Source organism: Dipodomys spectabilis, unplaced genomic scaffold (genome assembly GCF_019054845.1).
Source record: "Dipodomys spectabilis isolate Male_0828 unplaced genomic scaffold, ASM1905484v1 ptg000264l, whole genome shotgun sequence".
Classification (NCBI taxonomy): Eukaryota; Metazoa; Chordata; class Mammalia; order Rodentia; family Heteromyidae; genus Dipodomys; species Dipodomys spectabilis.
This window is the reverse complement of record NW_024870941.1, coordinates 7,662,906-7,784,801: the sequence shown is the minus strand read 5'-3', so window position 1 is coordinate 7,784,801 and position 121,896 is coordinate 7,662,906. Positions and strand designations below refer to the sequence as shown.

Genomic DNA, 121,896 nt, shown 5'->3' with positions numbered 1-121,896 from the left:
CTTTTTGGTATTGTGCATTTCTTTTCTATTTGGTTAATTTATAGCCTTATCTTTGTTACAGATGTAGAAAAAAAAACCTTTGATAGTTTTAATATCTTTTTATGGCAAAAAGCGCTCCAAACCCAGGAAGAACTTAGTGTATTTAAATAAGGTCTGGGGGGGATTTTCCATAAGAGAGTAGCAGTGAAAATATGCAGAGAGGAAACATTCCCACAGCCAAGCTATCAAAGGGTTTTTTTTTTTTTTTAATCAGCCCATGCATAAAACTCGAATGGTCATCACCAGCTCCGCTTTAATCCAACATTGTGTAAGTGGCCTGTACCATCTCAGAAAGGCAAATAAAAGAACAGACGGCATAAAGTCTAGAGGAACAATAAATACTATTGTTAAATTTGTATACCATATTATAGATAAGATAAAAATCCTAAAGAACTTTCATATTTATTAGAATTCATAAGTGCTTAATGAAGTTGTATTCAAAAATCAATTGAGTTACAAGAAGCCTACCACATTTTTGTGCCACTTCTAAACATTCAAATGATAAAAGGACTCATTTATAGAGCTACAAAAATAGAAATATAAAGGGCCGATGGTAAGCAGAATAATGTCGTTTCCAGGACATCTATGCCATCTTTCCAGGACCCATGAATATGCTAATTACATGAGAAAGGAGACGGACAGTATGGATAAAATTCAGGTTACTAATCATTTGACCTTAAGATTATGCTGGTGCCCTAATCACAAGAGTCCTTAGAAGGGGAAAAAAGAGGGAAAATAGAACAAGAAAGGGAAGTATATATGGGAACAATATGGGAAGAATGTAAGTAATGTTCCAGACTTTGAAGATGGATGGGCCATGGGTCAAGAATTCTTCAAACTCTAGAGGTTGGGAAAGACCAGGAAACAGATCCTTTGCTGCCCAAAGAATTCTCCAAAAGAACACACTATTTCAACACCCAGTAAGACTTGTTGCAGACTTTGAACTCTCAGAACTGTAAGTTAATGAACTTGTGTTGTCTTAAGTTTATGCTCACTTGTATCAGGTCAAAGCTATCTAACACAGAACGTAAGAATAAATCTTTCTTATTGTGTAAGATCTTTAAACAGAAAGTTACAAAAATTTGCCAAAGGGCATTAAGGAAGATCTCAATTAAGATACAAGTAAATGGGTTGGAAGACTTTCTCATAAAGATGGAAATTCTTGCTAAACTGACCTATAGAGTCAATGCTATACCAATAGAGATCTTAATAATTTTGGGATGGAGCTTGGCAGATTGATTCTAAAATGTATATCGAAGTTCAGTGGTCCAATCACAGAAAACATGATGTTGAAGAATAAATCACAATGCTACAGTAATTAGATGAGGTGGCCTACACAGACCAATGGAGAGCCTAGAGATGGATCCATAAGCATACAAGCATTGATGTGTGAAGTATTCCTGTCACATTCCAGTGAGGAAGAAAGGACTTTCCACAGTGCTGCCAAGGTAAATGATGACAGTGAAAGAGAACTGCTGGGCCCCTGCAACCATACACAAACATGCGCCCTAAGCAAAGCCTCGATGTGAAGGGCAAAACAGGAAACAAGCAGAGGATGTGAACAGAAGTCTTTATCCCTTTAGCATCAAGAATGTTCACCCTGCACGAGGCACAAAAATCAGAATCCATTAAAAATAAGCAATCCAACCATATGAAAAGAACTTCTTTTCACCAAAATCTAATACCATTCATTACAAACTAGAAGTTATCTGAGAAAGGTCTAACACTGTTTTAGTCTGTTTTCAATTGCTGTAACAAGACTGTGAGTGTAAAGGTGATCCCAAGGTTATAAGTGAGAAGTTTGCTTAGATGGAAGCTTGGGAGGGGAGGAGCATGTGCTGGCATCGATCGCCCTGATGAAGGTCTCCTGTCCACAACACCCCATGGCAGGGAGCATCACTGAGACCACATTTGTGAGACAGAGAGAGGACGGTGGTGAGACGGGAAGCCAGAGGCCAGGGCGGAACCGAACTTGCTCTTTGTGTAATAACTTTCCCTCAAAAGAAATCACCACTTTGCAGGCAGCATTATTTCCTTCTGAGGACAGTGTTCCTGTGGCCTACCCATCCTCCAGCTGGCCTGACCTCATAGACTGAAGTGCTCAGTATTTCCCTACCAGGATTGAGACCAAAGTACATGAATCTTTAGAGAATGCACTCAAACCACATCCAAAGCATAACACAGTGTGACCAGATATTCAGCGTGGACACGATGGAAGTCATAGGTGCGCAGGCATGGAGCAGGGCTGACTGCAAATGGGCATGCATGACAATGAGAGGAACAAGGGATGGGATGGTTGGAGCCACAGAAGTCTCAACACCAGCAGTGGAGTCAAACTGGCAATAAGCCCACACCCAGGTACGTACTTAATAAAACTCAAGGTCCTGTGAAGTATATTCCAGAATACAGCAGGATTGATAATAACAGGAAAAAACTCTCACGGCCATATTAAGAAGGGGGTGCACAGACAGACTCTACCCTGTTCAAACAATAGAGTGTTATATAATAGTACATGTGCAACACACAGGTACTCCAAAGCCATGACCTAGGAGGCATGAAGTAGGGAAGTGAATAATACACAGTCTGATTCCATTTACATGGAATTCTAAAAGTGAATGAGTGTGTTTGTGAAGGATTTGCATACAAGTTAAATACACACATACAAACTATCAAGACCAAGTAATTAATGGAAGCAGATTTTTGAGAAGCAGACCGTATGCGTTAGGAATTACATAAGGTTACATTCCTATACCTGGACAGTGGACAATTAATTCTTTGCATCCCCAAATTGAGATATCCAATACAGGTGATGAAGACTGTCATAGTCATGGCTCTTGGAGAACAGGAAGGAAAGAAAAAGAAAGAGAAATGAAAGACCGAGGGAGGGATGGAGGGAGAGAGGAAAAGGGAGAGGTTAAGATCCCTTGGCGCTGACTCAACAAAGCCATGAAGAATGCCTTCTTCCTTCCACCTTTGGAAGGCAGCCTGCCTTTTCAAACCTGCCGGGTTACTCTTGTGCTTTTGGCAGCCGCCCAAGCCCCCTCCTGCACCAGCCGGGAAGGCAGCGGCGCTTTCAGCACCGCGGACAGCGGTGGCCGCGGCCGGGCCGGTGGGGTGTTTGGGTGTTTTCAGCACCGCGAACAGCGGCCGCTGCGGCCCGCGGGACTGTTTTCAGCACCGTGGACAGCGGGAGTGTTTTCAGCACCGCGGACAGCAACCCCAACCCCCACCCCGCTGGGCCTGGGGAACCTGGCCTGGGCCCAGTAGTCACCTCAGGGAGTCTTGGCAGGCAGAAATCTTCCAATTCATAGTCGAACCACCCAACAAGCTTGCTGCAGGAAAGAAGTCGATCTCAGGTCTCTTGGACCTGATGAACCCAGTGTCTGGCCCACTGCTCCTGGTTTGGGATAAATGGACTAGAACTCTTTTGTGGACCTGGAGACATGAAGAGAAAAGGCAAGAGACGCTTCCTTCCCCGTGGGCCATTGAAGCCTGATCTTTGAACGTGGTCTCCTCAGACCCTGTCCTTGCCACCCACATGCCCCGGGGGGGGGGGGTCACTGTGCCCTCTTTGCAGCGTTGCTTGAAGAATAGTGTGCCCCACATTCCAACAGCTACTTGTGTATTTAAAACCAGGAAGCACCCCAGCCTGTCACCATGCACTAACACCAACTCAAAATGGATTCAAGACCTTAACATGAAACCTGAAACTCTGAAACTACAGCAGGACAGACTAGCAGACACCTTTGAACTTATAGGCACAGGCAGGAACTTCCTGAACAGAGTCCCAGGGTCACAGCAAATTGGAGAGAGACTCAACAAATGGGACTACTTTAAAATAAAAAGTTTCTGCACAGCTGAAGACCTGGCTACCAAACTGGAAAGACAGCCAACTAATTGGGAAAAAGTATTTACCAGCAATATATCAGACAAGAGCCTAATACCCATTATGTCCAGGGAACTCATGAAACTAATCCCTCCCAAATCTAACAAACCAATCATTAAGTGGGCAAGGGAGCTAGGAAGACTTTTCAGAAGAAGAGATAAAAAATGGCAAAGAAACAAATGAGAAAATTTCACTATCCCTGGTGGCAAATAAAAACAACCATGAGATACCACCTTACCCCAGTCAGAATGGCTCACATCCTAAATTCAGCCAACGACAGTGCTGGAGGGGATGCGGAGAAAGAGGAACCCTATTACACTGCTGGTGGGAATGTATACTTACACAACCACTTTGGAAAACAGTCTGGAGGTACCTCAGAAAGGTAAATATAGACCTCCCTTATGACCCAGTCATACCACTTCTAGGCATCTATCCTGAACAACAGGAACCAGGATACAAGGACACATGCACCTCCATGTTCATTGCTGCACTGTTCACAATAGCCAAGATATGGAAACAACCCAGATGCCCCACTACAGATGAATGGATCCAAAAACTGTGGTACCTATATACAGTGGAATATTATGCAGACATTAGAAAGGACAAAATAATAGCATTCATAGAGAAGTGGATGGAACTAGAACAAATCATTTTGAGTGAGGTAAGCCAAGAGCTGAGAGACAAATGGCACATGGTCTCCCTGATATGTGGATGTTAAATCCAAAATAAAAGGAGCTACAACAAAGTAAACAGAACTCAAGAAACAAAGGACATCCACTCAATCTGTCATATCATTTCTAAATGATTCCATGTTCTTGACCACATATGTGGTATATGTGTGCACATCTGAGGAAAGCTAGGAGGAGGGCACAGAATCAGAAGGAAACAGGGGAAAACATACAACAGAGTGGCCCCTCAGCTTCACTGGACATTGATGAAAATGAACTAAGGAACTCAAGGGCAGCAATGGGAGGGAGGGAATGAGAGGGAAAGAGGGAGCAGCTAACACTAAGCAAAAGGAGAGAAATGTACATATCACCCGATGGGGAAGAAATAGTTGTATTGTCAAAGCTCACAGAATGCACAAACATTATAGACCATGATAATGACAAGTTGCCTCATAAAGGTTAGAATGTGTTGGTGATTTTAACTGAGTATCACTGTCTCACAATACTGTGAAATTTATGTGATCATTTAATCTCAGTAAAGCAATTATTAAAAAAAAAAACAAAACAGATACCAGCTGGGATCTGGTGGCTCACGCCTATAATCCAAGCTACTCAGGAGGCTGAGATCTGAGGATCTTGGTTCAAAGCCAGCCCAGTCAGAAAAGTCCATGAGACTCTTATCTCCAATAAACCACTCAGAAAACTGGAAGTGGCACTGTGGCTCAAGTGGTAGAGCACTAGCCTTGAGCTGAAGAGTGAAGGGACAGCTCCCAAGCCCAGAGTTTAAGCCCCACGACCGACAGGGGGGAAAAAAAAACAACCAGATACCAATATACACCACCAGAATGGCTGATATTTAAAACGATGGAGTAAACTAGTGTTGAGAAACAGGAATATCAGAGTTGCTAGAGGAAATGAAAAATAAAACAAACTTAGGGGGAAAAAAGAAGCCGCAGAGGAAAATAATAATTAACCAAGTGACCTTTGCCCGCTATTTCACTTCCATTAAGTCATGATACATGTCGTGTTCTAATTAACATCCTGGAAGTAGAACTACCGACATGTTTCAGGTATACTTAAACAGAGAGTGTAAAATGCTAGTCATTTTCCTTTAAGCATAGGGAAATTATAGCAATGTTTCACTTTCCTACCTATAAGCTTGTTTAAAAAAAGTGTTTACTAAAGTGTTACTAAAGAAGTCCTTGTCTAAATAGTTTTAGGAAGCATGGTAGATCACATTTGTGACTTTTTCTTCATGTTATGAGATTAAAAAAGGCAAGTGACAAGAAACGTACTTATTACCTTGCTATGTAACTGTAACCCCTCTGTACATCACCTTGACAATAAAAAATATTTTTTTTTAAAAACATGATATTTAAGCTGGGTATGGTTTGGCCTGTAATCACAACAGGCAGAGTGTGAATTTGATGCCAACTTGATCTACAAGGTGAATTCAAGGACAAGTTAGACTTTGTAGTAAGACCCTGTCTCAAAACAACAACAATACAACCACATTGTTTATCTTAATCCTGGATCATTTTGCCTGTAGACATTCCTATTTGTTATCTTCTGTAAAAATCTGTACAAAAGTTTGCTGAGGTTTTCTCATTATTTATCAAATTCTTTGCTATTTACCTAAACAGATAAATAAATCATAACAAAAAATGACCGTTTAAAAAAAACCAAAAAGCTTCTTTCCCTCAGAAGGAAATTGGTTGAAAAGATGCTGAAACAATATTATCTCTTAGAGTGTTCTCTGGAAATAAACCCAGTGAAACCTGGTGAAAAATCTTAGCAGTTTCTAAATTGGATATTGAGCCGTATGTCTTTGTTCTAGTCCGTGCTGTTTATTTTAGAGACACCCCCCCCCCATGCACTGGTGATTATTGTCTAACACGTTCTTACAGCTGCCATACTAAGAGATACTAGGGAAAGAGAGGTGACACATGACCCCAAGAAATGTCCCTCAGCCCAGGGTTCTCAGCCACACATTGTATTCCCAGAACAATAATAGCATAATGTATTATTCGTTTGATGTGTTGCTGTGCTCTTTTTTGCCAGTATTGTATTTAGAATTATTCAATTATATTCAGAAGTGCCATTGGTCTGTCATTCTCATTAGTTTATATTATTTGTATTAAAATGATTTAGGTGCAGAGAATGAAAAGGAAGTTTTCCTTTTCTCTTTTTCTCTAGCTTAACATAGTTCAAACAGCACTAAAATGATTGGTTTTAGAATTTAGATAAGACTTGGCTGTATTCCTGTCTGATCCTGGTGTCTGCTCACTGATAGATCTCCCAAGACTTTCTAATATCTTCTACTGTAATTGCTCTATTAACATTTTTCATTTTTTTCCTGGATTGATTCTTGGTAATTTACTTTTAGTAGGAAATCATCCATTTCCTTAAGGTTTTCAATGCGTTATCGCAGAGTTGCACATAACATTCTCTCATGATTATTTTTTATCTCCCCTGTATCTGTAGTAATATTGGTTATGTCTGCCTTCTCATTCCTAATCCTGTCTAATTTTACTTTCTTTTTTCATTCTCTGTAACTGGACTCAGGAGAGGTTTCTTTACCATTTCATTAGCCATCTCAGAGAACTAGCTTTTGCCTTTGCTTTTTCTTTCCGTTGTAATTTTCTTTTACCAACTTTGGTTCTTTATGTGTACGCTCTTTTGTGTTTCTCTTTACCAAGTTCTTGAGACAAGTGGTAAAATGATGCTGTGTTCAAACATTCTCCCTTTTCTTTTTCTTGTCTTTCCTCATTTCTATCTGTCTTTGTTTTTCTTTTCTTTGTGTGTGTACCAATACTGAGGCTGGAATTTAAGGCCTTGCATTCTTGCTTGGCTTTTTTTTTGGCTCAAGGTTGATACTCTGCTACTTGAGCCACACCTCTACTTCTAGCTTTTTGCTGGTTAATTGGAGATAAAAGTCTCCTAGACTTTTCTGCCTACACTGGCTTCAAACCATAATCCTCATATCTCATTAGTGAGTAGCTAGGATTACAGAAGTGAGTGACCAGCATCTAGCCTCCTTTTAAATGAATGCATTTGAGGCTGTGTGTTTCTAAATAGTGTTTACGTTGTTTCTTATCATTTAATGCAAAACTCTTTTTTATTACTTTCTAAATAACTCATTATTTTTCCTTCCATTTTCCTTTTGTTGCAACCATTATGTATATGTGCTTAAAATTTTCAAGTAAAGTTTCTTTCTTTTCTTTTTCTCTCTTGCTTGTATGCTTGCATGGAATGGAGCAAGATACATGACCTATGAAAACCATGCTTGCTACATTATCTTTGTATCCTGTTCCATATTGATTCTTACCAGCGATCTTTGGAATATGAAAATGTGCTCTCTATCATCTATCACGTAATACCTACCTTTACATTTTATGTTATAGATATTATTCATCTGAGCTGTGGTTGTTTGTCTTGAAAAAAATTCAACTGTATAGAAAAGTAGAACAAGTATAATGAACACCAGATGCACATCACTGAGATTCAGTCTTGTACGTTTTTCTGTATTTGTTTCCCACAGAAGTGCGAGCTTCCTAGCATATCCCCCCTAGACACCCACGTTCCCACCTTTAATGACAAAGACCATTCCTGCATCAGCCATAGCACCGTCATACATGGAAATTGCTGTGGTGGGTGTGGTCTCCTAAAACTCTACCCACATTCAAATTTCCACGTGTCCCTAAAAAATGCTTTTATCGTCTTATTTATTCAAACTAGTATACAGCCAATGTCTGTACAATGCACTGGCTTGCCTCTTTATTAATGGTCTAATATTTTTGCCTGATTTGGGGTGAAAATAGCATTGGATTTGAACCCTGGGCCTCACGCTTGCTCGGCAGGTCTCTACCATGTGAGCTATGCCCCCCTTCTGTCTATTTGTGATAGATACGATGTGAAATTCTTTATAATTTTATTTCGATTGAATTCTCTTTTCTTTCTTTTTTTATATATTTTAATTTTTTTGTCAGTCTTGGGTGCTGAACTCGGGGCCTGGGCGCTGTTCCTAAGCTCTTCAGCTCAAGGCTACCACTTGAGCCGCAGCGCCACTTCCAGCTTTTTCTGCTTATGTGGTGCTGAGGAATCGAGCCCAGGGCCTCAGGCATGCAAGGCAAGCGCTCTACCGCTGAGCCACCTTCCCAGCCTTCTCTTTTCTTTTATAATAAGTTTTTCTCTCTAATTTAGCTCCTGTTCTTTTTTTTCATTCAGGCTCCATTCTCTTTTAATTTATGACATTTTAATACAGTTGATCTTTTATAAACAGATATTTGCCAATCCTACATATCCTCTATTGACCAGCCTTTAAAAAAAGTTTTGTTTTTTTTTTTAAAATCAGTCTATTTCTACAAATGGCTTAGCATTGGATTCTTTTTGCTTGCCTCTCTTATTGAACTTAGCATGACAGTGTCTGACATTTTAAATCTGTCTTTGTATTTGCTTTGTTTTTCTTTTTGGAGGTACAAAGGTTTGAACTCAGAGCCTTTCACTTGCTAGACAGTCATTTTATCATTAGAGCCACACCTCCAGAGACAGTGTCTGACTTTTAATGCGGTATTTTTAGTTCTTTCCATTTAGAATATTAGCCTTATTTAAGTAGCTTATTTGAAGTAGCTTGTGTTGTACTCGTGTTGTGCTGGTTGTTTATTTTGTGTTCCCTCTATTTTGATCCAGTTAGGTTTCCTCTCCTGTTTTCTCCTTAAATCAGACATCTCCATTAGACACCCACCCCCCCCCCGCAAATGCCTGAAGTGCCACCTCCTTTCTCTGTTTATATAACCAACCAATGTCTCTACTATTAGTTAAAAACACGATACCATATGACAAAACGTTCTATTTTTTCCCCTAATTATCCCTCCTTGGCCCACAAAGATGACACTTCTAGATTTCTTTTATTTTCTTCCTTTCCTCTCTCTCTCAAAGATGAGCTCTTTATAAATAATCATTCCCGGCCCATGTTCCCCACCCCCATCCTAGAGGCTGCTGAGCTCTGACTTTGCAGAGACCATCGGCGGCACTTCCTCTGTGTCGAGTCTCAGCATTTCCTCGCAGTCCGCACAGCCCGTGCTTGCTCATTTGACGTCATTAACCCGCAGGTCTCGGGCTGCTCACCTCTTGGCCTTGCCTTTACATCCCTCTTCATTCTGGGGCCTCTGCGTGTTGGGGGTTTGGGGCTTGAGTCTTCGCCTTCCCTGGGCATGAAGTGGCCCCAGGTGGTGAATCTACCAATACCTTCTTTCTGCCTCCACAGTGAAGTGGCAGCTCAAGGATGGGGTTCTTGGGTTGCCGCTTCGGGGAGGGCGCACGGCGCACCCCGGGCCTGGCCACGTGCGGGCTGTGGCCATGGGATGCGTGGAGGAGTAATGCAGGACATTCTGGATGGAAGCTTCCAGAGCAGAGAGAAGGTGGAGGGAGGGTGGGAGGGCGGCCTGGAGAGGGTGTTCCAGTCCAGTCAGACCCGCTGGACTCCCAGGAGACTCCAGGGGGCCTGGGCCTGGGCTGTGTGGACTGCGGGGTGATCGTGCCTCCCTCGGTGGTACACACTTGCTCCGTGGCTTTGGGCGAGCCTCTGGACTTCCACGGGCGCTGGTGCTCTGATTAGCAGAAGAGAGCCCTAATGTGCAACTCGCCTTCTCGCCTGCAGAGCGGTCTTCTCGGCTGAGCAAGGCTCCCTGTGTGCTGCAGGCATTCTGGAGCTGTGTCCCCGAGGCCCATCCACCCCACAGCTCGGGCTGCAGGCTGAAGTGTGTCGGAGGCGGAGCTGCCTGGGCTGAGTTCCTGTGGGTTTCTGCAGCCCCCACATGATCTCGCGGGCCCCCGTCTTGCTCCACGTTGAACAGGTGCTGGCAACCCGGGCCGCTGGCACACGGGCCCTGTCTCTGGGAAGCTGGCGGTGTGGTATCGGGGCTTGTGACAACCACGCTGAGGACAGGGGCTGTTTGCCATGGCAAGCACTTGGACCGAGCCTAACAGCTCAGGAAAGCTTCCTAGAGGAGGAGGAGGTGTAAGGACAACGGGAAGCCCAGGGGTGGGCCTTTGGTCCTCAGCTTTCCTGGGGAGGTGGTGGCACCTGTAATAATACAAACAATCCAGCTGTGCGTTCCCAGAACAGCAGTGGTGTGTACAGGGCCCCACGTGACACCACGAAGTGGCCGCCACCTCGGCTGCGCTTGCAAAAATACCTCCTGCCACACACAAGGGTGAAAATGGCAGAGGTGCAAAGCAGGCTTCTGAAAAGGAAAACATTTAAACACCTCTCCCAGGGATCTGTAAACTCTCAGCACAGGTACAACTAATGTTCCCTGTGACCGGGCTAAAGTTAGCTCCCGCAGGAGGTGCGGGCACTGTAGTAGTGTGTGCAGAGCGAGCCTGTGGTGGTGGGCAGTGTGTGCCCAGGATTCAACAGGACGAAGCACCTCGGGGTCCCAGGGCCTCTGCCAAGGATCCGAGCCACACTCCTCTTCCTTCCGGTGAGGTCTGTGTTCACCCTTGCTTTTCCCACAAAGAAACTGCTGCAGAGAAGATCCCTTTCTTGCCACGTTGGCCTGGACAGAGTAAGGATTTGGATCCAGGCCTGGTCCAGAACACCTCAGAGCTGCTCTGAAGCCAGCCTGGGAAATGCAGTGGTGGAGAACAGGTCGCTTGAGCTGCGCTTTAGGGACAGGCGGTGCTGTGGAGAGTTCTGGGTCTCTGCTTCCAGCTGCGGAGTCAGCGGCTTCCTCCCTGTGAGGCCAACCCCATCTTCTCTCCAAGAGCCGCAGGGCCCCACCGCTGGCGTTCTTCCCCAGGGCTCACTGAGAGTTCACAATCAGTTATTATCTAGGTTGTTTATTTCCAAGGAAAGAAGATATTTATTTTTTAATTTTTGTCAGTTGTGGGGTCTGACTCTGGGCCTGGGCGCTGTCCCTCAGCTCTTAGCTCAAGGCTGGTGCTCTACCACTTAAGCCACAGTGCCACTTTCGTTATTCTGGAAGTTCACTGGAGATTAGAGTCTCACGGACTTTCTTGCCTGGGCTGGCTTTGAACCGCGATCCTCAGCTCTCAGCTTCCTGAGCAGCTAGGTTACAGGCGTGAACCACCAGTGCCCAGCTATTACTTTATTTTTTTAAATTAATTATTTTTTTTTCTGGTCATGGGGCCTGAACTCTGGGCCTGGGCGCTGTCCCTCAGCTCTTCAGCTCAAGGCTAGCGCTCTACCACTTGAGCCACAGCGCCACTTCCGTCCTTTTCTGCTTATGTGGTGCTGAGGAATCGAACCTTGGGCCTCATGCATATGAGGCAAGCGCTCTACCACTGAGCCACCTTCCCAGCCTGTTACGTTACTTTTAAGAAGGCAGAAGACCAGGGCCCAGTCTGTGTCCTTTACCACAAACATGCAATGATATCTGGGCTCGATGGGGAAGAAGGGGCGGGGGAGGCAGCAAGGCCACCAGTGCCATTCATGACCACCAGTACTGGACTGTCCCCAGCCTCACTGCTGGGCATTGAGGTGTAAGTGGCCGCTAGGCACTGCTGGTGGCTGGGCAGTGGGAAGAGACGCCCCCCTCTGCTGGTTCTAGGGTGGCCTACAGAGGTGTTAGCCCCCAAACCAGTAACAGCCTCTTGTGGGTGCCAGCAGCGGGGAGCCTCTGTGCATTGTCTAAGTGACCCAGGAGCAACCTGGGCTCAGCGCGGAGTGCCCTTCACAGATTAGGAAGAGATGGGTGGTTCAGGCTGCATTGAGGAGGCTGGATTCTGTTCACTCTGTGTGTGTGTGTGTGTGTGTGTGTGTGTGTGTGAGAGAGAGAGAGAGAGAGAGAGAGAGAGAGAGAGAGAGAGAGAGAGAGAGGAGGCTGGATTCTATTCACTGTGTGTGTGTGTCTGTATATCTGCTAGTCCTAGGACTTGAATTCAGGGCTTAGGTGCTGTCACTGAGTTTTTGTGCTCAGTGCCAGAGCTCTGCCACTTGAACCACACCTCCTCTTCCAGCTTGTTTTTGATGGTTCATTGGAGATAGGAGGCTCACAGATTTTCCTTCTCAGGCTGGCTTTGAACCACAACCCTCGGTTCTCAGTCTCCTCGGTAGCTGGGATCACAGGCATGAGCCGCCTGTGCGGGCCCACTGGCTTTTTCTAGAGGGGAGAGGGTGTGGGTGTGTGCCGCCCTCTGTCCTTGGCCGGAGGAGGGGCCTCGCGAGGGCAGGTCTCCCCTGGCTCTGGCTGCATCTCCCCTTTGCTGAGTAACCCGGAGTTTCAGAGGGATTTGCTCATCATCCCTCAGAGCAAAGTTCCCGTTCTTACAACTCCTCTCACTGGGAGACCCATTTGTGCCCCAATTCCGCCTCCCACCCATCGTACGCGGGTCACACTGCCCACAGGGAGGTTTGAGCCACGCTGTGGAGGTGGCGCTTGCGCGCGCTCCTCAGGTTTGCGGGTGGCTACGGGAAGGTGGCGGGGCACCCGCCCAGGGCGCGATGTCTCCCAGTGCCGGAGCAGGCCAGGGCCTGCGCTGCCTGGGCCTGGGGCGCCGTCCCAGAGGGCGGCCCTCCTGCCTTCCACGGGCGGCGTGTGGGTCTCCAGACGCAGGGCCGTGCGTGGAAGGACTGGCCCGCGTTCCCTCTCCTGCCCTCGCGCGTTCGGGGAACCTCGAGGCCGCGGGCCCAGGGCGCACCACGCAGGAGCGGCGGGGAGCGATGCCCCGGGCAGCTCGGGCGGGCTGGGAACGCGTGATTCCTGGCGACCGCAAGGCAGGTTGGGGCCGACTCCGTGGAGGACGAGGGGTGGCTCTTGTTCCACGCAGTTCTCGAAGCCTCTTTCCTCCCCCAGGCCTCGCAGCTTCGGCCGGGCACCTCTCACAGACGCTTCCCGAAAGCCGGGAGGCCACGCGGGTCCCGGCCCCTGCCGCGGGCGCGCTCCGGGCTCCGGGCGGGGCTCCAGGGAGCGGCGGGGTCTGCGGGGCCCCTGGGGTCCCGGGTGTCGTCTGAAGGCCAATGCTTGGCTTTATTTTTCGTGTCCCTTCATTCCCCCCCCACACACACCCCAAGAAAAGGGAGCTTGGGGCGGCGGGGCAGGTCTGTCACTCTCCACTGAGTCTCTGCAGAGTTGGGGGCCAAGAGCAGCCGGGGAGCCGCGGAGGAGCGCGGGGCGGACGCGGGGAGGAGGGGGGGAGGCGGCTGCGTCCGCGGCGCGGCCTGCAGGCGGCCCTGCGGGCTGCATTCTCCCAGCTGGAAGACAAGGGAGCCCAGTGCTTTGGTGCCAGGTGGCTCTGCGCACCTCTCCGCGCCTGGCTCGCCGCGCCCGGGCCGGGGTTGGCGGGAGGCGGGCGCGCCCGTGGGCCGGAGTCCAGCGCCCCCTGGTGGCGGCTCGGCCGCAGCCGCCGCGTCCCGGGCGGAGGCCCGACGGCTATGACTCAGGGCCGCGCCGCTGCCGGGCGGCGGGAGGCCCGGGGCTGGGGCTCCGCTGTGGGCTGAGCCCGTGGCTCCAGTAATTGCTGGCTGCTGGGACTCCTTGCCGCGCTCCCGCGGTGACTCAGCCCGCAGCGGGCGTCGTTGCGGAACGCGGGGGGAGGCCGGGCAGAGCGCGTCCTTGGGTGGGGCTCCCCCCATCACCCCCGTCCCGGCGCCCGACCCCGTGCCCACGTGGATCCCGCAGCGTGGACGGCCTTTCCCCGCTGCCCATGCTCGCGAGTCCTGGGAGGGAGGCACGGGGGGGGGGTCACAGACCTGCCCGACCCGAGGACAGAGCCCCGGCGCGTCCCACCCCCAGGCCGGAAAGGCCAGGGGCTCCCAGATCCGAACCGGGGCTCCCCTTGGGCGGCCTCCACCTCCAGCTTCTTAGAAGGGACCGCCCGCCCTCCCTTCCCTCAGCTGCGCAGGGGAGGAACTCTTGGGGGTCGCTGGGGCCTGGTCCCACCAGCTCTGGGGTTCTACCACTGTAGGGGGGAAGGCGGCGGAAGCCCCTCGACAACTGAAGGGGACGGAGCGTGCGGGGACCCCAAAGACTATCGAGGCGTGCGTGTGGGGAATCTGGGTCTGGTCTCTGCCACCCGGCCCGAGCCTGCTCCTGCTTCCCAGGCCCGAGGGGCCGCGAGGCTGAGCCCGGGCGAGCGCGCGGGACTCGCGCACCAGCGACGGGCAGGGTCCTGGGCGGGGCCGGCCCGCGCCTCCCCTCCGAGTGCTGAGCCCCGCAGGGCCCTGCTGCGGCGGCGGGGGTGGGGGAGGACCGAGCCTCGGTGCCGCGCCCGCGCCAGGGGGCTGGGGAGGGTTCCGGGTACCCCCCCCCCGCCTCCCCCGCTTCTCTGTCTGTCTGTCTGTCTCTCGCTCTCTGGCTCTCTCGCTCCCTCTCGCCCTGAAGCTACCAGCCTGCGGAACCCCGTTTCTCTCCCTCAGCCCTCGGTCCTTCAAACTCTGTGTGTGCGCACTTGGGGAAGCGGGGTGCGAGCCGCCCGCCTCCTCCTCGCCTCCAGCCTCCGCCCAGACTCGGGGGCGGCTCGGCGCCCAGCCCCCACTCGGGCAGCACTCGTCCCCGAGTGAACCCCGCAACCCCCGGCGGCCCAGGTCGCCTCGCTCGGGCGCCCTGGGCGTGCGTGCGCGCCGGGCACCGCACTTGGTCTGCAGCAGGAGCTGCCTCCCCCGGCCGCGTCGCCAGCTGGCTGGGGACCAGGCGGGAGGTGGCGCGCCCGGGAGGCTGGGGGGGGGGGGTAGGGAGGCGGGAGAGAAGCGGGAGGGAGGGAGAGGAGGAGGAGGAGGAGGGAGGGAGGGAGGGAGGGAGGGAGGGAGGCTGAGCCTCCAAGTAGCCTGGCCCCCGCCCCCCTCGGTCCTCCCGCCCGAGCGGGGCTGTCAAGCGCAAACACACACACGCGCGCACACACGTACGAACACATCCACTCGGGCTCCCTCCGGCGCGCACGCACGCAGCGCCCGGGGCAGAGCGGAGCCGAGCCGCCTCGCGGACGCCTGGACGCCAGAGGGTCCGGAGTCGGCGGGCGGCTCATGCGCCCGCGTCCGCCTCCGCCCGGGCCCCGCAGCTCTTCCAGGCCCGCGGCCCCGCGCCCGCCGCCGCCGCCGCCGCGCCCGCCGCCCCCGGAGCCGCCGGCCGGCCGGCCGCGCACCTGCCTCTCCGCCCCCGAGGGAGCCGCGCCCGCCGCGCCCGCCGCGCCGCGGGCCCCGCAGCCTCGCCGCTGCGCCCCGTTCCCGAGCCTCGGAGGCTGAGCGGAGCAAACTTCGCGGAGCGAGCGGCCGACCGCGCGGCGGGCACCCCGCGGGGGGCCCCCGCGTGCCCAGGTGGGCCGGGGCGCGTTCGGACCGTAGGGGCGCGTTCGGACCGTAGGGCATCGGGGCTGCGGCGCTCGCGGCCGGCCGGGCCGGGGGCCCCGCGGGCGGCGGAGGCGCCCCACTTCGCAAACTTTTTTCCTTTCCTGCCCTGTCCCCCGGCCCGAGGGGGCGGCGAGCACCGGGGAGGCGCCCACCCCTCGGGGCCGACGCCACGCTGGAGGGGCCCGGGAGCGCGTCCCCCGCCGAGGGGCGGCCGCCGCGGGAAGCGGAGCCCCTTCCCGGGCTGCCCACCCCGGCTCCCGAGGTCCGCGAGGCTGAGTCCGAGGAGGAGAGGGATGAGAGGGGCGGGGTGCCGGGCGAAGCGCAGCCCGCGCACAGCGAGGGCGAGGGCGAGGGCGACGACGACGACGACGACGATGAAGAGCCCCCCTGCCTGGTCCCGGTCACCGAGCGGAGCTGCCAGAGCCAGGCTTGGCGCACCGTGACCGTGTCGGTGTCCGTGCACCACGACGCCCGGCCGCAGCGCTCGGGCAGCCTCCAGTGCCTGCCCGCGGCGTCCGCGTCCGCGGCGCCCGAGCCCGAGCCGCCCGTGGTCCGCCAGCCCTCCCCGCGCCGCGCCCGCGCCCGCGCCCGGGGCGAAGGACCAGGCGAGAGCGACGGCGACGAGCTCCAAGTTCAAGGCGAGGGCGAAGAAGGCGAAGGCGGAGGCGAAGGCGCGGGCGAGGGCGCGGGCGAGGGTGAGGGCGAGTGCGAGGGCGAGTGCGAGGGGCACGGGGAAGGCCACTGCCCGGGATTCGGGGGCCACATCAGGTTCCCGGGCTGGTGCTACTGCTGCTGCTGCTGCCACGGCCTGAAACTCGCCAGCAAGCACGGGCGCAACGCCGTCCGCCGGGTGCTGCAGTGGGACCGGCGCGGCTGCCAGGCGGTGGGCCACGTCCCGCTCGCCGGCTCCTTCATGGCCGCCATGAAGCGGCAGAACGTGCGGACCCTGTCGCTCATCGCCTGCACCTTCACCTACCTGCTGGTGGGCGCCGCCGTGTTCGACGCCCTCGAGTCCGACCACGAGATGCGCGAGGAGGAGAAGCTCAAGGCGGAGGAGGTCCGCATCCGGGGCAAGTACAACATCAGCACCGATGACTACCGCCAGCTCGAGCTGGTCATCCTGCAGTCCGAGCCTCACCGCGCCGGCGTCCAGTGGAAATTCGCCGGCTCCTTCTACTTCGCCATCACCGTCATCACCACCATAGGTAAGCCGCCGGCGGGGAGCCCCGGGGAGCCGCCCGCGCGCGCCCCAGGAGAAGTTGGGGGGGGCCGAGAAAACACAACTTTTTGGTGGGGATATTCCCCCCTTCCCGGTCTCAGGCCCCATTCTCTACGGGGGGTGGGGGTGGGAGGAGAAGATCCTGCTCCTCCCCAGTGCCTCACCCCCGGGTGGCCGGCGCACAGGAACCCCGGGCGGAGGGGGGCAGAGGCGCCACTTTGGCCTTACAGATACCCACCCGCCTGCGCGCCGGCCGCCAGGGCTTGCACTGACTACCTCTGGGGAAAAATTGGAGAGAGCTAGCCTGGCACCTAAGGTGTCCCGACACTTGGGGTGGCAGGAGATTGTTCCTAGGCTGTCGGGGGTGGGGCAGGGAGTACTGATCTCTATGGCCTGGGGTCCCTTTAGTCTTCTCTGAGCCCGGTTTTCAGCACCCACATCCCCCTCCCCTTTTCTTAGAGTTCTTGGAGCATCAGGTCCCTAGGAGGGAGGGTTTGCTGCTCAGAGGGAGCTTGGGTTGGAGATGGCCTCAGGGGAATTGCTCTGGGCACCCAGAAGAACACCTGTCGCCCACTTGGTCTGGATATCACCCCAAACTGGGGACAGTTAGCTCCCTCTGGGGACAAGGTCCAGTTGGAACAACATGGGAACCCCCCCCCCTCTGATTCTGCACCCAGGGCGCTGTCCACAGAGCAAGGTCTCGGGTGGGTCCCTTGGATGGCGGCCCACTGAGGCTGGGGGGTGGAGGGAGACACTGCAGACACTTTGCGGGAGACCTGTGGGGATCTGAGCAGGTCCTTTGGGGCCAATGGTTATGGTGGAGAGGACCGCAGGGCTGGCAGGTGGTGGCTCTGTGGTTGGCACACTGCCTCACCAGTGCGGCACCTCCGCCCCATCCGTACTGGGTCTCTGCAGTCCATGTTGCCCCTGTGTCCCTGAGCAGATGATCCTCATTTCCCACTTCTGCCCCTCTGGTTTTACCTCTCTGGACCTTCTCTAGTTTGCCTTTGGTACTGTTCTTTGTCTGGAAAGCTAAGGATCGCTCCATGTCATATGCAACAGGAAGTGCAGCCCGGGGTGGCCTGTCTTTCCTTCTTCCTTGAAAAGACTTTTTAAGAGTCATCATGTTTGAAATGTTTAATGCATTGATGTATGTGTTTCATGTTCTGGGGGGGGGGAACCCACTTCCTTCTGTCATATCCATAGCCAGCTTTGCCAAGCTGGCCCCGTACACTCTGCCCCGCATGGCCGCACAGCCGAGTCCATCCCTCCCCGCCGCGTGCCAGCCTCAGACAGGACCGGTTGATCATTGCTGCCATTTCTGTCCTCAAACTGCGTTGCTGGTCTGCAGCTGTGCAAGTTACTTGCTTGTTGGGGGCTGGAGGCCGGGGGCCAGGGTTGTTCTCTGAAGAGCTGAGGACCCTCAAGCTCCATCCCCAGGGAGGGGGAGAGGGAGGAAGGGGAGAAAAGCCCTCATGGTTTCGGATCGAGATCCCAGACAGGTGAGATTGGTCAGCAGGCTGTTGTGGAGTCAGCCAGCATAAGGACTGGCTGGTGAGGGACACATCTAGCTAAAAGCGAACCCAGACATGTTCCAGATTTCTCCTAAAAAACAAACGATTGCGATGGATGAAGTCCTTAACGAGGTGGTTCTGGTCTCATGGTTAAATCAGCAGAGAATGTAGCGAAGCACCACGTCTGCTCCCTACCTCCTCACCCCAGTGCAGGGGCCGCTGAAAAAAAAATGCCGGGTTTCTTATTTCCTTTAGGAAATTTTCCACTGATTTTCTGAAAAGAAAGATCAGAAAATGCACCCACACACATGCACATGGACATACATGCATACATCCACAGCACACACACCCTCTCGAATGCACACATGCCCACACATGCACATCCTCACACATGTATACACATGTGCACACACAAACACACACATTCACACACTCCTGTGCACACATACTCACACACGCCTATGCACACATGCACACACAAGGCACACATTCACATGCACAGATGTGCATCCACACTCACACACGTACTCCCATACATATTCTGTGAGTCTGTGCACGTGTGTACAGACTCACATAGACTCACACGTACATATATTCAGATGCACCCACAGGCACACACTTCCTAACGCAGCTTCCCTTTAGTGGAGATTCTATACATGGACCCCTGGGCTCCTGGCTTGGTTCTGCTCTGGCATCCTGTGTGACCACACGGCTGTCATTTTTGCCTCTGTTTCCATACACGTAGAGAGCATATCACACACCTCAGGCTGACTCGCAGGTGCTGGTGGGATCCACACACCCACAGCGGTGAGGCACTGTGCATTTCTTGGATGACTGCTTAATCCACCCTCATGTTCTTTGGCCTAAGAAGGTATTCAGTCAAAGTGCTTAAATGTCTAAGAAACCAAGCACCTTTCCAGTTAATTCTGTTTGTTATTTTTTAAATAGAAATGCAAATGAAGGTGCTCTTAGACCTACGACAAAAACCAGCCCCAAGCCGTACCCTCCAGGACGCTGTCTTCTATGGGCAGTGACATTAACGACTCAGGTCAATCGGGACACCGTTCTGTTTAATCCACCCTTCAGTGATTCCTATTATATGCGGCAACTTTGCACCAGACTCCAAAGCTGCAACAGGAGTCCCTAGCGCTGGGTGTCTGCTAAGGATCGTTGCTTCTCACAGGAGTTATTAATCACTCTGTGAAGTGGATTTTCAAAACATACACATTTACCACTTTGGGTTGAATCTGTGGCCGAGCCTTGGAGAAAGGCTTGGAAGGATATTACCCAGGTGTCTTTCCCCCTCTCTTGGGTGCCCTGGGCATGGCCAGTGCCCTGATAACCAGGAAGCCCAACGGCACAGCCAGCTCTCCTGGGGCACAGGTGGTTACGTCATTCATCTGCTTTGCGCTCCGAGTCTTCCATGGGTTCATGGCCAGGCCACTTGTAGCTCTTCCAAAGAGATTTGATTATTTAGTTTGAAAATTAGTGTGGTGAAGCCCGAGGCCTCTGCATGGGAGGACTCTATTTGCACCCTAACCTGATTTGCCTGATTCAGGGGGGGCACTTGAACCCCCCTCCCCAAACCTGTTGATGGAGTTGGCCATGCTGGGCAGGGTCTGGATGTGTGGGGCGCGTTCTGTGTGAGGTTGTTCTGCGTGGGGCTGAGGGGGGTGTTGAGTAGGCGCTTCTGGTGCCCCCTCATCTCCTCTCCACAGTAGGGGCTTAAGACTAAAATTGAACCCCATTCTCTCCTCCCGCCGTGACAGTGCTGGAGCCCGTACTGCTACCTCGGATCATCGGAAAGGAAGAAATTAGATTTTGTCTGCAGAGCTGTGGAGGACAATTTAGGAGAAATGGTTTGCGGGGGGTGGGTAGGGGAAGAGAAGGGAAGATGGGGGTTTTCCTCCTTGGCCAAGGTTTAGAAGGGGAAGAAGGAAAGCACACAGACACTGCAGTGGCTGCGTTCCTCAGGCTCCAGGGGTCCAGGGGCTGAGTGACTGGCTTAGGGCGCAAGGCGGCCAGCTGGGGCTGACGCTCGCTCTGAGCGGGCCTGGGCCCACCACACCTGCTTTACATAAATCAGAGCACGGGGACCCCTTCTGTTTCCAGCCATACACACTGAGAACGGACCTCACAGAACAGCAGCGTGTTCCATGCGTTCCGGCTCTCCCCAGAGTCATGTGTGAGGCACAGTTCACATGTGCCTTACCTGTGCAGCCTGCGGCCGAGGCTCTGGGGACAGCTAGATGGCTGCAAGATAAGGCTTGGCCTGGGGGGGGGGGTGGAGAGGGGACAGCACTCAAATGATTACACCTAGAGTGAAAGGCAGCTAAGATACCTAAGCCCAGCGACTGCCTTAGTTTACCCTATGACACTTGGCTTAGCACAAACACACACACACACACACGCACAGCCCCTGTGTGTGCCCCTGCACTTCTCTCTCAATGCCAACTTCGTTGGTCACATTCATTCTGCACCTTCAGGCCCCGCGCAGAGTGGCCATCTCATAATGGTTTGCTGCAGAGCGCTGGAATGGTGCCAGAGGACGGACACAGACACAGACACACAGACACAGACACAGACACACACACACACACACAGACACACACACACGCACACACACAGACACACTCACACAGAGACACACTTAGACACACAAATATACACACAGACACACATGCACACACTCTCAGGCGCAAATGCACACACAGACACTCACTTAGACACACACACGCACAGCCCCTGTGTGTGCCCCTGCACTTCTCTCTCAATGCCAACTTCATTGGTCATATTCATTCTGCACCTGCAGGCCCGGCACAGAGTGGCCATCTCATAATGGTTTGCTGCGGAGCCGCTGGAATGGTGCCAGAGGACGGACACACAGATACACACACACACATGCACAGACACACATGCACAGACACACTCAGACACACAAATGTATACACACACACATGCACACATACGCACACACAGACACACACTTGCAGAGACATACTCAGACACACAAATGTAGACAGACACATATGCACGCACTCAGACACAAATGCACACACACTCAGACACACCTGCACACACACTCAGATACACACAGAGACACACATGCACAGTCCTAGTGTGTGCCCCTGTGTTTCTCTCTCAAAGCCAACTTTGTTGGTCACATTTATTCTGCACCTTCAGTTCTGGCACAGAGTGGGTATCTCATAAGGTTTGCTGCCAAGTTGCTGGAATGGTGCCAGAGGACGGACACACACACACACACACACACACACACACACACGGACACACATGCACACACATGCACAGACACACATGCATACACACATGCACAGACACACAGACACATACTCAGACACAAAGGCACACAGAGACACACACTCACACAGAGACACACACTCAAACACAAATTCACAGACACATACACACACTCAGACACAAATGCACACACACACATACTCAGACACATGCACACACAGACACAAATGCACACACAGACACACACAGATACACATACTGAGATACACATGTTCACTCTCTCTCTTTCACACACACGCTTTGTTCATGAGGCTGCCTCACGTGAGGAAACTGAGGCAGAGACGGCACAGTGCGGGGCAATTAGGATCTCCTCACTGCGGGCTGGGGCAGCAGGCTGGGCCTGTGGAGTGCCCACTGGTGCTCAGGAAACCCACACCGCCATTCCCAAGGAAGGGCCCTGCCATGCAGGGCACCGTGGGCAGGCCTGGAGGATGGGGGCTCCCGTTGGCACTCAGGGAGGAGGCTTCGGGGCACAGGAACACTGCAGATGGCTGTTGACAGCCATCTTCCCAGACCCTCCTACCCTGGCCCAGTCCTGCCCCGGCAGATGGCCTGCTTGCAGGTGGCATGGAGGAGGCAGAGACGTGGGGGCCTTTCCGGCGCGGGGGGGGGGAGGGGGGCTGTGCCAGATACCTTTCCTTAGGTGTATGGAGATACACAGCCCGGTGCTGATGTGTGCCATGCTCCGCCTTCACCTGCTCTTTCCCGGCTCAGGAAAGAGAGCCAGCCGGGGCAGAGAGGAGCAGGAGGCCAACGAGTCACAGAGGTCATCCCTTTCTCCCTGCATCCAGGACGGTCATCCGCTCCCCCAGCCCCCCCTCACCCCCAGGCAGCCCCGCCCACCCTGTGTCACTCACTCTCTGGGGGCTGGCAATGCCTCAACCACTCAAAGCTTGCCCGCCACCCACTCCCACCGGCCGTGTCACTCGGCCCTGCCTCCTGCCCTTCGCTCCTCACCTGCCATCTTGTACCTCTGAATCAGGAAGCGCAATTCCCTTCCCCAGCCTCCACTACAGGAGGGGGCTCCTCCTGCCCCTCATCTTTCTTCTCCTTACACAGACACCCTGAATCACCCTCCCCGCAGTCTCCATCTGCCACCATTCACTAGCATCCATTCCCAACCCACCACCCATCTCCCACCCCTCCATTCACCCAGCATTCACCCCTCCACCACCGCCTTACCCTCCATCCCCTTCACCTAACACCCACCTCCTACACCACGCCCTCACCCCTCCATCCTCCATCCACCTGTCATTAGCTCCACCCTTTCCCACCTCACTCAGGCCCACTCTTTCACCCAATGGGCGGTTACTAACCCGTCGTTTCCTCCCTTCTCCACTGCAGTGTCCGGGCTCCACCGGGTTCCTTCCCTCCCCGCTGCCAGCGCATGCTGGCCTCTTCACCTGAGCCCCACCTTTCTCCACTAGCACTTCACTTCTTTTTTTTTTTTTGGGTCCAGTCGTGGGGCCTGAACTCTGGGCCTGGGCGCTGTCCCTCAGCTCTTCAGCTCAAGGCTAGCGCTCTACCACTTGAGCCACAGCGCCACTTCCGGCTTTTTTCTTTTTGCTTATGTGGTGCTGAGGAATGGAACCCAGGGCTTCAGGCATGCAAGGCAAGCGCTCTACCACTGAGCCACCTTCCCAGCCCTCACTTCTTTTTTTTGAGGCAGGGCGCTCACCACGTCTCGGCCTCTGCATGCGGGCTTCCCTTCCCTTCCTGCCAGCGTATCGCCCTCCTCGCTGCACTGGCCACCCAGCTCCTGTGCCGGGGCGTCAGCCCCGCCAACCAACCGCTGCGCCTTCGGTGCACCTGCCTTTCGCTTTCTCCTCGGCCCTTGACGCAGTGCTCTGTGCACCTGCCATTCGTTTCGGCATCTGCCTTTGTATCAGTCAGCCCTCCACCACACAGCTGCGCCTCACCCCCTCCTCCTTTGTGTCTCTCTGTCTTCAGGCATCAGCCACGCTGCCATCCACCTGCGCTCCATCCAGCCCTCCATGTTTCTGTTGGTTCCTTCCTCCTCAGCCGTCAGCTACTGTCTCCTGCACACCTCACTTGTACTTCTCCACATGGTATTAGCTAGTCCTCAGTGACCTGCCCCTCCAAGCACCAGCCTCCTCGCCTCCATTCGCTCCTTTCATCCAGTGTCTCTGCTTGTACTTTCATTCATTCCCCACTTGCTTCCCTACTCTACTGGGTGAATTTTGCCTCCTCCTCCCTGCCCTCTGTGGTACCCTTTATGCTGGGCCTCCCACAAGGGCCAGGGTCACACCTGAGTGTTTCAGGGAAGAGGGTTCTGGAACATATGAATTTGGAACCATGTCCCCACCTTCCCCCCACCATGCCTGCCCTGAAGGAGGCAGGATTCAGATGATGGTTCTCTCAAGATCTTCCCTTGAGTGTCTACAAAATATCCCTCTGTATTGGCTGGGTAGGGACCAGAACCCAAGCCCTAGAATCAAAACCCAGGCACACAGCACAAGCAGGTGCATGGACTGAGAGCAGGAGGTATGGAGGAATTCACAGTGGGGCAGAGGAGACCATTCAAGAGCATCTGTGAGTGTGCCCGCCTGGCTTGCCATGGCATGGAGGCCAGATGCCAGCCACTGGGCCCCACATTTGCCCTGTTGATGCTGGCTGGCCCCAGTCTGGGGTCTTGGTGTAAGCCAAGTCTGGAGGGACGACAGAGCTGGCAAGGAGCAGCAGGTGGCATCTACACAATGGAGTGGACCTCCTCCTCGTCAGACCTGGTAGGAGACACGGCGTTGGGGTGGGGTGGGGGCTGGATAAGGGCAGGCTGGGGCTGGGGAGGGGTGGCACGCGCAGACTGCGTTGGTATGGCACGAGGGACGGACATCGAGCAGGCCTCTTGTGGGTGGGGCAGGTCTCCGTCCTCCCTCTGCTCTTGGGGGTGATGGATCTAGATGTCGTGGCTTCTTAGAGCCTTGCTGTGCTCCTGCGCAGACCAGCAGGGTGAGAGGACAGCCCAGGCCTCTGTGATCTCGATGTGCCCCCGCGAAGACGGACGCAGCCCTTGGAGGAGGGAGGCTGAGGTGGGGGGGGCAGCAGGTTGTGGGACCTGGGGCAGCACAGATGTCATTCAGAGAGGCCAGACTTCCCAACTCAATTTTCCTGGGACCCTAATGACGAATCTGTCACCATGGTGACCCCCTGTGGCCGCCATTCCCCTGCGCCCAGTCCATTGGACACCATTCTCTTTGGTCACACTCAGGTCTTCAGCCTGAGGCCAGCTCGCCTGCCCTAGCCCTCTGTATCATGTGTATGATCGTGCGCAGCCCGGGACCCTAACCCTGCTGTGCCCCGCCCAGGATGGCGCGGTGTGCTCACTAGGTACCAAGGCTGTCACCACACCCTGGCCGGAAGGTGGCCGTGGGTGTCTGCGGTCGTGAGCCCCCCTGGGGAGGGTGTGGCTGTATCCCTCATCTCAGGGTCCTGGTCAGCTGTCCACATACGGGGCCCTACATGGTGTGTGCAGATTGAGTGCAGGAAAGATGCCCGGGAACAAGAGATGTCCTAAGGGCCCAGGAGAGTTAGTGCAGGAAGCCTGGGCAGCGCCTGGGGTCCTTGTGGCTGGGAGGTACAGAGAGTAGATGCCTTTTCTAGAGATAAGGACTTGTTGGGCTGCGTGTTCCAACTAAGAAACTCTGGCACTGAGGAGATTTGTCTGGTATCCACTGGGAACAGTGTTTAGGTCAGAGGGTCCCAAACTCCAAAGAAATGGGAGTTAGTATGCATTGGCCAGCAAAGCAGGGAAAATGGGAAGTGATGGCAGAGAATGCTGACAAAGAGGAGCTAGTTCCCATATGCTTTTTTGGTTCTTACATGGTTTGGAAATATGTGGAATTAGTTACCAACATGTTTTTATCTTTTAAGAGAGTCATGTTATATTTATTTTGCATTCTTAATGTTTTAATTTTTACTCCTAGCTTTATGTGTTGGCAGTCATCAGGGTTTTTTTTTTTTTACTCCCATTAAAAATATGCAAATATATTAAAGGCTATGTGTTTTCCTCAATGTGTTACTTTGGCTGCATCTCATTGGTCTGTCATGATTAATTTTACTTGTAAGACATTTGCAAGTGAGTTTTTTTTTCCTATAGTAAATTGGAAGTGTGTATTGCAAGTCACACACACACACACACACACACACACACACACACACACACACGCACACTGATGTATTCACCAGAAACATGAGACTTGCAGTCCGACTATCTGCCACTGTCCTGTCATGATGATTTCCCAACTGTCAACAGTAAGCATCCAATGAGGCTTTTGGGAGGTGTATCACTGTCTTCCATATACCTAGAACAGCTAACATAGATGGGAGCACATTTCAAACACGTAATTTGCATATTTTATGACTTCTTGCACTTTGTAGATAAAGTCCCACAGTTATTTGAAAATAATATTTATCTCTTTGCTGCATTTAAAGTTCCACACAAAACTACTAACTCAGATTTGTTCAGGCTATTCAAGGTTTGGAAACTAGTGGTTAAAGGACATCAGCCTCCATCTTACAAGGTTGTAAATTGTCATCACATTTTATATCTGTGTGTCTTAACTGGAGGAGGTCCTTTATCCATGAACCGTCATCCCCAGGGTCACACATTAGGGTCCCTCATTCACTTAGCTCTACTTGGGCTCCTTGGTTTATAATGTTATTACTTCTATAGCTAAGGAAGATTTATTAGGGTCTCATTCAGTGTTTTCAATTGTGTTTTGTCAGTTTCTTGATACATTTCTTGCAATTGATCAAAATTACCCCCTCTACTGTCATCCCTTCTCCCCTTCATAAAAGTTTCGACAGCTTCATATTCTGCTTCTAAACATCATATAAAGAAACTTTTTTTTTTATGGAATGCTTCATGAATTTGCGTGTCATCCTTGCTCAGGGGCCAGTATCGTTCCAATTTTAGAATATGTGTTGCCGAAGCGAACACCATATAAAGAAACTTTAACCACACTCACCCTCATTTATTCTTGACAGAAAATGACTTTGCTGTCACTTTTTCATTTTTAACATGTATTAATTGTTCAAGTGCTGTAAAATGTTCACATAAATATAACATTATGACTTTCATTTTTTTCATTTTCAGCATATATTAATTATATAAACACTAAATTGTACACATACTAAATAGTAATTGAACAAGTACTGTATAATTAAAATACATACAAGATTTGGAAATTGATGGTTAAATACATATGCAAATATTATACAATTAATGTATGCTAAATATTATATAATAGAAATATTATTTTATCATACAAAAGTACAATATTATATAATTAATATATGCTAAATATTTATATAAATATCATTTTATCACACAAATATATAAGTATTATACAATTAATATATGCTAAATATTTATACATAAATATTATTTTATCATACAAACATGCAATTATTTTATTATACCAATACACAATTAATATATGCTAAATATTAATATGACATTATTATGTATTATATTGTTTGTATATGCTAATTATATGTAAATATAAAAATATAATATTTAGCATATACAAATTGTATATTTGTATGTAAGTATAAATTGAACTATTAATATTTAGCATATATTAATTGTATAATGTTTGCATGTATGTTTCACATATGCATATCTTTAACCCTCTTCCATACTATCTCTGTTCCCTATCCATCTGTTGTTCAAGCTTTCAGTGGCCTCTTTATACATAGACACATTGTATTCCAATACTATTCATCCTACATCATTCCTTCTCCCCTCTTCTGCATCATCCCAACTGTTGCATTTACAATCATGCTCTCTCTCTGTGCATTTGTTTGTATGTATGTCTTTTAAGCCTTGAGTCTTCAAATGAGTGAAGATATGTGATATTTGGCTTTTGGAAGGAGCTTGACTAGTCTCAGGCAACACAACAATCTCCAGTTCTATCTTCAAATGACATAATTCCATTTTTCTTTATGATTGGGTAATATAATATGTATCATATTTAGTGCATCCATTCTTGGTTGTTGAGTGTCCTGGCTGATTCTGTCCTTTGGCCACTATGGACAAAGCTGAAATAAACATGGTGTGTAAGTGTCTGTTTTATATATTAATTTGGACTCCAGATAGATGCTATACTCTAGATAAGAATGGTATAGGGTATCATAAAATAGGTCTGTTTTATTATTTTGAGGAACCTCCATCCTGACTTGAACAGTTTTTTATTCCTGCCAGTGTTGTATAAGCATTCCTGTATCTTTGAATCCTCTCTAGCATTGTTTGTTTTTGGTGGTGTGACTGGATTGCCGTTCTGACTGGAGATGGAATCCTGTGTAGTTCTGATTTTCATTTCCTTTGTGGTTAAGGATGTTGTACATTTCTTCATGTGTTTATTAGCCATTTACTAATTGTGTTATTTGTCCTTTTATTATTTAGTTTTTTGAGCTTCTGGATATTAATTCTTCTTCTTCTTCTTCTTTTTTTTTTTTTGTGGCAATGTGGGGCTTGAACTCAGGGCCTGTGGCCTGTCCCCGAGCACTTCTACTCAAGGGTTGTGCTCTACCATTTTGAGCCACAGTTCCACTTCCAGTTTTTGGTTGGTTAATTGGAGATAACAGTCTCTTGGGGACTTTTCTGCCTGGACTGGCTTCAAACCGTGGTCCTCAGCTACCGGCCTCCTGAGTAGCTAGGATTACAGGTATGAGTCACTGGTACCCAGCTGGCTATTAATTCTTTATCCATTGAATCACTGGCAGATATTGTCCTATTCTGTGGTTTATATCTTGATTCTGGTAATTGATTCTTTTGCTGTGCAGACACTTTTTTTTTTTTTTTTTTTGGGTCCGGTCGTGGGACCTGAACTCTGGGCCTGGGTGCTGTCCCTCAGCTCTTCAGCTCAAGGCTAGTGCTCTACCACTTGAGCCACAGCACCACCTCCGGCTTTTTTCTTTTTGCCTATGTGGTGCTAAGGAATCAAACCCAGGGCCTCAGGCATGCAAGGCAAGCGCTCTACCACTGAGCTATCTTCCCAGCCCCTGTGTAGACACTTTTTAACTTGATGTACTTTTATTTTTATATTTTAAATTTCTTTTTAGTATTTTACTATTTTATTTGCCTATCCTGGGTCTTGAAGTCTGGGCCTGGGCACTATCCCTCAGCTTCTTTTGCTCAAGGCAAACAATTCTACCATTTGAGCCACAGAACCACTTCCAGCTTTTAAAATTTAAAAATGTTTTATTGTAAAGGTGATGTACAGACAGGTTGTAGTTACCTCAGTCAGATAATAAGTTTGATGTATTTTTATTTGTGAATTCTTGGTATTATAGTCTGGGCAATTAGGGGTCGTCATCAGAAAATAATTGGCTGTGCCTATGACTTCAGGGTTTTTCTTATGTGCTCCTGTGGTAGGTCCAGAGCATTATGCCTTTGGTACATTTGCAGGTGATATTTTACAAGGTGAGAGATAAGGTTTATGTTTTGGTCTCTCACATGTAGATAAAATAGTTTCTCCAGCATACTTTTTGAAGGGGCTGCCTTTTCTCCAGTGTTTCATTTTTTTCTCTCTTTTTTAGAAAACTTAAATGTCTGTAGCTTTGTGATTTTATTTCTTGGTCTTCTACCCTGTTTCATTGGCCTTATGTCTGTTTTTGTGCCAGTTCCATCCATGCTATTTTTGTTATTATGTGTCTGTAGTGTAATTTATACTATTGTGATACTTCCAGCATTGCTATTCCCCCCCGCCCCAGGATTGCGTAGGCTATTTTGGGGTCTGCTTGTGCTTTCTAATGAATTTCAGGATTCATTGTCCTGTCTATGTGAAAAATGACATTGATATTTTGATGGATATTGCATTAAATCTGTTTATTGTGGATTGCTTTCAATAGTGTAGCCATTTTTATGATATTAATTTGGCCAATCCATGAACATGGTAGGTCTTTTTATCTTTTTGAGTCTTCTTTAATTTCTTTCTTCAAGATCCCATAGTTTTCATTGTAGAGATGTTTTGTTTAAGTTAATATCTACTTTAAAAAAAGTTTTTGAGGTTATTCTGAATAGGATTGTTCTCCTAATTTCTTTCTCAGCTTTTTTTATTGTTGGTATATAGAAAAGCTACTGATATTTGAATGTTGATTTTATGTCTTGTTATGTTGCTAAAAGTGTTCATTAGATCCAGGAGATTTTTGGTTGACCCTTTAGGGTCTTAAAAATATAGACTCGGATAGTCTATGCATATAGGTAATTTGACTTCTTTCTCTAATTAAATGTCTTTTATTTCTCTTTCTTGCATTATATTTCTGGCTATGAATTCTAATACTACACTGAGTAAGAGTGGGGAGAGTGGCCAACCTTGGCTCATTATTGATCTTAGAAGAAATGATTTTGCTTTTTCCCAATTTAGCATGAAGCTTGATATAGATTTGTTATATCTCTATATCTATCTATCTATCTATATAATATAATTATGGGTACAATACTGTTCTTAGTTGCTTCAGAGATTTTATTCTAAAAGGAATGCTGAATTTTGTTAAAGGTTTTTTTCTACATCAATTAAGATGCCATGTGATTTATATAATTTATTTTGTTCATGTGTGGTATGTTTACTGATTTATGGATATTGAACCATCTTTGCATTCCTGACATAAAACTAAATGGACCATGTTAAGTGAGTTTTTTTAAAAAAATAAGTTGTTGAATTTGGCTTGCACATGTTTTATTTTCATGTTTTGTCAGTTTCTCCTTATAACTCTGGTAATTTTTGCTTTGTATAATTTGAGGCTAAGTAGTTAGACACATAAAGGCTTAATTTTATTGGGGGTGGAGAAAAGCTTGCTTATATAAAACAAGCTTCTTTATTATGTTTGATATTTTATTGTCTGAAGCTTCCCCCCCAATATTGTTGTACCTGCTTTCTTAAACTTAATTTTTTTGTTGTTGTTTTACAAAGGTTTGAACTCATGAGCTCACAATTGAACGGCAGGCTTTCTACTACTTGATGAATACTCCTAGCCTACTTGCTTTCTTTTAATAGCATTTATATAAATGTTTATGTTTTTGACTTATTCTTAATTTTTTTTCTTATAGCACATTGCCATGCTTTATAACAAAAGGCACTGATATAGGTATGAAAGTCTGGTATGTGGGGGCGATTTGTATACTTGAACCTTTATTGTGATTGGATAGAGGTTCAGATATTTATCAGCGCTCCCTAGAAGAAATGACAGAAATGAAACAGTGCTATAGCTGCTGTCATCAGAACTGTTTGGTCTTGAATTGCACATAGAGTGCTTCTGTGCCTTTGGTGAAGTTTTGATGACTGGTGTCCTGTTGGTGCAAGGAGCTTTGATGATCTGTGATCTGTGGCTGCAGTGTGGCTACAGAGACAAAACAGCTAGAGGCATGGACTTCCCAGGGAGTGACCAGTATGTGATGGTGCTCATCATTCTCCAGTGTTCACTGCCAAGGGCTGGGAATGCCTTATACCTGCCTTGAGACTTTGGGTACACAGAGTTTAGACTTCTACTGGCCATGTTAGTGGCCCTGTGTGCTTGGCTTCTTTGTTCCCTGTAACATGAATAGCTCTCTGAGCCCTCAGTCATGACCCATCCTGTGGGTACATCTGCCTGCTCTGTCTGGGCTAACGTCTCCCCAAGTGTGAAATGAATCTTCAGCAACTGATGAAAACCTCAAACTTGCTCCGGAGTACACTAGCTGGCTTTCTTTGAAATTATAATATGTCCCAAGTGTCCCCTGTAAAATAATGGGACAGTGGAACTGGAAATGGGGAATACGACTGGCAAGGAGCATCTCTGAGTGGGAAGAGCTGGGTGTGGTGGGGAGGGGGAGCAGCAGAAGTAGATCATCTCTTCCTAGGTGTTTGGTGTCTCCCTGGCTCTAGTCCCCTCTTCTTTACCCCATCTAGAGGAGGAATCAAAGCTAAGCATTGGTCCTGAGTCCTAGATGAGGAGCTAAATGCCATGCTACTTCCATTCTTTCTCTTCCTTGCAGGTGGCATTTGCCACCAGCTGGGACTTTGCCCTCTGTGTACATTAAAAGCGCCCCTGCCTGGGTCCTACTGCTCCTGACTGAAGTCCTCTCTGTTCCTAGACCCAGGAGACCCAGACATTGGAAACACTTTGCCTTTTTTCCCCTCTGGGTTTTGTTCTCTAGTTCAGCCTAGATCCCTTCTGGGCACAGGGAAAGGCCCGCTCTGATTTTTTTTCTTTCCTCTGGGGATGACCTAAGCGTTTGTTTTAAAGAGCTGGTGGGAGGGGGAGCACCAGGCATTATGCAACACCACACTCTGACAATGCTGCCCACTCGACTTTTCCCAATTGCAGGCATTTCTGTGGCTGCTCAAGGCAGGTGCTGATGCTCATCAGAGCAGACCAAGCCATTCCTCTGCTTGGAAGCTCCTGTCCCCACAGCATCCTGTGGCCTAAGCATGCCTGCATTACTTCCCGTGGCCCTTGACCTTCAACCTCCTGCCTGCCGAGTAGCTCCTGCTCTTACCCCTCACCCCCTCCTATCCTGTCCTCTGGGCAGCCTGCTCTTGTTGTGCTTTTAAGTGCCTTTCCTGCGGGTTCCTGCAGCTCCAGGGCTCCTGCCAGCCAACACCTGTCACCCTGTGTTGCATTCAGCTCTTCCTGAACTGGCCTATGTCCGCCACCCCCAGCACCTCCGGGCAAGGACCATCTTCTTCACCTCCCAGTGGCTGGGATGCCCACCCACCAATGTCTGGCACCAAGCAGGCCCTCGGAGAATGTTTGTTGAATGAACACCAGGCATGTAAATGGGGCAGCTTTCACGAGAGCTATATTTAACTGTTCTAGAATATTCTCTAGGTCTTTCAGAAAAGAAACTCCTTGAAAAAATAGCAGCCCACGAATCTGAACAGCAGGTGTTTGCAAGAAGTGGTGGGTGGTCTATTTGGAGGACATTCTACTTCCTGGGGGAACAGCATTTTCTCGGTACCCCTGGGGCTTCCTGCAAGTCCCTAGGTGCCTGCTGGCCTTACTGCTGCCTCTGTGAGTCCTAGGGCACCTGGGGGCTTAGCTTGGGTCCTGGCTTGATTCTTTAGCTTCTAGAAGGGAGAACCCTGGGAAGGGGTCTCTTCTTTCTCTACCTGGGGCTGTGCAGTGTTTCTAGCCCTCCTTTCTAAGCTTCAGGGCGGCTTACACAGTCTGGCTACAAGAGCTGCCAGCTAGTGAAATCGCAGTATCCATGCTCTGACATCTCTCCCAAGTGGGTCGGGTCTCGTGGAGGTTGGACATTCACTCCTAGTCACCCAGGGAGGGAAGGAGCCTAGCTATCTTTGGCATTAGGGGATTAGAATATGTAGGAACGTCTACATCTTGCCTAGGGAGGCTGACCCAGCAGCTCCTGGAGTTCTCATTCCTTAGGGCAAAGGGACCACCAGAGGCCCCCCAGGCCTCTGCTGCCGGCAGCCTTCCATGCGATAAGCTTCTTTAGGCAGCAATCCTTTCCCAGCTCCCAAATCAGGAGCACAGCCGGTCTACAAGGCCAAGTCTAGCCTGAGACATGAAGACCTCACCTGCCACCAGCCCCCTCTCCCCCAACCTGGAGCTGCCATGTGTAATACAGATAGAAGACGTCCGTTCCTCAAAGGCTTTGTAAGATTCAGCAGGGTGATGCGGGTGAGGCACGCGACTGCTCCTGGCACATGGTACACAGTGGGCAGCCAGCGAATTGCGTCATGGTTATCATGCTTGCTTGTCTGTGATGTGGTGTGCTAGATACAGGCTAGATACTGTGCTTCAGAGGCTGATAAACCAGATATGAAGGCCACATGTGTGCGAGGGGAGACAGCTGTTGTAAAGATGCAAGTCTGTAGCCAGTTGCTGTGGAGCTGAGGCCGAAGGAAAGCTCGAGAATGCACCAGGCCAGGCAGGTTGGACCTCGGAGGCTGTGACTGGAAACTCGGGTTTTGTCCATAGACTTTGGAGTCAGAGGATGGTGACCTGGAGATGGCATTAGAAAATGTGACCAACTGACCTCGGGTCCTGACTCAGCCCTTTGCGAGGCGTGCCTGGACAGGCCGCTGCTGGCTTAGCTTCCAGTTTGCCAGGTTCGGCCTCAGAGAGCTTGTGGTGGAGGGCACAGCGGTCAGGTGAGGTTCCACGAGTGCTTGGCTGACCTCTGCTCAGTCCTAACAAGAGCTAGAAAGGGGTGCAGGGCATGGGTGCGGGAGTTTGGGCCATAGGACCTGGGGGAAGTGGGGACCCCCCTGGCCTCCAGGTGAGCACAGGGAGAGGGTAGCAAAGAGAGCGCTGGATCTCTGGTAAGTGACGAGGAGCTGGGCTGTGTCCTCCCATCCTCCTCTGTAGATAGACTTCATTCTTTCCTTTCTTCCAGCCCCAGAGCAGCTCACCCACTGGTCCCAACAGCTGTCACCTCCAGAAGCAGGACAGTGACCCTGGCTCTGGGGGAAGTGGAGCAGGGAGGTGGGCGGGGAGGCTGGACAGTGTCCTCTGTGGCCTGAGCAGAGGCTCAAGCCTCTGTCACCCTGAGCTCCTGGGCACTGTGCTTCCACTTCTGCTGGCCAGGGCTGGGCCACAGTCACCACTGGCAACTCTGGGCAGAGGCACTGCCAGCTGGAAAGGAAGCTGCCAGCTCCCGCCGGTCTTGGGCACGGCTCCCAAGTTCTTGTGGGTGTGGGTTGGGAGCAGGTGGTGCAGGAAGAGCCTGGGCAGGGCGGAGCGAGCCCCAGCGAGGACCTGTGGCGCACACAGTAGGCTCACCTGTCCAGTACAGCTGTGATGTCCTTCCGTGCGCTGGGGACGGAGCCCTGGCTGGGTGTGCATGGCTGGACAGAGGACGCGATGCTGGCGATGCCCCAACTTCCAGCCCTCCAGGCTCCTCCTCACGTACCCTGTGCTCCCGTTCCCTGGAGAGGAAGCAGATGTGAGGTCCCCATGGGCCCTGCTCTCTAGCCCCAGGCCGGCTGGTGACAGTGGGATTCACATCCTCTGCCCCTCACCCCCCTTGAGGCAGCTTGAGGGCCCAGTGCTGTTGTCATGGGAAGTATATATTGGGGTCTATTTTGAGGCTATCCTGTAGTGTGATTTAAAAAAAAAATACCATTTGGTGTTGGCTGTTGACTGGCCGGAGAGTCTGCACCATCTGTAGGCAGCAGTGGCGCTGCCCTGACATCTCAGGCTGCGGACGGCAGGGACAGGGGCTCCTTCTTTGCTTCCCCCTCCTGTTTCCTTCCAGGACTCGTAACAGCGTCCTGTGGAAGCTGGGCTCGGGAGGACGGGGTCCAGGCTACTTCCTTCCCATCCCTTCGGATACCCTCCTGTACCCAAGAATGTCCCCGGTGCACCTGGCAACTGCTGTGTATCCTCCCCCATTCTACCCATGGGGATGAGGTGAGCTGTCCAGGCTGGCCAGATCTGCCTGCCTGGTTCAACATTGTTGCCCTCCACTGGGCCTCAGTTTACTTACTTCAGACACGGGTATTAGTTACCGAGAGGACTTCCCACACGTCTGTGAATCCCTAGCAGCGGACAGAATGCTCCTCAGTGCTCCAGGAAGTATGTCCCTGTAATTGCCTCACTTGGACCTGGTGGGCACCCAAACCTCCACCCCCCTCCGTGTCCCTTCTCTTCCCTGCCCCCAGCTCAGGGCCTAGAAAATCTGCCTAGTCAGGCTGGAATCGGGGAGAGCCAGCCAGGCAGCATGTCTGGGTGGTGAGAGGCTATTTTGGGAGCAAGGCAGGGAAGGAGTGCTCTGCTTTGTTTGTTCCTCGTGATTACCAGAGGTGGCGGAGCCCTGATCTCCTCTCATGGACCCTCAGTGAGCTCGGAGCCAGGGAGGACAGGGGAGAAGGCGATTGTCAGACTGCCTCACAGGATCGGCAGCCGGCCCCCTCCCTTGTCACTGTCAGCTTGTTTCCCAGCAGTGGCTGAGAAAAGACGGTGGAGGGAACTGACTGACACACCAGGATTTATTTCCAGCCCTGCCATCTGGCCATGTGTCCACCCAGCCACCCACCCATTCATCTCCAACCAACCTTCTTCCCACCATCTTCTACCATTTACCCATTCACCCTGACCCACCCAATTCGCTCCATTTGAAATATCTATGTAATTTACCACCTATTTATCCATCCATTTATTCCACTTATCCATTCATTCGTCTGTTTGTCCTCTATCATTCATCCATTTTTTACTTTTCATTCATTTACCTTTCATCCATCTATCTAGACATCTTCTCAGACATATCCTTTCTTCTACCCATCTTTCACTCAACTATCCAACTTCTATTAATATTCATTCATCCATCCATTCATTCATCTTATTCATCCATCCTTCCATTTATCCATCTTCCTTTCCTACCTTCTATTCATCTATCCATTCTGTCATCCATCAGTCCATTTTCTATCCACCTGTCTATTCTCCACTATCCACCTAACATCCCTCTTCAGCCACCCATATTCTTCCATCCATGTATCTATCCTCTGCCTAGTCTTTCATGCATCTATCCAACTAACCATTCTATCACGTTTCCATTTTCTGTACATCCATCTTTTGTTTATCCATCTGTGCATCTATCCATATGATTATCCATCCATCTTCTACTCATCCAGTCTTCCCCCTATCCATCCATCCATCCATCCATCCATCTATATACCTTCTGCTCTTCCATCTATCCATCTATCCACCCTCTATTTACCCATAATCTACTCATCCATCCATCTGTCCATCCATCCTCCACCTATCCATCCAACTTCCATTCATCTTCCATCCATCCATCTTGTACTCATCTGTGTGTCAGCCCATCCATCCATCCATCCATCCATCCTTCCATCCATCCTCCATTGTCTATCCATTCTTCATCCATCTCTCTATCCAATGATCCCCCTCCCCCATTTCCATCCAGCTATCTTCTCACCATCATTTATCCACCTTTCTGGCTTCCCTACTACCTCCCACGCCATAGGCATTCTACACATCTGTATGTGCTGTTGTTTTGGGTCCCACACTGCAGCCAGTTTGCTTTCTCCTCTAGAGACTGCAGCTGAACAATGAACTTGACATCCTGTGCTCATCTGTGCCGCTCTTGCAGTGTCATTAGGTGTTGGGAAGGATTTGGGTGGGTGGCTCTGTGAGGGAACCAGGTAGGGTCTCGGGACTCTGCCTGTCCCCTGCTGTCACCCTAGCTGAGAGAAGAGTCTGAGGGGAGCACCCCCCAGGCTGGAAGGGATCACGGGTCACAGTGGAACCAGCCAGGAAGTCTGGGGCCTGGAGAGGAGTGAGGCGCGGTAGACAATTTAACAAAGGGGAACGGGGAAGCAGCGGAGGTGGGGCATGTCTGCCTGTTTGTCCACTACACACAGTCCATGTGTGTAATGCCTGGCGGGGTCTGGACACTCAGGCGTGCTTTCTTGGCCACCACAAGTAGGGGGGCTGAGAACCCTGGGCCCGTGAGCCCCAAGAGTCTTCGGACAGCTAGTGCTCCACGTGCAATGTTGCAAACATCTCCCAGTCCAGGAGGTACATTCAGGGAGAACTCAGCCACTCCTCTTACTTTGGTCTTGTTTCTGTTTCAGTAAGTTAGGGGACCCTCCCCATCTCCTACAGAGTGTTCAGCAAGAAAGCCCCGCTCCCGGCTGAACTGCAGGGATGAGATGTGGGGCTTGGCGATAGGCTCATCCGGGTCTCTGTATCAACCTGCTGTGTGGCCTCTGAGCTGCTGCATTGGTTGCTGAGCCTCTCTTTTTCCTGGGTGAAGGAAAGGTGGCTTGGGGCTTGGGGCTTGGCTTCGTCCCCTCTGGGGTGTGGCCGGTGATGCCCACTGGAAATCAGAGCAGCCATTTTTCCGGGAGGCGCTGTGGGCTGTCAGCCGGCTGGTGTGGGGAGGGGTGAGTTTAGAGATCAGCGTGGGCCTCTGCAGTGTGTGGGAGAAGGATTTTCCTTGAGCTGATAATGCCGTTTCATGTTTGTAGAGCGATTTATGGGTTTGGAAAGCACGTGCCTGCATGTCTTCACTTTGTCTGAGTATTGGTGAAAGAAGCGTTTGCGTAGAGTGAGCGAGGTGTGGTCAGCCCGGGCTCACAACCTTGCTTAGACTCAAAGGAAATGCAGCATCTGGAAACGCGACACGTCAGGGTCTCTTTTTGCTTATATTATGATACAGATAAATGTCTATAAAACATGGTTATAGCAGTGTCCACTTCTGGCTGTATATTTATGATGTAATCAAATACTTTGTAAGAGACCGACCGCTGCCTTTTGGAAACCCAGTTTTGAATTAGAAGTTGAGAGGGCTGGTGGCTTTTGTGCTGAGTTGTGTGTGTGTGTGTGTGTGTGTGTGTGTGTGTGTGAACTTGGCCTGGGTGCTGTCTTTGCTCAAGACTGGCACTCTACTACTTAAGCCACAACTCCACTTCTAGTGTTTTGGTGGTTAATTGGAGATAAGAGTCTCAGGAACTTCCTTGCCTGGCTGGCTTCAAACCATAATCCTTAGATCTCAGCCTCCTGAGTAGCTAGAATTACAGGTGTGAGCCACTGACACTCAGCTTGTGATGCGTGTTCATTGGCTCTCCCGATATAATACATATGCTAGCAGAAAGTGTGTGCCAGGTGTGGTGCTCCACAGGGGCTGTGACATCTTACGTGGATATTCTGTCTGAGGCGTGCTTGTGTGAGGGGTGGATCCGAAGGAGGGCCCTGGCTTGTGCATGGAGCACAACACTGAGGGGTCACCATGGCACATGTGTACACACACACACACACACACACACTTGCCTGGGTGTCCATCTTCTTCCTTGCTCCTCACAATTCCAAACTGGAATTGTGCGTTTGGTAGAAACTTTGATAGTGGAAGGCTGGCGGTAAGCAGCATTATGCGAGGACATGGTAGAGCCTGCAGCTCCCTGTCAGAAGGGCGATGGAGGAATCAGCGCTCACGCCACTGCGTGCTGAGATCTGCTGTGTAGTAGGTGTATTAAATGTCTCGATGAATCCAGTATGTTCTACTTACGCTGGGTTTAGTAGAAGGTGAGCCTGTTATAACTCAAGGTGTGTCGGAATTCAGTGGTAGAACAAAACCAACAAATACGAGATGTGAAACGGATCGAGGCTGAATCTTGGAGTCGGAAGACCTGGAATGAGTCTACTGAGAACAATACATTGGTAAAATCACGGGTCCCTGGGCTAAAGGATGTCAGCTTCCGAGGAGGAGGACCCAGTGCTTGTCTCTGTGCTGGGGTGGTCACCGCCAAGGGCGGCACACAGCGGTAGCTGCTGGGTTTCTTCCATGTGTTCTTACAGCCAAGCAGGCCAGGGCCCTTGCCTTGTTAGGGAGCAGGACCTTGTGACACCTCGGGGAAAGCTTCTCAGGCTCAGGATTCTTGGCTGTTGAAGTCTAAATCTGGTCTGGCTGCAAGCCTGATGTTCCGCTCAGTCCAAACCAGGCTATCCTACGCACATATCAAGTAGCCCAAGGGGGGAGGGGGCTGTGGTTAGGTCTCTAGGGAGATAAGGATACGAGGGCCTTCCCACAGTGCCTGCCGCATGCATGCATGCCGGCTCTCTCCTCCATGGTCATGGAGCTCCTGCTGGGCCGTCTCCAAGGCCCTGGCTGTCCTCAGGACAGGAAGAAAACCCACAGCAGGCGAGGCCGGGGAGGGGCGGCGGGGGGGGGGGGGCAGCACCCCTGGGGGATGGAACCAGCCCACCCAGTCATGCCTTGGTTTTGCTAAATCCACCCTGTTTCATCAGTTCTGGAAAGGATTGTCTGATACCTGCTGCCATCCAGCTCCCCCCTGGGGCCCCGGCGGAGGCCCCAGGCTGGGGCTTTTTGATAATTAAACACACGTTTGACTCGCCAGCGAGGCAGTTATTCAGATCCCATCCACTAAGAAACCCTGCCGTTTTACCCGCAGAGGACAGTTGTGGCAGTCTGTCCATGGTCAGGGATGGACACAGCTCGGCTCGGCCGGGGCTGCAGTGTTTGGGGTCCCGGGAGTGAGGCTAGCAGCGAGGCAGCCCCGAAACTTCATTCCTTTGGAGAGAAGGAGCGTTCAGAGAGGCAAACTATGGGATCATTTCTTAGTCTTCCAGCGACTTCTTTGGATGATGATCTACTGCAGAGGAAGTGGAAAGTGGAAGAAAAAAAAAAGAATTCTAGGAAGATGTGTGGGCAGGAGGCAGAGTTATGACCCCTTAGCTCAGTCTCCAGGATGCCACCCGGTCACCACCAGCTGTGGGCAGCGTCATTGATGGCCGGTGTCTATCTGGATCACAGCCAAATGGCCAACTGCAGAGTCCCTTTGAGGTGCCTGGCACTGAGCTCTGCTGAGTGTGTGTGTGTGTGTGTGTGTGTGTGTGTGTGTGTGTGTATGTGCATGCATGTCCTTCACATCCTTGGAAGGGAAAGTTAAATCTCACCTCTTTCAGGAGCTAGGCTGAGGCAGCTCCTCCGAGAGGGTGGTAGCGCTGGGCGTTTGCCACCAATAGCAATGATGAGCCAGTTCCAAAATGTGGCTGGTGGCCAGCTCTTCAGTCCCAGGAGACACAGGGCAGGAGGAAGGCTCCTCGCTTGCACCTCTCCACCCGCTCCCCATCATAACTGATGTGAAATGCACATAGCACAGAAGTCAGGGCACAGTCTGAGCGTGCTGACCACTGACATGTACAGTGCACTGTTGTGTGACCACCACCTCATCTCACTCCACAACAGCTCATCTCTCTCAATAACACCCCAACTCCATTAGCAGACCTCGTCATCCTTCCCTACCGCCAGTCTCTGGCAACGGCTCATCTGCTTTCTGTCTGTGGGTTTGGCTCTTGTGGACACTTCTTAGAAATGGAATCGTGAAATCTTTGAGGTCTGGCTTTTTCAGTTAGCAGCACGCTTTGGAAGCTCAGGCTGGCTGTAGCTGGCTCTGGCTGGCAGCTGACAGGTGGCTGCAGGGACAGGCCGCACTTTGCTTGTCCCGATCTCCCCTGGGGACCTGGGTCACTCCACCGCTGGAGGGGAGAGCTCTGCTCACCTTGCACACTCTCGCACATGCGCCCTTGGCTTCTGTCTGGCGTACCTTTGGTCCTGTTCCTGGATGTAGGACAGCTGGGCCTTGGGTAGTTCAGTGCTTGACTTTTGAAGAACTGCAGTTTGATTTCTCCCATGTTTTCCATTCAGTGGTGGCTGCCCTGGCAGTGGGGTGGCAGGGGTAGAACAGAGAGTCCCCAGGCTCTTTTAAATGGGAAGGAAGGAACCTCAGACCCTCTGGAGACTTTCAAAATTAAATCCAGAGTCTCCGGCCTGGGACCTCCCTCTGTGTAAACGGTGATGCACTTCCAGGGCCTGTGGGCTCCTCCACTGGCTGGCTCTGCCCTTCTTCCTTCTTCTAGACTCCGAAGCCCTTCCCCTGCTGGGGCGGGGCAGAGAACTTGGGCAGGAGGAGCAGATAGCTTCTTTTGGATTCAACCAAATCTTTAAGTCATGTGGTCTTTGGGCTGAGACTAGAACCAGCATGCAATCATGTGAAATACAGGTGGTTATTAGCAACAGAAAAATCAGAGTACATTTCCCATGTACTCTTGGTGAAGAAATAGTAGCACATCTACTTGAGGCTCATGAAAAATTAAATACGATGTTTACAGAAGGATACGAATTGGCAATGAAATAGCACAAGCATTTCCTTATAAGTAGGAGAAACAAGCTTACATAACTGTTTATACACAGTTTGCTTTCAGCCTTGCAAGGTGTATTTAGGAAAAGGGCATGGGAAATATAAGCTATGTTCTCAAGGCCCTGTCCTGAGCTCCAAGACCGAGAACAATTCTTCCTGTGTCCACACGTTTCTTCTGCTCCCCTCCCCCCTTTTACTTTGTGATTCTTCTCAGTGAGCAAGTATTACTCCTCTACTCAGCAAATCACGGAATGGAAAAACCTAAAAAGTAGCAAGTAAAATGAAGAGAAATGGTTAGGAAGTGTGGGTGTTAATCAGGATTAGAGCAGCTGGTTTTTGTTTGTTTTTCATTTCCTTTCTGGTTTGGGGTTTCGGGATCTAGATCTACCAAAGGTCACGTGGCTGGGACGGAGGCGAGGTGTGCCAACATCTGACCATCATTACAGAGTAATTATGAGCATCACACTTCCCCCGGGCAATGGCGGCCCCATCCTTGCTGGCGGTGTCTGACCCTGGTGGGTGACGGCAATCAGAAGTGACAGATGCAGGAGTGTGTACCCGGAGACTGTCACCCTTTGGGAAGGGTGTCAAGGGCAATGCTGGGCCTGGCATGGGTTTCTCCTTGGAGACCAGGAAGCACTCCCTCCTGGAGGCCCAGGCTGCGGGTACCTTGCCGGCTCCCACCCGCGCTCTCTGTGTGTGGGAATTCATCCTCGCTCACAGCAGGCTTGGGAACCTGCACCATACCCCACGCTCAGCTCACAGAGAGGGCTGGGGCTCCTGGGCCTCGCTCAGGTGTGCTGTACTGCGGGGTCCTGGGAGATGGGCCTGGAATCTTCCTCCTGCCCAGCACTTGAGGGATGGAGGGATGGAAGAACACACAGCCAACGAGAGCATGAGTGGCTGGCACCACCACAGGGCCGGTGTGGGCACTGCAGAAGGACACACGCGTGGTTTGGGAGGGAAGAGCCATAGCGGGGACTCCAGGGACCCCGGAAGCCACTTCTGTGGTGCATATAACACTTCTCATAGCAAGGATGGGCAGGGGTCCTTTCTCTTATACAGACAAGGAAACTGAGGTCAAGGAGCTCAGCGATGCTGCCAATAGCCAGTAGGAACGCCAGGCCCAAGCTGCCTCCTGTCAGAAAAGGGCAAGAAAGATGTCCAACCACAGGGCTGTCCTGGCTTGTCCTGCAGCGCCTCCTACAGGAGCATTTCAGGGATGGTTTACTGGGGGATGGGGACAGGCAGAGGGTTTTCATTTCCCTGACCACAGTGGGGTTGTTGTAGCTGGCCCTTCTGGGGGAGCACTGGAGGAGAACGCGGAGGAGATGGAATTGCTTAGCCTCGCGGGAGTGATCTCTATAGCTCTGGTTCTCTCCTGCCAGGACGCACGCCTGCAACACCAGCATCATTCCAGGGGGACAGAGGGGAAACTGAGTTCGGGAGCGGTCAGGCCTCTCCCATCAATGCTGAGTGTAGTATTATTTTTTCCTTGAGGGTTAGCTTTCCTAGAGCCACCCTGCCGTGGCTATGAGGTGCCCCACGCAGCCAGAAGGGGCATTACCGCGGCAGGCATGGAGCTCGGTGGGTCTGTGTTGCTGCAGAGGCCTGGGCTTTGGTCGGGACTAGACCAGAGCCTGTCCACCTTGGCCGATGGGGCTGTGTGGCAGGTGGCCAGCATGCCCCCTCTTGGTTGAACCCTCTGGCCATGACAGGTCCTAGAAATTCATCCAGACCACGAGGACAGTTGCAGGGCCCTCTGGGCTCCAAGGGCCATTCCTCAGCCCCAGACATTGGGTAGTCCTTTGGTTCAAAGGATTCTGTGGTGACCCACTGGTGACACGGATGGGCCACTTCTGTCGGTAGCACTTCCCCCAGCATGGACAAAGGCTACCAGTGGAACTATGTGGAGGGTGGGAGCTTCCTCCTCTTCTCAGATGAGGAGGCTAGCTAGCGCGGGCCTGGGGCTCAGCGTGACCCCCGAGTGGCTGTGTTTCTGCCCCAGCTCTTCATCTTGCTACAGATCTCAGCACCTTTGTCTTCTTGTGTCTCTCACACGGACGTGATCGTCCACCCTGTGCAGATGGCTACACACACACCTTCGAAGGTGTCGGGTCCTGAGGGGTGGCCATCTGTCCTGTGGGGGGCAGGTCTGGTCCCAACAGAGTCCTGCAGTTGGTTCAGTTGGGGTCTGGCACCAGTCTCTTCTGTCAGGACAGGCCGGGCATCTGCGGCCAGAGTCGCTGGTGTCCTGGTACCCAGGCCTTTCTGCCTCCGATGTGAACTCGTGTCACATGCTAGATGTACCAGCCCTAAAAGACTGTCCAGCAGAAACAGCACGAACTTGGAAGATTCCAACCTGTTTAAAACAAACCTCATCAACGATTTCTTAACGAATGGGTCTTCAGCCTCAGGTGGACTTTAAATTTGCCTCTTCTACAAAAGATATTTCCAGTAACAGTCAATGTTTTAAAAAAAAATTACCTGTTTCTCCATATTTTCTTGAAGGGACTTTTCGGGGCAGGGGGGAGTAGGAGGGCTTGAGCGGGCAGGAGAGGCTGGAGGAAGGGAAGACAATGTGTGGGGGAGGCCACAGGCCTTGTCCTCTGGCCTGTTGGAGGGTATGGGCTCCCTGCCTGGTCAGTGCTGGGTGGGTGTGGCCAAGAGCAGGGTCTTAGGTTGGAGCCCACAGGAGCCCAACTTGGGGGCTTTGGAAGATGCTACACATTGGCCAAGGACACAAGCATCTTGTCATCCATGGAAAGGAGGGAATTTGGCCTCCCTCGCTAAGGGCATCCTCGCTCTGCAGAACCAGGGAGTTGGTGTGGGCATTGTTTTACCTCAGTTCCTCACATGTTGGGTGGTCATCATCACTGTTACATGTTTTACTGGTGATGCAGTGCTGCTGTTTGATGGTCATTCCTAGGAGAAAATTTGCCTCCCGACTCACACTCAGTTCTGGAAGAGTTTAGTGACTTTCCTGTGTCCCAGGAAGGAGCCCCACAGATGCCCCAGTGCCATCTCGGTTTTGCATCTAGACATCCCTGTTCTGCATCTGGCCAAGTGAGCTTCCGCCAGAGGGCGCCCTTGTACCTCTGGTCAACTGTGGGTGTCCCAGTCTCTTGCAAGGGTCTGGGGATAGGCAGCTGGGATTTCCAACTCCCTGCACCCGTTCAGCTCTCAGTGGCCGCCTTTTCCAGGGTCCTCTTCCAAGGGCAAGCTTGCTTAGAGGGCCAATGATGTACAGTTCTCTCTCAGTCACATGGTTGGAGGCTGTGAATTCAAGCCTAAAATGAGGGCTGGCAAAGGAGTGCCTGAATGGTGTGCCGTCTGTCCATCCTTCTGTCTGTCTTGGGCTCAGGTTATGCTCTGGCCACCCCATTGTCTTGATAGCATTTGAGCACCATGTGCATTGGGGTGTGGTTATCATAACCCAGTCCTTAGAGAAGCTTGGGCTTTATGAGCTTGCACACACACACACACATACACACACACACACACACACACACACACACACACACACACACCTCCATAGATGTTTATTTAAGCATATATATGTAAGTAATCTTTCATATTAACATGATTTAGAAAATATATGTATATATTTTAGGTATATATTTATGCGAGCTTGCCTGGCATGCTCTAGAGGGTCCCTTCTGCCCACCCCCGCCCTCCACTCCACACCAGGCTCATGAATCACCTTCCTTCTGCTGTCTGCAGATACCTGGAACCTCATGGTACTGAGCTCACTGATGTGGGAGGGGCGGGGGAGGGAGCACTGCCACGGGCAGTCATTGGGAACAGTCAGGAAGTGCTGGGGGCCTGAGGCAGCTCTTCCCTAGCGGGCCTCTTCTGAAAACCTTCCCGAATCATTCTTTAACGGAATTTGAGCCTATGTCAGTTCTTACCAGCACAAAGAACCATGTCTGTCCTTTATAAATAGTTAATTTCCTCTGAGCAGCACATTTTCTGATGTCTAAGGTTTGTGTGGACGTTTTTTCTGGGCTAGGTGGTGTCTGAGGAGGCAGGAGGCAGCCCTAGCCCCGCTTTACCTGGGAGAAGAAGACAGAAGGAGGGCGGGCGGGAGGCAGCCACCCATTGTCCATAAGGTGGCAGTTCTGGCTCAAACCAGATTGGCCTGGCGCAGGGGGACCCCTCCCATTCACTCAGACATGCTGCATCAAAGCAAGGCTTGCTGGCTTGATGGAGGGGCTTCATTGAGCTGGCCTTGAACGCGATCAGCACTTGGCCCTGGGTAGGTGGGTAATGAATGGGCAGAGGTGCTCTTAGGAGGAAGGAACATGGTCTTTCCTTCCCCTATTTCCTGAGCATCCTCTCTCTACGTGGTTGGGAGCCTTGAAAACTGGTAAGTGCTGGGAAAGTCTGGACAAATCACTCACAGCCAACTGTTGATAGGTCTAGACTGCCTGGGGCCAGGAAGAAATCTTGGTCCCTTGGCATTTGGTGCCTAGTACATAACTTCTGTAAGGACAGAGTAGAAAGACCCACGAAGCCCATTCAAGGGGCAATGAAGAGCAGGCTGGCTCAAGCATGCCTGGCTCCTTTGTCTTTGGGGTGAGCTTGAGGCTTAGCTAGAATTTCCCAGTACTCTGAAGGAGGATGGAACTCATTTAAACAGCAGGGTGTGCCTCTAGGTTCCGAGGACTTCCTTTACACTAGACCCAGGGACCTGGAGATTTGCATCAGGATAAGGCCCTGGCTGAACTGCAACTCATAGACTGGCCAGGGAGAAGGAGGAATGGTCCAGTCTACCAATGGTCGAGACCAAAGTGTCCTCCACTGGGACTGCCCAGCAAGCCAGTCGGCATCTGAGGGCATTTATTAGCATGGAAGGTCTGTGGCCAGTGGTCATGTTTCTCTCTCCTACCCTGTCATGCGTGTGTATGGCCCACTGAGATGTGTGGTCAGTGGAGCGGGGCAAAGAGCTCTTCCACACAGTGACATGGGAGCGGGAGAAAGGCTGGCACAGTCTGAGGCAGGTGACACAGGCGTATTGCTCTCCAGGCCATGGGAAGGCAGCCAGCCTGCTTTTGACCTTCACTTGCACAGAAGGGGTGCAGCAGGTTTTGACCCGTTGATTGTCTCTACTGAATGTATCTCACCCAGACCTGTTAGCCTCACACTGACCACCTTTGCATCCACCCTCTCCATCACGCACCTGGCTTGCGGATCAGCTGCACAGGCGAGTCATGCGGCCATGGAGTGGGGGTCCCATCTGTGTGTATGTTCTCTGACTTGTTTAGCACAATGAGCTGCTTTCTCTCTTAAAGACCCAAGTTTCCATCTGGCGCCCTTTCCCCAAGCACAACAACTTCCTCCAGTCTGCATGCTGCTGCTAATGACTTCTTCCAGTCTGAGAATGACTGTACTTTGCCTTCACCAGGAGGACTGTTTTTTGGGGATTCAGAGTCTATAGTCTTTCTCTTTGGTAAAGACGTGAACCCATTGTTTCTTGGTTCTCATTGTTTAGGATCAAAAATCAGCCATCATCAGGCATTTCCTCTGCATTCACTTCCCTCTGGCTGATTTCTCCAGGGTCTCTCTGTGGTTTTCTTCAGTGTGGAAGAGGGATGGTTTCCTTTGTACTTACCCTGCTTGGGGATTTATCCCGTTTCACGGGGCAGGTACAGGTAAGCGTGGATGGCACTTGGTATGCAACGTAGGGCTCAGACAAGGCTGTTATTTATTTCATCCAGTGAATTTATTAGAACCAGAACTGGCTAATTGGTTAATTTTGGCCATTTTTTTCTTTTTCTTTTTTCTTTTTTTATTATGAGAATACCGTACAGAGGGGTTACAATGACATGGGCATGGTAATGAGTACATTTCTTATCAAGCATTGTTGCCTCCTCCTTTGTTTCCCTTCCATCCCTTCCCATCTCTACCCCCGCACCAGGATTTTGGCCATTTTTAAAATCTTCATCTTTTCCTGTGTTGTTAGATATCTCCTTTTCTTCTGGAATTTCTTTTGATATTATCCTTGGGTCTTGGGGGCATTGTGAATTTCACCCCACCCCATCTGTATTCTTCAGAATAGTCAATTTCTGTCTGTCTGTCTGTCTGTCTGTTTGTCTGTCTGTCTGTCTGTCTGCCTGCCTGCCTTCCTGCCTATCTATCTATCTATCTATCTATCTATCTATCTATCTATCTATTTCAGCTTTCTATTTCCTCACCTATTGTCTCTGGCCTGGCTCCAACTTTGGGTTTTTTTTTTTTGGGTCGTAGGATTCCTGAGAGGTCAGCGCTTAGGGCTGGATGGGGTGGTGGGATAGAGGGACAGAAACGATGAGGAGAAGGCCTCCTGAAGAGACACTGCCAGACCTAGCCTCGCATGACAAGATCCTAGTAAGGAGTGTTGGTTAGAGCAGAGAGTGTCAGGGGGAAGACAGCTCTGGCAGGTTTCTGCTGGGTCCTGGGTCCTGGGTTGGACCCAGGTTTCAGCAGATCTGGCCAGCAACCCACCTGGGTATTTTGTTATTCCATGTATCAGACAAAGACACCTGTGTTGGCAGAAGTTCTTTCACACCCAAGGTACCAAAGGCAGCTCAGTTACCATGAGCATGAGGCTCAGGGAAATATAAGTGCAGCCATCCTTGATGGAGGACCCCAGGCTGTGCTGTGCCCCAAACACTTCGCAATCTAGACTTTTTTCCTTAACAGTATCCATTTCAGAACTCCAGCTATTATCTACTGAGTCTTGTATTCCTTTTAGCATGTTGCACAAAACCCTATCCAGGGCTTTTAAGGGTGGCTTATTTCCTCACTTCTATCAAGGCTAGACTTGCACACTGGCATGAACTTATTATTAGAGCCATGTCTTACCTTTTAGATATTAACTAGTAGTGGGTGACATAGTACGGACAAATGGGGTAGAAACTCTTGCATTCATGATATTCATGTCCTGCTCTGCCATTGCCTCTCCTCATTAAGTCTTAACTTTTGTCTCATCCTGGTGGCTGAAAGCTCACGGCTCAGATCCTGACTGAAGTCAGGTCACTCATTTTTCTCAGCAGTAGTGGTGGAATCATCACTTGTTGAGGGGTTGGGTGGCTTTGGAGGTGGGACGGTTTGGCGTGGCGCCCCATACACAGCGGTCATTCTCAGAGCACTCTTCCTGTGGCTCCACGGTGAGTGTATTTCATGTTCTCCCTTGAGTCTTGTACTTTGGTAGTTTATAACTGTGTGGTTCTAAGAACACTGAAATGCCGTCAACCTCTCTAACATCAAAGCACAAGTGACATTTCTTGACCAAGTCTCCTTATCTAGTGCTACGGTACAGGTTGGACGTCCTTTTCCCAAAATGCTTGGGCCAGCAGTGTTTGGGATTTGGGGATATTTGCACTCACAGAATGACATATTTGGGGGATGGGATCTGAAGATACATATGAAATTCGCTTATATTTATGTAACAGTTTTAGATAAGTTTATACACGAGACAGAGTTTGATGGTGCTGGAGGTCCTGCCTGTGGAAACATTCAGAATGTTTCGGGTTGTGGATTTTCTGCACACCCGATCTCCTCTCAACTTAACCCTCCCCCCCAACCCTCATTGAACAAAACAAACTGGTTTTTGGAGGGTGTGTGTACACATGGAAAGAGGAAGGGGGTGGTGAACACGGTCACACTATGCGACGCACATCGGTGAGAATGCAACCAGGTACCTTGGGCGGAGAGAGGAGGAGGAACGTGAAAGGAAGGGAGATGTTGATCGAGATGCACTGCACTCACAGATGGACACATTGCCCTGAAACCCCTGTGTATTACAGCCTAAAGGTAATAAAATAACACAATGAAAAGGTAAGTCATCCCAAAACAACCCCCTCCCCCCTAAAAAACCAAACTGCTTTTCTTGCTTCTTCCATGGCCTTTTTCAGGATATGGTCACCTCCCCTGCTTTGCCACCCCAAGAAGGGCTCCCCGGGCCCCGCTGACCACCGTCTCCCTGTTCTTGTCTTGCCCGCTGCAGGTTACGGACATGCGGCCCCCGGCACCGATGCGGGCAAGGCCTTCTGCATGTTCTACGCGGTGCTGGGCATCCCCCTGACCCTGGTCATGTTCCAGAGCCTGGGCGAGCGCATGAACACCTTCGTGCGCTACCTGCTGAAGCGCATCAAGAAGTGCTGCGGCATGCGCAACACCGACGTGTCCATGGAGAACATGGTCACCGTGGGCTTCTTCTCGTGCATGGGCACCCTGTGCATCGGCGCGGCCGCCTTCTCCCAGTGCGAGGAGTGGAGCTTCTTCCACGCCTATTACTACTGCTTCATCACGCTGACCACCATCGGCTTCGGTGACTATGTGGCGCTGCAGACCAAGGGCGCCCTGCAGAGGAAGCCCTTCTACGTGGCCTTCAGCTTCATGTACATCCTGGTGGGGCTGACCGTCATCGGGGCCTTCCTCAACCTCGTGGTCCTGCGCTTCCTGACCATGAATGGTGATGAGGAGGAGCAGCCCGAGGGGGCAGAGGCGGCGCTCCCGGGCAACCCGAGCAGCATGGTGATCCAGGTGTCGGAGGAGGCCCCCGAGAGCCGGCCCCTGCGGCGGCGCAGGGCCGAGGGCGGCGCCGACCAGCAGTCCGCCTGCGCCTGCTCCTGCTACCGCCCGGCCATCCGCATCGCCCGCGCCAAGCTGGCCCAGCAGTCCGTGCAGTCCATCTCCTACAGGGTGGAGGAGCTGTCGCCCAGCACGCTGAAGAACAGCCTCCTGCCGTCGCCGCTCAGCTCCGTGTCGCCCGGGGTGGTCAGCTTCGCTGCCGACAACCTGCAGCTGACCCGGCGTCGCAAGTCCGTCTAAGGTGTGGGGAGGGAAGTAGGCCGGAGGAGACATTGGTCATGTGATGTAAGTTCCATTGGCCCAACTCGTCTTTTCCTCCTTTATTTATTATTATTATTATTATCTTTTGTTGTCCTTACAGTCATCACCATTCCTTTCTCTCCTTTCTCCTTTTCTCCTGAGTTTGCATTTCTTTTCCACCTTTCCAGCCAGGGAGAGCAGTCCCAAGGGGAAATTGAGGCCCACCCTCTCTGAAAGTCACACCTGAGCCTGAAGCATGGGCTTCTGTTCTCTCTCTCTTTCTTTCTTTCTTTCCTTCTTTCTTTTTCCTTTCTCATCAAAGTATGCCTTACATTTCTTCCTCACCCTGTCTCCTTCTCTGGGTGGCTTTCCTATAGGACAGATGTGAGAGCAAAAAGCACCAAGACAGAGCTGAGAGAATGCCCAGCACCACGTTGCTCACGGCGCTGGGACCCTTTGACGGCCCACCCTTAGCGGTGCCTCTGACCTAAATACTTTCTTTCTCCCCAAGGACTGGGTGGCTGCGTGTACGGGTACGTGTGTACAGGAGTGTGTGCTCTCTGTGTGTGTGTGTGTGGGGGGATGTCGGGCGACAAGATGGAAAGAATCAGGTACTCATTTCTCTACCCTCTCCCACACTTCTCTGAGTTGCCCGCACCAGGCTGCTCCCCATCCAAACCCACAGGAATTTTTAATTTATCATCTTGCCAAATCAAGTGTGACCCCTGAGTCGTCTTCAACCCCAAAGTGTCATGACCATAGCTTCAAAATACTAGATTCCAAATTATATTCACTTCCTTTCAGGGGGGTGATGGGGTAAGACGGCATGGATCATTTTAGCTTACCGGTTTAAAAAATTAAAAAATGAAAAGCACTTTGTGAAACTGGTATGCACTGTGAGCAGCAATGCAGCAGCGGAACAGTCAAAAGCCACCAGTATTCATTTGTTTGAGACATTTAAAAATGTTTATCATCTCCAGTTCCAACAATTTGCCATGCAGCTGGAATTGTCAGTGGAAATTGGAAAATTGTTGGAACCCCAGAGAGTCTATTTTATTATTTCCCTCTTATTGAGGAGGAGGAGGAGGAGGAGGACCACAATGATGACAATGATTTTGTCCAACTGCATGAAGAAGATTTATAGTTTTGGAATGCTTGGATGAGAGTGGGCATTAGTATGTGGATGTGGTTTCTTTTCCTAACAAAAAGTGACAGGGCATTCCTTGCTATATGTATGTATATATATATATATATATATATATGTATATGTATATAATCATATATATACATATACATATATATATATATATATATATATATATATAAAATTTCCAAAATGTTCTCTGATCGCATTTGATCTGTAAATAGGGGAAGTTGACGCTGGTCTCAGGAAGAGTTTAGAGGCTGTAGTTCGGCCTGCTGATAAGTGGTCAATCTCAGGGCATGATTTTTGTCTGGGTAGTGGAGAGATTTTCCCCACTCTAAGTAGGAATGACCCCCCAAAGGGAAGACTTGTTAATCTCTTAGGGGACAGTTTAGGCTAGAGAATATGGCACATTTTGTAGGCCCTAACGATGACAAGAAATCAAGGACAGTTTGGCCTCCATGTTCACTGAGGGACTCTAATTTCTTTCATCCTCATCCCCGCCATTTCTAAAACCACCCATTCACTCATAATCTCAACTCCTTCACACACTGGAAGTTCCTGGCTCTTGGATGAAAGATGGGCTTTGGCCGCACTACTCAGAAGGAGCACGCTCACTGGTCTACAGGATTTCTTAAAGGACACAGCACCCAAAAGCCACCAGTCCTAGCCATTGGGCTGAACTTAGGAGCACTCAAGACTCCTCTGAAAAGGCTGTGCATGCACTTTAATGCTACCCTGTGTTGAAATGTCCCCTTCGTCTAGGACACAGGACCTTCCGAAGGAGTCTGTGGACCTCAGACTCTCTTGGCCAAAGTTGACAGCTATCAGACTTCAAGGTCTTTGTCAGTTCACTTGTTTGAGATTGTGTTTTGTGCACCGCCCTCCACAGGGCTCTCTGGTCTGTCCAGAGAATAGAAGCAATCGCTCATCTTGAATTGTTTTCTCTGTGAAGAGCTTCTAGGAGGTCACAGGCGTGCCGATGCTAATGCATATCTGCAGTACTTTACGCCTTGGAGGGGCTTCCTGGAATCTGTAAGACTTGCCCTCCAGTGTGGGGGTGTGTGCGCAATCACTGCTGCTGTGCACACGGCGCTGGGGCACCGGCAGAACCAAAGGGCTGCTGGGCGTCACAGAGCCAGTAACTCGCCAAAACTGAGACTGCGTCTCAGTCCCGACCCAGAAGTAACCAAATACCGACTAGCCTACACCAAGGTACCCTGACTTAGCCCTCCGAGGAGGGAGCCTTCCGTGTGTGTGCCAGGCCGAGGCTGGGGAGGCTGGGGAGGCAGCCAGCCAGCCTCTCTTCCCAGCTGGTTTCCCGCACAAGTGGTCAGGCACTGACCATTCCGCTCGAAGGTTTCAGGTGACAGGGAGAGGGCCGTCCTTACAGGGAAGTCTAGAAAACATTCCCTCCCACTCCCACCGCCTTCTCTTCCCGGCTGTAGGACTCAGGACGGTAGGATGAAGTCTGGCTTCTCCTCATGGGTCACCACTGATGGAGGCAGCCTGGAGCCCTCCCGGCTCTTCCGATCTCAGCTGGCAGTTCAGCCTTTGCAAGTTGGGCTCCCAGTCTTCTTCTCCCCAAGGTTTTCAACGTCAGAGCACTTAGGGGTAGAGGTTGAACCTTGGCTTGCTTCTTGTTGAGTGGATCTTCTTCCCCAGTGGCTGATCTGTTCCCCCAGCTCGGGGCCCGGCCACGCTGTTCTCCGGGCTCATCTAAGTCAAGTGCTCTTGGGGCAAGGGCAGGGGGAAATGAAACCCCCAAGACCCCTCTCTTGATGAGACAGGAGGGGGCTGTGTGTGGAGAGCCTGCCACACAGCCAGCAGGAGACAGAGGGAAAACCCAAGCGAGGGAGGCTCAGGGCTGAGCTCCCTCATTTCCAGAGGCTGAGATCGTGGTCCAGGAGGGCCGATGCGTGTCTGAAGTCTCATGGCCAGAATTTAGGCCTTCAAACTTGTTAATCTTTCTGCTGTTGTTCTGGCTGCTTGTGTCGTTATTATTGTGTACAGCCTTCCAAAGATCCCTCCCGTTGCTAGACTTTGTTGTGTTTCTGTCCCCAGCCTCTCCCCCTCCCTCGGGCCCTTGGTGATTCCTTTGAGCCAGGTGTATCTTGATCCCTTTCTCCAGTTAACCAGGCCTATTCGGCGCGGGAGGAGAACTCCATCAGCCTGTGTGCATGTGGGATTTAGCTTCTTTGAGAATGAGCTCAAGCTGAGCCACATTCTACCAGGATCGCTGGACCTTGGCTTGCCAAGCGGTTCCTAGAAGTCAATATGCCTTGTATATACTTAACAAGATCTGACACACTTGAACTTTTATCTGCTAAGTGATCTCCATCTCAACTCCATCAAAGATAGGAGGAAGTGGGCATTGGTGTGGATGAGCCCAGGGCCCTGGGCTCAGTGCTTTGGAAGACCATCCCATTATGATCCTTAAGCACCTCTTCCCAGGTGGAAGGTGCTGTCTCAGCCATTAGACTGTTGAATGTTTTCACATCAGAATGAGCCACGCTCTCTGGGTTTAAGAGATTCCTGGGTAGCCCCATGGTGGGGTTGCTTTCTTCTGCTTGAGCCACTGCCTGGAAACCAAGGCAGCTGGATCTAAGCCCAGCGAGCTCCTTACACTTTAACTTGAATCACTCTCTCAGAAGGGCTATGTTCCTACGGTATGGAGTGTACCTGTATTCTGCAGGATCATAGCAGATTGGCTTGCCCGTCTGTTCTCTGAGCAGAGAGAGAGATAGGGAGAAAGAGAGAGACAGAGAGAATCTGAAGAAGAACCAAGAAACTTACAGCTTAGCAGAGACAGGTCATTTTCCTCTGCTTCATCCAGATCTCAAAGCCTTATGAGTTCTGATTTCCACCGTTGCTGGCAGTTGGAAGCTGGAGAGAGAACTCAGAGAGAACTCAGTTGTCCATGCACAATGAGAGAGGGAGGGAGGGAGGGAGGGAGAGATAGAGAGAGAAAGAGAGAGAGAGAGAGAGAGAGAGAGAGAGAGAGAGAGAGAGAGAGAGAGAGAGAGAGAGAAAGTGATCACTCATTATTGAGAGGCTTCTGGCCCATTTCTTTTTGTCATATTCTTTTGCAAATAATAAGCCTTAATGAAGATACCTGTTAAGGGCACCTGCAGAGGTACAGGATCTGAGGTGTGCTCTGGAATGGGTCCTTTCTGATAGTTGCTTCTGCTTCTGTGAACGGTGGCTTGGTTCTGAAAGTGGTGTATTACTGTTCTCGCTTCCAAAATGTGTTTCATCCAGCGTCAGGGTCTTTGTGGGACATAGAAGCATCCTAGTTTGGGGGAGGGGGAGACAGGACAGGGGCCATTTTCTTGTGTCTTGTCTCCCTGGGCTCCTGAAAGTCTTTTCACTTTCTGGGCCTCTGAAGCTTTCTCCTTCACCCAACCAGATAGCACGGGTGGAAATTACGAGCAGGTAGCACAGAATGAACGTGACCCATGAAGACTTCTGGCCTGGGTGTTCTGGGCATATCTGAAGGTTGAACCACTGAGAAGGAGGAAGAGACACAAGAATGGTAGAGAGCAATAGTATCAGAAGGACAGAGGCCCAGTACATCCTGGGTTCCCCAACGTGCTAGGCACAAAGCCACTTTCTGTGGTTCCTTGTGGCCACATCTCGCTAGAGGCTGCTGCTTCAGAACAAAACAAAACAAAAATCTATGACCACCCCCCTCTTCCCACATCCCTGAACCAACTTTGTTTAGCAAAACTCCAGTTCCAGAGGAGTTGAAAGAGCACCATGCACCTCCTTATATTCTTAGCCAGAAACCTCAGCCTCAGTACGTCTCCCCCACCTCAACACTCACGCAGACATAGTTGGAGGATGATGTCACGATGTCTACAACTTTTAGGTGGTTCAGCCAAAGAATACATTGTATATCGACCATGAACCAGTCCACGCTCACATAATAGTACTGTAGTCAAGTTTAGTGCACCTACACTGTTATCTGATAGGACCCTGTATGCAGACCTCCCCCAGCGTCCAACAATGCCCTGCAGAGCTTGTTTGTGAATCAATGATGCCATCTAAGATGATGTGCCCCTCCCCCACCCGCTTGTCTTGTTGTTCCCAACTCCCCACCCCCCCTCTCCCCAATTGAGGGCATCTCCCTCACTGTGTGTGTCTCCTGATATTGATATTTTTGAAGAGTCCAGGCCCTTAGTCTTGTAGAATGCCCGTGATCCGCTTCTGTCTGCTTGTTCCCTCAGGAAGAGGAACTCACTGTTGGCAAGAAAATGTGGTTGATGTCGCGTGGCTATGATTTCTGCCATTTGATGTTTTGTCTCTCTGGGGACCTCTGTGGTTACTGCTTTTACTGTGAATAAATAAGTCATATTAAATGTTGTTTTCCTCTGTTAGGGGACCTAACCGCCTCGTCAGGAGAAGTGTCCACGGATGCTGGGTGTCACTGCTCAGCCCAAGCAGGCTTCAGATTTCTGACCTCTCCCCGGGACCGCCACCGCGCGGGAGAGCGTCAGCTAACCCCCCCCCCCCCAACCGCGCGTGGGGATGGTACGGCTGTACCTAGGCAGAATGCACAGAGACATGCTTGTCCGAGGGTCGCCGGGAGCCCCCTGGGCTGCCGGACACAGCTCCTCCCTGACTACCACACCCTCCCCGCCTTCTCTGCCATAGAAGTGGGGCCCATGGTTAGGTGATTGTACCTGGCCACTGAGGGCTGTGGTTTGTGGCCCTGGTCTTTGATGTATTTGCTCTGGCACGTTCCAGGGCCCAGCCCTCTCTGTTCTGGTTTCAAGGAAGTATGGCTGCCATAGCGAGGCCCCCTTTCCTTCGATAAGGGAAACACACCACGCAGGACCCTGCCACTGCTCCTCCGCTTCGTGGTGGAGGAGATGGAACCTCACGCTCCTCCTTTCAAAGTCTCTCCCGTCTCTTCTGGCCCCACCTGGGTTTAGCAGCGTCCTCCTCTGTGAGGTCCCCAGCTGTATTTCTCTCATGGACCAACACACTGGGAAGAAATCCTAGTGGGGCCCTGTCTTGGGAAAGGGAGTGTATGGGGGGGTACCCAGAGAGTGGGGGGGCAGCACAAGACACATTTCTGACATCTTGCCACAGGGCCCATGCCGAACCATAATCAAGGACACCTTAACTTGCCAGGGTGGTCGCTGGGTCACTTGAGGTCATGTACATTCTCGAACCAGGCACTTCCTACAAGGTGAGGGCTGGTACACCCTCAGACCCAGCTCATCATTTCCCCCGCAATGGTCGGTGGTCCCTGTGGGGGGGAGACCACTAGGAAACTGGGTTGAGCGAGTGGCATTTTGGTGATACATCCACGGTGGCACAGGACTCCATACGTCAGCCACTGTACCTGCTGCTTGTGTCTCTGGCCCCTACCCCCGCCCCCGTCTCCCCCCGTAGAGCAGCACATGGAGTGGAAGCTGCTCAGGCCTGGCACCTCACACACCCGGACCAACCTCTGCCATTCACAGGTGGGTGGTGGCTTTGCCCCTCCAAGCCTCAGTCTCCGTACCTTCAGCCTGGAGGGCTGCTGCACAGAGAGGCCAACTGGGTGCGATGGCATGGTCCAGGCACTTGCTCTGCGGTGACCGTGTGCTAGTGTTGCCTCTACTCCCTGGAAGAGCGTCCGCTGTCTTTGTTCTGTGGAGGTTCACACCATGATTGGAGCTCCAGTGCTCCAGACACAGTCCTGTACAGACAAAGTGGCCTTGCCCCCCCCCCCCCCCCCGGATCCATGCTCGCTCTGCCTGCTGGATGTGGGGTGGTCACAGGACTGACTTCCGCTTGGTAGGTGGGCAGACAATGCTCGGAAGAGTAGCAAAACGAGACCTCCGATCCGGGTGTCTTCAGAGTGCCTGTCCTCACGCATGGGGAGGGGTCCGGCCGGGGTCCTCGGGTGGCCACAGAGGACAAGTAAAGGCATGCCTGGGGAGGGGGGGGCTGCCTCCAGGGAGACTGCATGGTGGGGCGGGGAGGCTGGTGCTGGGCCGAGGTTTTCCACATGGGTGGGCGTTGGAGAGCAATGTCTGCCTACACGGGCAGTCACTGACTATGCCAGTTTCTTTGCTTGGTTCAAGTGGGCTACCCTGTGCTAGGCACCGTGGATAAAGGCCAAGTCCTGGCTGAGCCTTGGTTGTCGTGATTAACCATGCAGACCTTTGTTCTCAGGCATCTCCTCAGCTTCCGCAGACCGCAGAGGGACATCCGGACCTTCGGTAGAGAGTTCTCTGGCATGAGCATGCTAGAGGGCCTGTGAGGGGCCAGGGCAGCATAATGCAGGGGTCAGGACTCCCAGAAGCCCGGGTGGCCCCCACACGCGATGAGGGGCTTTGACTGGACCCACACTGCTCTACTGTGTGACCCCTCCCCCCCCCCCCACGGGTCTCCCTTTCTGGGAGAACAACTCGAGGATGGCTATGCGCAAAGCTGTCATCTGGGAGCACACACCCCATCTTGCTCTCCTTTCCTTCTCCACGTATAAAGGAAGGGTCTGGAAGGGTGGGAATATTCCAGAAGGATTAAGGTGGAACACTCTCCTGGAGCTTCTGGTGTTGGCTGACCTTCCAGAACACAGAGATGAGAATCGGCCCCGAGGGGCCGCGTGGGACACACAGGTGGGCAGCGTGGGGGCTGGGCTTGGTTTTTGGTCTCACTCTTGGTTGGTGATAGTCACATAGGACGAAGGGAAGAGGAGGGGAGATGGGGAGGGGTGGGGGAGGGAAGGACCTGCTTTGAGGGGCAAGGAGACCTACTTGGGAATCCTGATTTTTTTTTTTACATGTTCCCATTCACTTTTGGGTCCCATCTCTTTGGAGATTCCAGCCCAATATACGGGGGACTTTGGCATCCAGAGAGCCATGCTTGATTTGGGGGGGGGGGGACGGTCTTCTAAACTTCAGCCCGAGCTTTGGCTTGGAAAGCAGAAGGTGTCAAGCATGCTTCTCTCAGCTCGTCAGGAAGTGGGCGCGTTGCTAAGATCTGGCCCTGGATCCCCTTCTCTACTCAGGCGCAATTGGGTTACAGGGCCTTGACAAGTCCCTTCTTGTCTTCTCCTAAAAAACCAGGGAATGGCCAGTTGGAAGCGCGTGTCGCCCAGGGGCCAGTCTAGATGAGATGCACAGTGTCCCCGCACAGGACTCTGTTGGCACTCGGGTGGGAGGGGTCAGAGGAGGTTCCAGGCTTCTAGGATGGGACCAGGTTCCTAAGTGTGGGCCAACTTGTCTCTCCCGGGACTTTCCATTTTCCAGGTCAAGTTGTTCTGTGGACCTCCTCTCACTGAAGACCCAGGTCTCCACCATGGGGTGCAGCCCCATCCAATGACTCTCCCCTATGTCCCCGGAAGTCAGTCCTCAGGGAGCCAGAAGCTTGGATACTGGTGGGGGGGGGCAGGGGGGCATCGGTCAGGGAGCTAAAACCTACCTTTCCCTGAGGGAGGAGCCTGGGGGAATTCTTGCCTTTCCTCACCCAAGAGGATGGTAGGCAGTAGCCATGACCCTCCACAGGGTTCCCTTATTCTGCGTGGCATGGACTGTGGGCTCGTCTGTGTGTCTTGTAGCTCCTTACAGAGCACATGGGGCATTTGTGATTGGCTACAGCAAAGAGGTGCTGCGGGGAGCTCCAAGGTGACAGTCCTTCCCAGCCCCAAGAGGCTGGTAGCCCAAAAGACCACAGGCTTCCAAGACGCATAAGGGCTCAGGACAGGGCCGCAGGCCCAGGGATGGAACTGCCACCTGCCTCAGGGATTGTTTCACTTCAGAAGAGGGACAGAAAACTAAAGATGTGGGTAGTGGGGACCTAGTGAGGCAGCACCTACAATTAACAAGATTTCTCTATAGTTTGATGGTTCCTCAGAGAAGAGTGCACCCCTAAAAAGGGCTAATTATACCTTTGCTTATTCAGCCCACAAATAGAATTTTGTTTTGGGTTGGGGAAGGTCCTTCTGAGTTCATCTCAGCCCACCCTCTGTCTTCTCAGAAATTGTCACCAAACAGACACTGTGCTGAGGTAGGGAACTGGTTTGGTACCACTGGGAACACTCCCATGGGGATGTTGGCTACCCAGTGGAGATCCCATTGATGACAGTGTTTGCTATGACACACACAGAGGAGACAAGAGACACAGGCGTCCAAGAAGATGACGAGCAGGATTTAAACCACTGAATTGTTTAACAAGGAAGAGGAATTTCTAGCCTCTTTCTGGCAGGCCAACAAATTGCTGACAGTCCTTCTTAGCTGTACAATGTTAACTCCAGCCACATGTGTATCCTTGTGCCTCTTAACACCAACAAGGAAAGAAAAAAAAACCCCAAAACTCTGTCATTTGTGACCCACGCATAGAAATGAAGTTTGAATCAGTGCCAAATTCACAGTTGTCAAATGGTGGGTATCTATTCACAGGGCTTCAACCTGGGAGGGGTGGGGCAGGGAGCTATGGACCTTTCTGTAGTACTTTGGGGTGTGTGTGTGTGTGTGTGTGTGTGTGCGTGTGTGCGCGCACATGCCCACGCGTGTGTGCTCACTGGATATCTCTGGGTCTCTGGATTCTTGTGTTGTTTTTTTGTTTGTGATTTCTTGCGAAGCTGGATGGTGGCGCGCGGTAGGGTGTAAGGGTGTGTTGGTTTTGGTGGCAGAACTCTCAGAGGCTGCCAGGATAATCCTGAGGGGCAGGGGAGGGAAGCCAGGGCAGTTTGATAAGAATTGTCCTAGGGACCCGAGGGCCCCATCCCTGGAGGGTGGCCTGGCTTGTCTTGAGCCCCTGGCGGTAGCCTGGGTGGGTGGGTGTGCACGACAGGCCTGATTGGCATGGCACAGAGATGCCCTGCCTTTGGTTGGATTCCATACTGGACCTGGCAAGACTGGCGATTTCTACGTGACCGCAGATCCAGATCCCGAGATGCCTGCTGCCGCTGCTGCTGCCACCACCACCATGTCCTTATTCCACTCTCTGCCGCTCAGCCTTGTAGAGAAGGCGTCTTCACAAATGGCCTTAGAATGCCATTCTGAAGCTTTGCAGAATGCGACCACTAGCTTACCTAAAAAAACGAGGAAAGAAAACCAAAAAAACCCCGGTGTCGATGTTTACATGTCTCACTAGACATCCAGCTTGTGTTTAATATATACCTTATGCCAGGGATTGCTTCTTTCTTCTGTAACAAGTGCATTAAGTGACCCTGTATATATTTTACAAGTCTTTATTGGGACAAGAATCATTTACTGTAGCATTGGAAAATATTACATTTACTTTTCTAGTTTTTTTTTTTTTCATTAAAATCTCTATAGCACGTCTGCAACTATGTCTTGGTCTTCCCTCAGGGAAAGTGGGGACGTGGGCCTGGAGTTCACTCTATAGTTAAAAAGGTACCCTCAAACATGAAAATAACCTTCCTGGACACCCCGTTCGCACAGTTGGAGGCAGGAGCCATAGGGTGGGTGAATAAGAATTTGAAGAGGGCCTGGAATCAGATCCAAATGAACACCTGACCTCAACAGAGCTGAGACGGCTCTGCTGGCTTCTGTTCCCCTTTCTAGATAAGAGATCTTAATAAAAAAAAGACATCATCTTGCTCCCTTTTATTTATTGTTTTAATCCTGCCTATGTGTGGAAGATAGGAGGGAAAATAGAGGCCACAGCAAGTGCCGAGTTCTCTCTCTAATCCAGTATGCCCCCAAGCCTGCAGCAGCTGCCTGCATTCTGGCTTTGCCTCAGAGAAGCAGGTGGGCTCAGGGGATGGAGTTTGTGGAGCCTTGTCCTCAGGGGGCTTTGGGATAGGGCCTAGGAACATGCATTTCCAGCCACGATTCACCTGTACCACCTGGGGTGTAAGGGCCGCACTGCAGGATGCTTCTTGGTCTCCAGATTGTCCCAACTCTCAGCTGAATGGGAGTGAAGAGACCGAGGTCCTGTTTGGGAGCCCCAGGGGCACAAAGGCTTGGACCTGTCTATCTGGCAGGATGTGTGATTTGTTCCTCGAGTCCCTGCTGGCTTCTCAGCTCTGTGTCTTTCCCTGGCACTGGCCTGGGGCTCATCCTAGCGACACCGACCCCCTTAACCACCGGCTCTTTCTTAACAATATATATGAATCCATTACAAGTTGCTCCTAGAGAAGTGTTTCTCCCTCCTCCCCCACCTCAGGTGTGGGATTTCCTAAGCAAAAATTTCCTGTAGCTATCCAAAGAGTGCAGTGCATGAGACAGAGCGATAACTGGGCTCCACAGCCCACACCCCGGGCCCGCAAACCACTTCAGCTGCAGAACTCAGAATTCAACTTCCATGCACCTCAAAAACATTCTCCCCTTGATGTGTCTTTCCATGGATGGCATCATGGAAAGCCATCTGCTGGCCGCACATACCAGCCTGGTCCAGAGCTGGTGTGGGGGCTACCATGTGCAGATCCTCATTCTACACTCTGACACATGTGAACTCACCCAACCCTCCTTCCACCCTGAGGTCAAGTGTTCTGACCGACAACAGCACGTCATCTGTAAAAGGGAGCCACAGAGCCGGACTTGAAGGCTGTCAGAGCCGGCACCCCTACTTTTAGCTGTGAGATCATTCTTCCCCTCCAGATGATGCAGGCATGGAAGGAGTCTTGCTGTGGTCCACCCTCTGGCCTTTGACCTACACCTTGCTCCCAGAGGCCATGCATGTGGCAGGCAAAGCGATGCCGCTCCCATCTCCTTTATGCTGCACTGCTCCACCCAGCTCCCCCTCCCACCTCCATGGGCAAAGCAGCCGTGGCAGTGGGAGACTGGAGGAACGCGTCTGCCCAGTGACAGCAGGGAGAGAGAGCACGGTCCTTACCCCGCTCCCTCCCCAAAGAATCTGCTCATATCTGGCTGTCCATGATGCCTGCTTTGGGTTAAGGAAAATATACACAACCTGTGGAATAGGGCTAAAGCATGATTCGCCGCTTAGAGAGGAAGCCCCTTTTCTCCACCTTGGTGTCGCGGGAAGCTACACCGGGGCCATGAAGACCCAGGTGGTCTTGGTCCCCTCGGACCCCTTGCAGCGGCCCAAGGATGGCGGTGGACCCCGCACTCTCACCCGACTCCCTCCCGCTTGCTTGCTTTCCCACCATCCACATTCTATAGAGACTCCAGTTTCCACAGCGGATAGCCTTTTCCACGTCGCTGCCTGGACTTCTGATGGCCATCAGGAGCCTCACTCACCCAGCGGTGAACTCCTCCCGGCATGCAGGAAGAGGCAGCTCCAGCTTCCTAGCTAAGCCCGTGGGATCACTGCCTCTTCTCTTTCCCACTCCACATTCTACCCGGCAGGAAATCCTGCCGGCCATACTTGCAGCATATTTCTTGAATCTGACTCCATTACTTCCTTTCCTCCCATGAGGCTTCCCCCATGTCCTCTGGTCATGGCAGAGACACAAATCCTTGTCCCCTCTCCTGCCCAGAAATTCCAGTGCAGCTGCCAAAGGACCTCCTGTGCTTGCAAGTCAGGGTCACTGAGATGTAGACCTCACCCCGGTTGCAGGGTATGATAGGGAAGGTCTGACAAACCAGAAGATCACACCCCTGTCACTCTGGGGGCTCCCTGAAGAGAACCCCCAAGGGAAAAGGCATTATATATACTCCAGTCCGGCTGGTACCAAGGAGATAAAGAGGCCCCAGGACCCTTGCAGTAGTAATGTACTCCTGTGGGGTCTATCCATGGACAAACGTGGGTGCTCCAGGCTGGAGGGCATGTTTTCAACTGAGCTGCTTCTCCATGGGCGGCCCCTTCGCATGCCCCTCTGAATTAGCCATCTCAGCGGAGCTGTGGCTGAAAGTGCACCAGCCTTGAGTGAAAAATCCAAGCAAGAGTGTGAGGGCCTGAGTTCAAGTCTCAGTACAGCACAAAATCCAGACTAGGCCAGACCAGACCAAACCAAACCACCAAAGCTGAATTAGCCATGTCAGGAACTTTGGTATTTTATGGGGATGAGTCTGCAAACAATCTGGACGAGCCAGCTCTACTATTTAGTGTTCTCATCTTGAGAGGGCTGGGTGGACGTCATCAAGTGAAAACATATTAGCTTGAGTTGAGCTGGGCCTCATGCCAGCCTCTAAGTGCTACAAGAACTCAGCCTTTTCTAAAGCGCCTTCCATGGGCCGCTGGCTCTGTAAGATGACCTCCAAACACTACATGATGAAAGGTACATGTGCATATAAAGAAAGAAGGGCCACATTCCTCCCTGTGTTGTAAGTCCTGTTCCCACAGATCTATGCCCACCTCCTTGGAACACTTCCCTCGTGAATTATCTCAAAGAAATTCTTGAGCTTCCTTCATCCAGAAGGACTGAAAACAATCCACTCTCCTAAGATCACCCATTTCATTTGTCTCACACTATTCCTCCCACACAGACTAGTGATGCTGTGTTCTCACCTGCCCCAGCTCCCCAGCCCTCCACCCTCCAGGCCGGGCCAGGGTATACTTCCTGGTCTCCTAGTGTAGGTGCAGTCACATGACTTACTCTGGCAAATAAACCATGGGTAAAGTGACAGGACTTCAAGTCCTTGGCTATAGCACCATGTGAGAACCTCCAGAATTTTCTTTCCTTTGTTTCACAGACATGAAGCTTTTAAAATAATGGCTGCTAAGCTTAGAGCTGACAGCTGAAGGACCCGGGGGGTGGGGGGAAAGAGAGAGAGCGAGAAAGAGAGAGCACCATTGGTATTGGCAAAACCTGAGCCATTGTCCTTGAGGACACTGGCTCCTCAGGTGGTTGGTGTCCGGCACCTTATAAGTTCACAATAAACATCTGCACAACTTTGATGGCTAGTCCACATCTCCAGATAACAGCAGAGGTGTAAGCACATGCAGTGAGTACTGCCACCAGGTATTGGTTAATGGTATGTTGTCTTTGGCATGTATAGCCCTTTCCATTCCTTTGAGTGTGTCATTCACTTCCAAGGCTCTGCTTTTGCTTCTTAGAGCAGGGACAGTGACCCTCCAGATAAGAGGAGCAGAGCCCGCCTGCTCCTCTGGTCCCCACCATCTCTCAAATAGCTACATCAGAACATGGCTTTGCATTAAAAGTGGATCTGATTTTTCAAGTTGTAGGTATAGTTAGGGATAGGCAGCAAACAACAAACCTGGTCTTGGCTGTAATCTGAGGCCAGACACAGCCTTGTAGGAGTGTGAGGGAGAGTGTATGGTGCAGCCGGGAGGCTGGGTACAACTCCAGGCAGGTGGTGAGGCCCAAAGAGCAAGGAAAGCTTGTTGACTCCACTGGGCAATTTCCTAGGTGTCAGCCAGCCTAGAACTGCTAAGTCCCAAGTACCAGACTGTGTGGAGATCCATGTCCTTGGCTACTTCAGGCACACCTGCTGGCCTGGCAGAGAGGGTCATGGGGTCAGCCTGAGCTTCCTAAGGTGGGGACTGGGTCTGCTTCAGTGGTGCTGCCACTGCATAGCTGTGCCACAACTTTGATTATTGATACACAGAGCAGGGCTCCATTAAAGAATTATCACTATACCATCTCCCCACAGGACTTCTCAGAAGGAGAAGCAAATATGGTCAACAAACACATAAAGAAATGTTCAACATCACTGGCCATAAAAGAAATTCAAATCAAAACAATTCTGTGATTCTACCTTACCCCGGTAACAATGGCTGTTATTGCTATTGCTATCTGCAATAGCAGATGCTGGCAGGCATGTGGCCAAAAGAGAACACTACTACACTGATGGTGGGAATGTAAACTTGTTCAACCATGCAGGAAAGCAGTATTCTCTAGCAATTCTACTCCTGGGCATTTATCCAATAGAGCACAAACACTAAAGCTACCAGCACAACCATGTGCATTGCAGCTTTGTTTACCTTAGCCAAGATATGGAATCAGCCCAGATGCCCCTCAATGGACAAATGGATCAAGAAAATGTGATGTGTGTGTGTGTGTGTGTGTGTGTGTGTGTGTGTGTGTGTGTGTACATACAATGGAATTTGACTAATCCATCAGAAAATGATATTGTCCCATTCATAAAGAAATGGAAAGACTTGGAAAAAATTACAATAAGTGAAATAAGCCAGACCCCAGAGACACACAGAATGAATGGTTTCCCTAATTTTTGGTAGCTAGAAGACACCAGTAAATCTAGAAGTAAACACACTGGGTGGTATGCAAGTGGCTACAAATGAATTAACTGAAGTATATCATAGACTTTATGGAGAACTCAACCAGTATAATTCTTTAGAAAGACTAGGTCAAAGCCCAACAAAATAAGTACCAGGAAATGGGTACTTGCAAGGGGGAGGGCAAGAGGAGAGGGTAAAAGAATGAATGGGGAAATGAGTGGAATGCAGAATGCATTTCATATGCCACAGAACTGAAAAAAATAAGGGAAGAGGTTGGTGTAGGGACAGGTATGTGAAGATGTTGAAGGGATGACACAGATCAAGAGGCATGATATATATTGCTTTGTTAAATGGCAAAAAATTTAATTCATAGCCTTAAAAATTAAGAAAAGTAGCTGGGTACCAGTAGTTCACACCTATAATTCTAGCTACTCCATAGGCTGAGATCGGAGAATTGTGGTTCAAAGCCAGCCTGGGCAGGAAACTCCATGAAATTCTTATCTCTGATTAACCACTGGAAAATCAGAAGTGGCGCTGTAGCTCACAGTGGTAGAGTGCTAGCTTTGAACAAAAGAGCTCAGGGGCAGTGCCCAGGCCCTGAGTTCAAGCCACATGACTTGACCAATAACATGACATGACATGACCAATGACATGACCAGTAACAACAACAGAAAATTTAAGAAAGTGAAAAGAGGGTTGGGAGGGATGGATAAGAATGTTAAAAGGGGTAACATTGATCAAGAGGCACTGTGCTCATAAACTGCTCTGTTGGATGGCAATTCCTTTGCACAACTGCTTAAAGATAACAAGAATGTATTAAAGAAAATCTCCCCCAAGCCCACATGCTGAGATAACAGTGATATTTGAAAGGAATGCTACAGGAACATGACACCCTGTTCTGAGACATTGTCATGGTTACTGGGTTTGTCTATCTGTACATGCTCAGGACCCAGGGTTATGTAGATGTGTGTCTACCATAGAGCGCGGCTCCTGGTATGTTTTCTAGGTACCTGTGCGCTTCAATGCCTTCTTCCAAGAATAGTTAGGATGTCAGTGCTTTTAGAGGCCCAGAACCCTATGAATGAAAGGGAGGCCAGGCCCCATAGTTTTTACTGTTAGATTTCTCCCAGGCTTTCTTGGAAAAGCTGTAGTCATGTACCCAAGCAGCTGTGCATTGGGAATGATGTGATCAGACCCTAGATTACCAGACCCTACATCTAAGCTGACACCATTCCCAGGAAGCCCAGTAAAAGCTGGGGGTAATGAGGGCCAGGGACCCACGCAAGGGACATAAGGCCCCATCCACCCTGGGGTTGCTTCCCTATGTTAGAAAAGTAGGACTCTCTGGTGTCAGAAATGAATCCACACACAAGAAGTACAGGAGATTTTATCAAGGCCATTTGCTCTTGCACAAAGGGGTGCATTGCCAACTTGACCCAGAGCTGGGAAAGTACACAGTGCAGGGTAGTTTCCACAGCTCTCTTATCCGATGAACTGTCTCCCCTCCGTGTCAAGGAGATAAGGTCACAGTCTAAGTACAATTCATTACCAAAGCTGGAAAGAGGAGGGGCATTCCTTAATTCCTATCAAAAGCTTTTTTTTTTTAAACTTCTTCAACACAGTTTATTATTTTAACTTCTTCAACATGGCTAACTGATAGCAAGCAGTAGACAACAGTTACAATGGACGTAAATGATTCCAGGAAATATCAATACGCAATACCAAACACACTCTGGTTTGACAGAAAAGAACACTTTTTCTCACATGTAGATCTGGCATGGGTGATTGGAGCAGATACAGACAGCAGTGAGCTGAGACGGGACACTGACAGAGCTTATACCAGCACAGGGTGGGGTTTCTGTTACCCAGGCAGGCCGATGGTGGCATTCTGATCCGCTACCATCTAGGCCACCAGTGCTTGCGCTAGGAATGTGCATGGGCCTGGAGTGGACCATCCGTGTCCCCCTCTCTTGTTTTACAGCAGAAACTGGCAGGGAAGAGCTGTGTCTGCCACCAGCTGTGTTGTAGGACCTTGGGTATGCTGGTCAGAAGCAGGTTAAAGCCCACTACTGGACATCTCACAAGGCCCAGGAGTGTTTAAGTCTGGTATCAAGTTGCCCTGGAGGCCTAATCCACAAGTCTTTTCTGCTGCCAGCAATAAGAGCGAATCTATTTTAATGAGCCTGAATGGACTTTGATGCCATGACACAGATTGCAGATCACAATCCAACACTGTGGAGGGAATCTTCTATTTTCTTTTCTTTTTTTTTCTTTTTCTTTTTTATTGTAAAGCTACTATACAGAGGGTTACAGTTACATGAGTGAGGTACTGAGTACACTTCCTCTTGAACATTGTTACCTCCTCCATTGTTTTCCCCCTACCATCCCCTCCCTCCCTCCCTTCCCCGAGGTTCTTTTTTTTTTTTTTTTTTGATTGTGATTAAATGATTACATAATTTCAAAGTCACAAGTTCATTCTAACTTCCCTGGAGCAAATTGTCTACCACAGTCTGTAATATATAACAGTGTTCACATGTTATATACCATATTTGTGATCAGCAGCACGGGGATATTTAGTAGTGGTTCAACCAGATGAGCGGGAGTTCTTTGTTTCTTAAGTCCTGTTAGTTTTGTCGTATCACCTAACCTTTTGGATTTAGCATCCACTTATGAGGGAGACCATGTACCGTTTGTCTCTTCGTTCTTGGCTTACCTCGCTCAACATGATTCCTTCTAGCTCCATCCATTTCCCTGCAAATGTCATTATTTTGTCATTTCTAATGGCTGCATAATATTCCATTGTGTATAGATACCACAATTTTTGGATCCATTCATCTGTGGTGGGGCATCTAGGTTGTTTCCATATCCTAGCTATTGCGAACAGTACTGCAATAAACATGGAGGTGCACGTGTCCTTGTATATTGGTTCCTGTTGTTCAGGGTAGATGCCTGCCTAGAAGTGGTATGACTGGGTCGTAAGGGAGGTCAATCTTTAGCTTTCTAAGGACCCTCCAGACTGCTTTCCAAAGTGGTTGTATAAGTGTACATTCCCACCAGCAGTGTAATAGGGTTCCTCTTTCTCCACATCCCCTCCAGCATTTGTCGTTGGCTGATTTGTGGATGTGGGACATTCTGACTGGGGTAAGGTGGTATCTCAGGGTTGTCTTTATTTGCATTTCCTTCACCACCAGGGATGACGAACATTTCTTCATGTGTTTCTTTGCCATTTTTATTTCTTCATTTGAGAAGTCCCTCTTTAGTTCCCTTGCCCATTTAGTAATTGGTTTGTTAGGTTTGGGAGGGATTAGTTTCTTGAGTTCCCTGTATATACAGGATGTTAACCCCTTGTCTGATATATTGCTGGTAAATATTTTTTCCCAATTAGTTGGTTGTCTTTCTAGCTTAGTTGCGGTAGATTTAGCTGTGCAGAAGCTTTTTATTTTAAGGTAGTCCCATTTGTCGAGTCTCTCTCCAACTTGTTGTGACCCTGGGACTCTGTTCAGGAAGTTCCTTCCTGTGCCTATTAGTTCAAGTGTCTCTCCTACTCTGTCCTGCAGTAGTTTCAGAGATTCAGGTTTAATGTTAAGGTCTTTAATCCATTTTGAGTTGATGTTGGTGCATGGTGATAGGCTGGGGTCCACTTTTAGTTTTCTGCATGTGGCTGCCCAGTTTTCCCAGCACCAGCGGTTGAAGAGGCTGTGTTTCTTCCATTGTATGTCTTTGGCTCCTTTGTCGAATATCAGCTGGCTGTAGGCCTGTGGATTTATATCTGGATCTTCTATTCTGTTCCATTGGTCTTCGGGTCTGTTTTTGTGTCAGTACCATGCTGTCTTTGTGATTATAGCTCTGTAGTAGAGTTTGAAGTTCGGCATGGATAGCCCTCCCATATTGTCTTTATCCCCTAGAATTGTTTTGGCTATTCTAGGTCTTTTGTTGTTCCATATACATTTTTGGACTGTTTTCTGTATTTCAGTGATGTATGTCATTGGGATTTTAATAGGAATTGCATTGAATTTGTATATTAGTTTTGGAAGTATCACCATCTTTACTATATTAAGTCGGCCTATCCAGGAGCATGGGAGGTCTTTCCATTTCCTAGTGTCTTCTGCAATTTCTTTCTTTAACTTTTTATAGTTCTCATTAAATAGTTCTTTTACATCTTTGGTTAGGTTAATTCCTAAATATTTTATTTTTTGGGAGGTTATTGTGAATGGGGTTGCTCCCTTTATTTCCCTCTCTTCCTGTGCGTTATCAGTGTATAGGAAGGCAATTGATTTTTGTGGGTTTATTTTGTATCCTGCTATTTTGCCGAAGTGACTTATGATTTCTAAAAGTTTGGGGATGGAGTTTTTGGGATCGTGGAGGTATAGTATCATGTCGTCTGCAAAAAGGGATAGTTTAACTTCTTCTTTCCCTATGCGGATCCCTTTAATGTCTTTTTCTTGCCTTATTGCCCTGGCTAAGGGTTCTAGGACTATGTTGAAGAGGAGTGGAGACAGTGGGCATCCTTGCCTTGTTCCTGTTTTTAGGAGGATTGGTTGTAGCTTTTCCCCATTAAGTATAATATTGGCTATTGGTCTGTCATAAATGGCTTTTATTGTTTTTAGAAATGTTCCTTCTATTCCTATTTTCTCCAGAGCTTTTAGCATGAATGAATGTTGAATTTTATCAGAGGCCTTTTCTGCATCTGTGGCGATAATCATGTGATTCTTGACCTTGGCTCTGTTGATATGCTGGATTACATTTATTGACTTACGTATGTTAAACCATCCCTGTGTCTCTGGGATGAAGCCTACCTGATCATAGTGTATTATTTTTTTAATGTGTTTCTGGATTCTGTTAGCTAGAATCTTGTTAAGGATCTTTGCACCTGTGTTCATCAAGGAGATTGGCCTGTAATTCTCCTTTTTGGTTGGGTCTTTGCCTGGTTTGGGGATGAGTGTGATATTGGCTTCGTAGAATGAGTTTGGGATAGCTCCCTCCTTGTCTGTTTCTCTGAAGAGCTTGAGGAGTATGGGTATTAGTTCTTCTTTAAAGGTCTTATAGAATTCTGCTGTGAATGAATCTTCTATTTTCCCCTCAAACACCTCTTCAGCTTTTCCTGTGCTCACAGACACACACCTGTGTGGCTTCCACTTATGATTGACCAGTGGGAGCTCTGCCTTTCATACATTCCCCTCCTGACGGGGGTGCAGGAGGCCAGGCCAGCATGACAGGAGGGAGCGTCAGGGTCAGGAGCGTCTGAATTTGATGGTGGTGGTGGTGGTGGGGATTCTCTCCTCTCTAAGGTTGGCAGAAAGGAGGCCACCACATGCCACCACAGGGTTCTGGGAAGAGAGCACACTACAGGCCACGCAAGATGGAAGGTGCCCGGAGAAGGGAAGGGGCCACTTCTGGAGAGAGTGGGGTTAATGTAGGGAGAGGGTGGTGGTGGAGGGGAGGAGTGGCCCAGCAGATGCAGAGTCTGGGAACCAATCATGGTCCAAAGGAAGCGTGATGGGGGCGGTCCAGGATGTGACCTCAGAGAAAGGGGAGGGAATGCGGGTACTGCGTGGGAGACTTCCAGGAGCAGGTGTGTGTGTGTGTGTGTGTGTGTGTGTGTGCGCGCGCACGCGCACATGCCACATGCTCTTACATAGAAAACAAAGGGATAGGGGGAATTCTATGTGTAGACTGCACAGAGAAAGTGTCCCTTTCCTGGGCAGACTTAATATTCTCTCCTCCATGAGCTCTGAAGGTTGGAGACTAGCCAAGGCACGTGGCTTTTAATGAAGGTGTGCAGGGTTTTGGGGCTGGACCTCATCAATTCCAGCTCTTTACCTACTTGCTGAAGAGTGCCAGCGGAGACAGATGCGAGGAGGGTTACTGCAAGGAGTTTAGCTTCCATGATTGCAGGGCAATCTGCAATCTGCTGTCTGCAGAGCAGGCCCCAGATACATAGCTTGGAAGCCTTGGCCTGGGCTGACAGTGTCCACAGGTAGAATTTCTTCTCCGTCTTAAAGCCTTGGCTTTGTTCTTGTAGAGTCTTGGCTGGGTTCATGTCCTACTGGACCAATAAGGGAAAAAACAAGCACATGATGGCATGGGCTTCCTAGGATTTCCTGGTTTTCACATTGAATGTCCCACATTCCAGGGGAGCCCTCAGATCTGGGAAGATGGGACAGGTGGTCCCCCCAGTCACTCTGTGGCTGCCATGGAAGACATTCAACCTTAGGGAATACCCAGAGTCATCACCGGAGTGGCAGCCAGATGCCCCAGAGGAGGTGGGATGGGCTGGGATGCAGAGACGGAGGCCCAGAGGTCAAGCATGACCCATGGCCTCCTCTTCATCAGCTTACCTCTTGGAGCCATCATCTGGAAAGGCCACTTTCCCTGCCAGGTTCTCTCTCAGGACCTTGTGGAGTGTAATTGCTTGGGCAAATTGTACCCCCAGGGCCAGCACAATTACAGTGTATTTAATAATCATTAACATACAATAAGACAAGCTTCTCCTTTGTGCCTCCCACTGGAGAGTCTGCATTCCCCAAGGCATCTTTAATGGCCTTGATGACAAGGTTAACCTGCAGGCCACCTCCTCGTGAAGCCTTCCTGGGGACAGACAGGCACAAATTAGGGTTTAATGAAGGTTGTCAGGCAGGGCACTGAGGCTGTGTGACACTGCCTTTGCATGGATTTTTCCCTGTAGCCTGGGCAAGCCTCACTTTACTGAGAGTAAAGCCTGTGCCTACACTTACTAGCTCAGCAAACAGCTGATCAAGTGCTCACTCCAAGCCAGGAGTTCTCTAGGAGCGGGGCAGACAGCACAAACAGACCCAGGGGTGCCAAGCAGGGGCTCCAGGAACCACTCAGTGCTCACATCTGGTCATTTCTGCTTCCTTTGGTGAACCAAAGCAATAACTGGGCCTCCTGGGGATTCTGAGGTACAGGGTTTGCTCTGGTACTACAGACTCAAGTCTCACAAGGAAGACAAATGGTCACTGCCTTGAACCAAATCTGAGCCTCTGTCTGGGAGAAAGCAATGTTGCTCCCCACCATCTTGTATCCATGGCAACTCCAGCCGCCACCAGGACGCTGTTGCCAAAAATCAATGAAAAATCATGAATAGTTTTGGGCAGGGAAAGGCCAATGTCTGAAATCGTTGCCAGGGATCCCAGGATCTGGTGAGACCTAGCTCAGCTACCCCCACAGCCTCCAGCGTACTGTACGGTTCTTCCTTCAGGTTCTGAGGACATGGTTTCTTCTGAATCAGACCTGGCCCTTGATTGTTGGTGTGCTTGGCATACTACCTCCTGGAGCCTGATGAAGTCTTACTTATTCTCTTAGTCTCCTTGTCCACACCTTTAGTGTCAATCCTGATCTTTCTCTTGCACACTCAGAATGCCTCTTCCACAGCACTTGTGAATGTTTGTAGGAAGACATTGTTTAAATAATAATTGGAGGACTCCATGTGCCCCTCCCCACTCTGACAGTACACTCTGTGATCTGACTGACAGTACACTCTGTGATCTGACAATACACTCTGTGATCTGACAGTACATTCTGTGATCTGTTGCCATGTATGTCTTTTATGCTAAGCCTCAGAGCACCTGCCATATAGTGCTTGCTAATTTAACAAGTGTTTGTTGAATTAAGCAAAAACAAGTGAAGAAAGCCTGATTTTCTCTTGAAAGAAAAAAAAAATACACATTTGAAGGATCATTCTCTATGGAAAATGAGTTTTTCTCTTGGTTGGCCTATGTACCTGTGAACCACTGGTATACTAAACATTGCTATCACACTACAGGCTGGACGCTGCCCCAGGTTCTTTACAGACATCATCTCACCCGACAGCCACAGCTCTGTGTTTCTTGAATGACTTAGGGGGACAGTGTGACACAAAGTTTCAGTCATCTTAAATAATGAAGAAGGGTGTGGAGAGAATCCAGGTCAGAGATGATGGTGGGTGGTTTCATTAGGTCCTCAGTTCAATGACCAAGGAAGCAAAGTAGAAGTAGGCTGTTGTAGTTTTTAGTAAAAGCCAAAGGTCCACCAAAGTTTGGGCCTCTGACTTCTTCAAGGCATTCGGTGTCTCTAAGGAAATCAATCTGCTCATGTTCCCTTGCAATCATTGAAGAATAGAGCTCACATGCTTGCTTTGGGCAGAAATATAGTATCGTAAGGTCTAAATTTCTTCAACTTTCCTTCTTATTTAGGATTTGACTGCAAACATGGCCAAGATCCATCTTACAGTAAAGAATATCTTTTAAAGGTTAACTTGTGTAATGAAGCTGTTCACACAAGTACTTTGAGAATGAAAAACGCAGCCAGTAGCTTCCTTGGGAAAGATAAAGGAGTCAGCAAATATTTTCTTAATTACATCTATAAACATTTTAAGTAAAAGCTGTACTGCTCTGCATTTTATCATAAAATTTGGAAAGTCAATTCTAGGTTGTAAATCTTTTACTTTCTAAGAACCATACTGAGGCTAGGATAAACACATTTTCAGACAAAATGGGCTCCAGGTCTTAATAATAGCAGCAGGTCTTTTAGGGCCACAGTGGGGCCTCACAGTACTTGTCCCTGATTTATTCTTCTGTGTTTCAGTGGTACTCAGTGGGCATGCTGGATCTCATGTAGAGTTTCTTACATGTGTCATCATTTGTTTCTTCTATCCATCCTCTCTCTTTGTATGCTTAATTTTAGTTTTAGTGTCAAGGTAATGTACAGAGGGGTTACAGTTACACAAGTAAGGTAGCAATTACATTTCTTGTCTAACTTGTTCCCCCCTCCCTCATATTTCTCCCTCTTTCCTTTCCCCCAACTCTCCCCACCAAGTTGTTCAGATAATTTCCAACCTATTGTCTTGTATCACTGTTGTACAGGTTCCCATTTTGTCCTTTGTCTCACCATTTTGTTGTTCCCTTTTGCCAGGGTATATAGTCCAAGAGCTTTCAGCAAAACCGTTGCATGGGAGACAAGCTTTTGGAAAAGATCTGAATCTTGTCATCTTATTGGGTTAATACCTTGGGTAGAAATGGAATTCTGCGTTGAAATCACTTTCCCTCAAGTTTATTGAAGGTTCTGGTTCAGAATTCTCTTTTTCTAGCACTGCTGTTGGGAAGTGTTCAGACATTCTGATTGTGGTCCTGTATAGCTTGGGTTCATTTTTCCTCTAGAGGTGGAGAATCTGTTCTGCTATTTCCTGATGGTATATGCATTGTTATGTAGAGAGTAGGAGAGGACAGCCATGGGTTTAGAAAGTTACGTCCTTCATATATGGGGAAACATTTAAAACTTTGTAGATGATTCCTTGCTTGCTCTTTCCTGTCTTGACCTCGTTATTCAGATAGGATGGTTTTTCAATGTTCTCAGGTGTCTTCATCTAATATCTCCTTTTTGTTCTCTCCTACTTCCTGTGGGTTTCCTCAAAATTAGTTTTCAGCTTCTATTGAATTTATTTCTATTGAGTTTTTCACATTTGCATCTGTTTTCAAATCCCACATGCTCTTTTTTGTTCTGTAATGTATTTTCCTCCCTAAAAATAGCATCCTATTTTATGTCATGGGTGCAGTGTCTCTGGGGATATTAATGACTGCTCTGACATTTTGTCCTGCTTGGGCTCTGTTATCTGCTTTTCTCCTGCTTGTTTTTTTCTTCTGTTTTTATGTTTGATATTTCCCTTATTTCTGGGAATCTGTTTCTTTTGCTTATATGAAAGGCTGGAGAAACATGGAGCTGATGTGGTCTGTAATGGAGACGTGTTGACTGAACTGTTGACAAGGGTGATGTAGTACAGCCTTCTCTGAAGGCATCCTGGTATGGGCCCAAGTGCCCGCAGGTGCCCTCTTCTCAATGCCTGTCTGATCTGAAGGACTGGGGTTGAGTACAAACAAGGAAAGGTGCCGGGACATCTTATTCTTGTTTGCACGTAACCATGGTGTGTCCTGGATTTCCAGTGATATTTCTTCTTTCATGTGTTCTGATGCCCTCTGGGTGAGGGTTCTGTCTCACCCACCCAGGGAATTCACTTCCCATGCTCCCCAGAGTGGAGGAGAGGAAGTGGGGCAGAGGTGTGGGGTGAAGAGGGGGTGGGCTTCTGGAGCGGTAACAGCTGAGATGGCTCCCAATGAAGTCTGCTCTTTATCTTACCCTGTCTCTTGGCATCTCTAGAAGTGCCATCAGTTGCTGCATCCTGTGGAGGTTCCGTGGAGTACCCCCAGTAGGAGCTTGTCTCCTCCCACTCCCTGTTCAACATTTGGCTCTCTTAGGGAGGCTAAGTGCTTCTGTCCCATCTGCTTTCTACTTACTGAAATCTGTTGCTCTCCACTACTTTTATCGTCTGCATTTTGAGCTTAAAAAGTTCACTTTCTTAGAGTCTCAGTGGGGAATCAGGAGAAGGTAAAATCAGATATGTCTATGTGATAGGCTGTTTTAGAATACGCAGTTTCAGGTCTGAGATTCTCAGAATATACTTTCATTGCCTTGCCTGTGGGATTGACTTGGTCACTTCTCCCGGAACTGAAGACCATCTTATTTTGACCTCCCCTTTTCCAGAGAACTCAGTCCATGCTGCTACAGCATGTGTTCTCATGTAGGAACAGGGCCAAGAAGCCTTGTGGAGGGCTGAGGTGGGAGGCCCAAGTTCAAGTGGCATTCACGTTGATCATGGATATCATGATTCTGCTAAGGAATCAGGGCAGCGTCAGGGAATTAATGCTTATTAATCAACGTTCATTCTACCTTCTCCTCTCCCCCCTCTCTGTGTCTCTATATAGATATACATATATAATCTCCACAATGCTTTAACTAATAAAAATGCCCTCCTACTGAGGGTCAGGTGGCTGAGAAGCACGAAGGAGGCAGTGGAGAGAAGGTGAGAGAGGTTGTGTGGACAGAAGGTGCAATGTGGTGAGAGTAATCGTGGTATAGGAGAAGGTTTCTGGAGAGAGGAGGGCTAGGCAGGAAGGGAAGGGCCTAGGAGAACCATCAGGGATATGATGTGTATGATGTGTATCAGGGAGCTCCACAAAGTGGGGCTGGATGACAAACCTTCCTGATGCTGCCTGACTCGATTTCAGCACTGCGGTGCCGGACAGCTCCACACACATTCACTGTCTCAGGAAAGAGGACTGCATTTCCCCAGCCACAGAGGGTTCTTCAGCTATGCAGAGGAGCAAGCATGAAGCACAGGGCGGGGGGCGGGGGGGGGGGATCACGGAGCAGCAAAGGGGATGGGAGCGCGTGGGCACAAGTCCCAGCCCTCGCACCCCCGCACGACCCAGTCAGGTCATGTCATGTCACCCTTCACAGTGGGCCTGAGCCCGGCTTCTCCACAGCACATGTAGCACCGCAGAGCCTCTCACTCAGGCCTTGTTCTCCCCCCACTTTTGTTTTCCCTGCCCCCCTCGGTGTGCTCCCTGAAGCAGGAACCCTTCTCTGGTCCCAGTCACCAAGCTCTACATTGGGGAACTTAAGAAAAACCTAAGGCAGCTAAGTCACTTTCCAGTTTTTCTTAAACCAGCCACTGGAACTGGGACCATGGTTGCCTCAGTCAGGTAAGCCAAGGAGCCCTGGCTTAGGGCCCCCACGGATACCTAGCCAAACCTGGAGGCAGCTCTGATGGATGGTCACACCTTCAGGGATGGGTAGCCACACCTTCAGGGATGGGTGGTCACACCTTCAGGGATGGGTAGCCACACCTTCAGGGATGGGTGGTCACACCTTCAGGGATGGATGGTCACACCTTCAGGGATGGGTAGCCACACCTTCAGGGATGGATGGTCACACCTTCAGGGATGAGTGGCCACACCTTCAGGGATGGGTGGTCATACCTTCAAGGATGGATGGTCACACCTTCAGGGATGAGTGGCCACACCTTCAGGGATGGATGGTCACACCTTCAGGGATGGATGGTCTCACCTTCAGGGATGGATGGTAACACCTTCAGGGATGGATGGTCACACCTTCAGGGATGGATGGTCACACCTTCAGGGATGGATAGTCACACCTTCAGGGATGGGTGGCCACACCTTCAGGGATGGGTGGCCACACCTTCAGGGATGGGAGTGGGTGCCTTCTAGTGGGCAAAGGACATTAAGGATAACACAGTGCACAGACAGACAGCAGATGCTGCAAACAATCATCTCATCTAAATGAGATAACACATTTGCTAACTTCACTTCACACAGGAAGAAATGGAGCAGTGCCCCGTGGTGCCCTCCCCTCTCCCCCGTTTCATGACGCTCTGCCACTGGCGACATGAAGTCTGAGTCCACAGCAAGGTTGGTCTCATTCTGAGGCCCAGGCTGTGGATGGGACCTGGGCAGGCACAGAGGCCACACAGACCGGCCACATGCTTACCCAGCGGCTGTGGGCAGGCTGACACAGGCTTGATGCTGGGGTAGTTGAGAGAGGGTGACCTGGTACTTAGAACACTGAGTGGGTCGGGAAGTTATCCTCAGCATTGGTGGAATCCCATTTTGATTCAAGAGTTTTGAGTAACAAATTATACAATAAATATTAAAGTTCAAAGGGCACACAAGAGTATTTCATCTCATACCTGTCTCCATCCACTTAGTCCCTAGCAGAGACAATGGATTCAGCCAGCTTCTTCTTCTTCTTCTTCTTCTTCTTCTTCTTCTTCTTCTTCTTCTTCTTCTTCCTTCTTCTTCTTCTTCCTCCTCCTCCTCCTCCTCCTCCTCCTCCTCCTCCTCCTCCTTCTTCTTCTTTCTTCTTCTTCTTCTCTCTCTCTCTCTCTCTCTCTCTCTCTCTCTCTTGCCAGTCCTGGGGCTTGAACTCAGGGCCTGGGCACTGTCCCTGAGCTTCTTTTTTGCTCAAAGCTAGCACACTACCACTTGAGCACAGCACTGCTTCCATGTTTTCTCTTTATGTGGTGCTGAGGAATCAAGCCCAGGGCTTCATGCATGCTAGCCAAGCGCTCTACCACGAATTCACATGTCCAGCCCCTCAGCCAGCTTCTTACAGCCGTTGAGAGATATGCATTTTAAATTTCCTTAGAAAATTCCATCTCTTTTGTTATTTTACAGTGAACACAAAATACTTGTTTAAGGCAGATAAGCAAATAGAAATGAAGAGAATAAAATTGTTAAAGAAGAAAAGAACCCTACATGTCCTTACTGTGTAAGTGTGGATGTGTTTGTAAGGAGCTGTCTCTGTCCATGAGTAGATGAGAAAGTTTGGCGTGATGAAGCCCTAACTAAGCAAGACAACACACCTAGAAGCACGCAGTGCACAGGGTGAGCCTGGCTGAAGTGCTTTAGATGTTGACTAACAATAAGCGCCATGCAGTCCAAAGACAAAGAAGAGCTGAGAAAATGCTTGTCCTTTTAATGGGCAAGAATCTTCCATAAACCAAGCAGAAGGTGAACATTAGCACCTTCACTACTCAGGTAGAGTATTATTAACATTTCCCCCATATTTCAAGTAGTGGTTTTGTGGTGGTGGTGGTGGTGGTGGTGGTGGTGGTGTGTGTGTGTAGGAGAGTACTGGGGCTTGATCTCAGGGCCTCATTCTCTCCTTTAACTTTTTTTTTGCTCAAGGCTGGTACTCTACCACTTGAACCAGGCCTCCATTTATAGTTTTTTCCTGGTCAACCGGAGGTCTGTTTGCCTGGTTTGGTTTTGAATTGTGATCTCAGCCTCCAGAGTAGCCAGGATTGTAAGCACAAGCCCAGGTCTAGCAGTTTTCAGTGAAAAAAATAAATGTAAATAATAAACCTCTAGTCTCTTACAGGATTGTAAGTAGTGAGATTCTCTTCACCCCAGTCACAGTGGCTGTCATCATCACAAACTAACAAACAAACAACAGCAAATGTGTGCTGGTCAGACTGTGAGGACGGGAGACGGGAATACCCTGGGCCTGGCAATGCAAATTAATGCACCTGCTGTGGAAATCAGTACAGAGAATGAGGCTCCTCAAAGAACTAACAATACACCTTTCCTATGACCCAAGTATTCTACTTCTGTGCATATAACCAAAGGAATGTAAGCCTGTATATGACAGACATCCACACATCTATGTTTATAGCAGCACAATGAACAGTAGCCAATTATAGAACCAGCCTAGCTACCCACTAACAGATGAATGGATAAAGAAAATGTCACACGCGCACACACACATGTGTGCACACACAAATTGGAGTATGATAAAGAATAAAATTCGATCATTTTCAAGACAATGGATAGGAATTGAAGATCCTTGTTTTATGTGAAAGAAGCTAAATGCAAAGACAAATATTGTATGTTTTCTCTTGTATGAAGAGTCTAGATCTATAAATACAAGCAAAACCACATAAAGCTTACATAAAGCACTATTTAGGGGGGAGGGAGGGACCATGAGGAGGGGAGAGGAGCAAGGGATGGTGTGTGTGTGGGGTGAAGCGTGTATTTTGTGTGGAAGTTCCACAAAGATACTTTTTTTTGGTAGTTCATGTGGCTTGAACTCTGGGCCTGGGTGCTGGCCCTGAGCTCTTCAGCTCAAGGTGAGCACTGTACCACTTGAGCCACAGAGCCACTTCTGGTTTTCTGGTGATTAATTGGAGATAAGAGTCTCATGGAGGGGCTGGGAAGTTGGCTCAGTGGTAGAGCGCTTGCCTTGCATGCCTGAGGCCCTGGGTTCGATTCCTCAGCACCACATAAGCAAAAAGAAAAAAGCCAGAAGTGGCGCTGTGGCTAAAGTGGTAGAGCACTAGCCTTGAGCTGAAGAGCTGAGGGACAGCGCCCAGGCCCAGAGTTCAGGCCCCATGACTAGACCCCCCCCCCCAAAAAAAAGAGTCTCATGGACTCTCCTGCCCAGGCTGGCTTTGAACTGTGATCCTCAGATCTCAGACTCCTGAGTAGCTAGGATGACAGGCATGAGCCACCAACATTTTTAATCCTTCAAATTATTTTCCAAAATGGCCATGCCACTTTGCATTCTCACCAGCAATGTAGGGAAATGTCAGAGTCTTCGCATTCTGTGGGCATCTTTGTCAGTGATCATAGATCCTCTGGTAAGTATAAAGTGGTATCTTGTGGTGATTATGATGATTTTCTGGTCCCTAGTGACCAATGGCTGACCATCTGTCCTGTGCTTATTGACCAGGTGAGCATATGGCTTGGAGAAATGTCTGAATCCTTTCCTCCTTTTAATGACAATGGCTCTTTTATGACTGAGTTCTAAGTTCTTCACGTGCTCTCGACACAGTTCCTTCTCAGGCATAGAATTCATTTGTATTATTTTCTCCTAGTTTGTGTGCTATCTTTTCACTATCTTGGAATTGTTTCTTTAGGAAGATTTTTTTTTCATGGAGCAAATTTAAATATTAAACTTCAACTTTCTTATTTTCTGGACTCTTTGGGGTTATTCTATTCCTACAAGTGCTTATTTATCTCTATAAGCCAACTAGGAGAGAGCTCATTTACTTCAAGTGGCATTGTAATCTAATTTATTAATTCTATTTGGACAGGGAAGATATAACACACATACATAATCGGATGTGAAGCACTTTCTGAATTACAGGAATATAGACACCCCGAGCTGGGGAGCGGACAGTTCCCTGCTATGATTCTAGTCATGAGTCAAGGGCAAACACAGAGACACAGCAACTCACTAGTCCAGATAGCAAAGAGATTGTCTACTTCCTAATTGAGTTCCCAGGCCCACAAAGCAGATTCTCCAACCACCGTGGATCCATGTGCTGAGCAACAACAAACCTGCAGACATTGCTGTCACTAGTGAGACGTAACAACAATTGTAAGTGAATCCAAAAATAAAATTCAAAAATGAATACGGAGCCAACAGAGCTAAATGTTGCTTTGAATTCACCCACATGAACTGAGAGTTGTACACACAGGCCGAAAGAGCAATGAGCAGCCGCTGCTAGATGGATCTGCAAAGCACTTCCTTCCCATAGCCCCCTTTCTGAGTTGCATTTAAGATCTGTCAGGCTAGACATGGCGAGCAAAAAGTTAGCAAGGCTCCTTCTTAACAAACAAGCCAGGCATGGTGGCAAGCGCTTATAATCCCAGCTACGTAGAAGACAAAGTGTGAGGATTATGGTCCAAGGCCAGCCCAAGGCAAAAAGTGAGAGACCCTATCAAAAAAAAATCAGAATGTGTGGCTCAAGTAGGAGTGCTTGGGAGGTCTTGTGTCCAAACCCATACCTCCAAAAACAAAAAAACAAAATTACAAAATCCAACAACAAAATGCCGACTCTCTTTAGCAGTCTCCAGACATACAGGGCAGTATTAGAATTGCCATACTGTATGTTAGAGTCTTAACATCCAGAATTTGTTGATCCCGAGTAACGGGAAGTATAGCCTTCCTTCATCATCTCCACCCTGCGGCCCAGGAGCTACCCTTACACTCTGTGTGTATGAATCCCACCTTTGTTTTGGTTTGCATTCCACACACAGTATTTATTCTTCTGAGGGCTGCCTGTCACTAAATACAACGTCCTTTAGGTTCATTTGCATTGTTGAGAATGGTAGGACTTCCTTCTTTTTAAAAGCTGCATGATATTCCTGTATTAAGTATGTAAACATGTATATATATGTGTGCATATATATATCTAGAATGTGACATTCCATCGTATTAGATGATAATAATGAAGTAGTATTCAATAATAATGAAGTACTACCCAGTCTATTCAGTATGATGGAATGTTTATTATTTATTATTATTTTTGGTATCCGTTCATCACTTCTCGCTCCAATGTTTCCATTTATTTGTATTTTCATTTTCTTTCAGGGTTTTATCATATTAGGTGAACAGATCATTTATAGTCCTTGTTTAAATTTATTTCTAAGTGTAGTACTTTAGTTTTTGATGCTCTTATGGATTGTCTTGATTTTTTTTCTAGGTAATTTGTTAATATCTAGACATGCAACTTTTGTATGTTGACTTAAAATTTTTTTTACTCTTATTGGTCTTTAAAATTTGAGCTGTATAACATGCATTTTGATCTACATCCTAAATGGTTACAACTCAAGTGATTTAACATATCCATCTGCTTACAAAGCAACTTGTTTTAAATAACCTGTTGGCACATTTCCAGTGTCCAGTATATCAGCAAAGTTACAGTACTGTACATTAGATCTCTAAACTTAGTCAACAAATATAATTGCAACTGTGTAGACTCCCATAGACTGAAATTTACCTTGTTCATTGTTAGTTTCAACAGGTTTTGCTTGGAACATGTATAAATTCATGAAAGAATACAAATGTTAAAGTAATTGTATCTATTTGAATTTAGATTGGAATTGTATACATATTTATGTTATACTCACCTCATATCAAAAGAGATCAGTCATATGCATGCTCATAATAATTTTTCCTATATCTTTTCTATAACATTTTTGTCTCTTTTTTATTTTATTGTTAAGATAATGTACAGAGGGATTACAGTTATCTATAACATCAGTCCTGAACCATTCTTGAAAAATTATTTCTACAAATAATAGAGATTTCTAGGAAATCTATATTCACTACTATAAATAGGATTTTATTCCAAGGATTTTGTTGTTAATAGAGAAAAACTATTTTTTAATTACTCATCTGATTCTTCAACCAGAAGTTAAAATTAGACGAAACCCTTTTGCTGCATAAAACCATTTTGTTGGTGCCAGAGAGATGGTATTAGGTGTAAAATTAGATGAAACCCTTTTCTTGAATAAAAGCCATTTTGTTAGGGGGCAGAAGGACAGTAGTGGGTGCTGGCCCCTTGGGAGGTGAGCAGACCATGAAGCTGTTAGCGCCCTTTATAAAGGCAGCCAGAAAACTTTCTAGCCTCTTTCTGCCACATGAGGCCACAAAAATGTGACTATCTACACAGGGCCCCTGCTCCCACCCTACCAGGAACTTCCAGAACTAAGTTTCTGTTGTGCGTACCTCACCCAGATTCTGGCCTTCTGGCCTTCTGTCACAAAGCCCCAATAGATGACTGCATCTTCCAGCAAAACTTGCTTTCTCCTATGTCTTTGGAATCAATTGAATCAATTGATTCAAACTGAATTTTAGATTTAGTTACAGAAAGATCTTTTCCTTTTGGTGGTATTGAGATTTTTTTCACTCTGGGGCTCGTGCTTGCTTGGCTAGTGCACTATTAGTTGAGCCCCATCTCCATTCCTGCTTTTGGCTGGCTATTTTGGAGATGGAGTTTAGCTAATGTTTTGCTTGGTCTGACTTCTAGCCGCAATCCTTCCAGATCTCAGCCTCCTGAGTTAGTAGGACTACAGGCATGAGCCACTAGTGTCTGGTGAGAGGTTTCTATGGTAATGGCCTTGCCAAATTTCCTTCTTCTTGTCTAAGTTTTTCTTCCTTAAACATTTTGTGAGAAAAGCATCTGCTTCCACCAGACACTAAAATCTGTCAAAAAGTTGCATATATAATTTCCTCTAGACCTTCAAATTAACTGTCACACTCTTACAAAGTAATTTAGTAAGCTTCTGTGGAGCTAAAAAATATAACCACCGACCCAGAGCCACAAAAAATACCTTTTTTGTGCTGGGAATGGAACCCAGTGCCTCTGCAGGCTAGGTTTTACTACTGAGCTACACCCTGGCCATAAATTCCCCCTTTAAATCCATTTCCCTTATGCATCTACTCACATGTGCCTTTCCTTAAAGCTCTGTGTAGATGATCCGTGCCAAGGAGCACACTGTAGGTAGTGAGGACACTGAATGGGGACCCTGTAAAGCAGGAGAAGCACAGGAAGGTGGCAGTGTGGCTGAGCTCTATGACACTGGAGAAGCCAGAGGGGCCACTGCATCCAGATCTCTGCAGGGAAAAGATTTGGAGGAACGATGGAAAGCAAAGAAAAGTCATAAACCAAAAACTTTAAAAAAATGTTCCCAGTCTCATGGCTGGATGATACATTTCTTTATTTAATCAAAATCTTGTTAATGAACATGTGGATGGTAGCTTTGATATCTTATACAATGTGGAGAAGGTGCTGTGTGCCTCTGTGAGTTGGCCAACTTGTGTGAGTACCTCAAGATAAATGCCGTGAGCTGGCGGGGCAATTGCTCTGCAACCACTCCATCTTATTCAACTGGACATTGCTCTGGGGCAAGTGAGTTTGTGCGGCTCTCTGGGGGCGGCCAATGCCATCCTTCTGGTAGAAGCTGGCTGCGAGGCTGTTTCAAGAGCGGTCTCCTTCCCCCCCCCCATCTCCCCCCCCCCCCCCCCCATTTCATTGGAGCTCTGTCTGGAAGTCTTATTTTCTGCAGCCACTTCCTGGCATTATTCAGGGTCAGACCTCACCCCAGGGAGGCCCTGAGGCAAGATGCGGAAGGTGAACCAGGAGCAAAGCCATTATTCTTCCTCTTGCAGTAGGTGGCAGAGGCCAGGCTTCGGGTGACCTTGATTCCACGGAGGGACTCTTCAGGGATAGTCGCCTTCCCTAAGCCATCTATCTTCTTACAGCTTCGGGCTATAAATGCTGAGCTCTGGTGTTTGTTTGCTATTTCTGGCCTGGGTGGCGGTGTGGGGAGACAAGAGAAACTTCGGATCCTCTAGAGGAAATTGAAGCCAGAACCTGCCCTCCTAAACTTCCTCCAGTTGGTGTTTTATAAGAGCCTAATCTCCTGCTCAAAGTCCTGCCTTCTTGAAACCCCAACAGTGGCTTCTGTTTCCTGTATGTCACAAGATTACCATGGAGTGTGCTGGCCATGTGCGGGCCTGCAAGGGTCATCTGACCTCCACTTGATAATTTTATAGTGTGTGTGTGTGTGTGTGTGTGTGTGTGTGTGTGTGTGTGTGTGTGTGTGTGTGTTATTGCTAAGTGTTCTTTATAAACAGGCAAGATTACTTGGCACATAGATTGAGAATATTTGTCCGATTGAATTTTAACTAAACATGAAATGTTTTAATGTCAAAGAAAAGCTCAGCCTCCAGCACAAATGCAAGGCTGAGAGGCCATGGGGTTCTAATTCCCAGGCAGTGATGCTGGCTCAGGTGGTTCTTCCTAGCAGGCGACGGTCCTGTACCTGTGGGATGCACCCCAGCAGCAGCCCGGGCCTCTGCTCGCTACAAGCCAGTAGCACCTGCTACACAATTCTGACAACCCAAACTACTAGCCACTGCGCAATGTGCTCCATGCTAAACACACTAAGAGTCCACCATCTTCTACCCCAGTGACCCACAGGACAGAGGCCCTGAGCTGCGATCTCAGCACCAGGGCGTTACCGCCCTTTGACTATGGTCATGAGGTCTTTGCCACCATCTGCAAGTTGGTCACCCAGTTCTCAGTCCCCCTTCTGAGAGTGCTTCTGGCAGCAACTAGTAGGTTCTAGGAGCAGAACTCGAGGCAAGATTCCCAGGCCACTTTGGTGCTATCTCCATTCCTTGCTTCCCATCCTTCTACCAGTGTCTCCTAGGATCCTGTTCCAAGTAAAGGGCACCTCACACACAAGCTAATCGTGTAGGTACCCAGTGCTCCATCTATATGCTGAAGGACACTGGGAATCAGGACTCATGATGGCCCTGCCCAAGTGACTCCTCGAAAGGCAGCTTCTTAGATGCTTCAGGTCTGCAATGCTTGCAAACAGAGTTGGTCCCAGTGGTTGGACACAGACACAGGTGAGAGGGAGATGTTGGAGGTCATAACAGGCACAAGCATGGAAGACCTACAGGGCTCACCAGGAACATCTGTTTCAGTGAACTGGTGGAATTCTTACAACTGCTGGAGACTGGGACTCACTTTCCTGGTGTTAGGTTTTTAAAGAAGCTGCTGAGTAAGAACAGCAGCACGCACATGGTTTTCAGGTAAGGGGTAGGTTTATTCATCGTTCTGACTGGCACCAGGACATGTTGGCACTCCACGTGGCTGGGAGAGAGCTCGTCTGGCCCTGGGCTAGGCCTTATCTAGGGTAAGGGCAGGGAAAGGTGTGGCCACATCGAATCCAGATGTGACCTCAGCAGATGCAGATGTGACCTCTTCCCGGTGTGCCAGTTGTCTAGGCAACGCAGGTACTGGGCAGAGACTTGGTGGCAAGGAGGGCAGAGTCTGCTCGCCATCCAGGAGTGGACTTTACACTGGAACTCCAAGGAACCCCGTAGAGAATGAGCCATCCAAGGTGGGGGAGAGGAGCACCTCTTCCTTCACCTTTAACTACCTTCTGTTGGTAGTTATCTCGCCACCACAGGTTTGTGCCTGAGTCAAAAAATGGAGAAGTAGACTCCTGTGGGCTTTTATGCTGGAGTCACAAGAAATCCTGAGGCGTAGCTGAGCTGGCATTCTTTAACCATCCTTCTAAGGTTACTGTGGCAATTCTGGGAGCAAAGAGGAAGGTCAAGACTGTGTGAGATGGGGCACAGCAGATGATAAAGTTGATATTTCAACATCCCTGTCATCCGATTCTTTCTTCTGCGTTTCACCAGGAACCTTCTGGCATCTCGCCTAGTGGAGACAGGCTCTGGGCAGACCCCCATGTCCCTTCGAATGGCCACTTCTTCAGGTGAAGTCAGTACTTGAGCAAGGACGGGGTGTGTGTTGAATTTCCACAAGGAGCAAGGAAAATGTCGGTGACATTGAAACTCAGAGTTTGGGAGTGATCTGGAGTTGGTACCCTGAGAATTGAAACTGGTATTCAAAACAGTCTGGCTTCCATATATGAGCCCTGTTATAGGCGTTAAGGTGAACTTTGCCGGATTTCAGAAACTTAAGGCTTTGTAACACATGTACTCTGCAGCTTAGAGAGGAGGAATTCTTTTAGGAAAGTTGTGGAACTTCTCTAATTTGTCTCACAATGCCTTGACCTGAAAATGTAATGTTTACATTTTAAAATACGATAGTCTCTTATGTGATTAGGAGTAGTAAGCTGCCCGGTTGTTTTCAGCCTCAAACACCATGTTATCCAGGTGTAAAAACCCCAGAAACATCACTGGAGGTATTTAAAACAAAAGCAATTCAGTTCAGGGAATCACATATCTACAAAACCATGCAAAAGATTAGGAGAAGAAATGCTAGGGAGAGAATGCCAACTTCCAGGTTCAATGCTACAGAGAACCAGAAAGAAGCTGCTACCCAGAGTTTCTGTCTTTAAGGAAATCACTGGAAATTTCACAGCTTCCCTTGCAGGCCTGCCACAAAGGACACTGAAGTCCATATTTGGCAAATAAATGCAGTACAGATGAAGAAACAGATTCTATTTCAATCCCACTTTTGCTAGACTTAGCAGGAGTAATTCTCATTAGCAAAATGTAACTTGCATGCAGAGCCCCAAGGTAAAAGATGCTAGCATTTTATAGCTAGCCTTTGTGGCACAGGAAAGAATAGAATGAATTCCGGTCATTTTCCCCTAAGTAAACAAGACCCAGAACAGAAATAAGTAAACCAGTATCTCAGAGTTGGCAAGATAATTGACTAGAAGAACAGTTCTTATTGAGGAACTCTGAACTTAAACTTGGGTATACCCCAAAATATGGAGACACACGTGGGTTAAAATTAGTGCTCAGTGTTTGCAAAGTTTTGAAAGAAGTTGTTTGGAAAGATGCCTTCTCAACAATCAATTATAACACTTAACTGGAGACATGAAATTTCCATTGCTAAATTTGTCAGATGCTTATTTTAGAATCTCCTATTTATAATAGATTTGTGTGTTGGCCAAGTTGGATGTTTGATAAATGTAAGAGTTTAATTATTTACTAAGAAAAATAAAGTGATTTATGGCTTCCAAGTATCCTAGGACAAAACTGCAGAACTGAATGAATATCTGCAAAACTATTAAACGTCAGATACGTGAGTTTAATAATAATTCTATCAGTTTCTAATTTCTGTTTTAGGGGAAGGAATTCTTTCACAGGACAATCAAAGTTGAATATCTATGGGCTTAGAAATCAAGAGATGGTATGAGTATAAAATAAAAAGGAAACTAAACAAGTAAAAATGGTTGTAAAGTGTTAAAATCCTTGTTTAAAGTTATTTGCTCTCAGTGGAGAGGAAGGTTGGGCTTGTTAGCTCGTCTTACTGCTTTTGCGTCCTGTACATAGGATATTATGAAAATAATAAATACAACAAATTTGAATAATCAGAAAGTGATTATCCAATATATGTTGCATAATACAAGTGGGAAATTTCCGATTTTGATGCTTTTCTAATCAGCAGTTGCTAATTGCATAAGGGAAACATTTCTTTTTGTAGTAAAGTGCTAATGGCTTCAATAATTAGTGGTGATTACTTATTCCACCTCTGTAACACCTACAAAATCACCAAAATACACAAAATTGAATCTCAGGTGTATTCTATTATAAACCATGAAAAAATATTTGTTCCAAGGTTAATTTTCTCTGACTGTACATTTAAATTTTTGTAAGTTTATTTTCTATAGAAACTGAAGAATATATAATCATTACTTGGTTTATAGTTAGGAGAATCTAAACATGATCTTAAAATACTTTTTGAACATGTCCATAATGCCAAAGATGTTGTTGGATTCTAATGTTTGTTTCTTGTGGGCCTAAATGATATTGCAGATCTCAAGTTCATGTGGGCTAATTCTGTAAATAGAAAGCTTTTCTCTGAAATGTTTTATATTGATTTAGCTAAATTTAATGGTAGTTTTAGTATCATCTCCTTTCCCAGAGACAACTGAGAAATTATAGTTTATCTTCAGCATTTCTTGTGGAGTAAAACAACATTTCAACTGAAAATATTCTTGATCGTGTCCACAATAGGAGATAACAAAGGTGATTTTCCCAGAATCCTCAATGCCATTTTTTGTGCCTTCCTGGGCTTTGGGCTTAGCCTGGGCACTGTCTCTGAGCTTTTGTGGGCAAGGCTCACACTCTACCTCTTGAACCATAGTCCACTTCGGGCTTTTCTTTTTTACAGTTCATTGGAAATAAGAATCTAATGAACTTTCCCATCTGAGCTGGCTTCAAACTGTGATCCTAAGATCCTGAGTAGCTAGAATTAAAGGTATGAGCCACCAGTGCCTAGCGGCCATGGGTAATTTCTTAATTTTTTTTATTGTAAAAGTGATGTATAGAGGGGTTACAGTTACATAAGGTAATGAGTACATTTCTTGTCGAACATTGTTACCACCTCCCTCATTTTTCTCCCACTTTCTCTCCCCTACTCCCCCCGCCAAGTTGTAAAGTTCATTCCCCAGATAGTGTCTTGTGAGTATCCTGTTGCATTGGTTCACCCTCTGTCCTTTGTCTCACTGTTTTGTGATTCCTCTTCCCTTCTCCCAAATCAGATAAACATATATACAAGACACAGGGTACCAAAATTAAAAAAGTCAGTGATAATGGGATAAACCGAAGGAAAAAAAAGAAATAACTTCACACAATACATTAAAAAACAAAACAAAACAAAAACAAAAAAGCTTCTTGTTTCCATCTCTGGAGTTCATTTCCATTAGCATCATTTTGTATGGTCATATGTACATAGCTATTGAGCTATTGTGATGCTTTCTAGGACTAGATATACACTAATTATTACAAATGAGGGAAACCATGGAGCCTATGTTTCTTTGGGTTTGGCTTACTTCACTTAATATGATTTTTTTCCAAGTCTTTCCATTTCCTTATGAATGGGGTGATGTCATTCTTTCTGATGGAAGCATAGAACACCACTGTGTATATAAACCACATTTTCTTTTTTTAGTAGAATTTATATTTAATTAATCCAGCAAACTTTAAAAGATTGTAGTTTCAAGAGTGCTTACGATGAGAAGCTTCTAAGCTCCACAAACTTTCTCTTATGGCTTAAACAGAGTGATTTAGTTTAGGGGACAAACAAAACTGAACCGGTTCTAAGATAATCAGACTGGAAGAATCACAAGTGAACCATATCCCTTTAATTTCAATATGTAGGCAAAAAAAAATGACCTTGCATCCTTCAAACAGGAGCTTAGCTCCTCTCTTTCATGATCACTATTTTTCTTTGTTTTGCTTTTTTAAAATTTTATTTTCTTGTAAAGATGCTCTACAGAGAGGTTATAGTTATATCAGTAAGGTAAAAATGAGGACATTTCTTGTCAAGTACTGTTACCCCTCCTTTTTTTTCTCCACTATCTCTTCCCTTCCCTACTTTCTCCACTATTCCCCCCCCCCCCAAAGTTATAATGTCTTGTGAGTATCATTGTTGTAATGGGTCATCCTGTGTCCTTGTTTTAGAATTTTATTATTCTCCTTCCCCTCCCCAAATTAGATAACTGTATATACAAGATGCAAGGTACCAAAAGCAGATACAGTGACAACAGGAATATACCATAGGAGGAAGAACATACAAAAGAAACACAGAAAAAATAACATAGTACATTAAAAACAGCAACAACAAAGAAAAACCTCTTGTGTCCCTATCTTGGGTTCATTTCACTTAGCATCATCTTATATGGTCATATGTACATAGCTTTTGAACTTTTCTGCTCATCTGATAGGATTATCCTAGATATATACTAATAATTGCAAATAAGGAAAACTATGGGACCGATATTTCTTTGGGTCTGGCTTATTTCACTTAATATGATTTTTTCCAAGTCTTTCCATTTCCTAACAAATGTCATTCTTTCTGATGGAAGCATAGAATTCCATTGTGTATATATACCACATTTTCTTGATCCATTTATCTACTGAGGGGCATCTGGGTTGATTCCATATCTTAGCTATGGTAAATAATGCTTAAATGACATGGTTGTGTGGGTAGCTTTAGCGTGGCCTTGTTTGTGATCATTTGAGTAAATGCCCAGGAATGGGATTACTGGATCATAGGGGAGCTCTATGTTTAGTCTTTTGAGGAACCTCCATATTGCTTTCTAGTTTACACTTCCACCAACAATGTAGCAGCATTCCCTTTTGGCCATATCCATGCAAGCATCTGTTGTTTTGATAATGTCCCCTTCTAACTTTTTAACTCTTTAGTTCACTTATTAATGGAGTGGTTGTTTTGAGTATTTGTTACCAGGGAGGTTTAATTTTTTTTAGCTCCAGGTATATATATATATACCTATACTATTTTTTGGGTCCGGTCATGGGGCCTGAACTCTGGGCCTAGGCGCTGTCCCTCAGCTCTTCAGCTCAAGGCAAGTGCTCTACCACTGAGCCACCTTCTCAGCCCCTCTAGGTATATTTTTGATATGAGGTCCTTGTCTGTTATATGGCTAGTGAAGATCTCCCAATCCGTGGGCTTTCTATATATCTTACTAGCTATGTCCTTTGCCATGTAGAAGCTCTGTGGTTTAAAGTAATTCCCCAATGCCAGTTCTTTAGCCTTTGAAAATTTCCTCTGCATAAGGTGATGTAAACACAAAATTAGTTACAAAATCAATTTTTTTCAGAAGTCTAGAATGGGCTGAGGTATTGTGATGATCTGAGGAGCAACATATTCAAGAAAAACAGCCAAACCTCAGTTAAGATAAGTGAGCTTTGGGACACTGAAAATTTCTCTCTTCCCAACTCCATGTTAGATTTGAAGACCAGATGCTGACAACTGTAGTGTCTGTAAGAGTCAGTAGGCTGGTCCCCAGGGAGAAGGACCAAACAGGTTGAGACCCTAGGGGCTCTATTCCAGAACATCTCCACTATTTGACCTGACAATTCCCGTCACGAAGCTCATCTTCACTTCACCTGGTTCTTACAAGCACTATGCAAGAGTGTTTGTTGAAAAATCAGAGGCAACTGTTTAACATCACAAGTGACCGAGGAAGCATTGTCATATAGGCTGACCCCCAAATTTTAAGGAAACGGAGTCTCCAGATGGTGATTTGAAAAGATCTGACACACAAATACCGAGTTGTTGCATGTCCAGAGAAGACCCAAGAAAGCCCTAATCTTTCTCTGGGGCTGATCTTGAGGAAAAGGAGGGTGAGGATGGGTTTTAAACTGCCTGCCTAAATTGCGGTGTGTCCCCCACACATCGATTCTTTTGGCAGGCTCTGTCCATGTATACAAGGGCAGCAGGAGAGTCAGGCTTCTGTAGAGACCACTCTCAGGGCCTTTCCACACGATGCAGAGCCTTACGAACAGCGATGGCTGACTTCAGTCCTCCAAAGTTACCATGTCTTCCTTCTCTCCCACCATGGGCATCTTTCAAGGTCAACTGTGCTGCCATCCAGGCCATGGGCTAGAGATCAGCGTAGAATACTGGCTTAGCACGCTTGAGATCTTGGCTTTGATCCCCAGCAATCCTCCCTCCAGTCCTGTCCTGCACCTCCACTTCCAGTGACAGCTAGCTTTACTGCTGGTTTGAACACTAAACCCTTGAGGAAGCCTGCTCTTGTTTTACCATTAGTGTTGATAGTGTCTTCTGACTGGTGAGTAAGCCTCCATCACAAATAGGGGCTGGCTATGTAGCTCAGTGGTAGAATGCCCAACTTGGGTAGGCTTTGGGCTCCATCTCCAGTAATGCTCCTCCCATTTCTCTTCCCATTCTGCATCACTTTTGGTTATACCTGTTTTTTTTTTTCCTGTTGTGGGGCTTGAATTCAGGTGCTGGCCCTGAGCTCCCTTTGCTCAAGGTGAGTATTCTTACCATTTGCACCACAGCTCCACTTCCGGTTCTGGTGGTTAGTTGGAGATAAGAGTCTCACAGACTTTCCCGCCTGAGCTGGCTTGGAACCATTATGCTCAGGTCTCAGCCTCCTGAGTAGCTAGGATGACAGGCATAGGTCCATAATCCAGTGCCCTGGTTGGTGATAGCTGTTTTACGATGATTTTCCCAGAAGCGTGTTAGGAGGATGGTGCCAATGATTTATGAAGGAAGTGTTTCTAGGAAAAAGCAACAAGGACTGGGGACAAGCTGGGTGAGGAAGGAGATGCAGCAGTGTGAAGGCATGCCAGGAAAATGGGAGGAGAGGAAAAATCCCTCTCATGGGTGCTGCTCTTGCCTCTGAAGGATCTCCTGTATAGGTCTAGGGCACCATCCCCTGATACTTCCAGTGTTGTTTGCTAGGAGTTTACATCGATCCATTCTCAGGAGAATTTACTTCTGCCCAAACACCTTGCTGGAGAGTCTTGCCCCACTCCTGGCAAGGCCAGTGACTAATGACAGTTATCAGTGCATGAGAAATGAACTTTGAGCAAGTCACTAATATACTGTAAGGATAGTCCCCCTTCCTCACCCTGCCTGTAGGTGCCATGATTGTAAGAGAAAGATGGAACAGAAGAGAGCTGATGGAAAAACAGACCCTTGTGACAAAGGAGTAGAAGAAAAATATCTGATGCCGGGCGCTGGCAGCTCACGCCTGTCATTGTAGCTACTCAGGAGACTGAGATCAGAGGATGGTGGTTTGAAGCCAGCCCATGGAAGAAAAGTTCCTGTGAGACTCTTATCTCCAGGTAACAACACAAAAACCGGAAGTGGTGCTGTGACTTAAGGGGTAGAGCACTAGTCTTGAGTAAAAGAGCTCAAGGACAGCGTCCAGGCCCCCGAGTTCAAGTCCTGTAACTAACAAAAAAGAAAAACACCGTATGGGTAAGAGTTGGAGCTGTTATGGACAGAGAAGACTGGAAGATGCAAGCATAAATTGTAAGTTGGCACATTATAGTTGTATTTATGGGGTCCAAGCTGGTGTTAGGAGTTTTGAGTACAACGTAGACTCATTACCAAACTAATGAAGCATCTTATTTTATTGTTTGAGAACATCTGAAATTTGCTATCAATTTTGAAACACACATTTAGTATAGCATTAACACTGTGCAATCTGTCTCAAAGAAGAGGGATTTATTCTTGTTTTTTAAAGACAGGGTCCTGCTATGTATGCCAGGATGGCCTCAGACTCTGACACTCTTACCTCAAGTCTCCCAAGTGGGGGACTATAGGACGGTGTCACCATACTTAGCCTCAAAGAAAACAGTCTTATTCTTCTGGTCTAATTGAGACTCCGTACTCTTTAACCACATCTCTATTCCCATCTCCACTTTCAGACATTTTATGACTCCACTCCACTGTCAGGCCTTCGTTTCTCAGCTCTTCTCAGGAGCAGCCATTAAAGGACAATTTTCCCCAGCAACTGAGCAATCTGTCAGCATCTGATGCTATTTTTCATTTTAGTCATTCTGATAGGTTTAACAATATTTCAATATGTTTTAATTTGCATTTTCCTGATGACTAATTATGTTCAAAATCATTTTATGTGCTTATTTGCAATCTGCACGTCTCATGTGTTTTGCTTATATTTTTCTAGCTTTGAGATATAATTGACAAAAATCACATACAGTATTTTAAGTATACATTAAATATGATTACCTCAATCAAGCTAGTTAATATAGCTTTCACCTTACATAATTGCCTTTTTCTTGTTTGTGCCTACCTTGGGGCTAGAATTTAGGGCCTGGGCACTGTCCCTGAGCGTTTTCACTCATGGCTACCACTACCATTTGAGCCACAGCTCCACTTCTGTTTTTGTTTTTGCTGGTTAATTAGAGGTAAGAGTCTCATAAGCTTTCCTGCCTATTCTGGCTTCGAACCATGATCCTCAGATCTCAGCCTCCCAAGGAGTGAGGATCACACCAGCTCCATACTTGACTTGTGAAATAAAATGAGAGAGCACTGGAGATCTCCTCTGGATGCACTTACAATTTATGTGAAATGCAAAATTCCAGCCCTACAGAGGTACCATGCTGTGTGGCTCCCTTTTTATACCAGTGCTGAGATTGACGTATACAGCAGATAACTGGTCCCCAGAGTCAAGGAGGAATGGGAATGAGATGGGTCAGCGAGGGGATCATGGAGAAGCACTGTACCTTGAGTCTATCCAACCTAGGTGGGTTGTGACATTGCACTATAATTTTGTAAGATGTCACCACTAGGAAAAGCTGAGTTAGTCATATATGTAATCTCTTATTTAATTGTATGATGGGGTAAAAGTGCTACTTTTCTGAAAGGAGTTAAGAAAAGCAGCCTTTGTTTAAAAACCGTCAACGGGAGAAGCTGAAAGAATATAAAATCCCCTAATATCAGACCTCTAGAAAGCTCAGCTTAGGAAGTTTCTGTTCACATTTCCTTTCTGTTCATACATCTCTTACATCAGAGATGCTGGATCTGTTTTAAGATCTTGTAAAGTATTGAAGCAGACATGAAGATAACAGAATGCAAGAACTTAATGGGGATGAATTTGTTATCAGGAGACCATTAAATATCAGCAGTAAATGTAGCTCAATAAGACTAAGTATATGTGCATTGAATATGTGTTAGACACTCTTGAGAATCATCATTTACTATATGAATTTGTTATCAGGAGACCATTAAATATCAGCAGTAAATGTAGCTCAATAAGACTAAGTATATGTGCATTGAATATGTGTTAGACACTCTTGAGAATCATCATTTACTATATGTAAGTTAGACGGAACTCATGGGTTGTTGAGAGGGCTTTCAGTTTGTAGATAAAGAGATCAACACAGAAATGCTAACTATTTGTCCAAGGTCAAAACTACTAGAGCAGAACTAAGATGTGAACCCAGGTAGCAACGTCTTTTCCTTAAGGCTTCTCTTTGGCTTAGAAACCTGACAGTGAGGTCTAAGGCAATACACTGAAATGGAATGTTGTTATGAGAGAATTTACATAGAAAGTTAGGGTGGTTTTGTAGTGAATAAAGAGAAAAAAGGTGTACTTGAACTTGGATTTCAGGATTACAGATGAAAGCATCCAGACTGAGTCAAGGCATTGGTAAGTGGGATGATCCAGATGTGGTTATGGTTTAGGTGTGGGTGGCAGGGTAAGGAGAAAGAGGGAAAAGCAGAAGTTTTTGGGCTTGGCCGACATGAGGCCCAGTTAGAGTAAGCTGAGATACTCAATATAGATACAACAAAATACACAGGTCTTAAATTTGGTTCTTGTTGTGCTGAGTCTAGGAAGTCAGAGAAGAGAGGCTTTCATTGCATGCAGGGAGACTGAATCCAGGGAAATCAACATAGCCATTCCAGACAACATAGAGATCAGAAGCTGGCAGATCGACCTCCTCAGGAGGCCACCTTATGGAAGACAGTGGTTCAACACCAAGCCAAAGAAAGTTCTGTGAGACTCCCTCACCCAAATCACCAGCAAAAGGCTGCTAGTTCAGTGTTATCAATGAGTAGGCAAAGCCTGAAGACAGGGGAGGAGAAGCAGCACACCAGGATCACATACAAGCTGGACACTGCATAGCAACAGAAACAGTCATGTCCTGGCCCTTGCTGAAGTTCTCAATGATGTAGTAACCCCTTGGACCTGGAGGAATCCTCCAGATGAACCCCTGGAATCTGTGGATGGTGCTTTGGCTTGTTAATGTTGGAGCACATTGCAGAGATCCTAAAGTTGAGGACGACTAAGGAGGCTGCGTTTAATAAAACTATTTTTAGTGTCCGAAAGGAAGTGTAAAAGGACCAAGAGAAAGTCTATACTCCAAAGACGGCCAAGGTGCCATCAAGATAAGACTAGCTTCTTGGCCATTTTCTGGGATGCCCCAGTGTCTACAGAATTCAATGCACCTTATGGTGAACCATATCTGCCTGAGCTCTCTTCTCTTACTCAGGACCACTGTCAGGACACTTGTCTGGACCTCAACCACTCCACAAAGATGCTGTCCACATGCCTGTCCCTGAACACACCATTCACAACCTACAGCAGGTTTACAGCAGACCCGGAACCAAGATGCAGGACCTCACCATCATTCCCCAAGCAACACAAAGGAACTAGATTCCTCCGAAAGCAACCTTCAGCATTCCACATAAAGTCTGAGCATACAGGGCTTGGGCATCTCTGGATTCTTGAGGGTTCTAGAGAATCACCAGCCTGGCTTGAAAGGCATCATCACTGGACACAGGGTTCAGCCAGGCTATCACTGTGGCTCAGGTCAAGTAGACTACTGAAATACCCGGAGCCTTTCCTCCACAGAACTCCACTCCCCACGAGCAGCCCTGGAGTCCAGGGCTTTCCTTTCTCTAAGGATCAAACCCAATCAATGGTACTCCCGACAGAAGATGCCTCTGCCTAACTTCCTACAGCACACCTCAAGCACTCCTCTGTCTCCTCAGGAACTTCCTGTGCCCCGGCTGCATCTCCCCCTAGATGTGGGGCATTATTAGAGCTGGGTACCCCTAGAGGGGCAGTTCTTGGAGGATCCTTGTTCCATTGACTGAAGTCTTGTCTTCCATCTCTCTCAAGAGACTGACTGCTCTTCTCAGAGCCATTGCTCCATCAGATGGCCCACCATATATATTGGCAGACAGGACCCACGGGGACCATCACCACCCCAGAGCTCAATGGCAAAAGGGTCTGAAGCTGCTACAGACTGTGGTCAAGCCACACCAGTCACGAGACTCACCCATACGGAAGTCAGCCAAGCCACTCCCTGGGGTATATTTTCACGCTGGTGCAAGCATTCCTTTCGTGCTGGCTGTGCATTGACTTGCTCTCACTCCGTGTCCTCAGTCAACCAGTTTGGCCTGGCTGTGTCTCCCAGTGGTTCCCTTACTAATACCAAGGCACCACCATTAAAAGGGAATGCTGGCCAGCCTTGATTGGCATGGGGGGGGCGGGTTTGTGCCAAGTCCGCACAGCCATCCGTGGTGGATTACAGGATGAGCAGTCATCATAGCGGGACAGCCTCAGGTCTCTTACCTGACCTGCTCAAATCAGACCCAGAACACTAGGAGGACCTGGGTGGAGCCCATGGAATTTGCAATGAGTTCCTTGTCCATTGACTGACCAGGGACAAGGAACTCTCACCTTCCTGTGGAGTTCAGCACTGCTCACGACTTCTTCAGGCACAATGACCAGTACCGGAAGCCACGAAAGTCAGTGGCGTCTCCATTTCCAGAGGCTGATTGGCCACAGAAGGCTAAGCACCACCGGTCTTCATTAGGCCAGGGTTCTGTCATGATGCCACTTGATCCTTGGAGGCTGCCTGGGGCCTGCTGGGGTCACAGACTCGCTTCGATTTGTGTTAGGAGAGGCTTCCAATCAACGCCACCAGTTCTGCAAACCTTGGGTGCTTCCGTCACATGACTCAGACAAAACATCTTGCCGGAAGGAGTCCATCACATGCAGGAAGTGTGGCCAGGTAGGGCTGTGTGGAGTTCCCTCCATGTTGGGCTAAAGCCAGGCCAGGCAAACGCGTGCTGTAACCTGTATAAACCTCAGCAGCATTGTCCTGTGAGGGAACCAGGTGAGATACAGGTTTCCATTCACCCGAAGCGTCCTGGACTCACAAGCCTGGAGAAAGCAGATTAGTGTTTGTCCAGAGCTGGGGTTAGGAGGAAATACATGACCACCGATGATTCTGTGGCTTGAATGCGTGGCCGATGTTCACTCCATCTTCAAGGCCACTCTGCTCATCCCTGTTTCTTTGGGCCCTCGAGGCCCACAGCTGACGGGCTGGGACAGGGCCCACTTTGGTGCAGGCTTCTCTTCCTGGGAGGAGCTTAGATCAGATTTGGAAGAACGAATACAAACTGTTGGGTGTAGTTTGTTCAAACCCATTCTCATGAGAAGGGCGCCAACCCCTCACTGCTTCCAGTTTGCCCTTTTCATCACTGTTCCATTGGCTGAGCTTTGGATCATCCTTCTGGGTAACAGTGGTAATCGTTGGGGACCAGTCAGATAACGCTCAGGATTCGTCTCAGCATTTGAGTAGAAGATACATTCTTCAATAACTAAGCATGGTAGGGCTACAGGGGCCTGGCTAGCTCCACCCATTTCTGGACCCTGGCATGAGAATTTATGCTCTGGATTTTCCATCTGGCTTACTAGGATATCTGGACTTACATCATGGCCTCACTCACCCAGGATGGTGGACATGGTGATAAGGAAATAAGTGACACAAGGCTTTCCTTTAAAGCAGCACAACACAATCAATTGGCTTTCTGGCTACAGAGTCACAAGGAGATGCAAGTGACACAAATGTTGCCCGACAAGTGTGTTCACTAGATCCAGGAAAACCAGCCATCAATGGTACTTTGGAGAAACCTATGTAAGAGAAACAAAGGAGAGCATATCCACCGGCTGTCTCTCACTTTCCTCTCCTTTTCATTGGCCAGGGCTTACTCTCTACTTCTAGTCTTTCCAAAGTATTTTCATGACCCCAAATCTCACACTTGATATTGAGATGTTTCATGGGTGATGAGGGAATCATTGACATTCTGCTGCCACGGTCTTTTGTCTCAAGGATCAGGATTGCTCTCTCTGTTGTAAAGGCCTCATCTGTATTCTCTATGGGCTGTGCTACTACTTGTGGGGGGTGAGATACTACTAAGAAGAAACTGTCCCCAAACTGTAAGGCCCATTTTACAAAATGGATTAGCATTCTTTCTGTGGGATAGGAAGATATTTTGTTAGTGAGGATCCAGGGACCTACAGACTCTCGAAACTCACAAACACTCTTCCAAGGAAAGGACATGAGCATTACCCCCAGAGTTTCTACGAAACATTCTGCTAGGAGATCCCTGCATCGTGTGGGCCCAGTACAAAGCAGAGCAGTGGAGGGTTGAGAGGTATCACCACATTCAGTTACGGACACTCTCCCTGGGATCTCATGGCCTTCCTTCCCAAGGAGAAGACAAGAAAAAGGGGACTACTGGAATGACCTACAGTGCAGGTTTGCAATCAGACTCAGGACCACATTATACCCATCTCTTCTGCTTATCCTTCCCCTTCATCTACCACTTCTTGTACAGCAGCATAAGTGGTGTCAACTAATCCTTTTTCCCTTGGGGTCTAAATCTCTGGTAGCCACAAGGAGGTGACAATGTTTGTCATACCTGTCTATTCACAATTGGAAAAGGAGAGACTAAGAGATGCCTCATTGTCTTGACCCAGGACCACATGGCTTCCTTTTCTTCTTGCATCATGGTGGCTTTGCTCCACCAGATTCCATTAGATAACCAGTCTCTCCAGTCAGAAAGGTGATGCCTCTTCCTGCCTGCTGGTTCCTGGACAAAAGGAGTTCAACGTCCTGATATTTCAGTGGAACTTCCAGTGTCCTTTGACAAGAAAGGGCCCTCCAGGATTCCTTTGAGCTCTTCCCTTTGGGATTAGAACTTCCTATTCTGCAGAGCCCAGAGTTCTAGGTGGTTAGCACAACTTCCATGGACCACACCGTCTTCCATGACTCACTGTCGGATTAGGTTTGAGAGTCAGGCAGAATTCTAACTCATCCTGAAAACTGGCCTCCATCCTGCCCCTTCTGGGCTGCAGCATGCTCACTGCCTTGCTTTATAGGACGGTTTTGTGGTAGAAAGACACCTGGTATGGTGCATTTTAGAACCCAGTGTGGAGGGCTCAGTAATTTTTTTCCCCACAGAACTTACCATAGCTCCACAAAGGATCCCTTTTCATCCTTGACACCTCCAGGAGGATTGTGGGATCTTCCTGATTGTTTGGTCCATGTATCAGGGCCTCTTGCTCTCTGGCTGCAGAGCCCCTTCCATAATCTCAGCTACAGTGTGAGCCGACAGCCTCTTGCACATTGTCACCCAGTGCATGGACTGGAACCGAGTAGTCATGTTTGGAGAACAGCCTCTAGAATTCCAAGAGGCCTACCAGGTGTTTTGCTTCTCTGTGGTTGTAGATGGCAGACATCACAACTGTTTCTTTCCTTTGCAGCACATTCCAGATTCAAGAGAATCATGACCTGTGGTTTCCAGTGGTACTGCAGATTCTCTAGCTTCTGAAGAGGGGAGACAGGTGAACAAGACAGAAATGTGGCAGCGATAGATCTCTGCATCCTTGGTCTTGTGAAGGGCACTGTATGTCCTTGCCTTGGTATACCAGGCTGGTTTGGATTATTATCTTGGGAAAGGGACAATGTAAACAGCTTCTACCTGACGTCGGCTGAAATGACAGCTCTTATCTCCTAAACTGAGATACCATGTGCTGATCACCCCAGCTCCAGCATCCTTCCCAGCCATAGGTTCAAGGACTCAGGAAAAGAGTGCAGGTATGGTGGGTTCATGGAGCGCTCACCTCATCTGGGTGAGGGAACACTTATAAAACTCGCTCCAGGGCTGGGAAGGTGGCCCAGTGGTAGAGCGCTTGCCTTGCATGCATGAGGCCCTGGGTTCAATTCCCCAGCACCACATAAGCAAAAAGAAAAAAGCCAAAAGTGGCGCCGTGGCTCAAGTGGTAGAGCGCTAGGCTTGAGCTGAAGAGCTGAGGGACAGTGCCCAGGCCCAGAGTTCAGGCCCCATGACTGGAGTCAAAAAAAATAATTAAAAAAAAACTTGCTCCAAATGCATCCATCCAACCAGGCAGCCAAAGAGGGGAGAGATTTGGAGGACCAGTATAAATATGTCTAAAAAAGACATGTGAGGGAAGGGATAGTAGGAAAAAAACAAAGGAGGGGTAACAATGTTCACCAAAAAATATTGCATTACTCAGGTAACTGTAACTCCTCTGTCCAGCGTCTTTACAATAAAATAAGATAAAAAAGACATTTGAGTGGTTGTATTTCCCCTATCCTTAGGGTACAGTCCTGACTAAATAGAAGTACTTCTGGGGCAGAGCCGGTCAAGTCATGAAGCTTGTTGCAAGTTTTCTGTATCTTACACTTCTTCAGCCAGTGAGTCTTGTGCCCCAAAGCCCTCCGCTCCAGGAACCGGATGAGACAAGAACAGCTTGTTCTTCCTTCTCTTTCCTGTGGTCATACCCCTTGGGTAGTCTACTACTTAGTGTATGCTTAGTCAGTGCCACTTTTCTCGGAAGGTCCCAAAGCTTCAGCTGCAGAGTCACAGCACCAGCCTTCTTCAGGCGCTACCTCACTCCCCTGCTTGCTTGGGTGGGTTAGAGGTATGGAGGGCTCTTGTTGCCTTCAGTGAACCAAGTTCTATAGACATCTCCTCTGGCCCTGGCCTGTAGGAATTGCCACGGCTCTTCTTAGTGACATTGTGTCCTCACCAGTGAGTTCCTGGTGGCCTTTTGTGAAGCATGTGTTTTATGGTCCTTTGTCTTTATCTTCTGAATCATTGTCCACCTTGTCCCCAGCATGTGGCCATCCAAGACCCTTCATCCTCCCTACGATCCGTTGTGGCATATCTCTGTCATGTAGGTGTCATCCTGCACTGAGTTTACATCAACTCATGAGACCCTTCCAGGAACGTTAAGTCTAACATCACAAGAAAGAGTAGGATTCCTTCAACTCTGACTCCCAGTCCCTTTGATCAAGGATCTTTGCAACTGTAGTCCCAAGTACACTGCCCTGGCTCTTGCTGGCACAGGATGGAGTGTTTGCTGAGACCATTTCTGGTGACCTTTACCAGAAGGTGGTAACACCTTCGCTTTTCTGTTATGAGACAAACCAGGACAGTCTTTCTTCCTTAGAGGCAGGCAAGTAAGAATCAGGGGTGTATCTTGGAAGGCCTGGAAAGTTCCCCAGGAGATCCTGGCCTCACTCAGCTCAACACAAAGGCCAAAGTTCTCCCAGCGAGCACCGAGTTGGCTTTCTTAGCAAGATGAAGATCTTGGCTTTTTGTAATCCCAAGCAGAGCAGCCAGACAGTGTGAGCGTGGGCACAAAGGGGGGTCCAGGGGCCAGACTGTATTTTCATGTTGTTATCTGACTGCCTGGGTGAAGACCCCATGCATCCTCTTCGTGAGATCTGTGCCCCAATTCTGGCAGCATCAGGAGGCTCTGACTGCCCAGAAGCCCATATTCTACTCTCAGTACTGTCTGGATGTTAACTCCTGGAATATTCCATGGAACCAAATAATCTCTTGTGATCCCTGTCCCCATCCCTTAGGAATATAGAGTGTGTGCAGTGGGCATTTTGGAAGCCTCTATCACATCATATAATTAGGACTGAACATGAACTTGGAAGTGAGCCGGTCTCCTCCCTCTCACTGAAATGGGTCTCTGGAGGCTCAACCAAAGAATGATACCTCTTCTCCTGAGGGCTCTCCTTTTGCATATGCATTGGTTTGTCTCAACACCAACAAGTGTTGGAGAAAAGCCCACAGGCAGAGGAGCCCTGACTACACTTAGAAATGCGGGGAGATGCATCCACGGTGGCAGCCACCTTTCTCTTGGCAGGGAGGAAATCTCAGAGGGTCCAGGCCGCTGTCACAGGTCCTTGTGCCCGTAGCTCTGACAAGGCAGCCTCATCCTGGCATCCTGGGCCGCTCATCCACTTTCTACTGCTATGCTCTTTTCCTTCTGACAACTTTAACATTTCCTTTTATTTCTTTAATTCATGTCTTTTAATTCATTTGTATATTCCAGTGGAAGTCAGTATGTAACTCCAAATTGTTTACGTGCCTTGTCCCAAGTTACCCTTTTTTTTGCTACAAGCTGATAACACCATTATTCTATCTGATAAAAATATTTACAGAAAAGTAGGAAACTAGGCCAATGTATACCTACAGGACTTTCTATATCTGGACCATAGTAAACTTATCTCTTAATACTCTTTTTTTCCTATTCCTGAATATTTTACCAATTTGGAATTGTTTTAGATTTGCATAGAATGCCAAGGCAAACATACCAAGGCCTTCTTCAATAAGTGAATCATGAAGACTGATGTATGTATAAGAGTAAAACTGTTCATGCCCAAATTGCCACATGAGTAAGATGGAATTTGAGAATAACCGCTGAGGGGTGGTGGTGGTATTATGAGAGAATTAAGACAACACAAATTACTGACCACTGAAATGGCTGGTACTCTCATTTTACTATTATCCACAATGTCTATGATGATTGATGATATAATTTATACACAAATTCCCAGCAATGTGATAATGATTTATGGCTCAATAGAAGCAGTTGGAAAAGGACTATGAAATTCCTTGCAATTTTGTATTTCTTTGTAAGTGAATAGATACTAATATATAAGGTATGAAGCTATCAGCTCTGACTTCTAGGTGATCTGGCTGAATCTCCCCTTAAGCTTTATAAAAAGAACTAAATATATTGGAAGATAGACAATTTTATAGTGATCTACTAGTTACTTCCATTATTTTACAGTATTTTCCTTACTACGTCTATATGTCTACTCCACAAGATACACTGTAAAGTCATAGGCATTAGTCTTTTGCACCTAAATACTTTAGCTTCTTAATATTTGTGGTTGAATTCAATGTTTCTAGCATTTATTTTTACACTGTGAGGTAAACTGAAATGTTCTGTAAAACTCACCACTTGATAGGTTTAGGTAAACACAAGCATCACTCACACATCTAAACCCTTATCACAGTCCAGGCAGATCACACTATCTCCTATTTACCTAGAGATTTTTTTCCAGTGATGCCTTTTTCTATTTTCTTATAGACAGCCAGTATTTTGATCCCTTATCTTACTACAAAATAGACTTTCATGACCTAGAACTTCATACACTATGTCCTAGAAATCATAGGGGACACTCATTTTTATGAGTTTCCATACATCTAGAAGTTGTTCTTAGAAATCCAGGTTTTATAAAATTAAATATTCTGGCAATACAGGGTCTGGGTTCCTGTAGCATATATTCTTGTTTGTTCTTTGGAGCCCTGAAACAATCTTCCTAGTTCTAGACAATCCTCTGATGCTATGTTAGCCAGGGCAACAGAGAGGAGTCATGTATGTATGAATTGAATAGTAGTGTAAGAAGAAACATCCTGCAGCACTAACATCAAACCTGTGTGCTTATTCCCAGATTTCCCAGTACAGTCTGGGAAAAGTTTATTCATAGATATCTAGTAGCCAATATTCGGAAATCTTTCCCTTTGATATGCATATAGTAAAGAGCCTTTATCTGGTCCTATAGATATGAGAAGCAAACATCCCCAAGGTAGCCTACTTTGGTAGGAACAGAGAGCTGCATTTGAGCTTAGAACCCTGGAGCTCATGTCAGCAGGAAGTTAGAAAAATGCCAACTTTGAGGGACAACATAGCTGGCAGAGATAATTGTGATTTTTATACCAGGGGCCCTAATGGCTCCTCAGCTAGAAATGAATCCATGCATCAGACTGGGTAACCTAATCTCTGCCTTTCTAGGACAGTGTGAGGGTGGGCATGGATACCTTTCTGACTGCAAAGAGATGGGGAAATATAGGTCTTTCCATGCCACTGTGGAGATCATTCATAGCTAACTCCTCTTCTAAACCAGAGTGGAGTGATTTCTAGTTTTATAGCCTTGCTAGGTTGCCCTTCTGCTCCAAGGTTGTCACCGATTTCTTTGGATTGACATAACTTTTATTTAAGTCTCTTGGGTGCATCTTCACTCCATTTTTAGCTGGAAAGTTGCTAGAGATCTAGAATTTGATGAACCTGCGGTTCCAGAAGCAAAACCTATCACTGCTGTTGTGATCTAATCACAAGTAGAAACTAACAACCTGAATGTATTTTTCTTCAGGTTGGATGTCTTCAGCAACTATTCTTCTAAATAGGTGCCGGGGCTGTCCAGCTTCAACAGCTTATTGTCCTACTGCAATCTGCGTGAGAGCTCAGTCCAGTCTGTCCTCATTCCTTGAGTCACTAGCTTTACAAAGTCTGCTGCTCAGACTCTGGTGACACAGGGAAGCTGAGAAGATCTATACTCTACTTCTGCCCTCAATTGTTTTACCTAGTTCTCTTGCTTCTGCCTACTGAGGTTCTCTTGGCAGTGGAGTCAGCCTCACCCGCCCATCCCTCCAGGCCCTCAGCCTCTTGGGGTTTTGCACCTGTTGGGTTCAGACACAACTATTAGGAAGTTTTAATACTGCTCATTCCATCACTGTTAGAGTGACCTTATATTACTACTCTATAGAAATAGTAACTGTGGCCACACGATCTGCTGGAACCTATCAACATGCCCTCCTCCATCATCTCCTTTGGTCAAGGATGGATCAAATCAGTACATCCAACTCCTCACCATTACACAGCAATTCCAGTGACAAGATACACGAGTGTGCTGTCATGCGCGTACACCTCCGCTCTTTTTCCAGCTATGGTGTAGAATCCTCTGATGTTACAGCTCTATAGTAGATATGAAAACTATGCACAGGCGTAGCCACTGAGTTCAATATAAAAAATAACTGGAGACAAGAGTCTTATGAGCTCTGATAAATGGGACTCACTGGACTGAGGTTACTAAGATGTTGGTCATGGTGTGTGTGTGTGTGTGAGCACGTGTGTGTGTGTGTGTGTGTGTGTGTGTGTGTGTGTGTGTGTGTGTGTGTGTGTAGGGAGGAGCTGGTTTTTAACTACCTTAAAATCTTCTACAGTTACTCTAATGCACAGAGTCAGTCTCTGGGGGGATGGAGTGGGAGTCTGAATGTACGCCTGGCATCTGCATACAAGTACTTCTCAAGTTTGACACACATTATCATGGTAACAAATACTATTTAATCAGGATATGGCCTATATTGTGCCTTTCTAGTAGGCAGATTTTCAGTAGACTTAAGAAAATAGAAATTTTTATGCGAACAAGTGGACTACTGTGGCAAACATAGGCACTGGCATATTGTCAGAGAGACCGAGAGGGGGAAATTTACTTCCTAAAGCATTTAAAGGAGTAATCATCCTATTGATCTGTTGTTACCCGTGGGACATCAGTTTTGGAATTGAGGTCCAATATTAAGTGCTGTCTTGATGACGGATGAGATGAGGAGGATCCAAATGGCCGCATGGAGCATTCTCTCCTCCCTCCGCTCGTGGATAGAGTCTCCCAGCTGAACGAACACCCCTCCTGATCACGGGGACCGACTCAGTTCCCATTCCTCCATGTAGTGGCTTCAGCACCCTGCTAGCCCGTGGAATTATTCAGCCACAGGAGCCAGGGGGCGCCTTACCTTATTGCCCTTATACAACTTGCTTCCCTGACCTCTGGCTTTTCATGGCTCCCAGATGGAAGCCCTGTATGGCCTTGCATGGCTGGCTGGTATTCTCCTCACTGGGCTTGAGAGTATTGATGACAATTTGCTGTTGATCTCATTTATCCTAGGCTTTCATTGTCCTGGGTGTGACAATCTCATTTTTACAATATTAGCTGGATTTGGAGTTTGGTTGAAAGTGGTCTATTCTCTGCCTAAGTCACTACCAGAAGCCTGAAGTGGATAGAGAAGGGCATTGTGGTAAGGATCCCATAATATGAACCACCAGGACATTTACTGGATTTTGTCTGACACCCTCAAATATCTTTTCCAAGGTGCTAGTGTATTCTGCCCAAGGATCTACCAATAGGCCACAGACAATAAACAGCCATTAGGAACATCTACTGTTAGTAGGACATGAGAAGTCTAGTAGCTCTTGTTTGTGCTTGAGAAAAGTTCACCTTTAAAAGCATGGCAATAACAGAGTTCATGAGGACCAACTTACTTCATCCCCTTGTAGTAATGAGGGGCTGGCCCTGTTCCAGATCCTGGAGGAACAGCACTGCTTTTCCACTGGTAATGAGGAAGCTCCAATCCCATGCAGCCTGGAACTGAGGAATCTAAGGTAGGGCCTGGTCATCTGAATCCCAGGTGGAGGAAGCCATGACCTTAAGGACTTCATGCTCAGAATACACAGTGCATTTCCAGGTTGTGGATCGAGGTAAGACTGAGGTAAGACAGGCTGATTACTACTGAAATGGAAGATTATAGTACAGTCCCAAGTTATTCATTATGCCAAGAACCAGTAACATTTTAGCTTGCATGAGAAAAGAGATATGAATAGAGAATGGAAATGATCAGAAAATGACGTTAAAGATAGTTCAAAGAACAATTATGACCACTATTGTGGTGCTGGGGATTGAACCCTGGCCATCACAGGTGCCAGACATGTGTTGTGAACACTCTCAAGGCAAATGAGAAAATTAGGGAATCTAAGTGGTAGGAGACCTTAGGAGGAACCAAGTAGACATTTCACTTCTAAAACTTCCAGTGTGAACTTTAGAACTCACAGAGTGAGGAATCAATATTATTGAAATTATTGATAGGAAGAATCAATCAAAATCTGCAGACACAAAGTAGATTAATGAAGCCATTAATGGGTCTGTGTCATCTGGAGCCATGTTCAAGTTAGGGACATGCTCCTACTCCATCATGGGATAGCTTTGAGCTTCTAGATTCTGTTCACTTTGATTCTGTTTTGAACATAAGTTTTCCCCAAATACTTACACAGTTGATCTGCCTGTATCAAGTGGATGGTCCCACTGGACAGAACATTTGCATGGAGATGGGCTTCTTTCTAGCACAGCTCTGGCCATCTTGTACTATGAAGGAGAAGGCAGAACAGTTGTGTCCTTAGAGACACCCAGTAGAGACCCCTCCCCGGGCTTCCAATCAGATAGGCCCCAAAGAGCCTTCCCCCAGAGCCACTGGTTTGTACTATGGTCTGGACCTCCTCAGAACAGCCTGATTAAGAATGAGGGGCAGGGGCTGGGAAGGTGGCTCAGTGGTAGAGTGCTTGCCTTGCATGCATGAGGCCCTGGGTTCGATTCCTCAGCACCACATAAGCAGAAAAAGCTGGAAGTGGCACTGTGGCTCAAGTGGTAGAGCCCTAGCCTTGAGCTGAAGAGCTGAGGGACAGCACCCAGGCCCAGAGTTCAGACCCCATGACTGGGAAAAAAAAAAGATGAGGGCAGACAGCTGCTTCCATTCTATCAGTAAACAAAAGACGTGCTTGGAAGGCCTGCTAAGAATCGGAGGACATAGATGTAGGAGTTGCTTCTCTGAGGCACTGAGTAAGCTGCTGTTACAGAGCTGGGCTGGGAGCTAAAGGAAGCTCTATGTAAACTGTGGTGTGAGCTTCCACGCCATACAAACAGCTCGGTGAACATAGCCCTGGACATATATATCTAGGGCGGAGGGATGATAGGTGGCACCGCTGGTGATTACAGCTGGATTGTCAAACAGAGGTTCCCAGAGGAGGACCGGGATGCCCACCCGCTGCTGCCAGCAAATATCCCACATTTGAAGGCCATCCTGGTAACCACAACACACTGAATGATGGGTCCTCAAAGGCCTGGGGATTCTCAGTGGCTAAACTGTCACAAGCTGGGTGTCGCCAGATAGCCTGTTTTCTGAAGCTGCTCTGCATAGAATGCTGAAGTGGTGTACAATCCTTATTTACAGGACTGTCGGTCTCAGAGTGTGAGGCCTGTGACCATCCTCAGCCGTGAGCTCAGACACCACCGCACCTGTCCTGCGCGCTGCGCTCCTTCTCCTTCTCCATTGTGGGTCCAGGGCCCCCAGTCAGACAGCATCTCTTCATTTTCACTTTTTTAATTTGGAGATTTAAAAAAAATTGTTAAGGTGATCTACAGAGGGGTTACAGTCACATAAGTAAGGTAACAAGTACATTTCTTTGTTACTGCTCCCTCATTGTCTCCCATCTCTGTCTCCCGACTCCTCTTGCCCTCAAGTTGTAAAGTTCATTTCCAAAATAAGTGTCTAGAGAGGATCACTGTTGCATTGGGTCACCCTTTATCTCACTGTTTCTGTGACTCCCCTTCCCCCAAATCAGATAAATATATATAAGACAGAGAGTACAGAAATCAAAAATAGTGACAACAGGGAATAAACCAAAGCAGGGAAAAAGAAAAAAGAATCAATTGCAAACGTACACTAGAAAAACCTTTTGTTACTGTTTCTTGGACTTCATTTTGAACTACTCTGGAAAGCAGTATGGGTGTTCCTCAAAAGACTAACTGTAGAGCTCCCCTATGACCCAGCAATCCCACATTTACCCAAATGATTGCAAACAAGGCCACACTAAAGCTACCAGCACAACCATATTTATTGCAGCATTATTTATCATAGCCAAGATATGAAATCAACTCAGATGCCCCTCAGTAGATGAATGAACCAAGAAAATGTGATTGATATATATATACATATACATATACACACACACATATATATATATATATATATATATATATACTTCCATTAGAAAGAATGACATTACTATACTTCCATTAGAAAGAATGACATTACTTCATTTGTAAGGAAATGGAAAGCCTTGGAAAAAATTATACTAACTGAAGTAAGCCAGACCCAAAGAAACTGCATGGTCTCCCTCTTTGTAATAACTAGTCTAGCAATAGCTCAATAGCTACATGCATATGACAGACAGAATTTCTAAATTAATGATCTTTCTGTATCTACAGAAGTTCAAACTCTGATCCCTAATGAGGCCTTTTATGCATTTCTCCTTTGCATCAAGTTGAAGCGTAAATGCCACAGTCTAAGGAAACCTAGACAACAGGCTGGATCAGGCTGGGTCTAAGAAACTTTAGCAACCCCAATGTTCTGCTTATAAGACTGTGCCCAATTACACAGGCACCCAAAGGCTTTGTTTCCAACCAACCATACCTAGTGTCAGAGTTGGAGCTTAAAGCCCCAGCTGGGGTCTTATAATTCACTCCAACTGGGGTCTCATGGGCTCTGTTACGTAAACAAAATTGGGAGAAACTTATGGTTCTCTTTCCTAGACTCCCATTTTATGTTGAGCTGACAACAATTAATTAATGAGAAGCTACTCACTTCCAAGGACTGCTGAGAAGATTGTGTCACTTAGACCAGGGCCCGTCTGTCAGGGACTGTCTCCTGATACCATCTCTTTAAACCGTCTGGGGTTGGCTGACTATGCTCCTGAAGTTTGGAGCAAATATCCTTCCGCATTACAGAGAGAGTTCTCGAGTTTATTTTCAGTCAAGCTTCTCCATCTAACACTTTGGAATCAGCTTTCTATTCCAGGAGGCTGGTTCCTGGGATCGCCTTCATCCAAGGGAAGTGCAGGGAGCAGGTGGCTCTTGAAGATGTCTCGTTACTTCTTCCAACAGTTCAGGCCTATCAAGAAAATATGTCCACTCCCAATCACCTAGCTCCATTGATCCGACAGCCTCAGAAGCACGGGCAATACTAAGGAAGCTTGTATTCCCATAACACCAGATCCGCTGTCAACAGCTTCATGAAATTCCAAATTCCTTGGGCTTTGCTGTACTTTCTTTAACATAATTGACATCAGGAGCCCCTCTTGTGAACCAGTTCTTCAGGAACTTCAGCTGGCTCATAGGTAGGCATACTACTTACTATCCCTGTAAGAATTCAAGGAGCTCAAATCTCCACTTTCCACTTGTCCACTGCAAGTCTGACTTTGCCTGGATGCTAAATAGATTAGGGCATGGCCTTGAAGGTTATGTTTAGACCCATACCTGCCCACAGGATAATTTCCCAAGAGCTATGAAGAGCATCTGCTGTTCCCAGGAACCATTGGTGGTTTATGTTAAGGTATCCTTCCTGATGTGATTCTTCTGTACCCCAGTGGGACTTCTAGAACCAGACCTCAATGTATTACTTTTCCTTACTGTCTCACTTCTAGAGTGTTTGTTTCCCAGTATGCTAAATTCACTCAAGAAGAAGGTATTTTCATAGATCCTTAGAAGCTAAAGAAACAGAGGTAACCACTATTTATGTATCTTCTATATTGTTGTCTTAAGACTGAGAATCTGAGCTCAGTCTCATGGCTTTACATTTCTTTGTTCTGCTCAGCAGTCTCTGGTCTGCATCAATCCTTCTGTCCATGGGAAAGCACCTGCTCAACTTGTGCCCAGACATTAAGACTCAGGAAGCTAGAAGCTGGCCTGCAGGAGAGTTTGAAGAGCTGGGAGTATGGGTACCACTGTTGGCCTTTGCCACCTGTAGAGGCCCAGCAAGGCCCCCAGGCTAGCGGAGGGCTTGGAGAGCCTCCACTTCATGTTCTGTCCTCTGAACTAGGCTCAGATGACTTCACTGGAAATAGACTTGTCCTGAGTCTCTGCCATTTGGACAGCATGACTCCCCAACTATGGGCCACCTGTGGTTCCATGTCACCACACAGGGATAATCTTTTATTTAATTGTAAAACTATGTACTCGCTAGCTGGAGGTCAAGGAGCCTTGGAGTGGTGCCCTAAGCCCTAGAACCAACAGCCTAGTTGTGACCCAAGAAGGGATGGCCTCTGGCCTCAGAAGCTACTCTTCACCAACACTGACCTCCCAGCTGCAGTGTTTCCAGGATTCCTGGAGTCTCTGATGTGGCAAATCCTTTCTCTCTCTCCCCCAGTCAGTTTGCTTCCTCATTCAGGGCAACAGGTGCCCTCTAGGATGAAGAATTCTCTACCCACCAGTGGATGTTAGGCTCTGGCTACTTTTCTTGGTTCTAATCTCACTTTTCCTCTGGCATTAGGGAGGGTGGGGTTGGTACCCAGGGGACTTGCTGTGTAAACACACAGAAGGAAAGGAGAAACCCTACACAAGTGGTATGGAGGAAGTGGCGCTGTGGCTCAAGTGGTAGAGCGCTAGCCTTGAGCTGAGGGACAGCGCCTAGGCCCAGAGTTCAAGCCCCACAACCAACAAAAACCAAAACAAACAAAGCAAAACAAAACAAGTGGTATGGACCAACACACATTAGGATTCTGATGTAAGGGACCATCTTTTCTAGAAGAAACACTTCTAGATCATCTCAGTACTTATTATATAATCCAGGCCAACCAGACAACTTTAAATGACATATATACCAGGCAAGTGGAAGTCAGATATTCCTTATGATAAATAAGAAGTTTGTCAAGAATGCTGGTTCTATAACAGCCTTAGGCGAGTCAGAAGGCAAGAAGGAAAATACTAAGTAGCATTTGGAGAGGCACATTTAAAAATATTATGATGACAGAGAATAGAGAACCCACAGGGAAAATGTTTAGGAGCCTAGTCTCTATTGCGTATGATCTGGACCTCTTTTGTAAGGTAACACCTAATTATGGGGCCTAGACACATTTTACTGGAGTCTTTAAGGAGGCAGGCCATTCTGCCAAAGGATGCCAAGTGTCCCCAAACTTGTAGGACTGGGTATTGATTTGGTGATTCGGCTACTCATAAAGGGCTGCATCTGCCTCCAGGGTTCCAGGGACAGCTGGCCTCTTCCTGTACTGCTAATGTGGTGGGGATGAGGGGCATTCCTTCCCAGGGTCTGATCCACACTCCCTAATCTCCTTTCAAATCTCAACTTCAGTCAGACTAGCTTCTGCACATGCCGTCCTGCCTGCACGAGCCCTGCCCACGACCGCCTCACCACCTCCTTGTCAGGTCTCCTCCACCCTTCTCATCCCACGCAACTTCATAACGTCACATCCGAAGAAAAAGCCAATGCACCTGGCCCCTGTGTCCAGACCCCTCTTCCATCCCAGGTAAAAGTTCATTGCCATGCAGAACTAAAATGGTCATCTCACTACGACATGACACTGTGTCAGTGCAAGTGACTGACACTGGCCCCAGAGAAGACAACTGGAGGAGTGCCAGGCACCATCCTGCATTCAGCGCATCACGCATGCATGCATGGTCTGTCCTTCCTCACAAGGGCTGCCGCTCCAGCCGGAGGGACGTGCTTGTTTTCTGAGTTCCGCCGAACTCCAAAGGCAGCCGGTATGGGAACAAGAATGCCCCCCGGACACTTCAGGTTCCCATTTCCCATTCAAGGCTATGTGTTTTCACACACATTCCAGGAAACCTTTTTTACAGCTCAGATGAAGGCAGCAAATGCAAGAAAGACAGCAGGTCACTGGGAGATACTGCTGGCTTGTAACTTTGCTGTTAGATGGGGAGGGAACGGGCATAAACTCCAGTGAGTAAACTGCTTGCGTAAGGGCAGCGAGCTGGCTGGGAGCCATCCTGAGACCGTAGGTGAAGCCACAGGCCCATGCAGAGTCAAAGCCCTGCATGCTTCCTCCCCAGGAGCAGCTCTCCCGGGACGCTTCAGAGTCTTCTTCAGGCTTCCAGGAGCCCAGTGCGGCCCAGGACGTGAGCGAGCTCCCTTCTCATCACCACTTCTCTGTGAAATTCAGGTCTCCTCAGAATACATAGAGCACAGGTTAATTACCAGCATTCCCTCTGGAGTGTTTCTAAGTCTTGCTGTCTCCAGGGAACTCTGGTCCAGTTCCTCAGGGAGCATAGTTGGGCTGGTCAGAACCTCTCTGTGGGGTCCTGAAGATGAGCCCACAGACGCTTCCTGGCGGATCGTCACCTCCCCTAGTCTGTAGAGAAACAGCAGTTCCAGGCAGAATAGCCACCGCCATAGAGGCTCAGAGAGAGGGACCGAGGAGGGGTGGGGGAGTTTCCCAACCATCGCCACTTCCAGTCATCTTCTTCAGAAACATCTGAAGGCACTTCCTGTTCCTCAAAGCAGTTCCTTTGGGTAGGGCTGGACACTTCAGGTGGTGGGAAGTACTCTGACCCCAGTTACAACATGGCTGAATGTGTCTGGACACAACTTCATCATCAGAGGCAAGTTGTCTCAGGGCCCCATTGTCCTGGGTTCCTAGACCAAGCATCTGGCTGGCTCAGGCCCAGCCACTGGGGGGTCCCTGCTGTGAACAGCAATTTGAACCCTCTTAGGGTAGGCTCATAAGAATGATGGGTAAGAGGTTATATTTGCTCAAACAAACAGCAGACCAGAGATATTGCTGGGTAGGCTCTTCAAGAACTAGAATTCCTGACACATTTGTGGGAGTTGCTGCTCAGGTGTGCTATGTAGAGCCCCCAGAACTGCTATTCTGGAGTCAAGAGCAGTAAGGTCGTTTGGACACATCGGCCATAGCCAGACCTTGATAGAAGCTGCCATGCCACAGGCCTTTGTCTCAGCAGATCTAACACTGGAAGTACAAAGGGAAAACAGCCAGGTGTGTAGCATGGACTGGTCCCTTGGATCTCCATTCTGCACCAGGCGCCATGTAGTTCTACATGCCAGAGGGCAGTCTATGCCTTCCTTCCCAAGGTCAGCAAGACCTCTTGGTTAGAGCAAGGACAGAGCTCACGAACATACAATTTCTCGGGGTCTATTTTGTGTGTGAGCATGCCATTTCTTTTCTTCTGTTTTTGACTTAGGTGGCACCCTAGTTCCGGTTTCTTCAGAAGACTAAGGGCCATATAAACATTCGGAAGGTGGGGGCTGGGGTTACGTGGGATTCACAGGCCAGGTGATGGCCCAGCCTAGGTAACACAGCCTCTTGGGTGCACGTTCTGGCTGGACTTGATTCTTCGGGTTGTTGGCATCCTCTCTCTTGGGAACTTGCAGTGCTCTGGGCTTCCTGGGGCAATTCATTCATGCAACAGGTTACTCTACAGATCCACAGGAGAGTCCCGAGCAAATATTCCTAACGTATTCCAGAGAGAGCAGCTATGCTTACTTCTACCAGCAAATTTAGACTCCATTTTGAAAGCCAATGCCTGGCTTATTCCTGGGTTTATTCCTGGCTTATTCCTGTTTGCCATTGATATCTGAAGATGGTTCACCAAAAGCCTGGAAATGCTCACTGGCTAGGTACAGCATCGAGTATGGCATTATGAAGTTGTAGCACTGCATGACAGGAAGCCAATGTAGTATCATCACGTCCTATCAGGCTCTGACTGGAAGCTTCCACTTCTTTGTGGGTCCTACCTGCTCCCATCACAGCTCATAGCAAGGTCCTACTCCTTGCTCCCTGCTCAGCTTCCTCATCTACCCACCATGGAACTGTGCCTGATATTTCTACCATTCCATTTGTTTCTTTAAATTCGCAGTCTATTTGTTATATTACTCCAACCACTCAATTTTGCTGAAAGTCAAAGACAACCCTTTGTACCTTCTGATAATTATTTTCTTGCCCCTGGCTTGGAGCTTTGCTGCTTAAGGCTCAGGTTGGGTGAATCCAATCATTGTAGTAGTAATAGCAACCCTCTCCCCATGAAACAGAAGGAGGCACAAAAGCCAAATATACTACCCTTGGACCAGAGCAGACCCAGGAACAGAAACTTGATTGAGCCCAGTTTTTCCCAGTTGAGTCTTGAGTTCTATTCTAGCTGTAAACCTGCAACTTTTGGATTGAGTGCTTATCCTCTCTGGAAGTTAGCATTTGACAGTTTTTTTTTCCTTTGGGGAATTAGGGAAGGTGGTGGGCTTGAACATCTACACCGACGGGGAAAGACAAACTGGTATCTGTGGTGAAGACCAAGAGATGCAGGGTGTGAAGACTATCTCGTGTAGATCAGTAGCTCCTGTCTAGATTGTCCTCTTCAGGAGACAGTTCTGGGAGGGCTTACGCAGCCCTGCTGAAGCCCTTCATGGTGCTTCCTGGATGCTCACCCAAATAGGTCATCTTCCTAATGTGGTCCCGAAGAGATCCATTACCCCCTGCACTTGGAAACATCCCCATTGAGGGGACATTGCTGCCAGAGCAATGTTGAGCCATGCACTCAAGAAAGACAGCACACAAGGTCCCATTCACAGTGACTTCCTGACCCAGGTCAGAAGCCAGCTGTAGGTTTAATGAGAGGATTGTCTCCACCCTGAATCCATCACAAACAGGAAGGAACTGTAGAAAGGGAAGAGACCAACGCACAGTTTCTGGGGCTTACAATGCAAACCTGACAGACTCAGGACCTGTTATCCCCCATCAGTGTGAGCTGTGGAATAGGGAGGAAGTGATGATCACCACTTTCTTCTCCTCACTGCATCTCTGAATACATCATTTGAGCCTAGCAACCACACTGTGCTGATGCGTGAAGCAAAGCAGCCACATGAAGGAGCATGTGCATGTGACCATGTGCATCGTGTGGCCAAGGAGACCTTATGCATTTGGGATTCCCAAACAGAAAATGAGTCTTAAGCATGGCGAACACTCAGATGCAAGGCAACAGAGCTATGAGAGAGCCTGAAACGAGATGGACGTTACTAAGTCCTGGGTGCAGTGGCAGCACTGTCTATGTCATAATTGCTACCAGCAATGGTGGACCCGAGGGACCATCCTCTGTTCATGAGTATCTCCTGATGATTCTCTTCACTCTAGTCTACTAAGGCAAAGAAATGAAAGCTATTGGGAACCTATTCGTGAAGGACAGAGATGACCCAACTTAAAACAGAAAGGCCAACACACCTGCAACCCATTTTCAGAAACTACAAGCGGGGAGTAGCTGTCAGTGTACCCCGATTTTGGTAGGACTACAACTTTGAGGTATGCAGTTTTATATCACGAGGAATCTCTTAGGCAGGCTTCTGTACACATAAGTGGCTGTAATTTGGAGGGGGGGCCTTCTTTCCAGTCATTGCCAGAGAATGTAACTAAGAGTGCTCAGGTGAATCTGGGAGGTAAAAGAAAGGAGCGCTTACCCTCTGGAGCTCTGGGGCAGCTCTGGACGCTGGGAGCTTACTGGCTTTAGACCAGCCATCCTAGTCACACACGCAGCGTGGCAGACATGTGCAGCACACGGAGGGCCTGGCCCACCAGGAAGAAAGTGTGTGGGTCCGCCCTGGGAATTCTGCGCAATGACATTTCAGGTGTCACAGTTACATGCTTACCAGGGACTCTGTTTCCCTGTAGTACAGCTTGATGGTGGGTATCTCGCAGAGGCACAGCTAGTCCAAGCATTTCAGATAGATGATTTTTATCTAGACTTTTATCTAACTTGGTACCCCAGGATGGGGTACCTCAGCTAGAAGAAAGACCTCCTGGTTCACTTGAGCAGCTGTAGAATCTGAAAAGGCTCCTGGCACCCAGTCTATATACCACCGGGGGGACTTTGAAGTTCCCATCACTGTGACTTGCTGTAAGAAAGCAGATGCCTGTCTGGAATACAGGCTGAGCACACACGTATTGTTTACTAATGTCACATAATTCATTATTTATGAACGTCAAAAGCCACTGTAGCTCACAGTGGGGTTGACCGCCCCTCCTCCCCCTTGCGTGGGCCAGTCCCTCCTTGGAAGTGGCCCCTGTGCACTCACGCTGGATCGTGCAAGGTAACCAGGTTGTGGTGGAGGCCCATTTGGGTTTTCCGAGCTGATTTCCGCAGATGAGGTGACTTAGCATCTGTGTTAAGTAAGTGAATCCAGGTTTACGAAATTAGGAAAAGATAAAGCTGCAACTAAGTTCACTTGGTTCCCAGTATGAGGAATGTGATGGTGCCTTCCCTGCCCTTCAGGAGCTATCTTGCTCTGAGAAATCCAACTTACTATAGTAAAAACGGGAAAAGAGATAAGAGCATGGCAATACATTCCCACAAAACACCCGGGACAGTACTAACCACAGACATCACACTGACGTGCACAGGGCATTCAACCCTGCTGGGTGAGGAGATTCTGGAATGCCATCACCTTCCGAGTCTTAAGGGTCTGACTCTGAGCTACTACATCTGTGGCAGGGTGGTGGTCAAGTTCTGTAGCTCCTAGTTGCCAATTTGGCTACATAGATACTACTTCAAGTAACGGCCATCAGCCACACTCATGCTTGTGACGGGGAATGTTTACAAGAGCTCCCGGGAGCCAGCGTTAGCCCAAACCAGCTTTTCTCCAGGAGCATTTGCTTCGCTCTATTAGGAAGGCCCGAGGACCATTTTTGTCATTCACTGGCCAGAGAACTGTAGCTTGTGGAAAGATCCTTGCACATCTCAGTTCTGCTGGGGACTTATCTTGGTTCAAGGAAAATTAGGCTAGGAGTCCTGTTGAGGCAAAGCCTTAGAGCTTCCTTCTGCTGGAGAGGCTCCGAGAGAAGCTGAGTTCAGCTGTGCTGGGCAATGGTGCCTGGAGGCAGGGCCTGGCCTAGCAGCTCCTCCTGTGCAGAGAAGAGATGGTCTACCTCACAATCCAGGTCTCCCATTGGTCTAGTGGCCCGTGTCCCTTCCCCTGTGATAGGACCATTCTTTCCGGCCACCACGATTCCCACAAAGGCTGACAGTGGTTAAGCGGCTCACTCTATCCCATCTTCTCCCTGGTGCCAGTAACCCTCCCTGTACGCTCACCCCTGCGCAGCACAGGTTTTCACAGTATGAGACCCTGCTCCACCATTCCCACTGAACTTAGGTCCTAGAGCAGCCAACTGGTTCCTTTCTATTCTTTTGAGGTAGCTGGGATGTCATCTTAGCGCCCTGCAAATCATCTTAAACTCTATTTTTTCAGGGAAGGAAATAAAGGCCTTGACGTGAATGAGAATCCCTCAGGGGAGGAGATGGCCTTGGTGGGAGCGAGGGAGCCCTGGCCTGCCTTGCTCAGGTGGAGATTCACCGAGACAGGGTCTTATTGCTGGCGTTGCCTAAGAGTTTGAAGAAAGATCCTGGCATCTTCAGGAAAAAAGGAGCTAGAGAAAGACCTAACCTTGCAAACGTGAAAGCGTAAGCATGATACACCCGCCACCCTCCTTTTACCCCGCAGCCCAGAGAATCCTCCACTGCCAGGCCCACACCCAGTGGCTGGGAGAGTAGCCAGCCACCAGCTAGAGGCCCTAGGGCAGCGCCTCCTAACCAGAGCGCTTGGGACAAGGGCCAGACCCAAGACGCTAGCCTCCCTCCTTATATTCCTGCTCTCCACCCACCCCCACCTCTCTGGGATTAATGGAGCCACCACCACCTGGGCCTTAGCCTCTTCCTGCCCTGGCTCCACTAGCATCGAACATTCTGGTTGGTTTTCTGGGAAGAAGAGATGCAACAGCTGGGCAGGTTACTAAGCAGCGGAGGGTTGACAACAGTTTACCACCAGGCTCAGAAGCTGGCTTGAGACACAATTGCTTCTTTAGGCCAATGAGCTCCTTATTGGCCCCAGGGGCAGCCTGTGGGAAGAGAAGCATCATTGTGAGAGGAGCTAGGGGATTTAGGTGGGGGAACAATTAGGCCTCCAGTCCCGCACAGAGTCAGACAGACAGGGGAGGTCACTCACTTCAGCAGAGGCCAAAGTGGCCTCCCTCTGGGGACAGAGCAGTCCCAGAAGCCAAGGGTCTGCACACATACCGTTAGTGTTGGGACAGGCAGCTGTAAGGAGATAGGCCACAGCAATAAAACACCTGAGCTTCTCCCTAAACTCCTTAGCATTTAAAATGACTTTACAAATATTCCAACTCAGCCAGTTTAGAGACAGTAAACGTTTTCTATTGTCTCTAGTTCACCTTAATTTTTGGCAGGAAAGGTAAGAGTTTTAGAAAGTTTGTTGAATGTTTACCTCTGGGTATTTGTTATGAATAAATACACCAACTGTGTGTCTGGGGAGATCACTGCTTAGAAGTTTGGGAAGAGTCAGACGTCAGATTTTCTGTGCATAAGAGTAGGTTACCCTACAAATAATGTAAATGGGTAGAGTTAAGGATTTGGGATATTATAGTATGTGTGGGTTTATTTCATTTGGTTTGCTTTCAGGACTTGATAAGGCAGTGAGCTCCAGAAATTACAATAGCTTTAAAAAATTTTTTTTGGTGGTTGGCTTTGAAGCAAAACCATTTTGAACTGTATTCTATTTGTAAAGATTTGCTTTAATTGAGCTATGTATTGATGAGTTTAGCTAAGAAACTTTAGGCAGTACATAAGGTCAAGTTACCTTACATGTAATTGACACATTAAAAACTGAAACCACATCAAAACAAGCTGGTGACACTTTAGTTAACATCCAAGGTGACCTAGTGAGAGTCTAAACTAGGAGGGAGGGCTGGGTACTTTAAAGTGCCTTCAGCTGTTTCTCAAGGACGTTAGAAGTCATTTCTCTGGCACATGGAGCCGGGTGGCCAGCTTGAAAGCTTGCGGATGCCTCCCCTTTGAATGATGGAGATCTAAACAGCTAGGAATCCATCAGCCCCCACTTTCTTAGTTGTGTTCTCTAACCTGGGCTACCTGTGGGACTGTGCTCTTCCTCTCCAGCTCTCTGTCCTTACCCCATTCTGCTATGAGGCCTGTCAGGGAAACTTTTGTCCTGTGTCTGGAATTCCTGAGAACAAAGTGAACCCAGGAAAACCTGTGACAGTTCAGGGTTTGACGACCATGAATGCTCCTTTATCAGAATGTGCTCTGAAGGTTTACGGTAATAATTTCAGGCTGTGTATACATATCAGAATGTCACGTTACACATGGTAAATATACCCAAGTTTTTTCACTTGTACCTCAGTAAGACCTGGGATCAAAGAATGGCCTCTATGTCTTTGCAGTGATGTATGATCTGGTGGTAGGCTTTTGGGTGTATCATTTACCTATGTACAGCCTATTGACTTGTAAATTTAAACATAGTTGAATTGAAACCCCTTTGTACAATTACTTAAAGACAATAAAATAATAATGCATGTAAATACTAGCAATAACAAACAAAAGACAACAATGACCGAATGGTCCAAATTGCGTTAAGTGATTTTGAAATAGCATAGTCCTTGGATGACTTTGTTTGAACCACTTGCAATGAAAAAAGATTTTCTGAAATTAGTTCTTTATGCCTTTAGTTCTGGATGGCTTAGTGATCACCATCAGAGAATGGAGGAGTGTCAGGCTGGTAGTCTCATATCAGCACATTTTCATGCCTTTAAGCATTTATACTACACATTTGTGGAGCACCTCATGTATGGAGAAATGATATTGCTATTGTGACTAGCAGCGGATGGTATAAACACAAATCTCTGTGTCACAGAACTTGCATTTTAGTGGGAAAGTGGATAATAAGAAAATGATGGGCTTTC

The 121,896-nt window shown here is 48.2% G+C and overlaps 1 protein-coding gene, 1 long non-coding RNA gene and 1 pseudogene across 2 annotated transcripts; 1 reads left to right on the top strand and 2 right to left on the bottom strand.

The window, feature by feature from the left end:
* Positions 1-16,813: 16,813 nt before the first annotated feature.
* On the top strand, positions 16,814-50,418 carry Kcnk9 (potassium two pore domain channel subfamily K member 9). The gene is made up of 2 exons (XM_042700012.1): positions 16,814-17,106; positions 49,592-50,418. Exons 1-2 carry the CDS (start codon positions 16,815-16,817, stop codon positions 50,416-50,418), a joined length of 1,119 nt encoding a protein of 372 aa, XP_042555946.1. The 5' UTR covers position 16,814.
* On the bottom strand, positions 26,820-26,912 carry LOC122125381 (annotated as a pseudogene).
* LOC122125374 lies at positions 32,398-34,753 on the bottom strand. Its single transcript, XR_006150757.1, has 3 exons — positions 34,744-34,753; positions 33,067-33,072; positions 32,398-32,415 (listed from the first exon to the last, which is right to left on the bottom strand). It is a non-coding gene; the product is annotated as an uncharacterized LOC122125374 (long non-coding RNA).
* Positions 50,419-121,896: the final 71,478 nt, after the last annotated feature.

Excerpts from the sequence above, each read along its gene's own strand:
- Kcnk9 (XM_042700012.1), top strand. The coding sequence starts at position 16,815 with ATGGCCGCCATGAAGCGGCAGAACGTGCGGACCCTGTCGCTCATCGCC. Across the intron at positions 17,107-49,591 it reads CACCGTCATCACCACCATAG|GTTACGGACATGCGGCCCCC; the intron begins GTAAGCCGCCGG and ends TGCCCGCTGCAG.